Consider the following 121,896-nt stretch of genomic DNA (forward strand, 5'->3'; position numbering starts at 1 on the left):
TGGTATCCGCCCATTTCCCTCTATGGATTCTGCCTGACCAACTGAGTTTCTCCAGCAGTTTGTTCTTTGTGTCTTAAATGACCTCTGACAAATTCTGACCTGGGTAAGATCTTTCAGTAGCTCCTCCATGGCCACCAACAAAGTACTGATATCATCATGTTTTAAATAAGGCACTAGTGAAACCAAGAGGAGAACGACCTCTTCCTTATTCCAGAACCCAGAATTATACCTGAGGGTTATTGGTCATGTGCTTCCCATGTGGGATACAAGCAGAGCCAGCAATTCACCTCAAGTATTTGGAATAGGTTCTGGACCTTGAATAAACCATGGAGGCATCTAAAGGCAAGATATCGTATCAACTCACAGCAATTTTCACCCATATGATCAATTTACCCGAGTTTGTATTGTTCACTTTATGCGAGTTAGCATGGGGTGTTTTCACCATCTAGAAAGGGCAAGGAATTAAAATTCATTAACTAAAATCCCAATGCCAGCCTTTCGTCAGTTGAGGCACCTATAATATAAAAGACAGATAGCTAATACTTCCCAAGTTTGGGCTAATCTTTTAAATATTATAATTTAACTGATGGTATGATCACCTCTATAATCTTATATCCACAGTATCTCCCAATCTTCCATTCAGAATCTAACCCGCACTTCAGTATCACCAACTACAGCTCCATTGATGCTCTGTCTCCCAACATCTGAACACTTTTTTACCCTTTAACCCTCCCAGACTCTCATCGTTCCTCACTACAGGGCACTGTGGATCTCTACTTCATTTCTAATTCTCAGGGTTCTTCCAGGAGTCAGGAATAATGAGCAGTCTTAATCCAAGATTTCAGTTTATTTTAGGATACAAGCAAACATACAAATACTAAGCAAACTAAACAAAGAGCTGAGAAACGATGCTAAGGGGTGTAAGACAAAGGAATAACTCTTTTTTCACATCTTAAGGATGTCCCAAAATGTTTCATAGTCAGTAAGATAATTCCGGAGTTTATTTACTGAAGTAACATGGGCCGATTTTGGTGAGGAAAAATTGCTTTCAGTCATACATTAAAAGAAAAATGTTTAGACTTTTGCTGTCTGGAGAGTAAGTTTTGACACTCCTTTTAACGAACAAGCATATCCATTAGTTAATCTTCTAATCCTAAACTCAATTTATAATGATTCTGATAGGCTTTGAGAAACTAATCTGAACGACAAAAATTCTAACCAATGGAGGATTTCATGAACACCTATAGGGAACTACCAAACTGAGTTATTTTTAGATGTAATCATTCACAGCACTAATATCCGGACTACCATTTATTGTCCATTTCTAATTTCAAAAGCCAGTTAAGAGTCCACCACGTTGATGAGAGTCTGGAATCATGTATACGTCAGACTAGATGAGGGTGGCAGACTTCCTCCTCAAGGACATGGGAAAAAAAAGATCATTTTTTGAAACAACAGTCTGGCAGTTTCATGATTGTTATTACTGGTTCTATCTTTTAAATTCAAAATATGTTCAATTATTTGAATTTAAATTTCCCAGTTGCCATGGCAAGATTCAGTCTGGTGTGTCTACACTAATAACCTAGGCCTCTTATATTATTACAACAATTATGTTACCATAGCAGCAAGAATTTCTTTTACTGACAGTTCATTAGAGGCAACCCTCCCAGCATGGACATTGTGTTTAGGATTGTTACCCTAGATCCTTGACAGTAGAGATCAAGGTGGAGGTAGTGAGGTAGGTGGGAGTCACTGGTCCATGTACCTACTCCTAACATCATTTCCATAGAAGACAAAGCAGACATAGGTAAGTAATGACTGAAAGCTGATATGGCTCTGGCCTCATGTTCAACTCTCTGTGGACTCCTGATTGTCCGAGCTCCAATCACCAATTGCTATTAATGAATATTCAAAAGAAATTCAAATTTCATATGTTTAACTGTCCAGACTATGTGATGATATTCAGTTTGCTGGCTGCGAAGCTTAAACTCAGACAAAGATCTAAAGTCCTATCTGATATAGATAGCTTCAGGTACCCACACTAAGGGAGGTTATACTGTAGTCACTTTCTCTTCAAAATCTAATTCACTTCCCTGTTTATCCTCCGCAGTGCGATTAGCTGCCAAAACCCACTATTCGAGTGGTTCTTCCCCCCCCACCACCTAGAAGGAGATACTTCCAGCTAACAAAGTAATTTAAACATAGACAAAATTCCTAAAACACAGTTAAAACTCACAGAGGATTTCTATCGTATAAAATATTTCCAAATTACAATTAATTTCTCAAACACAAAGAATTTTCAAAACACAAGTAGAATTCCTATAAGCTAAAAAGGCATGCCAACAAGTTGCAGACGAATGAATCATCCATCACAGAAATCAAAGGCAGAGAAATGGATTCTAGATCCCCATTTTTGTCGTTCTTCTTGATATTTCTGGACCATTCATAAAAAGCCTGACTGCCCTCTTACATTGATACTCTTTCTCTACCACTTGGGTGACCACATACATGATATTTTTTCAGATCCCTTTTCACAGAGATGATCTAAAAGCTTCTGGGGACAGAGATTCCTAGCCACCCATAATTCATGCCCTGAAGCTGACTCTCTCAGTACACAGATCTCCTATTGTGATCACAAGACCCTGTTGGACATTGGTAATGTAGAGTACTGGAAGTCTAGTTCGCTGGTTCATTGGCAAGGGCAACAATGGGGGGCTGCATTGCCTCGGGGAGGAGAGCTGAGGTGGTATGGAAGATAACAGGGACCTCAGTTGGGTATGCTAGAACCCATACTGGTTTGAGGGATGGCCCCTTCAGGTGGTTGCTGAATGTTTGATCTTAAATGCTGAATGTCCATATAGTTAATTATGTAATATCAAGTCATGATATACTCTTAGTAAATAAACTAATAACATATGTATTTGAATGAAGTAGCTACACATTTTTAACACCAGATATGAAACTTCAGTTAAGTTTTACTTTCAAATTGCTGACAGAAAATGTTTACATTGTAGTGGGACATAATTGCAGCCATCAAGGTGAGTATCAGTGCACTGGGATGCAAAATCAAAAAGAATATAAAATGCAGTATTCAAAGTATTACATCTCAATGCAGTGAGTATAAGAAATAAGGTGGATGATCTTGTTGCACTCTTACAGATTGTCAGGTATGATGTTGTGGCCATCACTGAATCATGGCTGAGGGATAGTTGTAGTTGAGAGTTGAACGTCCAAGGTTACGCGTTGTATCAGAGGGATAGGAAGATAGGCAGAGGGGGAGGCATAGCTCTACTGGTAACGAATGGCATCAAATCAGTGGAAAGATGTGACATAGGATCGGAAGATGTTGAATCCTTGTGGGTTGACTTAAGAAACTGCAAGGGTAAAAGAACCCTGAGGGCAGTTATATACAGGCCTCCCAACAGTGGCTGGGATGTGGACCACAGATTACAACAGGAAATAAAAAAGGCGTGTCAAAAGGGCAATGTTATGATAGTCATGGGAGATTTTAACATGCAGGTTGATTGGGAATATCAGGTTGGTAATGGATCTCAAGAGAGTGAGTCTGTTGAATGCTTAAGAGATGGCTTTTTAGAGCAGTTTGTCATTGAGTCCACTAATGGATCAGCTATACTGGATTGGGTGTTATGTAATTAGCAGAGGCAATTAGGAAGCTTAAGGTAAAAGAGCCCTTAGGAGCCAGTGATTACAGTATGACTGAGTTCAAAATGAATTTGATAGGGAGAAATTAAAGCCTGATGTAGCAGTATTTCAGAAACAGAATCAGAATCAGGTTTATTATCACCGGCATGTGTTGTGATATTTGTTAACTTATAGCAGCAGCAGTTCAATGCAATACATAATATAGAAGAAGAAGAAGAAAAAAATAATAAAATAATGAAAATAAATAAATAAATTACAGTATACGTATATTGAACAGATTGAAAATCATGCAAAAACAGAAATAATATTTATTTAAAAAGTGAGGTAGTTTTCACGGGTTCAATGTTCATTTAGGAATTGGATGGCAGAGGGGAAAAAGCTGTTCCTGAATCACTGAGTGTGTGCCTTCAGGTACCTCCTACCTGTTGGTAACAGTGAGAAAAGGGCATGTCCTGGGGGCTGGAGGTCCTTAGTAATGGACACTGCCTTTCTGAGACACTGCTCCTTCAGCAGAATAAAAGAAATTACAGTGGTATGAGAGAGGAATTGGCCAAAGTAAATTGGAAGGAGATGCTGGCAGGGATGACAGCAGAGCAGCAATGGCATGAGTTTCTGGGAAAAATGAGGAAGGTGCAGGATAGATGTATTCCAAAAATGAAGAAATACTCAAATGGCAAAATAGTACAACCGTGGCTGACAAGGAAAAACAAACTTAATGTAAAAGCAAAAGAGAGGGCATACAACAAAGCAAACTTAGTGGGAAGCTTTTAAAAAGCTACAGAAAGCAACTAAAATAATCATTAGAAGGGAAAAGATAAAATATGAAAGCAAGCTAGCAAACAATATCAAAGTGGAGAGTAAAAGCTTTCTCAAGTATGTAAAAAATAAAAGAGATGAGAGTGGATATAGGACCTCAAGGGAACAAGGAGCTGGCAGATGAACTAAATTTGTATTTTGCATCAGACTTCACTGTGGAAGACACTAGTAGTGTGCCAAATGTTGTAGTGTGTGAAGGAAGAGAAGTGCGTGCAGTTAATATTACAGGGCAGAAGGTGCTGAAAAATCTGAAAGACCTAAGGGTACCTAAGTCACCCAGACCAGATGAACTGCAACCTAGGGTTTTGAAAGAGGTAGTGGTAGAGATTTTAGAGGAATTAGTAATGATCTTTCAAAAATCACTGGACTCTGGCATGGTGCCAGAGGACCGGAAAATTGAAAATGTCATTCCACTCTTTAAGAAAGGAAGAAGGCAGCCGAAAGGAAATTATAGTCTGGTTAGTCAGACCTCAGTGGTTGGGAGGATATTAGAGTCAACTGTCACGGATGAGGTTATGGAGTACTTGGTGACACAGGACAAGATAAGACAAAGTCAGCATGGTTTCCTTAAGGGAAAATCCTGCCTGAGGAACCTGTTGGAATTCTTTGAGGAGATTACAAGTAAGCTAGATAAAGGTGATGCAGTGGATGTTGTATATTTGGACTTTCAGAAGACCTCTGACAAGGTGCCACACATAAGGCTGCTTACCAAATTAAGAGCCGATGGTATTACAGGAAAGTTAATAGCATGGTTAGAGCGTTGGCTGACTGGTAGGAGGCAGCGAGTGGGAATAAAAGGATTCTTGTCTGGTTGGCTGCCAGTGACTAGTGGTGTTCCACAAGAGTCAGTATTGGGACCACTTCCTTTTATGCTGTATATCAATGATATAGATGGTGGAAAAGATGGCTTTGTCGCCAAGTTTGCAAATGATACCAAGATTGGTGGAGAGGCAGATAGTGATGAGGAAACAGGTAGGCTGCAGAAAGTGGCAAATGAAATATAATGTTTGAAACTGAATGGTCATGTACTATGGTAGTAGAAATAAATGTGCATACTATTTTCTAAATGGGGAGAAGATCCAAAAATCTGAGATGCAAAGGGACTTGGAAATCCTTGTGCAGAACACCCTAAAGGTTAACTTGCAGGTTGAGTCGAGGGTAAGGAAGGCAAATGTAATGTTAGCATTCATTTCAAGAGGTTTAGAATACAAGAGCAGAGATGTGATGCTGAGGCTTTATAAGGCAAAGGTGAGGCCTCACCTTGAGTATTGTGAAACAGTTTTAGGCTCCTCATCTGAGAAAAGATGTGCTGGCATTGGAGAGGGCCCAGAGGCAGTTCACAAGGATGATTTTGGGAATGAAAGGTTATCATACGAGGAACGTTTGATAGCTCTGGGTCTGTACTCACTGGACTTTAGCAGGATGAAGGGGGATCTCATTGAAACCTTTCGAATATTGAAAGGCCTAGACACAGTAGATGTGAAAAGGATGTTCCCCATGGTGGGGGAGTCTAGCTCAAGACGGCAGAGCCTCAGGACTGAGAGACATCCTTTTAAAATATTTCTTTAGCCAGAGAGTGGTGAATTTGTGGAATTTGTTACCACCGGCAGCTGTGGAGGCCAGGTCATTGGGCATATTTAAGGCAGAGATTGATAGGTTCTTGATTGGACATGGCATCAAAGGTTATGGGGAGAAGGCCAGAGAATAGGATTGAGGAAGGGAAAAAAGGATCAGCCATGATTGAATGGTGGAGCAGACTCAATGGGCCAAATAGTCTAATTCTGCTCTTATGTCTTTTGTATTATGGTCTTATAATCATTTGGTGAATTATCAATTTGCAGATATGTCTGATTGATGTCACTTTTGTCTCCAGGTCCAGTCACTAAATCCTTTTTACTTACAAGTCACTCAGATGTTCATTCAGCTGAATAGACCAAGTAGACTGAAACAGAATTCCTTGTGCAGATTCTTATCAATTTTGTTATTTTCTAAGTGACATTGTGGAGCTGCTTTATGCTTCATGCTGCGTGAACATGTTGCCTAAGGAAGTATAAGGGGTGTATATCCCAAATGCCTGGCAGCACTTCATTTGAAATACTGATAATTCCTGCTTTGCAGAAAGAAGATAAACATATTTTTATTCATTTGCTGAAATTTTCACAGATAATAATACCCCACACTTGAGAGGCAGTTTGCATGTATATCATCATGTGAAGTAATTATTCCCTGCAACAATATCTCTTTAACTGATAGAATTTATGCCTGAGAGAATCTATCAGTTTACATCCATTCTGGCAATGCTGATGGATATTGGATAGGACTTTTTAATTGCTTTTTTAAAGTGGTTGGATTGGGGATTAATATTACTAGAGAATTTGAATGAATAAAATGTGTAACTTTTTAATTACCTAGTAGCAGTAACTTACTGTCGACGTTTTAGGCTGAGACCCTTCATCAGGACTACCTTAACCCTAATGCACTAACGTACTGTAGGAGGAAAACAGCAAGAAAACTATTGAAACTAGAAACTCAGGTACAAAAGAAAACTAATTGAAGGAGGAGAAGATGGCGGCGCGCGCAGCCTCTCCGGTGAATGATATCTGTAACCTGTCAAGTAGGGGACCCTACACAATTCTGATTTGATGGAGACGGACGTGAGAGTGCGGAGGAACATCTGGAAAACTCCTGAAATGCCCGCTTTGTTGCTGCTGCTACTGTGTGGTAAACAGAATCTCTGGAGCAGAAGGTCCCGAATCCTCGGCTTTGCTTGTTTCTGTGGCCGGGGTGAGGTCGAAGGCGCTCAGCAGAGGATGGCGCTCGGGAGGCTGTATTGGAGAGCCTGGTTGGAGGCTCGAAGTTTTCGGACAGACGGACTCAGTGTCGGCTGTGGTTGGCTGCTTCCAATGCATCGGCATGTTGATGGTGCCTGGAGGTTTATGACAGGAGTTTCTCCCTTTTCCCGCCTGCTATTGGGGACTCGGGAGTCGATAGACTCGGGGACTTTTGAGACTTTATTTACCATGCCCATGGTTTGTTCTTCATCAGATTATGGTATTGCTTTGCACTGCTGTAACTATATGTTATAATTACATGGTTCTGTCAGTGTTAATCTTTGGTTTGTCCTGTTTTCTGTGATATCACTCCGGAGAAACATTGTATCATTTCTTAATGCATGTATGCATTTCTAAATGACAATAAAAGAGGACTGAGTGTCCTCACAATCTAATGTATCTCTGCATATTGTATTGGAGAATAAATCATAAGTGTATAATATTGCACAAGGTTACATAACTAATTTTGGCCGGTGCCCATAGCTAAAGACTAAACTATAGCATCTGATTGGGGCTTCATAAAGCAATTAGATTATGACACTTAGAAAAGAACACGCAGCAAACTTCACTTCACATTCCTGACTCAAGAAATGGACCCGTTTGTGGTGTAGATTGAATTCCAATGAAAGCTAATTCAATACAAAAAGCTGGATGTAACTGGAAAAAACAAAGATGTGTAAATTTTTACAAAACAATCAAATGATTGCTTTTCTACTTTGAAAGGATGCTCAGAAAACTAATGCTTTGCTGAATTTGGAATAATCATCTTATGTGCAAAAAATGACGCTTATGAGAATGTTACTAAATAATTTGTTCGAACAATAGAATACAGCACCATAAAGAATATGAGGGACGGCAGAGTTCAGGGATTACATTGTACTTGGAATTAGCACAAGAACAAAGAAATAGGAGCAGGAGTAGGTTACTCAGCTTCTTAAGCCTGCTCCAGCATTCAGTCGGATAATGGCTGTGTTCTGTCCCACATCACATCTCCCACTAGTGTCCAAAATTTTATCAATCTCAGCCTTCAGAATTCTCAACAACTGAGCATTCATAGCCCTCTGAGTTCAGAGCTGATCAAAGTCAGAGCTGAATTCAGATCACAGAAGACAGAAATCTAAAATTCAGAAGGTGTAACTGCAATATACAGTACCTCATGTTGCCCAAATGCTTGGCGGGAAAGGTGATTATATGGCATTTGATAGGGTTCTAGTAAATTGGGGGATTTAAGGTTAGAAACATGAGAGCCAAACTGGGTTTGAGACTGGAAGAATACAAAATATGGGACTAATAAGAGAAAGAGAGCTATGTTACAGCATTAGGCAGATTGTGGCTTGATTCCTTTCTTACAAAGAATCAGCTGTGCAATATAATTGCACTATTTCTCGAGGCACTAGGGTATATTGGGTCAATAGTGGCTTATGGCATGTGTAATTCAGTTCCATAGTTCATACTATTGATCTTCAGTAGAGAAGGCTTAATAATTATTTTGGGAATGAAAGTGTTCCGAATGTGGTATCTGGATCAGAGCCAAAACGATCTGTTCCATATGCATGGGGATGGAAAAGATGTAAAGATGTAATGTATTCAATTAAAAATTGGATATTCAAATTCAGCTTGCTTTAATAATCCTGTGGTTTCCAGGATTACAGGATTATCCTTTTGGCAGTGATGGTGTCAAAATTTTGATTCTTCCCATAGCTATCCACCAATTTTTGTGCATAACTTGTCAATAAGATGTCAGAGCCTGGACTTGTAAGCTGCCTAACCAGGCTGCCATTCCAACAAAATCATAACTGAATGGAGAAGCCCGTGGAACAAAATTAATTGTCCTTCTGTTTTAATCATAATCCAGGTGAGCTCCATCCTAGCTCTGCTTTGATACCTCGTGGTTCTGAAATCAAGGCATTTAAATCTCATAACGCTCTTACACGCCAGCAACCTGGGTTCAAGACTGCGCCATCTGCGAGGAGTTTGTACGTTCTCCCCGTGTCTGCATGTGCTTCCTCCGGGTGCTCCGGTTTCCGCCCGCATTCCAAAGCTGTAGTGAGTTGTGGTGCTGAAAATGTAGCGGAGCCTTGCGGGCTGCCCCCAACTCAATCCTCACTGTATTCTGAAAAGTTGAGTTCCTTTGGTACTATGTTGATGAACAGAAAGTTAAAATTAAAGACAAATAGATTCAGCGATCAGGCAGAAGGTACTGGTTCCAAGTTCTAACCCCATGACTCACAAATTATAAATTCAGTCTTGTACTCTAGTGCATTAATGAATAAGTACTACACTAACAGAATTGATGTCTTTCAGATGGAACAGTAAATTGTGCTCTCTCTGGTGGAGGTGAAAGATCGTATGATATTACTTTGAAGAATAAGCTCTGGTACCCTAGCCAATATTTATCCCCAAATTTGATTTGCTTAAACAGGTAATCTGGCCATCATTCCTGGAACATAGTTATGCACAAAATGGCATTTTCTACATAACCTCACTGACCGCACTTCAAGAGGAGTACTGTACTCCTTGGTTACAAAGTTTCTTGGAACTTTGGAAAGGGATGAAATGTGATTCTATAAACTGATGAACTTTATTTAATAATAGAACAAAAGAACAAGCAAAAAGATTTTAAATCTTGACCATAAAGAAATATAGTCTGTTCCCAGAACCATATTAATGTCCATCTTCATAAAAGTCATAAAATCCTTGGTTTCCCCTTTCTTTTCAGTGGAATAATTGCTCACATCTGTCCAAGAGCTCCCTCTAACGTTCTGACCGTGAAACTGCAACTCCCTGCCACAGCCTTTAGTCCAACTGATCATTTAATAATCCCGTAGTTTATGAATTCTATACAATTATTTCTATTAAAAAATTCTGCACATTTAAAAAATAAAATTCATTAAAAATATCAAAAGTTTATATCATTGAATCATTTTACTGTACTGAATATATTTCCATGTCTAAGAGACTTGCAATGAATCTTTGAAAATGTCACCCACCACCACTACTTAATCATTTCCTGTCAGTCGTCTTATGTACTGACACTCCTGTACCTAGCATCACCTTATGTACATACAATCACTGTATCTATATAAGCTATCTTCCGTATTTGTATTTATTGTGTTATTTTATTATTGTGTTCTTTACCTTATTGTGTTTTTTACAACCAAGGAACTGATTGTAGACTTCAGGAGAGGGAAATCAGAAGTCTATGAGCCAGTCTTCATTGGAGGATCAGAACTGGTGAGGGTCAGTGAATTTAAATTCCTGGGTGTTACTTTTTCAGAGGGCCTATCCTAGATCCAGCAAGTAAATGCAATTGCAAAGAAAGCACAACAGTGCCTTTACTTCCTTAGGAGTCTGCAAAGATTGAGCAAGTCATCAAAAACATTGATGAACTTCTATAGATGTGCAGTGGAGAGTGTATTGACTGGCTGCATCAGACTCTGGTATCGAAACACCAATGCCTTTGAACGGAAAATCCTACAAAAGATAGTGGATTCGGCCCAGAATATCATGGGTAAAGCCCTTCCCACCATTAAGCATATCTACATGAAGCTCTTTCGTTGGAAAGCAATGTCTATCATCAGAGATTCTCACCATCCAGGCCATGCTCTTTTCTCACTGCTGCCATCAGGTAGAAGGTACAAGAGCCTCAGGACTCGCAACACCAAGTTCAAGAACAGTTACTAACCCTCAACCATCAGGCTCCTGAACAAAGGGAGATAATGACACTCACTTGCCATCCATTGAGAAATTCCAACAACCAATGATCACACTTTAAGGACTCCTTATCTTGTTATTTCATGTTCTTGTTATTCTTAGCTATTTATTTATATTTGCTTTTGCACAGTTTGTTGCTTCCTACACTCTACTTGATCTTTCATTGATCCTGTTCCAGTTATCATCCTATAGATTTGCTGAGTATGCCCGCAAGAAAATGAATCTCAGGATTGGATGTGGTGACATATATGTACTCATAATAAAATTTACTTTGAACCTTGAACTGCGTTGGATCTAGAGCAATAATTATTTCATCTTGTCATGAAATGTAGAAGAGGGTTGATCCAAAAGCAGAGCAGCAGAGATGATTTAGTGGTGAGCGATAACTTTAATAATAGACTGCAAAATAACTAGCCACGAGGGCCAAAAAACAAAAAAGAACTGATACTAAATACAACAAGGCAACGAGGCTAGGAGAAACTGGTTAAATGAGCAAACAAGGATTGGGTTTAAATAGGCTGCAGGTGACGAGTGGGAAACAAATGGCAGGTGGCTCCTATTAGCTGAGTGGAGACTGGGAGAAGCCTGCATGTGCAAGCCTGACGGGACCTCCCCACCTACAGCTGGCTCCTGATGGCCCTGGATGGACCTCTTCAATAAGTGATGGATCCAGGAAGAAACGGGATGACACCCAAGACCTCTTCTTCAGGCCAACCCTTGCTAGTTGAGCAGGTACTGGACACCCTGTCCATTGACCTGGGAACTGTGTACACTAGGCCATCTTCTGTCATCCTTGGTTCCAGGGACGCAGGCTCAGAAAGAACGTGTGGAAGGTAGATGTGATCCCGAGGGAGGGTGACAGCTGGACACGGTGAGTGATTGGATTGATACAATGGGTAAACTCAAAAGGACCAATGAACTGGGGTGAGAGCTTGCAGGAGTTGGTGTGCAGAGGCAGATCTTGGGTGAACAGCCAGACACAGTCCCCAGGTCCAATTAGTCTGGCTGGGTGCCAATGGGAGTTAGCCTGGCAGTATGAGGCAGTAGGGTAGCCCTCCATGCCCTCTTCCAAGCATTCCAACATCAGCAAAACAGTGTTTTGGCAGGTGGGATCTCCATCGTTGGCCCCTCCACAGGAAACAACAGGGATTGGTAGCCACAAAGTACTTCAAAGAGTGACATCCCTGTGGCAAAGGAAGTGTGTAGATTGTGGGACAGCTCGGCCCCGAGCTGACAGGTCTCCATGTGGAAGGGTTAGGAGCTGCAAAGCATCACAGGAACTTCTTCTCTTGCTGGTCAACTCTTTCTGACTGTCCACCGGTCTGCGGATGATGGCCAGAGGACAAAGTCACTGAGGTGTGGATGAGGGAGCAGAAGGCTTACCAGAAGTGAGAGACAAATTGTGGGCTCCAGATCAGACACAACATCGTGGGGGAAACTGTGGAGGTGAACTACATATTGGAGAACCAGGTCCGCCGTCTCGGCAGCTGCCAGAGGTTTGGGGAGGGCAATGAGGTGGGCCACCTTAGAGAACAATTCCAGCACTGTCATGATCACAGTGGCCTCAGCAGAAGGTGGTAAACCCGTGACGTAATCCATGCTAATGTGGGACCATGGGCAAGCGCCACAGGAGCCCGGACGACTGCCAGTTGAATGAATTAGACTGGCACATTGAGGGCAGGCAGTGATAACTGATATGGGTCCACCAAACTGGTGACCATGATGATGGAGCCTCCTTTGGTCAAGTTTGACCATAGATGTTACGTCCTAGCTGTCCAAATGCAGTACAATATAGAGAGCAAGCCGTTGCCCATGTAGCAATCTCCCCCTCATGCATCTAATGAACCCAAAGGAATGGCAGAGACCAATACAGTTTGGCATCAGCAACATCACAGGAGTTGCCAGACAGCATTGATCTCAACATAGGACTGCCCTGGGAACTCCAGCTCTGGATTTCTCCCTTGGGATTTATTCCCAAGGCCTTCTCCATGAGTGGGTATAGCAGCAAGGCAGCAAAGATTTGAGATCAGAGTTTTCCTTCTCCCAGATGAGCTGCCAACCACGGCTGATAAGCCCCATCTGCCCAAAGCCACTGGTTTTAAGCAACACACATAAAAGTTGCTGGTGAACGCAGCAGGCCAGGCAGCATCTCTAGGAAGAGGTACAGTCGATGTTTCGGGCCGAGACCCTTCGTCAGAACTAACTGAAAGAAGAGCTAGTAAGAGATTTGAAAGTGGGAGGGGGAGATCTGAAATGATAGGAGAAGACAGGAGGGGGAGGGATGGAGCCAAGATGGTTTTAAGCACCAGTAGCCTACCTTTGCCCCGTTTTCTGTCAGTAGAAACAGTTCCGCCGGGCTTAGTCACTAAGTCACATGTGAAGGCCAGTAGCCGGATTTGGTTGTCAGAAGCTGTCTGAGCCACACACCATTGGGAGCATTTAATAGGTAGTGGGACTCTGTCTCTGTCTCTCTCTCTCTCTCTCTCTCTCTCAATAAAAGGCGACGCAGCAGACTGTACACCGAAACAGTGACTGTGAGCCTCACCTTTTGCTAGGAAATGGGTGGCATAGCTCTCTGTCCTTTGTCAGTAAGATAGAGAGACTCTGTGGTAATCTGTCAGGTCAGGAGTAGATTTTGTTGAGTCCAGATCTCTTTAGGGGCCTTGTAGTTGCTTGGTGGGTGGTGGGCACTGATGCTTTTTGCTGAAATGGGTGGGGTGAGGTGGAAGGTTGATGCTTTGAAGCTGGTATGGGGGAGGGGGAGAGGGGGCTTTGGGCTTCTCACATTTTTCTGTCATTCATTCCTTTGGGGTTCTTCTGTTTATCGTGGATGTCTGTGAAGAGCAAGAATTCCAGGTGGTATATTGTATACATTTTCTGGTCATAATGGAACCTTTGAACCATTGATGAAGCCTTGAAAAATGGCTGGACTATTGGAAAGTCGGAAAGACATCACCAAGTATTTGTAGTGGTCAGTAGGTGTTATGGACACTATGTTCCATTCATCACCTGGCAGATATGGATCAGATTGTACGAGCTCCTTAGATCATGTTTGGCGGAGATCTGGACCCCGCAAAGTATTTTGAATGTGCTATCCATCAAGGGAGAGGGTAGCAGTTTTTAATAGTGATTTTGTTAAGTGTATTGTAGTCAATACAGGGACAAAGACCCCAATCTTTCTTCTTGACAAAGCAGAATCCTCCACTAGCTGGGAATTGGGATGATCAAATGAAAAATGACTTCAGTGACTGAGAAGATGTTGGAGTCCATTATTAAGGATGAGGTTTCAAACTTCTTGGAGGCCAAAGTCAGCATGGTTTCCTTTAGGGGAAATCTTTCCTGATGAATTCATTAGAATTCTTTGAGGAAATAACAGATTAGGCAGACAAAGGAGAGTCAGTGAATGTTGTTTATTTGGATTTTCAAAAGGTCTAGCAAGGATAGAAGAGTGGCTGATTGACAGGAGGTAAAGAATGGGAATAAAGAGGACCTATTCTGGCTGGCTGCCGGTGACAAATGGTGTTCCACAGGGATCAGTGTTGGGACTGCTTCTTTTCATGTTACATGTCAACAATTTGGATGATGGAATTGTGGCCAAGTTTGCAGGTGATACAAAAGTAGGTGGAGAGGCAGGAAGTGTTGAAGAAACAGGGAGTCTGCAGAAGGACTTGGACAGATTTGGAGAATGTGCAAAAAAGTGACATGGAATATAGTGTAGGGAGTGTATGGTCATACACTTTGGCAGCAGGAATAAAAGAGTAGACTATTTTCTAAATGGGGAGAAAATTCAAAACTCTGAGGTGCAAAGGGTCTTGGGAGTCCTCATGCATGATTGCCTTAAGGTTAACTTGCAGGTTGGGTCAATGGTAAGGAAGGCCAGTGCAATGTTAGCATTCATTTCAAGAGCTCTAGAATACAAGAGAAAGGATATAATGCTGAGACTTTATGAGGCATTGGTCAGACTGCACTTGGAGTATTGAGAGCAGTTCTGGGCCCCTTATCTAAGAAAAGATGTGCTGACATTGGAGAGGGTCCAGAGGAGCACTAGAATGAGACCACGAATGAGCATTTGATGGCTCTGGACCTGTGCTCAATAGAGTTTAGAAGAATGGGGTGGGGGGGGGGGGATCTCATTGAAACCTGTTGAGTTCTGAAAGGCCTAGACAGAGTGAATGTGGAGAGGTTGTTTCCTACAGTGGGTGGGTAGAGAACCAGAGGGCACAGCCTCAGGATAGAGGGACATCCATTTAGAACAGAGATGAAAGGGGATTTATTTAGCCAGAGAATGGTGAATCTGTGGCTGCAGAAGCCAAGTCACTGAGTAGTTTGAAACAGAGGTTGATCGGTCCGATCACAAACAAGAGAAAATCTACAAACGCTGGAAATCCGAGCAACACACACAAAATGCTGAAAGAACTCAGCAGGCCAGGCAGCATCTATGGAAAAGAGTAAACAGTCGACGTTTCGCGCCAAAACCCTTCGTCAGAGGTTGATAGGTTCTTAGTTAGTCAGGGCATCAAAGGTTATAGGAAGACGGCAGGAGAATGGTGTTGAGAGGGATAATAAATCGGCCATGATGGGATGGCGGAGCAGACTCGATGGGCCAATTGGCCTAATTCTGCTCCTATGTCTTATGATCTTATGGTCAAGGCTATGCAGTAGTGCTTTGGCAATGTACTGGCTGAAGACTCGGGGCTCAGTGGAGAGGTTGCTGTATCGAGACAGAGAAGCGAGTGGTAAGCAGATGGCCAATAGTTTCCTGCTACTTCTGGATCATGTACTCATGTCAGCAAACAACTTTCTTCAGTTGAGAATACTCTGCTGGGTCAATTGATGGTTCACTTATCCTATCACAAAATGTAGAGGAGGTTTGACCCAAAAATAGAGCAGTGGAGACGATTTAGCTGCCAGCGAGAACTTTAATAATAGACTGCAAAATAACCAACCAAAGGGGGCTACAGAACAAGAGAGAGCAGATACTAAACACAACAAAGTCACTGAGGGCTAGGAGCAACTGGTTGAGGCTGGCTGGTTCGTATGAGTGAACAAGGATTGTGGTTGAGAGCTGGGTTTAAATTGGCTGCAGGTTATGAGTTGGAAACAAGTGGCAGGTGACTCCTGTTAGCTAGGTGGAGACTGGGAGGATTCTGCATGTGCAGGCTTGGCAGTTCTCTTTCAAAATTGCCACTCTTGAATCTTGAGTCATTCTCATTAATTGCATTGAATGTTTCCTTTACTTAACAAGTCAACATAGATCAAGAGTAGAAACAGAGAGCCACGCATACCTTTTAATTAGTCACTTGCAAGATTAAAGTGTATCAGAGTTAGACATAGAGGCATTACACAAAAGAACTAGTGATCAGCTTGTACGATACCGAAGACAAATAATTCAATGACCCTCAGGAATCTGTGAGCTCAGTATGAGTTTATGTTGTGTTGATATGCAAAGGTTAATAGAAAAAATTAAAGGGTGATGGAATGGGTGAAGGGGAGAGGTGTTCTGAATTTTTTAAAAGGTCTTTCTAGATGTAGAATTTGTGCCAATTGTGAATGTGTGTAAGGTAGTTTATATATTATTGACGTATAGATTTTCAATACAATATTTTACATGAGAAAAGTCATTTGACATATGGAATTTTCTCAGTCTGTGAAAATTGTATCCAAACAGCTGTAACTCAAAGAAAGATTAATTCAAAGCCAAGCATTTGCAAAATCATTACGCTGTAATGGAATTAATTGAATTCTAGAGAGTTGAGAACACATTGTAAGAGGATGAGAAGTGGCTGTTTGAAGAGAGGTAGAGATCCAACTGGAGAATAGACAAAGAAGTGAATAGACTGAAGAAGTGAAACTAATAGAATAACAAAGGGACAAAACAAAATTGGAAAAAGGATTGGGAACAGAGCGAACAGTGTAAGAATCAAAACCCACTAAGCTGTAAGATTCAAATAAATCAATAAAGTAGAAAGAAGAAATCACTGAAACACACTGATAAAAAAAGTAAATCAAGGAGGGAAAAGGGAATCCCGCAAGAAGAGACTAAAGGAAAGGACTTAAAGATACTTGTTGCCAAGAAATTTTGTCACATGGGATTAATATTAATTTCTTGCAATGGAGATAATTTACAAATTACCATACTTACAGTAAATATATTGTGTAGCGGCCAATTCTAACAAATCAGTTGCCTTTTCTGGCGACCTAGCATGGGTTGTTATCCTTGTATGATGCATCCTCCAATCATTCCAGTAATGATGTTCCAAAAGTCAAAGAACTGTATTCAATACTTTATTTGCAACTAGAAGTGAAGAAACTTAAGTGTAATTAAGCGTAACTAAGTAGAATTAAACAGTCAAAAAAAGATTTGACATCTGTGAGTCCCCAGCCCCAAACTGCACAGAACAAAGCACGAATACACAACTTATTCCCTTCACTTTTACCACGCCCCACTCACATGACTAGTTACCATAATACACATCATAAACATGCAACACAGAATACAATGCAGGTAGAAAACAGATGCGTGGCTCCTACATACTGTAAAATAACTAGACTGAGGATAATGTTAGGAATATTTATTTTTAAACGTATGGGTATAGTTAAGTAAGTATTGGGGCAGATCCTGTCTTCTTCAGGGTCCGAAGAGGAGGTTCGGCCCAAAACATCAATTGTTTGTTCCTTTCCATGGACGTGGCCTGACTTGCTGACTTTGTCCAGCATTTTGTGTGTGTTACTTTGGATTTCCAGCATCTTCAGAAACTGTTGTGATCCTGTTTTCAAGGGTCTGTTGCAGGCAATCACTGTCTGTAGTCGCCCCACACTCAAACTTACCCAATGCAGATGTTGAAACCCAGTGTTTTATTGACCCAAGATGCCCTAGACTCTAGTCACAGGTTTGAACAGTACTAGACCCTCCACTGAACCACTAGTGTAGACCCACCCATAAAACTCCTTCGATATCCTTTTACAAATGGCAAAGCCCATTCCAGTTTACTAGCTACAGTACTGCAACATTTAGAGGCACTTAGGAACTCAAAAATGAAGTAACAGATTTAAAAATATTAAAAATGAAATTGAATAAACAAATACTAAAATGCAAAGAGAATTAAAATGTCTAAGATCAAAATCATAAAGTCAACTAAAACCATTAATTATACTTTTGAACAATTAACAATATTGCAGAAAAGCACAAAACAAATGAATAAATTTACATTCTCCTTTCCATGCTTTTCTCAGAAGCTCGATAATTCCCAATAAATCATTGAAGCTGCAGAAACTGTGCCAGGGCACAACTGATCTAGGATCTGAGAACTTATTCCCCAGTGCAAATCCTCGGGAATCTCAGCAACATGATGTTCCACTGCTGAATTTGATCAGCAATCTCAAAATAGTTGGCGCCATGGAAATGCACAGTGCCAACTATTGTCCAATAGACCGGATCTCCATATTTGACTCTTGATGCCTGGAAGATCTGGACTTGCTGGCATTTGCAAGCAAAATCTGTCATTCAAATGTAAGTTACAAATTTGAATCACTCATAATGCATTCTAATCAAATGCACAGTCTAGTCAGATCCGGTCAAGGCACTTGTTATGTCATTACTTTTCAAGAGGCTTTAAAATGTCAATACCAGGTGCTCCAGACTTCCCCAAGTGTCAGGGGAGGCAGTTCTTGCCTCTGCTTAGAGTATCTATTGAATCACTGGAAAACCCCCAGCTGGAATCCCTTCAAACATTTTCCATTATCTTAACTATTTAAGCACCTTCTGAAAGCTTTTACTTGCGACAGAATTATACTCTTTCAGCTTTTTTTAACCACTGTCATTGTGTTGAGAAATCAATAATATCTACCTGCATGTCTATCCTGTAGATACCTAACAAGATACAGGAGTGACTGCTGTTGACATGAGGACAACCTTGGTGGCAAAATACTCACTTGCTTGCTTGGTGAGTTTATCACAGATTTTAACTGCATCACTGGAGATACATGCCAATGTTTTACCTCTCTACTGCCCGTTACACCGCTGGCATTTAAGACAGCAATGAAGGTCCTCCATTTCTGGCAGTGTTCCTTCATCATGTCAGTAGCTCAGTTTTCATAACTGTCAGTCACCCAAGTCCCAGGTGAAGACTCAGGAATGTCATTGCACTCAGATGTAGAAGGATTCTTCATTGCTATTCCAGTAGCAATTTTGTTTTACCAGTCATGGTTGTTACCCCTGAGCTGAACCACCAAAACCTGGAGGACCAGTGGACCACACTTAGTCTGGTTTCTACCCGTTGGCTTGTTTGGCATGGGTGACCCAAAGCATAAAGCTCTGACTCCAGCCAGCATAGCTCTCTGGGTCATTGAGGCACACAAGTCTCCAAATCACAAGGCTGCGGTTCTCTTGGAGGAATGTTTGACCTTGTGTTTTACAAATCAACTTGTAAAAGGAGACAGTGGAACACAATAAATTTAAACATCTTTCTTTCAATGAGATATTGGCTTGTATTCATCCCAGAGTGATGGCATCACCGTCTTTCCTGCATGACAGTTACAGGCACATTAGGGGCAGCTGGATGAATATTGTGGATTTTAGCTTGATTAGCTTTGGGACTGGGGAGAATAGATGTGCAATTTTCTTTTGGATAATTGAATGGATGAAGTAGATTTGAAATACAGTAATGCTTCTTGTCTGTAGCTGTGGAATAAAACCTAAATGTGAGTCAGAATCAGAATCCAGTTTATTATCACTGACATACGGTACACCGTGAGATTTGTTGCTTTGTGGAAGCAGTACAGTGCAATACATAAAATATATTATAAGTTACAATAGGAAGTATGAGAAAATATGAAAAACATGCTGGAAATGCACAGCAAATCAGATGGAAATGTAAAAATTGATGATTCAGGAAATTTGCAATAAAATAGAAAGTTCTGAAATACTCAGCAGATTAGATAATATCCGTGGAGATAGAAAAAGGGACAATATTTCAAGTCAAGAACCTTTCATCAGAACTAAGAAAACTTAGAAATCACATAGGTTGTTAAGTTACGTAGAAGGCTGTGTGAAAATGGACAAATCTCTGATAGATGGGAGAACAAGAGAAAGTGAATGATACAGCTGTTGGTGTGACTGGCTGAGAGGGGAGTGAAGGCTTGTTGATTGCAACTGATTGGTCTGGAGAAGATGCAAACTGCAGACAAGTGAGAACAGAGGAGAGCTATCAACGCAAAACATGAATTCTGTGTTTTTCTTTCTTTTACTGAAGTTGATTCAAATGATTCCAATATCACAGTAAAACAATACTATACAATAATACAATGCACTATTTATAGTTTCAAGTCACAATACAGTTATCACTGTCCTAGACACACTGAAGCACCCAAGGTGCCCACCAGTCCTGGAAATCCCCATTGTAACGATGGACACCGTGTGCTCCTTCTGCAGGGACACCAGGGCGCAGACGTATCTATGAAAGGAGAGGCAGCCAGTAGACTCGGGAAGAACCTTTGACTTCCCACTGCCTGAACTTGTGAAAGGCCAGTTTGACCAGGCCCCAGCACAAACCGACCAGAAAATTCACTGATCAGCCCCCCTGCTGTAATGGGTGGCAGAAGATCAGGAGTGTGGGGCTGATGTTCAGCCAGAACTTGAGGAGCAACCCCTTCAGATATTCAAATAGAGACTGCAATCTCTCACACTCCAAATACATGTGATACACCAGCTCTTCCTGTCTGCAGAAATGAGATGCAGCTGGATTCTGTGAACCAACCTAAGAATCTGCTCCATGGTACTGCTCTGTGCAACACCTTCCATCCCAGGTCCCCAACATAAAGGTGGGGGGAACTCCCACATAAAGAGACCTCCACTCATTCCTTCCAGGCAGATGATCAGAGAGCAATGTTGGTCACCCATGTCAAATATGTCAACAGGTAGAAGCCAGACTAAGAGTGGTCCACTAGTCCTCCAGGTTCGGGGGTTCATCTATGAAAATGTTGAATATTTCCAGTTTTTTTTCAACTTTTTTATAGAAAATCAGTGGCATCTGAGAGAGTAACATTTAAAGTCAATAGATCGTTCATTAGAACCAATATACTTTGAGCTGCACAGTTTTTAAGATGAAAAGAAAGGGATGGGGTTGAAAGGTAAAGGATTGCAATGGAAGGGAGATTAAGTGACAAAGCAGGCAATTATGCAGAGCAGCAGAAGTGTGGAGGGTGAAGAAAAAGACTGATTATCTGAATTACCAAAGGAAGGAAGGAATTCCAGAAAAGTGAATTGGAAATGTTGGAAGTGCTCATAATCTGAAATTGTTGAAGCCAGTTTTCAATGTGCTTGATTAAAAGTTGATTTACTGTTCTTCATGCTTACATTGAGCTTTGTGGGAGTAGAAAGTGTGTCTATAAGCAGGAACTATGCATCCTCCTCTAGTTTTTGTGTCTGTCAATCTTTTTTCTTAGCTTATCTATTGGAGGACATTCCAGACCAGAACAATTGTGTACATTTGGGCAATTTTCCTTCATTTTCCACATAACTTGTATGGTCTTTTGAAAACTCCCATCCAGAATTAAAATAAATATTAAAGGAAGTTTGAGCTTCTACTCGTTCAGATGCCTGAAGGTTTATATTACTGATGCTTTCCGGATGATTGCAATGAAAGGATATTAAACTTTAATACACTCCCTTCACTTCCAATGTTACAGAATATTCTTTGTAATTATTCAAAACATTATACAAAAGCACAAAGTCCAACCACAGATATTGAAACACTCTGGCAAAGATTTATGAAAATTAGCTCAACTACTAACCCTGCTGGATGCTGATGGTAAAACAATTCAAGGCACTCCAGATTTAAAATACCAATTGCCTTTCATACTTTGCACAAAATCATGACATTTAAACAGAAGGGAGTTCAACGTCGGGAGGATAAAACAAAGGTTCACTTTTATAGCTTGATCTGGATCTAACAAGAAAAGAGCCTTCTAACAGTGAGCAACACATACAAATTATTGGAGGAACTCAGCAAGTCAGGCAGCATTCATGGAGGAGAATAAATCTGGGCTGAGACCTTTTTGTTTTGCTCAATATTTCCACATTTTCAGAACTTCCTGTGTTTATTCTAATATGCGAGCATTTTGTGTACTTACTATCAGAGATGTGGCTTATTTGTTTTTAAATTACTGCAGCTGGCTTCTTTCTATCAAATGCATGATCATTTCCTCAGACCTTTGGTTATCGTTTTTCCTGGGTAAAGTTTTTGACAGAGATTCACAAAGGATAAATGAACAAAGGTACTAATCTGCGTAGACTTTGAGAGTTCCATTTGTAACCTGGGCAAAGTTAACTGATCTCAGCTGAGCTGGCAATGCAGTTTTTACAATTATCCATGGCTTTGTAATTTGGGGAAGGATTAGCAAGTGGCTTTGTTGGCATTCACTGATTTCAAGTGCGTGCTTATGTCCGCTTATTATTGAGGGAATTGGTGTTCTTTTAATGTACAAGTATTGACCAAGCAATTGAAAGAGATTTTAACAGAAGTATAAAGGGCCCTGGATTTTAAACATAGTGGCACACATCACAAGAGTAAGGAAGTTCCATCGAACTGGTTTGGCTGCACAAAGCGTATTGCATTTATTTCCAGCCATTGCATTATAAGAAACACTTGGGACTCAGAGAGTTTGCAGTCAGGATTTAATTGAAAGGAATCTGGTATGAGGGACTTCATTCGATAGATAAGCTGAAGAAAACTGAGGATGTTCTCTATGGAGCAGAGAAAAATCATCTTTGACCCATAGACTCTGAACTGATCGAAATAGAACATAGAACATATTGCAGCACCATTCAGGCCCTTCGGCCCACAATATTGTTCTGATCCTTTAATCTATTCCAAGATCTGTCAAACGCTTCCCTCCCACATAGCCCTCCATTTTTCTGTCATCCACATACCTATCTAACAGCATCATAAATACCCCTAATGTGTTTGCCTCTACCACCACCCTGGGCAGAGCATTCTACACACCTACCACTCTCTGTATAAAAAATCTATCCCTGATATCCTCCCTACAGTTTCCTCCAAACACCATAAAGTCATAACATGTTTGGCTCTAGCAAGTTACTCTGCTCAGAATTACGTAAGATTGGAAATTGCTGGCCCACTTTATGATGATGCATATCCTATGAACAAGTACATTTTAAAAAGTAAACAAAATCGCTTTTTAAGTATTTTGAACTTATTGCTTTGACAGTCACCTCAAAGGGTTTAATCATGATAAGTTTTAAATTTTGAGTATTTTTCAAGCACTCCAGGATTGGTTCAACAATATATTGTACTTGAAGAGCTCCTAACCTGGGGTCCACGGAGTTGTCGTTGTTGTTCCTTTTCATGGCATGTGGCGCACTGGATTAGCATTTTTTCCGTTTCTGTAGCATTTGACATTTCTTATGAGGCCAAGTTGCTAGCTCAATGCTCAACCCAGCACGCATGGAAAGTGTACAAGGAGCACGGCCAGATTCGAACTCGGGACCATTCGCTTCAAAGTCCAGTGCTGATGCCACTACACCACCAGCTAGCTAATGGTAGGGGTCCATGACATTATAAAAGGTTGGGAATCCCTTCTAATGTAGTAATTGCTACAGGTTGGAAGTCATTCCCATGTTTCTGTAAATTAACAGTTGATTCACTGCATTGACCTAATGGTATGTTAGGGGCACTTCGAGTGCTGAAAGCAGAGCTTTGGATGAGATGACAAATACCTTAGTATATGATTGAAGAGCAAGTATTTCCCCTCTCATGCACTGTGTGTCTATTCACTTTCCAGCAAGTAGTATAGATATTACAAAAACTTTTAAATGGAATCAACAATGTATCTTCCCAACCTCATCAACTCAGGACAGAGTGAGCTCCGATAGATAAAATAACAAACATCTGAATCAGACAGCTCCCTGTGACCCAATATGTAAAGCAAAGATGCACATTTGCTACATACCACTAAATATTGAAGTGTCAGCTGAAAGTTTGTGGATGTATTATAAAATTTTCATTATAGAATACATCTTTCATGAAGCTAACACCATAAAACTCAAGCTCAATGCAGGCTGGAATATAAAAGAGGGCTACTGGCCTTTATGGCAGGACCTTCTGATTTAAGATGAAGATTTTCCGTGCTCATGGGCAAGATGAGGAACTTCTATAAACAAGAATGCACACCATTATTGTAAAAAGGCTTTTCTCGACCAGATTACAAATCCAGCCCTCTTATTTTGGCACTGCACTTTGTAAATGCATAGAATCATTTCCGGCATCTGCACTCTATAGAAATCAAATCTCGACACTATGCAGTGAAGCATAGCAGTCTTAAAAAGACTGATACGTGCCAAATATTCTGGACTACTTGAAGGTCACTATTTTGAGCAAAGATCTAGAGAACTATAAAAGCACATACAAAATATTAAAAGTGAGTTTGTATTTCAAGGATCGAATATAAAAGTGAAGAAGTAATGTTTCCCTTGTACAGACATTTGTTCAGACCCCAAATGGAGTGCTGCACTTAGGTTTTGGCACCAAATCTTAGTAAGGGATAACTCGCCTAGGGGAAGTATAGTGAAGATTTGCCAGAGTGATTTCAGGGCCTAATGATGGAGAAATTTATAGATAAACTTGGTTCCAATCAAGCTCTAATACACACAACCCTATCTCACCTGCACCCCAGAAACCTCCCCCTCGATCTGTGAACATGTAGCCCCAAATGCAGCATCAAACGTTTCCGATCTCACAATGTTCCACACTCAACCTTCACCCACTTGTCCACTCACTCTGACCACCACCAGTCAGATATTGTCAGAATCCCAAAATTGTGTTTATTTCTGTTGTTAGTGCAGATGTTTTGTCCTCCCAAAACATTTTTCTCTATGAGGGTACAGGGGAGTACCACTCCAGGAACAGAGCATCTGAGAAAATCTGCAGAATTATTCGTATCTCTTAAACTGAGGGGATAGTCAACTTCTCCGTTTAGACGTGTAACTATCTGATCAGATACCAAGGATTACATTTTCCAACAAAAAGTAGTTTCCATAAGCAGAAACAATCCTTCTTTGTGCATCTGGAGAATGGGGCAGAGAAGGACTTGAATTAAAATCTGTCTTTCAGCATAAATGCTACTATTAAAGGGACACTGTTGCTTTCCTCTTTAGACATAGCATATGTTGATCCTAAAGGACTTCTGTCTCCATTAAATGGACATGTTTATTTTATTTTACTAATTATGTCGCAATTGTAATTTCAAAATATGTTATCACATTGCTTGGTAAAAAGATGAAATTGCAAACTTTCTTATTAGTTCCCTGCAAAACTGAATTGATGAATGCTTTAGTGGAGGTACATTTCCTTTAAAACAGTCCTACTGTATGAATTGGCCCAGGAAGATAAACTATAACAGATGTTACAGTTATACAAAATGCAACAGATTTCTGTATTTTGCTACTACCAGAATTAAAAAGTAACTGGAGAATCAATTCACTGAAGACTATATTTTAGGTAAGACACTGGGATAAAGCTTTAGTTCACCTCAACATATTTTTTTGCTTAAGATTTTGATGACACAATAATTCAAGCTTATGCTGTAACTTCCAAATACCAACACATGACAGTGTAGTGGTTACTTTAAAACAAACCAAAACCACTCAGCGACTAAGGACGGAGAGGGGGGTTAACACTGTATGACACACTCCACAAAACGAAATTCTAAGTTGAAGAAAGAACACTCAATCAAAAGGAGCAAAGATGAACAGTCTTGTAATGTTAAAAAAACTAATGAAACTAAAACTAACGATATAACAAAATAAGCAGCTTAAGCGTATTCAAACTTACTTAAGCGTCAGTGTTAAATGTCTTTAAACATTAGCGATCAACAAAAAAACATCATTTATCTGACCTGCTCTCTGCTCTAACCAGACTAAAACTGAAATAAAGACAAAGCACAAATACGTAACTATACTCTTCACTTCTACCATGCCCCAGCCCATGTGCCAAATTACCCATAATAAACGTGCAACACAATATACAGCACAAACTGACATGAAATAGATATGTGGCTCCTACAGACAGCAACAGTGAAATAATGATCTGAGCAAGAGGTGATTGTGGATCCTTTGACAAACGATTGAAGGGAGTTTCCTCTTATGAAAAGAAGTATTTTGAAAAAAATATCAGTAGCAATTTATATTTCAGTAATACTTTCCACATAGCTGACTTACTAATGTACCACGCTGTAAGATTTCACTGCTAAGGCTAATGTAATGACTTCTACGTAGTGTTCCACTGCTAAGGTAGTGGTTTCTCTGAAGCAGCAATGTTTGGGTTATGACTAGAGATAACGGGGCTTTAGAATGCAGAGGCTATCCAATGGGAGAAATATTGTTCTTTCTTGTGTGTCTAGGAGCCAGGTTTTTCATGGTCTTTCATCGGGGAGCGATGGAGAGAGAGAACGCGAAGGAAGAGAGTCAGAAGATCATCAGATGGAGTGGACTGAGGAGCAAGGTTCCGAGGGCCGGCTACGCTTGGTGGTCGACGGGAACAAATGAACGAACAGTGAGCTCCAACGATGCGTAATAGACTGTTTCATGAGAATGGGCCCTTTTCTTTTTTTTTATTTCTTTACTAACCATATAGTCAAATTAAGGATTATAAAGATCAATCGTTTAATCGCATATTGTGTACTGTTTGATATTTTGGGGTGCAGATTTGTAACCAGGCAACACATCACGCAGCATCCGCACAAATGGGATTTCTCAGTTTGGCGGAGCCAGAAGTTGTCTTCCCCTAGATAAGCACGTGTTGGCCGAGCCTGGGGGTTACACTAATAATATTGAACAAAAGTAATCTAGATTGAACAAAATATACTTACGTTTTCAGCCTCATGTATGTGCTTTGAGAAACATGGAAATCAATACAATAGTTTTTTTTAAAATAAAAACAGTCAGTCCAAGTGGCAGAATTCCTTAAAAAGTTTAAACAAACTTGAAAGAAAGTGATTGTTGACATGAAAACCTAAACAGGTTATTCGCTTATTAGTTTCCCAGGAATACTCTCGGTTAAATCTCTATTCTGGCCAAAGTTCCTCATTTCAACTGGGACAAGCCTATGAGTGTTACAATTGCCTCAGTATATTTGGGTGGGATGGTCGTAAATTGGTCAGTTTTCAAACAACTGATTTTTCCTTAGTATTTCCTGTTAGATCATCATAAGGACATGATGGTACCAGCGCTCCATTGTACATTTCTTCCATGGTCAGTTATCTATGCTTCCTATCTCTGATGGATATGGAGGGGTCTCACGAGGGGAGGGTGAATAAGACCGATCTATATTCACTGGAGTTTAAGAGAAAGGGTGCTCATCTCATTAGGGCATTCAGGATTCAGAAAGCCTTCCTCTAAAATGCGAAAGGTTGGCTTCATAGGCTACAGAATATAGAATATACAGACATAGCATAAGGATAAGGAGTCAGAGATTTAGGAAGGAATTAAAGAATAAAGATCTTTCAAATTATTTTCCAACTAGGCCACTGAATGCTCAATTATTGAGTACATTCACATTAATATTATCATTCTTTTGTGCAGAATCAAACACCCAATGTACAGAGAGAAAGAAAAATCAATTCATGCAAACAATAAAAATAAGCAAATAGCATTTTGAACTAAAGTGAGTCCACAGACCTGCAGTCTGGAGCAACCGGCGCAGGCCACACTCTAAGCCTCAGTTCAATGCAGAGCAGAGTAAACATCATGGAGCAATGAGCAGAACTGGCCCAACCCTTGCCTCTTGTCCCAACACCTTGCCTTTTCACTCCATCTGGCCTGGTGTTTAAATTGTCCAAACACTGGGGTGTTGCTCGCTCTAAGACCCAGCCCCTGTTGCTTCAATAGACTCTGGGCCTGGAACCCGCTGGCATGATTTGGAAAGGCACCAAACCTTTCCAAATTTGCCTGGCAATTAGATCAATCAAAACTCACTCTAAGTCTAGGCAGATGGCCCTCGAATCTGCCTCTCCTCCTCTCTGACTTTGCTCTGCTCTGCTCACCTCAACTTCACCTCAAATATGCCTCAACCTCAGCCCAACTTGCCTCACATCCACACACTTCAACATTCAACTCAGCCTCACCTTCGCTAGTCTCTTCTTTGTTTGTGATGAAAGTTCACTATAATTTTTTACAGAAAAATGTTACGCTTCTTTTTGGATTCCAGACCTAATCAGTTCCCCTCTATCACCACTCTTCTCCGTCTAGCGGAATTAGTCCTTACTCTTAATAATTTCTCCTTTGGCTCCTCCCACTTCCTCCAAACTAAAGGTGTAGCTATGGGCACCCATATGGGTCCTAGCTATGCTTGCCTTTTTGTTGGCTTTGTGGAACAATCTATGTTCAGTGCCTATTCTGGTATCTGTCCCCCACTTTTCCTTCGCTACATCGATGACTGCATTGGCGCTGCTTCCTGCACGCATGCAGAACTCATTGACTTTATTAAATTTGCCTCCAACTTTCACCCTGCCCTCAAGTTTACCTGGTCCATTTCCGACACCTCCCTCCCTTTTCTAGATCTTTCTGTCTCTGTCTCTGGAGACAGCTTATCCACTGATGTTTACTATAAGCCTACTGACTCTCACAGCTATCTGGACTATTCCTCTTCTCACCCTGTCTCTTGCAAAAACGCCATCCCCTTCTCGCAATTCCTCCGTCTCCGCCACATCTGCTCTCAGGATGATGCTTTTCATTCTAGGACGAGGGAGATGTCTTCCTTTTTTAAAGAAAGGGGCTTCCCTTCCTCCACTATCAACTCTGCTCTTAAACGCATCTCCCCCATTTCACGTACATCTGCTCTCACTCCAACCTCCCGCAACCCCACTAGGAATAGGGTTCCCCTGGTCCTCACCTACCACCAACACCAACATATTATTCTCCGTAACTTCCGCCACCTCCGACAGGATCCCACCACTAAGCACATCTTTCCCTCCCCACCCCCCTGCATTCCGCAGGGATCGTTCCCTACACAACTCCCTTGTCCATTCGTCCCCCCCATCCCTCCCCACTGATCTCCCTCCTGGCACTTATCCGTGTAAGCGGAACAAATGCTACACATGCCCTTACACTTCCTCCCTTACCACCATTCAGGGCCCCAAACAGTCCTTCCAGGTGAGGCAACACTTCACCTGTGAGTCGACTGGGGTGATATACTGCGTCCGGTGCTCCCGATGTGGCCTTTTATATATTGGTGAGACCCGACGCAGACTGGGAGACTGCTTTGCTGAACATCTACGCTCTGTCCGCCAGAGAAAGCAGGATCTTCCAGTGGCCACACATTTTAATTCCACATCCCATTTCCATTATGACATGTCCATCCACGGCCTCCTCTACTGTAAAGATGAAGCCACACTCAGGTTGGAGGAACAACACCTTATATTCCGTCTGGGTAGCCTCCAACCTGATGGCATGAACATCGACTTCTCTAACTTCTGCTAAGGCCCCACCTCCCCCTCATACCCCATCTGTTACTCACTTTTATGCACACATTCTTTCTCTCACTCTCCTTTTACTCCCTCTGTCCCTCTGAATATACCTCTTGCCCATCCTCTGGGACCCCCCCCCCTTGTCTTTCTTCCCGGACATCCTGTCCCATGATCTCTCGTATCCCCTTTTGCCTATCACCTGTCCAGCTCTTGGCTCTATCCCTCCCCCTCCTGTCTTCTCCTATCATTTTGGATCTCCCCCTCCCCCTCCAACTTTCAAATCCCTTACTCACTCTTCCTTCAGTTAGTCCTGTCGAAGGGTCTCGGCCTGAAACGCCGACTGCACCTCTTCCTACAGATGCTGCTTGGCCTGCTGCGTTCACCAGCAACTTTGATGTGTGTTATTAGTTATATTCCTTGCTTTGTTAACCACCAGTAAGTAGTCACTGGACTTTAGCAGCATTATCTTAAACAATTTTGCTTAACTTATTTCACATTCCATTTTATTTTAAATCCTTTTTAGATGCTTTCTATGAGTTGTCTGCACTGTCTAAATTAGTTTTAAGTAAAATATTACTTAATTAACCAAGACTACAGAAATAAAGACAATAACAGTAGGATGGAGTCAAAAATATTTGGTTTTAGTTTTAGCATTTCATCCAAAAGAGTTATACATACTCTTGTTTTTCAGATTGAATCCCCAAACTCTTGTTTGTCATTTATAATTGCCCAGCACAGATTTCCTCCGTCAAGTTTGATTCCATAAATCTTATTGAAAGAACTTTGTAGCCATTGACAAATTTAATTAGTGCATCATTGCACTTTCTAGTCATCAGCAGGAATAAGTCAGGAATTTCCTGATTTCTTATGCTCTGTAGCATCATCTGTACCAGGAGTGCAATGGCAATCTGATGAATGGGGTGACTGGCAAAATTACAGTGACAGCCAAATAAACTGATTTGGATTTTGCTATTGGTTCAAAGTAGCTTGCAATATTGCATCAACTATCATCAGATTTAGATGGCAAAAAATGTAACACAAATCTGTTTACTTTCACTGTTTAATTATTTGCTCTAAATTCCTCACATTTTTATTGAATTATGTTTCCATCATCCCATTTCTTTCTCTTCGTGATTCTGAGACACTTTTATCTGTCTTGGCTCTTAAGTTAGCCTATCTGTCCAAACCCATGTCTTTCTATTCCTGTATACATCTGCCATGTGGTTTGCACATGTCACCTGCCTTCAGTGTGCACATTTGATGCTGCATAGGTTGAGAACAAGAAAGCAAGAAACAAAGGGTCAGTTAGTTTTACAGCTGATAGTGAAAAAACCAAGCTAATTAGAAAGTCTTCATAGCAGGACACTGACACAAATTCATGGTGATCAGCCAAATTCAACATGGTTTTGCGAATGGGAAATCATGCCTGACCAATTTTTTTGGAACTCTCTGAAGAAATTAAGTGATGTGGTTAAAGTATGATTGCTAGATATCCTGTGTTTGGATTTTCAGAAGGCATTTTATTTCAGATTTCCAGCCTCTTCAGGTATTTTGTTTTCATTTGATAAGTGCTACATCAAAGGATATGGTGGAAGATCATCACTTGTGATGTAGGAAATAACAGAAAACAGAGAGTAAGCATAAATGGATCTTTCACTTGTTGGTAAGTTATAATGAGTACTGTGCCATTGGATCAGAGTTGGGGCGTAAATATTTCACAATTTTTATAAGTGAATAGCACATCAGAAGGCTACAAAAGGATTCAGATAGTTTAAGTGAGAGGGCAAAATATAACTCACAAAAATGGGCATGCAGATATAGCGAGGAATTAGCTAAGCTAACAGGGAATAGAGTACACAAGTAAAGAAGTTAAACTTCAGTGAGATAGGATAGTGGTGAGGGCACATCTGGAGTACAGTGTACTCCTTACCATGGATGATAAAGGATTGGAAACATTTCAGGCAACACACAAAAAAATTCTGGAGGAACTTAGCAGACCAGGCAGCATCTACAGAAAAGAGTACAGTTGACATTTTGAACGAGACCCTTCATCAAGACTGGAGAAAAAAGACGAGGAGTCAGAGCAGGAAGAAACACAAGGTGATAGGTGAAACTGGGAAGGGAGGGGTGAAGTAAAGAGCGGGGAAGTTGATTGGAGAAAGAGATACAGGGCTGGAGAAGAGGGAATCTGGTAGGAGAGGACAGAAGGCCATGGAAGAAAGAAAGGGGGGAGGAGCACTAGGGGGAGGTGATGGGCAGGTAAGGAGATAAGGTGAGAGAGGAAAATGGGAATGGGAAATGATGATGAAGTCAATTTATTAGACTAATACCTTGAATGGGCATATTGTCTCATGATGGAAAGTTGAATGGGTTACGTTGGATTAACCTGGAGTTAGGTGATGGGAGGACACTGAAACATTTAACTTCAAAATTAATCTTGACGAAGTGATGAAGAACATATGTTTCCCTTTGTGGGTTTTAATACCTTGTTGCTTACTTTATCTCGGTCTTTGCATAGAACGTAGTATATAGAACAAGCGCTTCTACTCACACTGACCATGATGCAAATTAAACTAAACCCATCCATGTGTGATCCGTCTCTATTCCTGACATGTTTGTATGCTTGTGTAAATGCCTGCTAAACAACACTACCATGTCTGATTGCATCACCACCCCTGAAAGTGCACTGCAGACCCACGTCACTCATCATGTAAAAAAAATTCCCCCAGACATCTGCCTTAAACGTTTCCCTTCTCAGCTTAAATGTATGCCCTCCAGTACGTGCCAAATACCAGTCTGGGAAAATAGGTTTTGATTACCTATCCTATCCACTTTTATAAACTTCTATCAATGACCACCACCACCCCCCCCACCCCGTCAAGTGCTCCAGAGAAAACAATCCAAGTTCATCCAAACTCTGCTTTTAGTTAATACTCTCTAACGCAGGCAACATTCTGATGATCCTCCTCTGTACCCTTTCCAAGTCCTCCACATCCGTCCTGTAATGGGGGGGGGGGTGGAGGAAAGGGGACCAGAACTGCATACGATATTCCAATTACAGTTTAACTAAGGTTTCATATGGCTGCCTGACACATATGCTCAATGCCCTGATTAATGCAGGCAAGTATGCCAAACGTGTTCTTTCCCAACCGATCTACATGCATTGCCACTTTCAGAGACCAATGAACTTGAACGCCCAAGATCCCTCTGTACTTGAACATTCCTGAGGATCCTGCCACTTACAATATACGCAAACATGAGGAAATCTGCAGATGCTGGAAATTCAAACAATACACACAAAAAATGCTGGTGAACGCAGCAGGCCAGGCAGAATCTATAGGAAGAGGTACAGTCGACGTTTCGGGCCGGGACCCTTCGTCTGGACTAACTGAAAGAAGAGATAGTAAGAGATTTGAAAGTGGGAGGGGGAGGGGGAGATCCGAAATGATAGGAGAAGACAGTGGGCGGGGGGGGGGGGAATGGAGCTAAGAGCTGGAAAGTTGATTGGCAAAAGGGATACGAGGCTGGAGAAGGAGAGGATCATGGGACAGGAGGCCTAGGGAGAAAGAAAGGGGAGGGGGAACCCAGAGGATGGGCAAGGAGCTATAGTGAGAGGGACAGAGGGAGAAAAAAAGAGAGGAAAAAAAGGGGGAAAAGAAAAATAAATAAATAACGGATGGGGTACGAAGGGGAGGTGGGGCATTAACGGAAGTTAGAGAAGTCGATGTTCATGCCATCAGGTTGGAGGCTACCCAGACGGAATATAAAATGTTGTTCCTCCAACTTGAGTGTGGCTTCATCTTGACAGTAGAGGAGGCCGTGATAGACATATAAGAATGGGAATGGGACGTGGAATTAAAATGTGTGGCTACTGGGAGATCTTGCTTTCTCTGGCGGACAGAGCATAGGTGTTCAGCGAAACAGTCTCCCAGCCTAGGTTGAGTCTCGCCAATATATAGAAGGCCATATTGGGAGCATCGGACACAGTACATCACCCCAGCCGACTCACAGTTGAAGTGTCACCTCACCTGGAAGTACTGTCTGGGGCTCTGAATGGTGGTGAAGGAGGAAGTGTAAGGGCATATATAGCACTTGTTCTGCTTACAAGAATAAGTCCCGGGACGGAGATCGGTGGGAAGGTATTGGGGGGGGTGGATGAATGGACAAGGGAGTCGCATAGGGAGCAGTTCCTGCGGAAAGCAGAAGTGGGGGGAGGGAAAGATGTGTTTAGTGGTGGGATCCCGTTGGAGGTGGCGGAAGTTACGGAGCATTATATGTTGGACCCGAAGGCTGGTGGGGTGGTAGGTGAGGACAAGGGGAATCCTATTCCTCGTGGGGTGGCGGGAGGATGGGGTGAGAGCAGATGTGCGTGAAATGGGAGAGATGTGTTTGAGAGCAGAGTTGATGGTGGAGGAAGAGAAGCCCTTTTCTTTAAAAAAGGAGGACACCTCCTTCGCCCTGGAATAAAAAGCCTCATCCTGAGAGCAGATGCGACGGCAATGGAGAAATTGCAAGAAGGGGATGGCATTTTTGCAAGAGACAGAGTGGGAAGAGGAATAGTTCAGGTAGCTGTGAGAGTCCGTAGGCTTATAGTAGACAAGCTGTCTCCAGAGATAGAGGCAGAAAGATCAAGAAAGGGGAGGGAGATGTCGGAAATGGACCAGGTAAACTTGAGAGCAGGGTGAAAGTTGGAGGCAAAGTTAATGAAGTCAACGAGCTCAGCATGTGTGCAGGAAGCAGCATCAATGCAGTCGTCGATGTAGCAAAGGAAAAGTGGGGGACAGATACCAGTATAGGCTTGGAACATGGATTGTTCCACAAACCCAACAATAAGGCAGGCATAGCTGGGACCCATACGGGTGCCCACGGATACACCTTTAGTTTGGAGGAAGTGGGAGGAGGTAAAGGAGAAATTATTAAGAGTAATGACTAATTCTGCAAGATGGAGGAGAGTGGCATTAGAGAGGAACTAGTTAGGTCTGAAATCCAAAAAGAAGCGGAGAGCTTCGAGACCTTCCTGGTGGGGGATGGAGGTATATAGGGACTGGACATCCATGGTGAAAATAAAGCGGTGGGGGCCAGGGAACTTAAAATCATTGAAAAAATTCAAAGCGTGAGAAGTGTCACGAACATAGGTGGGAAGGGATTGAACAAGGGGGATAAAACAGTGTCAAGGTATGCAGAAATGAGTTCGGTGGGGCAGGAGCAAGCCGAGACAATGGGTCTACCTGGACCGGCAGGTTTGTGGATCTTGGGTAGGAGGTAAAAACGGGAAGTGAGGGGTGTGGGAACTATGAGGTTAGTAGCAGTCAATGGGAGATTCCCTGAGCTGTTAAAGTTGGTGATGGTGTAGGAGACAATGGCCTGGTGATCCTTAGTGGGGTCATGATCGAGGGGTAAATAAGAGGAGGTATCCGTGAGTTGTCGCTGTGCCTCGGCAAGGTGGAGGTCAGTACACCAGACTACAACAGCAACCCCCTTATCGGCAGGTTTTATAGTAAGGTTAGGCTTAGTGCAGAGGGAGTGGAGAGCAGACCGTTCGGAAGGAGTGAGGTTGGAATGGGAACAAGGTGCGGTGAAGTCAAGACGGTTGATGTCCCGTCGGCAGTTAGCAATAAAGAGATCTAGAGCAGACAGAAGACCAAAGCGAGGTGTCCATGAAGAGGAGGAGGGTTGAAGACGGGAGAAGGGGTCATTGGTGGGGTTGGGAGAGTCCTTGCCGAAGAAGTAGGCTCGAAGACGGAGCCGGCGGAAGAAGAGTTCTGCGTCATGGCGAACGCGGAACTCGCTGAGGTGTGGGCGAAGGGGGACAAAGGTGAGGCCCTTACTGAGGACAGAGCGTTCTGCTTCAGAGAATTGAAGGTCGGAGGGGATGGTAAAGACCTGGCACGGATGAGAAGTGGGATCAGAAGGGGGAGGGGAGGGAGGCTGGTGGTGTCAGTGGAGAGGGGAGGTTTGGGGTGAGAGGAAGATGGAGCCTCTGAGGGCCCAGGAGCTGACAGTGGGATCTGAGGGAGACGGGGTTGCAGAGTGGTGGTGGGGGAAGGGGAGACGGGAGTCACAATAGCAACATGTAAAGACCTGGCCTGCAGTTCAAGGCTGGAGTCACAAATGGTGGCTGCGCAATCACTTTGAAGGTGTCCATGGTCGTTGGAGCCAGCATTGATGGTGCTGGAGTCCGGGTCCTGACAAAGGGTCTGGGCCCGAAACTTACGATATACTGTACTCTCCTTTTGCATTAGATCTCCCAAAGTGCATCACCTCACTCTTGTCCAGATTAAACTGCATTTACCATTTTTCTGCATAGCTTTCCAACTGATCTATATCCTTCTGTATCCTTTGATAACTTGCTTCACTAAACTCCACCAATATTTGTTATCTGCATATTTACTAATCAGCTTATATACATTTTTCAGATGACTCTGCCATAGTTCGATGCATCAGCAAGGGAGATGAGGCTGAGTACAGGGCTACAGTAGGAAACTTTGTTACATGGTGTGAGCAGAATTATCTGCAGCTTAATGTGAAAAAGACTAAGGAGCTGGTGGTAGACCTGAGGAGAGCTAAGGTACCGGTGACCCCTGTTTCCATCCAGGGGGTCAGTATGGACATGGTGGAGGATTACAAATACCTGGGGATACGAATTGACAATAAACCGGACTGGTCAAAGAACACTGAGGCTGTCTACAAGAAGGGTCAGAGCCGTCTCTATTTCTTGAGGAGACTGAGGTCCTTTAACATCTGCCGGACGATGCTGAGGATGTTCTACGAGTCTGTGGTGGCCAGTGCGATCATGTTTGCTGTTGTGTGCTGGGGCAGCAGGCTGAGGGTAGCAGACACCAACGGAATCAACAAACTCATTCGTAAGGCCAGTGATGTTGTGGGGATGGAACTGGACTCTCTGACGGTGGTGTCTGAAAAGAGGATGCTGTCTAAGTTGCATGCCATCTTGGTCAATGTCTCCCATCCACTACATAATGTACTGGGTGGGCACAGGAGTACATTCAGCCAGAGACTCATTCCACCAAGATGCAGCACAGAGCGTCATAGGAAGTCATTCCTGCCTGTGGCCATCAAACTTTACGACTGCTCCCTTGGAGGGTCAGACACCCTGAGCCAATAGGCTGGTCCTGGACTTATTTCAAAATTACTGGCATAATTTACATATTACTACTTAACTATTTATGGTTCTATTACTATTTATTATTTATGGTGCAACTGTAACGAAAACCAATTTCCCCCGGGATCCATAAAGTATGACTATGACTACTATTTTCATCCATGCCATCACAAACAACAAACATCCCAGAAATGACGCACATAGAACTCCATGAAGGTCAAATCACTGTGGATCTTGTGCATCTTAATCTTCTGGACTAGCCTATCATAAGGGTCCTTGTCTTTATGCTGGAGTTTTTTTCAGATGGGTTGAAGAGTTAATGGTGCTTGCATCTGAAGTCCATGAGTAAGTTGTACAACGACACAAACATACCATCTAGCGGAAAGCAAGCAGTTTTTAAAAACTTTATAAACTTGTAACAATATTGTTTTAAACATAGGAATACAATTTGCTGCACAATTAAGGTCGGCAGGAACACTAGCCACAAGAATATACAGTGTGGTGCTCGACATTAACTTTAAGCCTGGGTATCATTCACTGGCATTGCCTGACCTGATAAGCATTTCCAGTTCTATTTCAGAAATGTAACGCTTGCATTTTTTTTTTGCTTTGCATTAATAGTTTAATCCTGCCCCTCTTAGACAACGTAAAAAGGGAGGACTTTTCAAAGACTTTCTTCTGAACGACCCGAATACACACAAAGCACCTTGGCCAGGTAATCTAACGAGAAAAAGCGCAACCGCCTTGGACTATGATTGACGTGTCGAAACAGCCAATGTTCTTAAAACACATCTACATGTCCCGCCCAATATCACAATTCCCTTCAAGGGATTTTCAAAATTAACATTCGTGTTCATCACATTATTGAAATCTTGATTTATATTTAGAACTATTAAATTTAATGATATTAATCGAAGTTATGTCACTAAACAGCCATTTGGGACGAAAGGGGCGGGATGCACGGGATTGTCGACTCTTCATTAAGAGTGATCTGCGCCTCAATTTTACAAATAAAGAGCATGTAGTTTAATAAAAATAAGCAATTCGCTGTCATACAGCTACAGTGTCGAGGGTTTGCCGGATATTTTATTTAATTTTCCCTAATTACGGAATTAGGCTGAGCCGGCTAACCCGGAAGGGGAAACGGCTCTGGTTTGACCCTCTCTCTGGCTGGGCGACGCGGTGACAATGGCAGAAGCTGCAGGTAATAGAAGCGGGAGTCGAGCGCGTTTGGGAGACACACCGACCTTGCCAGCCTCTGGTCCACACCTAACACACCAGCGGCTCCTCATACCTCATCGATCGACCGAGAGAGCCGAAGCGCGGGGATTCTGTGCGGACGTGGCGTCCCACGCCCCTTCCATTCATTGGCTTCATTTGTCCGGAGTAGGAAGGGAAAGTGGAGAAGGACGGGTCTGGGGAATGGGGATCATGGGGAAAGAGAGGGGTGGATCTGGGGTGTGAAGGTCATGGGGAAGGAGAGGGTTGGATCTGAGGTGTGAATGTCGTGGGGAAGGCGAGGGGTGGATCTGGGGAGCAGGGGTCATGGGGAAGGAGAGGGGTGTGTCGGGAATGAGGTCTGTGGGGAAGGATGGATTGGATCTGGGGAGTGTTAAAGCATGGAACCAGGCTGGTGGTGTTCAGCTATGCTCTTTGATCTGTTTGAGTTTAGTGTTTTAAATGTTATCTGGTCCATCATTACTTAGTGCACATTTCTAGTATTTTGCTTTCCGACTGTGTATCTGTTGGATTTTAAAAAATTGCAGTCAGAGAGTGAATCTTCACCCTATCAACTCCAGCTCCAGATCACAACGAGGCAATTAATAAATAAGGCATACACAACTAATAGGGATGGTCACGCAGACACGAGGAAATATGCAGATGCTGGAAATTCAAGCAACACACACAAAAAAACAGCAGGCCAGGCAGCATCTATAGGAAGAGGTACAAAAGCTTACTTTCTCTTCTTTCAGTTAGTCCTGACGAAGGGTCCCGGCCGGAAACGTCGTCTGTACCTCTTCCTATAGATGCTGCCTGGCCTGCTGCATTCACCAGCAATTTTTGTGTGTTTTAATAGGGATGATACTCCAGGCATTCATCTGACATTTAGGTGCATAAAGTCACATGCTGTAGTATTGTTTTTTTCCTCTCTGTTTGTCCCAACTCATCTGCAAAGGCTCTTTTGCTCTCAGATGCACCCAATGATTTCTTGGTCGTGTTTTCAGTAAGCATTTCTACTTCCTGGTGATTTATGGCTCTAGTTGGGTTCTGAATTGAGCCTGTAATCTCCTTGTTGTTTGTTCATCATATCCACAACGACAGGGGATCCGTGTAGGAGAATTTATAAAGTGGAAAAAACATGGCAGTGGGGCAGTTCTACTCTCTCAACTTCGGATGTCTGGCTCCGGTGGTATGAATAGTCATCACAAACTGGGATCTTCCTTGTTTGCAGCAGATGACCGTGACTACTTCTGTACCTTGTCAATTCCCTTGGCTCTCCACAAAGTCTTGCAGAACTGCCTTCCTAGCTGTTAGATCTCACTGTTGATCTCATCTGCCCATTATGCCAAAGCTGACTTTGCATGCTAGGACAGGCATGTCCTTGTCTCAGTATGAGGCCTGCCTGTTGAAGCTGCACACTGGGGTGTGACTGCTGTCACATGCAAACAGCTACTTGGAGCCACAGGTGAGAGCTGAGTTTCTGGTGGGACACAAAAGGTGAGTGAACTGCCCCAGATTAGACACAAGCACCTTCATCAGAGGTGCCACTCCTCCGAGTCTCCCTAATACAGTATAAAAGCTCAAGTTTACAACCTGTAAAGCTGCTCTTCGCACAAGTATTCATCCACTTACACGTCAGTCCTGTCTCACCCCTGAAATTTTCTGTTATGGAAGTCCAAGTCATGCAAGTACTGGCTATGTTTCTGAGACTTCTGCAATTTTTTTTTAAACCTTGCACACTTTCTGCTTTTCAAATTCTCATCTAATGTGTGCGTTTCTCCCATTCCACACGTCAAAGTCATTAAGACACCTTTAACTGTTCTGGTACTATGGAACTACCACCCTAAGACCTTCTACTTCCCCAGATTACTTTCAAATTTTATTCAATGACATGCATGTTCAGTTGTGTTTTGTCATTTGCCCTAATTTTCCCTAAATTTGATTGTCATTTGTAGTAGTGCAAAAAAAACCTAACTTACTTCCAGGACGAAAAATGCTTGTAACATTTGACATGCTGGGCAGCATTAGTGCTTAACCACATCTCATTTACTTGAATCTTTCTCCTTCCCCCACCCCCTCCCACTTCTCACTATCAGAGCAGGCAGAGACTTTGCTTAGCATGCTTCCCACTAACCTCTGTATTCAGCGGATCATCCTTTGCAATTTCTGCCCACTCTGTATGATTTCACTAGTGGATACATAGCATGTTCCTTTCAGAATTTTGTAGGATTGCTCCCTTTGTTATTGATCTTTGATTGCGAGCTTCTAGCACTTTGTAGGAAGTTACAATGTTTTGTTAGTGATGTAAAAGTAGCGGCAACAATGCAAATGATTTTGTTTTGGCAGATGTAAATTTGATTATTGCCAATGAATTTTCTAGCACAATGGTTAGCGCACTGCTATTACAGCTCGGGGTGTCAGAGTTCAATTCCGGCATTCTCTCAGAAACTTTGTCCTTTCTTCCTGTGGGTTTCCTCCCACAGTCCAAAGATGTATGGGTTATAGGTCAATTGATCAGTGATAGGCTAGGGTTAAGTAGGTGGGTTGCTGGGCGTAAACACAAGAACGTCTGCAGATGCTGGAAGTCGAGGGCAGAATGCTGGAGGAGCTCAGCAGCGTCTGTGGAAATAAATAGCCAAGATTTTGGGCCAGGACCCTTCTTCAAGACTGAGAAGGAAGGGGGAAGATGCCAGAATAAAAAGGTGGGGGAGGGGAATGGAAGGTGGTAGGTGAAGTCAGGTGAGAGGGAAATGTCAAGGGTTTGGAGGAGTGCTGGCAGTGCAGCTAGTTGGACTGAAAGTGCCCATTCTGTGCTGTACCTCTAAATAAATAAATGTTATGGTTATCTTGCGTCAATGCCTTACAGAAGATAAAACTTTTCCAAGTACATGATGCATAATGATTTTGCGCCTGTTAAAATGCTATTAATGCCTTTTAATTTGTTATAAGGTAAAAGACAAGTTAATTTGAACGAGGTGTTAATTTGATGGAGGAATATCACTTAAATACAAGAACTCTTTCTTAAAAGTGTGGAGAAATTATTTCAATTCCATCTGCAGGGATAAATAATTTTTAAAAAAATGACCTGCATTGGAGTGTCAACCTACTTTAGTGTTTTCAAACTCAAACAATGTTGGATTCATTGGTTAGACCAGCATTTATTACCTATCCTTTAATGTGGGAGACTTGGTGGATCTTATCGCAGTAAATATCAGGCAGGTGGTTAGACCCTTGCATGAAAATTACCTGCTACAGTTGGCCTTGTCCATTATCAGTCTTAATGTTTCTGCATGGGGGTATGGACTGCATTTGAGGAGGTGTGAATACAATTGAACATTGTGCGATTGTGAGGAAATCTCATCAGTTTTGCCCAGATGACAGAAGCAGAAATGGTTGGGATTAGGGCACTGCTCTGAGAGAACCTGTAGTAGCGAACAATGGTTGCAATTATTGACCACTAACAATGGCAACTGTTTTTCAATATTACAAGGCATTATCCTAGTTTTCTCACCTGTAGATTTCAGTTTTGTCAAGATTTCTTGATGGGACAGTCAAGCATTACCTCAATGTCAAAGGTATTTTCTCCCATCGCATGCAAAGTTGTATTGAAAAATTCATTTCAACACTTTGAATTGCAGTTATATACACCCTTGACTGCTGATAGCTTACAATTATAAACCATGCTGGACGTACAAATATATTTATGTAAAATAGTTTCTTTTGTACTGGGTAACACACAAAGTATTCAGCAGGTCAGGCAGCATATATGGAGGGAAATAAACCTGTCCTGCCCAAAACATTGACTTTATTTCTCTCCATGGATGCTGCCTGATCTGCTTAGTTCCTCCAGCATTTTGTGTGTGTTGCTTGAATTTCCAGCATCTGTAGATTTCCTCTTGTTGCATTTTTAAATATGTTAATGGATTATTTTTGGATAATTGACTTAAAGCCCTATTTGAGCTTTTAACAACCATATTAGTTGGTTTTCTAATTTCCATAAACGAAGGGTTTCTTCATAAATTACAATGCAAAATAGACCATTCAAACTAGCCGACAAGATGGTATTCATGCACCACATAGGCAGTGGTTGTAAAACCATGTTCTATGTCCTCTATTTATATAGTCTTCTACGATTAAAAAATAGTGGAGGACCAGATGAAAGTAGCTCGATACAGTTAAGTCATGTGGCATTTCTGAAAAGAGAAACAGTAAACATTTTGGGTTCAGAATCCTTCATTAGACCTTTATCCCTAGATAGACACTTTGAATAGTGGAGAATTGGTCCTGGTCTGTTAAGTACTTCCAGCATTACCAGCATTTACAGTTTTTGTTTATTTTTCAATGAAGCTGCTATCTCAGTCATGAATTCTAGCCATTATTTGCCAACTCTAAATGTTGCCTCTTTTTGTTTGAATTGCAGAAGTATTGGCTTTAGTGATTTGTAAGGACCTTGATCTCCAAGCATGTTGTCGAGTTTGATAACAAATATTGTGAGATGGTGAGCCACAATCCCGAGGAGACACGGATTACATAGAGGGAGAGAAAGTTTAAAAGAAGCGAGTAGGGATAGTCAGCATATTTTACGTGCCACAGTCCCAAGGAGACACTGAATGATAAGTGGGAAGAGGATTTAAAAGAAGTGAGAGGGGCGGTCGGTACCTTTTTGTGAGCCACAGCTCCTGACGAGATGTTGGATTGCACATGATTAGGCACCTGGCAAGTGTAAGAGTGGGGAGTTGGGGTTTGGCTCATCGAGGCTTAGGAAAGGAGAGGTGAAGGCTGTAGGTAGATTGTTTTGGTCAAATTTTCTTTCTTTCTAGTTCATTGCACACTAAGAGCAGTGGGCATGCCAGACAGGACATTGGAATGCAGCTCTTATAGTATGTGAGAAGGCAGGGAGGTCTGCAGTGCCCCTAATGATTACATCTGCAAGAAGTGCATCCTCCTGTAGCTTCTAACAGACCGTCTTAAGGAGTTGGAACTGGAACTGGATGAACTTCAGATCATTCAGGAGGCTGAGGGATTGATAGACAGGACAAGCAAGGAGGTAGTTACACTCAAGATGCAGTACACAGCTAACTGGGTGACCGTCAGGAGGGGAAAAGAGGATAGGCATCCAGTACAAAGTATCAACCAGCAAGTATACTAATATGGATACTGTTGAGGAGCATGGCCTCGCAGAGGAAAGCAAAAGTGGTTAGGTCTCTGGCGCTGAGTCTGGCTCTTTGGCTCAGAAGGGAGGGAGGAGGCGAGTCGAGCTGTAGAGATGGGGATTCATTGGTTAGGGAACAGAAGGAAGATTCTGTAGACGAGAACGAGATTCCTGGATGGTTGCTGCCTCCTGGGTGCCAGGGTCAGGGATCTCGGATTGAGTCCACAGCATTCTTAAGTGGGAGGATGAACAGCCAGAGGAGTTGGTACTAATGACATGGGTAGGGTGGGTGACGAGGTCTTACAAAGTGAGTTCAGGGAGTTAGGTGTTAAGTTAAAAGACAGGATGTTGTATCCATTTGTGAAACTTGGTTGCAGGAGGGGCAACACTGGCAGCTCAGTGTTCCAGGATTCCGATGTTTTAGAGGTGGTAGAGCAGAAGGGATTAAGGGGGAGGTGTGGCATTACTAGTCAGGGAAAATGTCATGGCAGTGCTCAGTCATGGAGAGCTTGTCTACTGATGTTTTATTGGTAGAACTGAGGAATGAGAAAGGTATGACCATACTGAAACCACAGGACAGTTTGCAGGATTTAGAAGAACAAATTTGTAGAGAGATCGCAGATTGTTGCAGGAAACAAGATTGTTTCTATATATTGTAAAAGGGCTTGTTGGAAAAGCGTTCGTCAAATTTATTCAGGAAAATTTCCTTAATCAGAACATAGAAGTCTCAACTAGAGAGAGCACGATACTAGATCTCTCATTGGGGAATGCGACAAGGCAAGTGACAGAGTTATGTAGGAGACCACTTTGCATCTAGTGATCATTATGCTGTTAATTTCAAGGTAATTATGGAAAAGGATAGGTCTGGTATTCAGATTGAGATATGAAATTGGAGAAAGGCCAATTTTTATGGTATAGATCTGGCAAGTGTGGATTGGGACAGGCTGTTTCCTGACAGAATTGTACCTGGTAAGTGGGAGGTCTTCAAAGTGAAATTTTGAGGGTACAAAGCTTCTATGTACCTGTCAAAATAAAAGGAAAGGATAACAGGTTACAGGAACCTTGGCTTTTGAGAGATATTAAGGCCCTGGTTAGGAAGTAAAAGGAGGTGCATAGCAGGTATAGGCAGGCAGAAACAAATGAGTACTTGAGTATAAGAAATGCAAGAGAACACTTAAGAAAAATATCAAGATGGCTAAAAGAATGCACCATTTTGCTCTAGCAGACAAGGTGAAGGAGAATCCTAGGTGCTTTTACAGATACATTAAGAGCAAAATGATGGCAAGGGACAAAATTGGTCCTCTGGAAGATCAGAGTGGTAATCTGTGTGAGGAGCTGAAAGGGATGGTCTTGGATCCTTTACAGATGAGGAGGTGTTTGTGGATAAATCTCCAGGCCTGACATTGTATTCCCTTGAACCTTGTGAGAGGCTAGTGTTGAAATTGCGGGGGCCCTAGCAGAGATATTTGAAATATTCAGTATCAGAAATATTTAAAGCCACAGGCGAGGTGCTGGAGGATTGGAGGATAGCTAATGTTATTCTGTTGTTTAAGAAAGGCTCTAGGAATAAGCCAGAAAATAATAGGCCGGTGAATCTGACATCAGCAGTGGGAAAGTTATTGGAAAGTATTCTAAGGGACCTGGTACAGAAGTATTTGGATAGACAGGGACCGATTAGGGATAGTCAACATGGTTTTGTGGGGGAGTAAGTCGTGCATCACCAATCTTGGAGAGTTTTTCAAGGAAGTTACTAGGAAAGTTGATGAAGGCAAGGCAGTGGATGTTTTCTGCATGGACTTTGACAAGGTCTGACATGGGAGGTTGTTCAAGAAGGTTCAATCGCTTGGCATTCAAGATGAGGTAGTAAATCGTATTAGTCTTTGGCTTTCCGAGTGTGATTGTAGGTGGTTGCCTCTCTAACTGGTGGCTTCTGATTAGTGGAGTGCCACAGGTATCAGTGCTGGCTCCATTATTGTTGTTGGTCATCTATGTCAACGAGCTGGATGATAATGGAGACTGGATCAGCAAATTTGCAGATGCAACCAAGATTGGGAATGTAGTAGATAGTGAGGAAGACTGTCGAAGCTTGCAGCAGGATTTGGACTAGCTGGGCTGAAAATGGCTGATGGAATTTAATACAGACAAATGTGAGGCATTGCACTTTGGGAGGAAAAATCAGGGTACATCTTACATGGTGAGTGGTAGGGCACTGAAAAGTGCAGCAGAACATGGAGATCTGGGAATACTGATCCATAATTCCTTGAAGGTGGTGTCACAGGTAGATAGGTTCTGAAAGAAAACTTTTGGACATACTGGCTCAGAGGGTGGTGAGAGTGTGGAACAAGTTGCCAGCACAAGTGGAGGATGTGGGGTTGATTTCAATACATAAGAGAAATTTGGATAGGTACATGGATGGGAGGGGTATGGAGGACAATGGTCCGGGTACAGGCTGAAGGGACTAGATAGATTAATAGTGTAGTGTAGATTAGATTAGATGGCTGAATGGCCTGCTTCTGCCCTGCAGTATTTTATGACTAACTCAGTAAAGAACTGGGGAACTGCTGCACTTTAGATTAATTAGATTATGAGGACACACAGTCCTCTTTTATTGTCATTTAGTAATGCATGCATTAAGAAGTGATACAATGTTCCTCCAGATTAATATCACAGACAAACCAAGACTGAAAAACTGACAAAAGCCACATAATTATAACCTATAGTTACAACAGTGCAAAGCAATACCGTAATTTGATAAAGAACAGACTATGGGCACGGTAAAAAAGAAGTCTCAAAGTCTCTCGAAAGTCCCCATCATCTCACGCAGACGGTAGAAGGAAGAAAAACTCTCCCTGCCATGAGCTTCCAGCGCCGCAAAATTGCCGGTGCAGCACTGTGGAATTTTGGAAAATCTTTTGAAATTTTCTCTTGAATGGAATGTGTAACTGAAGCCCTATCTACCTTGGTCTAAAAATTCCCAAGACATCTTTCAAAATCTATGCAGTATTTCAGTCAGCTTTCTTTCCATCAGCTATTAAAATAGTTTTAGCTGCATTTTCTGTTTACTCTGTGCAAAAACAGTTGATCTGAGCATCAGCTCAATTGCCGATTGTGGCATATTGACCGGGTTCAACAATAACTGCTTGCTTAAAATGACCTTGCTAAAGGATAAAAACTTGATAATCAGACACATTCTTTTATTACATAAAGCTGATTAAATATTAAATGACTTTGAACATTCACATTTCTCAATCCTGTCAATCGCTAGAATATTTTAAATACTCCATTAACAGCTATAGGTGTAGTCCCATCATTAGTGGACAATAAATACATTCATTCATGATTTGAATAATTTGTTGTAAATAATTCTTCACAACTTCAGTGTAAGTCCAGTGCTTTTATATAGAACATAGAATAATACAGCACAGTACAGGCCCTTCGGCCCACAATGTTGTGCCGACCCTTAAACCCTGCCTCCCATATAACTCCCCCACCTTAAATTTCTCCATATACCTGTCTAGTAGTCTCTTAAATTTCACTAGTGTATCTGCCTCCACCACTGACTAAGGCAGTGCATTCCACGCACCAACCATTCCTCTGAGTTAAAAAAAACTTTCCTGTAATATCCCCCTTGAACTTCCCACCCCTTACCTTCAAGCCATGTGCTCTTGTATTGAGCAGTGGTGCCCTGGGAAAGAGGCGCTGGCTGTCCACTATTCCTCTTAGTATCTTGTATACCTCTAACATGTCTCCTCTCATCCTCCTTCTCCCCAAAGAGTAAAACCCTAGCTCCCTTTGATCATAATGCATACTCTCTAAACCAGGCAATATCGTAGTAAATCTCCTCTGTACCCTTTCCAATGCTTCCACATCCTTCCTATAGTGAGGCGACCAGAACTGGACACAGTACTCCAAATGCAGCCTAACCAGAGTTTTATAGAGCTGCATCATTACCTCGCAACTCTTAAACTCTATCCTTTGACTTATGAAAGCTAACACCCCATAAGCTTTCTTAACTACCCTGTCTACCTGTGAGGCAACTTTCAGGGATCTGTGGACATGTACCCCCAGATCCCTCTGCTCCTCCACACTACCAAGTATCCTGCCATTTACTTTGTACTCTGCTTTGGAGTTTGTCCTTCCAAAGTGTACCACCTCACACTTCTCCGGGTTGAACTCCATCTGCCACTTCTCAGCCCACTTCGGCATCCTATCAATGTCTCTCTGCAATCTTCGACAATCCTCTACACTATCTACAACACCACCAACCTTTGTATTGTCAGCAGACTTGCCAACCCACCCTTCTACCCCCACATCCAGACACAATCTGCCCTTCACAAAGCCATGCTGACTGTCCCTGGTATGGTTTTCAATTCATATAATCGTCAATTCCATCAGTCAGCGTTCACAGGCCTGGATGAAAAAGCATAAAATCTCTTAATGCACCCATTTTATCTCCATATTATCTGTGCTGTCAGATCTATATACTTTTTTTTCTTGAAATGTTTGCAATGTTCCAATAGTTCATAGTACAAAAAATATAATCAGGCTTTTAATAACAAAATTGCAGATTTGATAGCCATGTTAGTAAGCATTTGTTCTGTTCAGTTTTGCCTATTGTAAATTGGTAATGAAGTCTTTAATAATATTGTGGTAAGTATATATTTATCTTTATCGTACTTTCATCAATTATAGAATAGCATAGGGTCAGCTCATCATGTATGTACCAGCAATGATCCCAATCTAACTAATCCCACCTGCTCGTACATATTTTAAAATCTCTCTAATCCCTGCCTGTTTATGTGCCTTTCTAAATGTTCTTTAAACATTTCTATCATATCTCTGGTGGAGGTGCCAACCACTTTCTGCGTAACAAAAAGAACTTGCCTTGAACATATTCTTTAAAAGTCTTCCTCTCACAAACTTTAGTCCTGCTTGGTGGCGCAATAAGATCAGCGCCAGACTCCAGAACGAAAGTTTCCAAGTCGGGTTGAGCGTTGAGCTAGCAACTCGGCCTCGTAAAAACAAAAATAGCTTGTTACGGAAACACTGTCATGACGGTGCCCCGATAACTCCACTGCCGAGTTAAGGGCTATTCTTCTTTCTTCTTCTCTCACAAACTTGTGCCCTCTATGTTTAACACTTCCACCTTGGTGGGGGTGGGGATAACTGGCAATCTCCCCTAACTCTAATTTTATAACCTACTATCAAGTCACCTCTCATCCTCCAACGCTCCGGAGAAAACTATCCAAATTTGTCCAACTTTTGTGTATCAGAATCAGGTTTATTATCACCAGCATGAGTCGTGAAATTTGTTAACTTCTCAGTAGCAGTTCAATGCAATACATGATAATATAGAAAGAGAATAAATAAATTACAGTAAGTGTGTGTGTGTGTCTACATAGTGCAAAAACAGAAATAATATGTTTTTTTTAAAGTGAGGTAGTGTTCACGGGTTCAGTGTCCATTTAGGAATCGGATGGCAGAGGGGAAGAAGGCTGTTCCTGAATCACTGAGTGTGCTTTCATGCTTCTGTACCTCCTTCCCGACGATTACAATGAGAAGAGGGCATGCCCTGGGTGATGAGGGTCCTTAGTAATGGACTTCGCCTTTCTGAGGCACCGCTTCTTGAAGGTGTCTTGGGTACTACAGACACTGGTATCTAAGATGGAACTGACTAATTTTATGACTTTCTGTAGCTTCTTTCGGATCTGTGCAGTAGCACTACCCCCACCCTGCCTCTGCCCATGATGCAGCTTGTCAGAATGCTCTCCATGGTACATCTATAGAATTTTTTAAGTATTCTACTTGTCAAACCAAATCTTTTCAAACTCCAAATGAAATACAGCCACTATATTGCCTTCTCTATAGCTGCGTCGTTATGTTGGGATCAGTTAGATCCTCTGCGATATATAGCTAATGCATGAGCCTTATAGCTAATACATTTCAATATCCTGGTGAGCTGCTTTTGTACCCTGTCCAAATCTTCCACACCTTTTATGTAATGTGCAGCCAAACTGCACAAATTAGTCAATGTGGAGTAATCAAAGTTGTATACTACTGCAACATGACTTCCCAACTTTTACAGTCACTGTTCTCGTTAATGAAGGCAAGTAAGCTGTTTGCCTTCTTTTAACACCCTATCCAGCTGTGCCGACACTTTCAGGTAGCTATGGGCCTGCATCCCAAATTCTCTCTGTATATCAATACTGTTAATGGCCCTGCCATTTACTTCACCTTACATTTGACCTTCCAAAACATATCACCTTGCACTTGTGCAAATTAAGCTATATTTGCCATTTCAACTTTTCCACTAATCCATGTTGTGCTGTGTCCTTTGATAATCTTCCTCGTGATTCCAGAATTCCATATTTAGTGTCATCTGCAAACTTGAATCAAACCTACTACATTTTCAAACAACTGAGAGATCCCAGCACTGATCACGGATACCCCTGCACCACTACACTCTTCTCTGACTATTTCTGCACTCATTTATGGGAAAAGCAGTGTAGCAATCCCCAGCCATGTCATTAAAATTGTTGCTTTATCTATAAGAAACAGATAATTGTACATACCAGAGTTAAGTGTTTCCCAAAAAAAATTACAGAAAAAATTATTTTGTGAATTTAGTGCCTGTATGTTTGATCCCTTTGCATTTTTTTGTCTTATCTTTCAGGTTCAGGGATTCTGTTCATTCTGTTCACCTTGGCTTTGCTGACTGGTACTCAAGCTGTCACTCTGAAGCATTATTTGTCCGATTCTGATATTGAAAGATTAGCACAAACTTTAGAACAGCCTTTTATAAATTTGGAGAATGCCTATTACACTGTAGTAGGCTTGCAAAAGCTAGGAAAAGAGGTAGCAGATGAGCAGGTAAGTTGTAGTGCAAAGATTATGTCAATCCAATAAAATTTCATGAATACGTATCATGTTTTTCATCTCGTACAAGTTCTCATATTTAGCATACTTCTCCCCGGGTCAAAAAGATCCACGATGCCTCCCCAATTATTTCTTAAAAGAGAAGTGTAAAGGTGACTCTTTTTTTTTTGTTTCCAAGGATACATGTGAATTAATCCTCATCTCAGATAGTCAGACTGCAAATTATTCCGTGGATCAGCATACTTAATCAAATATTATTTTCAAGTCCCTTATTATCATAATGCATTTGTACTACTTCTGCATTTGTATTGATGCTCAATAGCTATTACTATTAATAATGAAGAGCTAGTCTCAGGCTGTAGGTTCATGTTAATCAATTGGAAATATGATTCGAGAAATGCCAGGTGGAATTTAATCCTGATAGTTGATGCACTTTGGGACAGCAAATAAGGCTCGGACCTCGACAGTGACTGATCAGATCCTAGGCAGTAGTGAGAAACAGTCTAAAGATCCCTGAACATAGTACCATTAGATGGACATAGAATATAAGAATTGTGAAGTTACATTATAATAATGTGTTTTTAAAAAATTGTTAGTTGGGCCACAGCTGGAGTACTGGTCCCACACAATAGAAAGATGTGATTACGCTGGAAAGGTATCAGGGGACAGTTGTTGCCTTGGATGAACCATTTTCATTTAAAAAGAAAAAAACTGGACAGTTTCGTTTTTTCCAGGATGGGGAACCTAATTAAGGTATAAAAACATTCTATGGTTTCTATGTATTGGTGGTATAGATGATAAGAAGTGTTTTTACTCTCAGAATAGCTGCGTACAACTAGATATGGTCAGGAGGAAGGGATGTAGAGGGGATCTGAGAGAGAATTTTTTTCAGCCGGAAATGATTGGAGTTTTTGCCTACAACCACTCCTGAAAGAATGTTAGAGGCAGAGACTGCCACAACATTTAAATTAGCAATTGAATTGCAAAAGCACAAAAAATTGGATTTGTGCTTGCTAGTGGACATGATGTGGTGAGAAAGGGGAATATTATGTTTGGTAATGAGTTTATTTTTCTGAATCTTTTCATTCAGGCAGCCTGTAACTTTTTGAAATCACAAGTGGACATTGGAAGTGTTGATTCCCTTTTTTATGCCGCTGAAGCAAGTCAAGCTCTACGCAATTGTGAGGTAAGTAATGTGTAATTTGTCACCTGCGTTTATATAAAAAGCATATAGGAGATTTTTTTAAGCTTCTTTAGACATTTACTTAAAAGACTAGAGAGATTTGACCACTATGTATTTTCCTGTAACAAAGCAAGGATGATTCTAATATTGTAAGGAAGTTTGTAGTAGTAGTAGTACAGGGAACCTAATGTCTTTTAATTATATATACAATTTCACTGTACCTTTGTAATAGGGTTGCCAGCAAATAGTAAGAGTGATCAGAATTAGGTTTAATATGTCTGGCATATGTCATGAAATTTGTTGTTACATGGAAACATTACATTGCAATACATAATAAGAGCATTATTATTATTATTGTAAATTACAGTAAGATAGAACTTGGAATAGTACAGCACATTACAGGCCCTTTGACCCTCAAACCCTGCCTACCATATAACCCCCCACCTTAAATTCCTCCATATATCTGTCTAGTAGTCTCTTAAACTTCACTAGTGTATCTGCCTCCACCACTGACTCAGGCAGTGCATTCCACACACCAACCACTCTCTGAGTAAAAAACCTTCCTCTAATATCCCCCTTGAACTTCCCACCCCTTACCTTAAAGCCATGTCCTCTTGTATTGAGCAGTGGTGCCCTGGGGAAGAGGTGCTGGCTGTCCACTCTTATCTATTCCTCTTAATATCTTGTACACCTCTATCATGTCTCCTCTCATCCTCCTCCTCTCCAAAAAGTAAAGCCCTAGCTCCCTATATCTTGAGTGCCCAAGGACGGATAGTTAATCCTAAGGACTGCTGGCTTGTGGACGTCAAGGTCTTTGGGTTATTACTCTGCTCCCCCAGTAAGTTCCCCACAAAGATATATAGGTTAAATTAAATAAGTAGTACAAAAAGAGGGGGAAAAAAGTAGTGAGATAGTGTTCATGGGTTCAGTGTCTATTCAGAAATCTGATGGCAGAGAGGAAGAAGCTGTTCCTGAAACACTGAGTGTGTGCCTTTGGGCTCCAGTATCTCTTCACTGATGGTAACAAAGAGATCAGGCATGTACTGGGTGATGGGGTCCTTAAAGTTGATTTTGAAAGTTGTATCAAGAAAAGGAATGGAATTGAGTGTCATGCTAGTATTTCAAATGAAAGGAATATTATGCTGCTGCCAAAGTTGTGAGTCCTCTATTGATTTTCTCATCATGAAAAATTATTAAAGCAGGGATTACCATCAGCAAATCGCTGTTCATCTGGTGATGTAAAAAGCATATCCATGAATTTGTAATGTATTTTTGTCAGGGCTGTTATTTAACATTAATTTTATGTTGAAGGATAACAGTCAACTTCAGAATAAAATCTCTTCATTCCATGTTTTCTTTCATTCTGTTGAAAGCTAGAGAAGATATAGTCCGAACTAGCTTGAAATGTGGAAATAGATACCTTGAATATCTGACTGAAGTGGGAGGATTGCTGCGTACTAAACTCTTCCTCAAAATTCATTCACAGATTACAGTCAGCAATGAAACCAGAGATTTTTTGTTAGCAACCGTGAGTGATGATTCTTCAATTACACAGATTTATCATGCAGTGGGAGCTTTGAGTAACCTTGGCCTTCCTCTGGCATCTCAGGAGGTTCTCAAAGCCCTTGCAGCTCACATCTCCAAAGATGATGCCTCCTTGGGGTATGTAAGCTTTTGTATTGCTGTTATTCAAAACCAGTCATTTATATTTGCAGATAATTACCTCAACTCTTGTGTGTTCAAAAATGTGTATGTGCCCAGCTATCCTGCAAAGAAATTACTTAGTGATAGAGCACTACAGCACCGAGCCAGGCCCTTCAGCCTGTCTAGTCCATGCTAAACTCTTATTCTGCCCAGTCCACTGACTCGCTCTCCAATCAAAACCGCATCGAGCATTTCCACCGGCAGCTTATTCCACACTCACGCTACCCTCTGAAAGAAGTTGTTTACCCTCAGGTTCCCCTTGAATATTTCACCTTTCACCCTTAACATAACAGCTAGTTCTGGTCTCACTGAACCTCGAAGGGTAAATGTAAGCAGGATTTTTCCAATCTATGTCCTTGATAATTTTGTATACCACTATCAAGTCTCCTATCATTCTCCTACACTCTAAGGAATGAAGTCATAACCTATTCAACTTTTCTCTATAATTTATGCCCTCAGGTTCTGATAACATCCTTGTTAATTTTCTCCATATTCTTTCAATCTTTCCTGTAGGTACGTGACCTGATGCAATACTACATGTAATATTCTAAATTTGGCCTCACCAATGTCTTGTACAACTTTTAAATAACTTCCCAACTGCTGTACGCAATACTCTGATTTATGAAGGCCAATGTGCCAAAAGCTCTCCTTATGAACCATTTTCAAAGGAATTATGGTCCTGTATTCCGAGATCCCTCTGTTCTACCTCTCCTCAGTGCCCTACCATTCACTGTGTAAGTCCTGCCTGGTTTGTCCACCTCACTTTTGTCTGCATTAAATTCCATCTGTCATTTCTCCAGCTGTTGCAGATACCATTACAATCTTTGATGGCCTTCCTCGCTGTCCACTATGCCCCCAATCTTGGTGTCATCCACAGATTTGCTGATCTAGTTTACCCATTACCTAAATCAGTAATATGGATGATAAACAGCAATAGGCCCAGCACCAATCCTTGTGGCAGTAGTCCAAGGCCTGCAGTCAACAATTACCACTTTCTAGCTTCTCCCACTAAGCCAATGTTGAATCTTATTTACTACTTTATCCTACGTGCCAAGCGACTGAACCTCCTGGACCAGTGTCTCATGTGGGACTTTGTCAAAGGCCTTGCTGAAGTCCATATAGACAACGTCCACTGCTTTTCCTCCATCAACTTTACTGGTAAACTCCTCAAAGCTCTGTAAGATCGGCTAGACACGACCTACCATGCACAAGTGCTACATTTGTGTATTTTCAAAAATTGCTTTCATTATTTTAGCAGATAACATGGCGCTGAAGGAGGCTATTTGGCCCAGTATATTAGTGCAGGATCTTCAAGAGTAAACTGTAATTACTCCCACCTTTGCTCATTACTTTTCAGATATTTATCCAATTGATAAGCACAATATCCACTTTTCATTTTGAAGTTTGCTGCAGAATCTGCTTTTGCATTTGTTTTGGATGATCAGTCCATGACAATTGACTGTGTGACAATGTATCTGTTCAAATTTCACCCAGTTCTTTTCTCAATTAAATTTGTGTCCTCCAGTTACTAATCTTCCTCCTCCATAGTTACGTTATGTGCCAAACACTTAGCAAATTCTTTTGTGCTTGGAAAAGTATGTTAAACATTTCATGCACAGTAGGCCATTGAGGATTTTTTAAATTTTGGATGGTTCAATGCTGCAAAATTTTGTTGTACACAGAGACCAAGGTGTTGTGTTCAGTATCACAGGCCCTGCGTGTTATGGTGCTCAAAAGTTTTTCTCCTACTGCCTGTATCCTTGTGCTTTCCGTGTTCTAGAGATAGAAAGATAGATATTGATCCCAAAGGAAATTACAGTGTCACAGTAGCATTGCAAGTGCACACATATACAAATATTGGAAGAGAAGTAAGAAAGAATAAAAAAATAAGTTACCTCAAACAGTCTAACAGGAGCAACACACATCAAAGTTGCTGGTGAACGCAGCAGGCCAGGCAGCATCTCTAGGAAGAGGTGCAGTCGACGTTTCAGGCCGAGACCCTTCGTCAGGACTGGAGGTCCCTTCGACCTAAAAACTGTTTTATCACCCCTTGTTCAATCCCTTCCGACCTAAAAAATGACTCTCTCCACCAGTCTAACAGGAGGATGTTATCACTTCCCCAGCTATAGGTTGACTCATTATAGAGCCTGATGGGCGAGGGTAAGAATGACCTCGTATAGTGCTCTTTGGAGCAGCACAGTTGTCTTAGTCTATTACTAAAAGTGCTCCTCTGTTCAGCCAAGGTGGTATGCAGAGGGTGAGGAACATTGTCCAGAATTGCCAGGATTTTCCATAGGGTCCTTTGTTCTTCCACAGTCTCTAGCGTGTCCAGTCTGACTCCTCTAACGGAGCCAGCCTATTGGCATCACCCGTGTTGATGTCATTGCCCCAGCACACCACCACATAGAAAATTGTACTGGTGACTGCAGACTGGTAGAACATGTGAAGGAGAGGCCTGCATACTCCAAAGGATCTCGGTCTGCTCAGAAAGTAGAAGCAACTCTGACCCTTCTTGTACACTGCCTCTGTGTTGGTGCTGCACCCAGGTCTGTCATCCAGGTGCACCCCCAGTACTTGTATGTCCTTACCATCAGGGAGTGCAGGTTTAGTCTTCCTAAAGATCATTACCATCTCCTTTGTCTTCCTGATGTTTAGCTGCAGATGATTCAGCTTGCATCATTTGACAAAGTCCTCCACTAGGGCCCTGTGTGTAACTGTACAGAATCTGGAACTGTTTTTGAAACAGGCTTTGTACATAATTGCTACTTACATATCCCAGCAGATCTGGAAAGAAAATCAAGGCTGCTTGATCCTATGGTATTTCCCTGATTTCTAGTTACCATTTAGTTTTCCTGAGAAGTTTAATTACTAGCTGTCCCTATGTTTAATGCAGTGAATTTTAAGCCCAATAATTCAAAAAATACCTCTAATACCTTTTTCCCCCAAATTTGATTCAGTGGGGAGTATCTCTTGCTGCATTTGCCAGCTTACCCTATAAGGACACTAACTTGTCATTCTAATAATTTGATACAGGTATTTCATTATTATTCAAAATCAGTTTTTTATATATTGCAACAAGTCAAACAACAAAAATAGTTGGCTTCATGATTACAAGCTGAAACCAGACTGAAATGATCATTTATCTCGTGCTCTGTGAGTGATGTGTATAATTAAGTACAATTGTTGCTTTCTAAATCACCTATAATCCGACTTTATTTAGTGTATGCAGACAGACATTTGGGCACCCCTGGAGCTGTCAGTACAGTTATGAATCTGTTTATTGTTGAGGCATAAAAGCAACAGATACTGTTTATTCTGCTTCTGTATTATCCAAACACTGAGAATATTGGTAAATGTAGACAGGCAATCTGGTTTTAAGTAGAGAAGGAGGTTTATTTAAATAATGAATAATAACAAAATATCAGAGGGGGTTATTTTGTGATCTCATTGAGCGGCATAATAAACTATACAAACTCTGGAGCCTTCCAGCCTTTTGATATACAGTAACAGAGTGCAGATTTGTTCAGCTAGTGATTACTTCAGTTTTACTCTACTAGTACATCAAAATTACAGGATCACTAAATCAGAATCAGATTCAATATTACCAGCTTACATGAAATTTGGTGTTTTGCGGCAGCAGTACATTGCAATACATGGTAATTAAAAACTATAAATTACAATAATAAGTATATATAAAATAATAAATAACTAGTGCAGAAAGTGAGGGTAAAAAATACTGAATGAACTGGTTTGAAGACCGAATATAATATTAATAGTAAGACTGTTGGCAGTGTGGAGGATCAGCGGGATCTTGGGGTTTGTGTCCGTAGGACACTCAAAGCTGCTGCGCAGGTTGACAGTGCTGTTCAGAAGGTGTATGGTGGGTTGGCTTTCATCAACAGTGGGATTGAGTTCAAGAGTCGCGAGGTAATGTTACAGCTATATAAGACCTTAGTTAACCCCACTTAGAGTTCTGTGCTCATTTCTGGTCACCTCTCTACAAGCAGGATGCTATAGAGAGTGCAGAGGGGATTGCCTGGATTCGAAGTGTGTTTTATGAGAATAGGTTGAGTGAACTTGGCCTTTTCTCCTTGGAGCAATGGTGGATGAGAGGTAACCTGATAGAGGTGTGTAAGATGATGAGAGGCATTGATCGTGTGGATAGCCAGAGGCTTTTTCCCAGGGCTGAAATGACTGGCACGAGGGGCATTGTTTTAAGGTGCTTGGAAGTAGGTACGAGGGTGATGTCAAAGGAAAGTTTTTCACACAGAGAGTGGTGCATGCATGGAATGCACTGCCTGTGACGGTGGTGGAGGCAGGTACAATAGGGTCTTTTAAGAGACTATATTTAAGATGGGTACATGGAGCTTAGAAAACTAGAGGGCAATGTGGTAGGGAAATTCTAGGCAGTTTCCAGAGTAGGTTACATAGTTGGCACAACTTTGTGCCTGTAATGTGCTGTAGATTTCTATGTTCTATTGGCTATTCAGATTCTGATTGTGATGGAGAAGAAATTGTTGTTCCTGAAGTGTTGAGTGTATGTCTTCAGGCTCCTGTACCACTTCCTTGATGGTAGCAATGAGAAGAGCCATTTCCGAGATGATGGATGGTGCCTTTTTAAGGCATCGCCTTTGAAGGTGTCCTGGATGCTGGGGAGGCTATTGCAAATGATGGAACTTGCTGAGTTTACAACTTCCTGCAGCTTTTTTCGCTCCTGTGCAGTAGCCCCTCCGTACCAGACAGTGATCCAACCAGTTAGAATGCTCTCTACAGTACATCTGTAGAAATTTGCGAGTGTCTTTGGTGATCTACTGATTCTGCTCAAACTTCTAATGAAATATAGCCGCTGTCATGCATTATTTGTAATTGCATCAATATGTAGGGCCCAGGATAGATCCTCAGAGGTGTTAACATCTAGGAACTTGAAACTACGCACACCTTACACTTCTGATCCCTCGATGAGGATTGGTGTCTGTTCCCTTGACTTGCCCTTCCTGAAATCCACAATCAATTCCTTGGGTTTACTGACTTTGAGTTGTTGCTGTGACACCACTCAACCGGTTGATCTATCTTACTCCTGTATGCCTCCTTGTCACAATCTGAAATTCTATCAGCAGTGGTTGTGTCGTCGGCAAATTTGTAACTGGTGTTTGAGCTGTGCCTAGCCACACAGTCGTTGGTATAGAGAGAGTAGAGCAGTGGCTAAGCACACATCCTTGAGGCACACCAGTGTTGATTGTCAGTGAGGAGGAGATACGATTTCCGATCCACCCAGAGTGTGGTCACCCTGTGAGGAAGTCAAAGATCCAGTTACAGAGGCCCAGGTTTTGGAGCTTCTTGATTAGAACTGACAGTATGATTGTGTTGAAGGCTGAGTTGCAGTCAATAAGCAGCTGCATGATGTAAGTATTACTGTTGTCCAGGTGATTGAAGGCCGAGTGAAGAGCCAGTGAGGTTACATCCACTGTCAACTTACTATAGCGATGGGCAAATTGCAGTGGGTCCAGGTGCTTGCTTGGGCAGGAGTTGATTCTAGCCATGATCAACCTCTCAAAGCACATTATCATAGAAGATGTGAGTGCCACTGGATGATAGTTGTTGAGGCAGCTCACCCTTCTCTTAGGCGACAGTATGATTATTACCCTTATGAAGCAGGTGTAAGTCTCTGACTGCAGCAGTGAGAGATTGAAGATGTCTGTGAACACTCCCACCAAATGGTTGGCAAATGTTTACAGAGCCCTACCTGATATACCATCAGAGCCTGACACCTTGCTCACCCTCTTAAAAAATGTTCTGACTTAGGCCTCCAAGGCAGAGATCACAGGGTCACCAGATGCTGCAAGGATTCACAGAGATGTAATTTTAATCTCCCTTTCAAATTGTGCATAAAAGGCAATGAGATCATCTGAGAGTGAAGCATCACTGCCATTCATGATGTTAGGTTTTGCTTTGTAGGAAGTAATGGCCTGCAAAGCTTGCCAGAGCTGACGTGCATCCAATTCCATCTGTAGACTCAATCGAGTTGTTTCTTTGCTCTTAAGATAGTCTTCAATATATCGTATCTGGACTCCTTGTATCGTTCTGGATCACAGGTCTTGAATGCCACAGAATTATCCCTCAGCAGATTACAAATCTCCTGGTTCACTCATGGGTTTTGATTTGGGTGTGTCCAGTATTTTTTCAAAGGCACACGTTTATCCTCACAGGTTTGTTGAAGTCAGTGACAACTGTGGCGTATTCATACACACTCGGAAGATGAATCCCTGAATATTTCCCAGACCAGCGACTCAAGGCGGTCCTGTAAGTGCTCTTCTGCCTCCCTTGACCATACTTCTTAGTCCTCACCACTGGTGCTGCAGTCATTATTCTCTGCTGAAGTAGAAGTCAGCCAGGTGATCAGGCTTTCCAAAGTGTGGGCAAGGGATGGCAAGGTAAGCACTCTTGATGGTGGTATGGCAGTGGTCAAGTGTGTTGATTCACCTGGTTCAATACATGATAAACTGGTGATAGTTGTACAGAGACTTCTTCAAGCTGGCCTGGTTGAAACCTCCTGTAGTGATAGGGAAGGCATCAGGGTGCACCGTTTCATGCCTGCTGTTTAGAGTTGCAAGAAAAAGTATGTGAACACTTTGCAGTTATCTGGTTTTCTGGATTAATTACTCATAAAATGTCATCTGTTCTTCATCTGTCACAATAATAGACACAATCTGCCTAAACTAATAACATACAAACAGTTGTACTTTTCATGTCTTTATAGACCACATTGTTTAATCATTCAGAGTTCAGGTTGGAAAATGCATGTGAACCCTTGTATTTAATAACTGGTAGAACCTCCTTTAGCAGCAGTAATTCCACCAAACACTTCCTGTACCTGCTGATCAGACTTGCACAAAGGCGTAGAGGAACTTTAGGCCATTCCTCTATATAAAACTGTTTCAGTTCATCAGTATTTCAGGGATGCCTTGCATGAACAGCCCTCTTCATATCTTGCCACAGCATCTCATTTGGGTTAAAGTCTGGATGCTGGCTTGGTCATTAAAAAGAAAATTCATGTTTTGTAAAACATTCTGTTGTTGATTTACTCTTGTGTTTTCAGATCATTGTCTTGTTGCACCATCTAATTTCTATTAAGCTTCAGGTGACAGACCGCGACTCTGACATGTTCCTTGATACACTTTTGAATTCGTTATTCTCTTGATGATTGCAAGCTGTCCAGGCCAGGAGGCAACAAACCAGCCCCAAACCATGATGTTCCTTCCACCATGCTTCACAGTTGGAATGAGGTTTTGGTGTTGGTATGCAGTGCCCTTTTTCCTCCAAACATAGCAGTGTGCATTTCTGCCAGAAAGTTCAACTTTTATCTCACCTGTGCACAGAGCATTGTCCCAGAAGCATTGTGGAACAACCAGATGGTCTTTTGCAAACTTGAGATGTGCAGCAATATTTTGTTTTGAGGGCAGTGGTTCCCTCTGTGGTGTCCTTCCATGAACACCATTTTTGTTTAGTGTTTATCTTAGTTGACACATGAACAGAGGCTTTAGTAAGTTTTAGAGATTAATGCAGGTCAGTTGGTGTTACCCTTGGGTTCTTTTTCACCTCCTTCAGCACTGCAGGTTGTGCTCTTGGGGTGATCTTTGCAGGACACCCATTCCTAGGGAGAGTAGCATTTCTACTGAATTTCCTCCACTTGTAGAAAATTTTATCTTATTGTGGACTGATGAGCACTCAGCTCTTTAGAAATGCTGTTGTAGCCTTTTCCAGCTTCATGCATCTCTACAATACTTCTAAGATCCTCTGAAAGTTGCTTTGATTTAGGCATGGTGCACATAAGCAGATCCTTCCTGAGAAGAGCTGGCTCTGTCAGTAACCTGACTTTGTGTGTCTGCTTTATAGGGCCTGGCACCTCTACAACCCATACCTCCAATCTCATCTCATTAATTGGAACACCTGACTCCAAATAGCTTTTGTAGAAGGCATTACCCCAGAGGTTTACATACTTTTGTGGACCTAGACTGTGAATGTTTAAGTGGTTTTACCAGTATTGACGAGAAGAAGTACAATTGGTTGTGTGTTATTAGTTTAGGCAGATTTTGTTTGTCAATTATTGCAACTTAGATGAAGATTTTATGAGTAATTAATGCAGAAAACTAGGTAATTGCAAAGGGTTCACCAACTTTTCTCTTGCAACTGTACATTGCTGAGCTCCTCCAGAGACTACCTGATCTTTACCTGTGGAATGTACACCACTACTAGGATGATGGTGGAAAATGAAGTTTTCTCTGATCTTTTTTTTTAGTTTTTTTTTTGCCATGTGCCTGCGTGCATGCGAGTCTGTGCGTGCATGCGTCTGTGATGATGTCTTTTTCATGGCTTTTTTTTTACAAGGTGTGGAACGAGAGAGACTGTGTGGCGCGCCACTCCTCACGCAGACATTTTCACAGTATTTTCCCTTTATTTTACGAGGTCGAGTTGTGATCTCGACACTCAACCGGGCACGGATGGAAAGCGTACTTGGGAGCGGACCCGACTGGTTTTGAACCCAGGAACCTCCACTCCCTGGTCCGGCACCAATGTCATTGCGCCACCAGCCGGCCCCTTTTTTAAGTTTTCTAAAGTACAGAAAATTTGTTTATTATTGTACAGTGAACTGAGATACTGTATAAAACTTCATTTTGCATCCCGTCTGTACAGATCATTTCATCCCTTGATCATTGAGGTAGTACAAGGGAAAACAATAACAATGCAACATAATTTGTTACGGTTACAGAGAAAGTGCATTGTAGATAGACAATAAGGTGAAATAGTGTAGCATTTGTGTGGTGGTTCAAATTGATTGTAATGTAACCCAGTTTTAATTCATCATTAGCCTTTTTTATTTGTGTATATATACTGTGTGTATATATATGCATCCCTAGTATTAAACAGCTCTATGTTCTTACTCTTGACAGAATTATCCATGCACTCTTGGCAGCTTCTTACCTTTCTCAGCAGGCTAATCTGAAGAGCATTATGGAGGAGATTGAGGTAAAAAAAAATAAAAAGCTAAACAGTCAAAATAAACAAGGGAAATTTTTAAAGTTCTAAACTGATATTCTATAAGGAAAATGTTGATACAACTTTTGGGTACAATGAAGTGACTTGGGTGGTTTGGATTTTGGCAAGTTAGTTATTTTAGTAGGAAACATTTTACCTGTAGGAAAAGTAATGAAAATACAATTTTAAACGGTAGCGCTTGATTTGTAATGTGAATGGACTTTTATTGTATTACATGACCCTTTGAGATAATGTTAACTTTTATACCTGAAGTTCACTTGAAAACCAGGCCTCATATTTGTTCTAAAGAATATTAATTGTTCAGCAATAGCTCTGTTATTTTGTATATGACCTTGTGTATTTTGTTGACCATTTTGTACTTAAGGCTATAAATGCCAACCTTTATTTTTCCCTTTTAAATGTATTTGAAATTGTAAATTAAATCAGTAGTGTACATGCAAATAAATCACCTGCAGCAGAATTATACCTTATGTCACTTAAACTCTTGAACCCTATACCCATCCTGGATGCTTAAAGGTCAAGCTTCGACTTTCTGTTAAAATGGCAGGTGATTTAATTATGAAATTCTGATTCTTTTCCTGCTTTCTATATGCAAGGAGAAGCCACGGTTTCAAAACTATATCTCTAAATTTTGTAGTAAAATTAAGTTCAAGCATTTTTATTCCCCTAAGTTTAATATGATTCCGTTAAAGGTCAATAATTTTTGTGGTGCATTTTGTTGTTAACATGTGTATATTTTATAATTTGTATACCTTTTCAAGCAGTTTTCTTTTGTTCTTGTAGACGAAGCCTAGGTCAACCATTCCCTCAGTGTTTTCACATTTCTTGATATTTAACTAAAATTTACTCTATCTTTTAAACCTTTCACAAATCATATTCAATGTCTAAGTGAATCTTCCTTGTTTTCAGAAGATTGAGCAGGGCATTGTTTTTGGTTTTAACTGGCATGTCAATTAAGTAGTAATAGACCAGGAAGTAATACATTTTACAGTGGTTATTCAAATTAGTTAGCTACTTGTAACCTTTTTTTGTGGCGTGTAACTTTTTTTTCATTGGCTTTGAAAGTCATGACTTAAACAATCTTGTTATGAGCTAATTCCTGGCATTCTAACCTGGGTGGAAAAATGTTCAGACATTGAAGCACTTTCTCGGTCTTGTTAATTAAACTGCTAAATTCAAATGTAACCATTGATCAAATACATTCTGAAATCCAGGCCCTGCTAAGTCAGAATAATCAACATTGCTATCGTTATTTGTTAAGAGCGTAGCTGCTACCAGGAAAAGCCCGAGTACCAATTACAATCTTTATTCCTCAAGGTTAGTGAAAGACAAACAATTTTGAAGCAGAGTTTGATGATTTCATAACTTTAACAAAGAAGTTCGGTTAAATTTTTTTCAGATTACTCAAGGTCAAATTTATCTGTATTTGCCTTTAATATTTAATTGCATAAGGGTGAACGTACCCGAGTAGACTTGGGAGTCAACTGTTCTAAGTTTTTAAATATTAGATGGCTCTTTAAAGCCAAACTAAATTTGGTACTTTACAATAGATTAATGAATCTGCTTTTCTTTCCTTTTCAGGATCTGATTGCCCGCCTTGATGACTTGGGGGGTATTTATCTTCAGTTTGAGGAAGGGTTAGAAACCACAGCAATGTTTGTCGCTGCTGCCTATAAGCTCTCTGACCATGCTGGAATGGAACCAGCTATCAAAGAGGTAAGCATGGTGAATAAGAAACAGGGATATTGAATAACAATGCTTAGTTCATTTGAATAGAAAAATCAATTAATAGTACTCTACTAGTGTTTTGTGGAGACCCTGCCCATTTTTATTTCAAACAAGAGAAAATCTGCAGATGCTGGAAATCCAAACAACACACACAAAATGCTGGAGGAACTCAGCAGGCCAGGCAGCATCTATGGAAAAGAGTATAGTCAACATTTCGGGCCAAGACGCTTTAGCAAGACTTTTTATTTTTATTTTACGGGCAATCAGAAGAAATAGATTCCTACATCTGGATTTCTGAAATATTTTATTTTAAAGTACTCCTACATGGAAAATGTATGTTTTCAAATAATGTATTTTTAACTTTAACAATTAAAAGAACGTTGGGGTCTTTATTCTTTGGAGCATAGAAGGTTGAGGGGGGACTTGATAGAGGTATTTAAAATTCTGAGGGGGATAGATAGAGTTGATGTGGATAGGCTTTTTCCATTGAGAGTGGGGGAGATTCAAACAAGAGGACATGAGTTGAGAGTTAAAGGGCAGAGGGAACTTCTTTACTCAGAGAGTGGCAGCTGTGTGGACCGAGCTTCCAGCAGAAGTAGTTGAGGCAGGTTCAATGTTGTCATTTAAAGTTAAATTGGACAGCTATATGGACTGGAAAGGAATAGAGGGTTATGGGCTGAGTGCAGGTCGGTGGGACTAGGTGAGGGTAAGAGTTTGGCATGGACTAGAAGGGCGGAGATGGCCTGTTTCTGTGCTGTAATTGTTATATGGTTATATTAAAAAAACTTAATTATGCATCCCTGCCATGCCACTCCATTTTGTTTTGTGTAAGGAGGAGTAATGTGTCATCAGTAGCTCCAGTCATTACAGAAGGCTTTATGTAGTCCAAGAAATAGATCACATTTACTGTTGATGTTCTTTTGTTATAAAAGCCATGTCCTTTCCCAGACTTTGAATGTCTTTGCCCTCTCTGTCTTTGATTGCCTGTAATGTGATCCAGTTTGATGGACTGGTGCTTGCTTGATTCCATTTTTATCTTTCCATTTGTAATCTAAGCATCATCTCTAGTGGTTTTTCATCACTTATTATCTTTGACCTCCAGCAGTCTCCTCTCACCTCCATTTTGCCCCCAGGCAAAATCATAGGGCGAAAACCAGCCTCATCTTGTATGTCTACAGTAGTGTCATGGACAGATCAACTCAAGAATTTTTAGAGTTATGGGGTTAAGTATTTGATTTGAGATTAAAAATTGTACACAAGCTTTGTGATTCTAAATGATCACTAATGTTTTAGCTGATCATGTTCAAATATGTGGATGTACATAAAGAAATGCAGAAAATGAATTTAAAAATGCAAACACGAGAAAATCTGAAGATGCTGGAAATTCAAGCAACACACACAAAATGCTGGTGGAACGCAGCAGGCCAGGCAGCATCTTTAGGAAGAAATACAGTCGACATTTCGGGTCAAGACGTTTCATCAGGACTAATGGAAAAAAGATATAGTAAGAGATTTGAAAGTGGGAGGAGGAGGGGAAGACCCGAAATGATAGGAGAAGACAGGAGGGGGAAGGATGAAGCCAAGAGCTGGGAAGTTGATTGGCAAAAGGGATACAAGGCTGGAGAAGTGGGGGGGGGGGGGGGTATCATAGGATGGATGGCCTTGGAAGAAAGAAAGGGAGAGGGGAGCACCAGAGGAAGATGGAGACCAGGCAAGGAGTTATTGTGAGAGGGAAAGAGAGAGAATAAAAATTAGGGATGGATAAGAAAGGGAGGAGGGGCATTAACGGAAGTTAGAGAAATCAATATTCATGCCATCAGGTTGGAGGCTACCCAGACGGAATATGAGGTGTTGTTCCTCCAACCTGAGTGTGGCTTCATCTCAACAGTAGAGGAGGACATGGATTGACAAAATGAATTCATTGCTTCTGATCCTCTAGTATCACTGCAAAGCTAAAATATCTCCAGTCAGCTTTTATGTATTATATACAACTGTATATTTGTAACATTCTGCTTTACTTGTATTTTTTTAATTTCAGGATCAGGTCATTCAACTGGTTAATGCTATTTTCAGTAAGAAATATTATGCCACATTGTCGGAGGCTTTCAGCATTGCCTGTGCGGCTGCAGCTTTATCTCAGAATCATTATCACGTTCCAGTTATTGTAGCACCTGAAGGATTAGCCTCTGTTTCTCATAAGAAGACCAATCTGAAGGTAATTTCTATTACATCTGCTTACTTTGCATTAACTCAGTTCATCATGAATATCAAAAGTTTTATTTTCCAAACAGCAAAATTTTTCTTCCTGAGTTGTTAAAAAAATTTGAATCTCCTTTCTCTATATTTCCTGATTTAATGACTACCTTTGTCGCCTTAATGATCTGAGCAACCTGGCCATCAACATTTTGTATATAACTGTACCAAGAGTGAAATACTGCAACAGCAATTTGCGTTTATGACCTGAGCCAGATAGCCATTAACTATTGCAGTTTCATCATACAGTACTCAAACAAGTATTTGATAAGATGGGTCTGAGTGAGGAAAAAATAAGATACTTTGTCAGATGATACAAATGAATGTTCTAATTTGGTCTAAACAATTTAATTTCACTTCAGGGGCGGAATCTTATTGACCTAGCTTTGCACGCAAGTCTGCGCTGATGTAGTCCCACCTAAACACTCTGATAGCAATGACAAGTGGAAAGCCCTGCTTCTTGGGCTTGTCAGCTTTAAAGTTGTGAGACATCCTTAAATGTTTCTGATGTATGAAAAAATTAAAAACAGTCTTAAGTTTAATCCTGAATGAGAACTTTGACATCTCATCTAATTTTGGAACAACATCAAGGGTGATTGGAAAGGAAGTAGTAATAAATTTGAACCACACCCAAAATTCTGGAGGATCTCAGCAAGTCATAAGTAATATATGTGTGTATGCATATGTATTTATTCTTTAAGAAATAGACTGATTATTGAATCACAATGTCAGAGACAAAAATCATATGGCACATCAGTCTTTGCATGTTCTCTGAAGAGCAATTCAATCAGCCCCACTCTGAATATTCAAATTCAATTTGAAAGGTACGTTTGACTTGGTCATCTCATTGGTAAAAAGTTCCAGATCATCACCAATCTATACTCTTTAATATGTCACATCCTTTTCAAACTCCCTTAGCATTTTCTTGAATCTTGATGGAAACAGCTTTTTTTATTTTCTTGATAGGGTGGCACAGTGAAGCAGATTTTAGTTCAGCTGTCTAGCAGCTCTAGGGGTTTAGGTTTGATCCTGACCTCATGTCTGTGAAGATTGCAAGTTCTCCTCATGTCCACCTGGGTTTCTGGCATGTGTTGAGTTTTTCTCCATGTCCCGGGGGACTGCTGGTATAATAATTGGCTCTGTACATTACCCCTTACTGAGGGTAGGGGCCAAAAGAATCAAAAGTAGTTGATGGGTATGTGAGAGCTAGTATTCAGGGAAATGAACAGATAAGGAATGGGCTTTGGATTACTCAGCTTGGACTAAATGGTGTACTGTGTTGTAACAATAAACTCATCATGATCTTGTATTTTCTATTCATAGTCTTGTTTCAAAGAGCGTTATCTGCAGTTACTCCACTCTAACCTCGATGCTAAAATCGCTCATCTCTAAGACAATGTGGTCAATTTCTTTTCAACTCCACTTAGGGCACGAAGATTACAGCTCCAGTAGAAACAATGTAAAATTACAGTGGAATTTATACTTTTGACGTCTTAGCAACGAGGTTACCCGATCTTTTTGCATCATGCGATATAATGCAAAATGTGAGAGCCAATCTTGAGTGAGAACCTTGATATCTCATCTAATTTTGAAACAACATCGAGGGTGATTGGAAAGGAAATGGTAATAAATTTGGACCACACCCAAAATTCTGGAGGAACTCTGCAAGTCAAGTAGCACCTAGGGAGGAGAATACACAGTTTATGTTTTGGGCAAAGTGTTTCAGGATTTGAACCACTTTTTGGGCCAAAGAATTATGGGCACTTGAAGGACCAACATTGCCCTTTGTGCTTCAGAACGAATACATGTGAAATGGAAAAGATAGTAAATTTGTGAAGTTGTACTATTTTTTTTTCAATTGATTTTTAAGGTGTGTAGATTCATTTTGCTAAATGACATCATTTAGATGCTTTTTTTTTCCAAAGCTCTCTGTCATAAATGTAGAGAAGGAATTAGACTTGTTCAAGTTACTAAATAAGTTATGTTTAAAGAGAATATTTTAAACTGCAATTCTTCTGTTCTGGCAGTTGGAAAAATAGTAAATTTAACAGTAAGAACTAATAACCTGTTTCATAAAAATTCACCTGGCTTTAGCTTAAACCAATAGTAGCCAACAGGAGCAGATTCACTTCCAGGGCTTTTTACTCTAGGTATTAACACAAACCATTTTTCATAGAAGCAAAAGTAATCATGGTATAACATCTGAAAAATGAAGGGGAAATATAACTTCTATGCCCTTAACAAGTGGCATTTATATTGTCCTAGGGCATGGATTACGAACTAATGGCATGTGTACCCAAGATGGCAGGTGAAGAAATTTTGTTGGCATGTAGCATGCAGTGCCACCCTTCAATTCTATAAACCACACCCAAGAGAAAAAGATACATAATTATTATCTTTACTGCCAAATGATGCAGTAAATACTGATATTTTTTTTTACAACCCAAGAGTGGTGAGATTGGGTGATAATGTTTGGAAATCCTTGCAGATCTGCTGCATGTCTCACTATTGGATAGGAATCGCTTGGGCCAGTTGGCATTGGCTTCACTTTGCTTTTATATTTTCTTCTGTCATTTGTGAGTGTGCACTGGATTTTCAGTGATAATATGGTAAATATTGTATGGAGTTTTGCACCTCCATTAATATTTAATAGTTTTGCTGAAATGCTTCATTTATTTCAATCTGTCTCTGTTACGCTTCCATAGATAGTAAAATAGTGAATACACAATAGGCAACAGGACTCGTCCTTTTGCCTTCTAGTACCTGATTATTGTACTTAAATCATGAATCAGTAATAATTTCTGCTCAAATTTAACATGTGAGAATTTTGTAGAAGATTATCACAAATTTGGGCAAACACTTCAAATTTTGCCATTCCAGGATATACTTTATGATATATTTTAAGAAGCAGTAAATTATTGTTGGCAGCTGGAAGGAATCTTTGATTGCAGTTGTGTTGATAACTCTGAAAATGTTGTTAGCTTTTACTTCATTTGATATCCACTTTTTTTTTGCTAGTTGCGTGTGATGAATGTCATGTCCCAGAGTCTGACTTCAGCTGATGTTCAACTTGAATATGCCAAATCTGTTTTGACAAAGAACACAGTTCTTCAGCAAACATCTTTTACCTTGAATGGGTAAGAATGAGACTTTGTGACCTATTCACCTAGGTCTCTGTGGATGACCTGAAATGACTGATACTAGTTATCTCTTAAGTTGAGAGAGATGATAATTTTCCCACTCTGCACCAACCAAATCCCATAACACTGAATTTCAAAAGAAAAGGTGTAAAATATGCTGGCAGCAAATGTGGTAAACAGCTGCAGTATAACATTTAAGGAATCTTGTATTATAGCTGAAAAGTTTGTATATATTCGGTGGAGAGAAAATTGCAGATGCTGGACATCCGAAGCAGCATGCACAAAATGCTGGAGGAACTCAGAAGGCCAGGCAGCATCTATGGAAAAGAGTGAACAGTCAACGTTTCAGGCTGAGACCTTTCATCGGGACTGGAAAGGAAGGGGGGGAAGTCTGAGTAAGAATGTGGGGCTGGGGAGGAGGTAGTACAAGGTGACAGGTGAAACCCGGAAAGGGGGAGGGGGTGAAGTGAAGAGCGAAGAAGTTGATTTGTGAAAGAAAGAAAGAAAGGGCCAGTGAAGGGGAATCTGAAGGGAGAGGACAGAAGACCATAGAGGAAAGGGAAGGGGGAGGAGCACCAGAGGGAGGTAATGGGCTGATAAGGAGATATGGTGAGAGAGGGGAAACAGGAAAGGTGAAGGAGAAAGGGGTGCAATTACCAGAAGTTCAAGAAATCGAAGCTCATGTCATCGGTTGGAGGCTACTTAGGCGGAATAGAAGGTATTGTTACTCCAAGCTGAGTATGGCCTCATTGTGGCACTAGCGAAGGCCATGGACTGAATGTTGAAATGGGAATAGGAAATTGGTTTGAAATGGGTGGCACCAGGAAATCCCGTTTTTTGTGGCAAATGGAGCAAAGGTGCTGTGTTAGTCACCCAATCTATGTCGGGTGTCACTGATATACAGGAGGCTATGCCGGGAGAACTGATACGGTCGATGACCGCAGCAGACTTGCTTGGTGGTGGGATCCCATTGGAAATGGCAGAAGTTAAGGAGAATTATGTACTAGTGAGTGGTGAGTACAAAAGGAACCCTATCCCAGGTGTGGTGACGGGAGAATGGGTGAGGGCAGGCGTGGAGTGTAGAAGGAAATGTCCTCCTTCAAAGAATGGAGCTTCCCTTCCTCTACCATCAACACTGCTGTCACCCACGTCTCTTCCATTTTGCGCACATCTGCCCTCACCCCATCCTTCCGCCACCACACCAGGGATAGCGTTCCTCTCAGAAAATTCCTCCTACTTATTCCTTGATCAGGACCCCACTGAGGAGCATCTGGCCATTGTCTCCTTCACCATCACCAACCTTATCGACCCTGGGGATCTCCCATCCACTGCCACCAACCTCATGGTTCTCTCACCCTGCACCTTCCATTTCTACCTCTTTCCCAAAATCCATATACCTGACTGTCCAGGTGGAAACCATTCTTTCTGCCTGCTCCTGCCCCACTGAACTTGTGTTCTGCATACCTTGACTGTATTTTCTCGCCCTGGTTTAGTCCCTTCCGACCTACATCTGTGACACTTCACATGCTCTTGATCTTTTCAGTGTCTTTAAGTTGCCTGACCCCAGTCATCTCATTTGCAGTCTGGATGTCCAGTCTCTATACACCTCCACCTCCCATCAGGAGGGCCTTAAAGCTCTCCATTTCTTTTTGGACAACAGACCCAACGGTTCCCCTCCACAACCACTCTCCTCCATCTGGCGGAACTGGTCCTCACCCTCAATAATTTCTCCTTCAGCTCCTCCCACTTCCTACAAACCAAAGATGTAGACATGGGCACTTGCATGGGTCCCAGCTATGCCTGCCTTTTTGGCGGTTACATGGAAGAGTCTGTGTTTCAAACCTACACCATCATCGTTCCCCAACTCTTCCTACGCTAAATCAACTACTGCATAGACGCTGTTTCCTACACCAATCCTGAGCTCGTCGATTTCATCAACTTTGCCTTCAACATCCACCCTGCCCTCAAATTTACTTGGTCCATTTCTGGCCTCTCTCCCCTTTCTCAATTCACACTCTATCTACTGATATCTTTTATAAACCCACTGACTCTCGCTGCTATCTAGACGAAACCTATACCTGTTCCAACCCTGTCGCGTGCAAAAATGCCATCCTTTTTCTCAGTTCCTCCTTCTCTGCCGTATCTGCTCTCAGGATGAGGCTTTTCATTCCAGAATTAATAAGATGTCATCCTCCTTCAAAGAAAGGTGCTTCCCTTCCTCCACGTCAATGCTGCCTTCACCCACATCTCTTCCATTACGCACACACCCGCTCTTGCCCCATCCTCCAGCCACCACACCAGGGATAGGGTTCTCACCTATCACCCCATTTGCCCCTGTGTCCAGTACATAATTCTCTGGAACTTCTGCCATCTCCACCAGGATCCAACCCTCATCTTTCCCTCCCTCGCCCTCCCACCCCACCTTCTGCACTTTTCACAGGGGTCACTCCCTACATGATCCCTTGTCCATTCGCCCCTCCCAACTAATCTTCCTCCTGCTACTTATCCTTGCAATCAGAACAAGTGCCACACCTACCCCTACATCTCCCTCACTATCATTCAGAGCCCTAAATAGTCCTTCCAGGTGAGCAACAATTCACCTATGAGTCTATTGGAAATCTACTGTATCTGGTGCTCCTAGTGTGGCCTCCTGTATATCGGTGAGACCCAACGTAGATTGGGAGACTGCTTCGCCAAGCATCTACGTGACGTCCACAAAAATAAGTGGGATTTCCAGTGGCCTCCCATTTCAGTTCTACTTCCCATTCCCATTCCAACATGTCAGTCCGTGTTCTCTTCTACTGCTATGATGAGGCCACACTCAGGTTGGAGGAGCAACGCCTTGTATTCCGTTTGCATAGCTTCCAACCTAGTGGCATGAACGTTGATTTCTCAAACTTCTGATAATTCTCCCCCCATTTCATTCCCATTCCCGTTTTCCTCTCTACTCCTTGCCTACCCATCACCTCCTTCTGGTGCTCCACCCCCTTCCCTTTCTTCCATGGACTTCTGTCCTTCCTCTATCAGATTCCCCTTTCTCCAATCTTATATCTTCTTCACCAATCAAGTTCCCAGCTCTTTATTCCACCCCATCTCCCAGTTTCACCTATCACCTGCCTCCTTGTACTTCTTCCTCCCCTACACCCCCACACCTTCTTAGCCTGACTCTTTCCCCTTCCTTTCCAGTCCTGATGAAGGGTCTCGGCCCAAAACATCAGCTGTTTACTCATCCATGGAGGCTGCCTGGCCTGCTGAGTTCCTCCAGCATTTTGTGTGTGTTGCTTTGTATATATTCAACTTCCATGTTGGGGTTCCATGTGGCAAGCTGGGCATCTAATTGCCTGACACACTTCCACAATGACATATCTATCTATAGAGTCTTGAACTGTTTCAGTTCCAGTTTTGCTTTCTCCATGGATATTCCTGATCTCTGATATTCCCGATCTCTGATATTCCCAGCAATCTGTTTTTTGAGGTCTCCGCATCTTCTGATCATCATTTCACAGCTTTTCTATGACCTTTTATTTTTCTTTCTGCTTAACTGTCCTCATAAATCTCAACAACTAGAAGGCTCTACAAAAAGTACAGTTGCCTCAGTAGCCCTGTGCTCACCTTATTATCAGAGCGATTCATCTTATCCTACCCATCTTTCCCCTACCCTCTCTGCTACTTGCTTTCTTACTTTTTCCAGTCCAGATGAAGGGTCTTTGACTTAATAACTCATTTTCTATTTTCACAGCTGCTACATGGACTGATGTGTGCTTCTAGCATTTTCTCTCTTTATTTCAGTTTTCCATTACCTGTAGTTTTTGATTTTCAGTTCATGTGTTCAGTATTGGTATTAAAAAGTCTTTGGCAGCATATTGATGTTGTTATGATTCGTGTTCTTCTTTGAAAAGAATGTAGTATTACCTGCTGACTATAAACCTTTCCATCTAGATCGGGTACCTAACTTAAGCTCAGATCATGGAAATTCCTAAATTTTAGGCAAAATTAAGCAGTCAATCTCATTGAAGAACTCTCAGTTTTACATCTTTTTTCAGTTTTACAAAATGAAGAGCCAAGTATACACTAGAAACTGCAGCATTTTCTTAATGTTTTGAAATATTTGACGGTTCTACACTTCATACAAATTATTGTAGGATTGCCTAGATTGCAAAGGTGCAGTTAAAGCACGATATACTATTAAAAGATGTTACTTGCCTTGTGTTAAAAAACGGTTTGAAGTATTAATGCTAAAGATGGTCTGATAATAAGGAATTTTAAGATTTGTGCTGTGGTTGGTGGTAAATCAGCACAACTTGTGGAGGAGCATGGAGTCACCTAATGACTTGCATTTTTGATTTACAATGCAAGTCTTCGCTCTAGAAATTGTTGTAATTTCTTGATGAAGTGTTAGGTTTTATGAACTAGCAAAATCCTGACCATATGATATTATGATATTTGGTTTTAATATTGATACATTGCTTGGTTTAATCAGAGCTTTAGTTATTCCCTTCGGTGAAATACTTCTCATGGAATATGTTAAATAGCAAATCATTGAATCAAATTGTTTCTATGCCACTTTGAGTTATATTGGGCTATGAATTCAATATCTACAGCTCCAAGATAGTAGGCATCAAAGTATGGTCATATCCGGCATCTGTTAGATCTTCTATTTGGTTTAACAGTCAGTTAGCACTTCAATTGAAGTTAGAAGGTCACCCAGCAGTTCTAGTCTTCGAATGGTGCGTGGGATAAAGTAGTTGTATAATGTGAAGAAAACACTTTTTCAAAAGAATTGCCTTTTTCATATTGCGTGTACATAATTTCACTATTTTATTGAAACTGCTTTGTTTTGAAATTGGGAAAGGCAAAATTTCCTGTGAATAATGCACATTAGTGATTCTTAATTCTGGAAGTTAATATTTTATCAGATAGCATTAAATATTTATTGACACCTAATATTATGTTTTTCATTAGTGATGTTTTTGAATTGAATTTTATGGAGGCAAAGCCACCAAGTGGATATTACGATTTCTCTATTGTTGTGGATGGTGATAGCCGATTTAGGGGAAATCATGTGGAGGTAGGTGCATCATTTTAAATGGTTTAATACAAGAATTTCTTTAAAAGGAAAGTATGAAATAGACTTATGCCATTTATCTCCGTAAATATAGTATGATTTGTACAAGTTCATATACATTTTCGAAGATTGCTTACAAGCCCAACTCTTTTTCCAAGATGTTATCCTTGAATCTCGTTATATGTTTCCAACATTGTTCAGAGTATTCCCCCACCACATAATCCTGACTAATGGTGCACTTGTAGAATTTATTTGAAAGTAATTTCAGATCCTTGGCTTTGCCTTCTTGTGCTCCATACACCAGTTATCTCCCAGGCTTCTTTCTGATAATTCTCACTCCTATTTCTATTCCTCCAACCAGAGTCAGTTACCTTTGATGTCAGGTGTGGTGTAGCCTATACTGTGATTAGGCAACCTTTTCTGTGCCAACCTGTGTTGTCTTCCCTCCTACTCAGCATCTCATGCTATAAATAATGTCAAGGCTGGCAGTTCAGAACATCAGCAAGTTAACTTGCAGACCATAATGGAACAGTTTGAAGAGAGACGGTACTGTGCAAAAGTCTTAGGCACACCTTAGAACTAGGATGCCTATGACTTTTGCACAGTACAGTAGTCATTTAATGTATCGCACTGTACTGCTGCCACAAAAAAAAACATTTCATGACTGATGTGAGTGATGATAAATGTGGGTCTCTATTGTGAACTGAGAGTAGGAAGGGGACAGGGTGAGGGAAATCTTGGTTGGGAAAAGGGGAGTGGGGAGGGAGTTGGAGGCACCAGAGAGACGTTCTGTAATGATCAATAAGCCGATTGTTTGGAATCAAATCACCTTGCCTGGTGGCTCAGGAATGGGTGTATCTACTCCTGTGTCACCCCTCTGCCATCTGTGCCACGCTTCTCCTGTGCACTCCACCCTCGCCATTCCCATCATCTCTTGCTTCCGCCAGATTTACAAGCTCATTCTCCATTCCATATTGACAAATACCGTACTATGCAACAACAATGAATTGCGTTCCATTTATCAATTTAATAGCTTTCTCTTTCTTGTTCTTAATTCTATGTAATAAACATGAACATTTTGTTTGAATCTAGCTGAAAATCAAAGTTGCCACTGAAGTTGGGATTACAAATGTTGATGTTTCCATTGTTGACAAAGATCAGAGCATTGCACCAAAGACCACTAGGTAAAGAAATATAATTGTTTATGGAAGTATTTCTAAAATTGTAGCTTTTTAATAAGAGTATATATTTTATACAAAAAAAAGTACTCTAAAATATTTTTAGTATCATCTTCAATGTTTATCCCATTAGGGTGATTTATCCAGCACAAGCCAAGGGTGTTATTACTGCTGATAGTCACCAGAACTTCGCCTTATCATTCCAGCTGGTTGATGTAAACACTGGCGATGAGCTTACTCCACATCAAGTATGTACTGTACACTTACTGCCACCTTCCTCTTTACATGTGTTTTACAAAGGTACCTTGTTACGCAGTCTTCGGGCTGGATCTTGTTTACCCAGATTTACTATGCCCAACTCGAAAACCACCCTTACCCAGAATTGCCAACTTCGGCCCTAAAACTGTCCATACATTGATCCTAAGGGGAATTTTCACAATTGAAGGTTCCCGTGGTGGGATTTCAGCAATGACATGGCCTCCACCAACATAGGGGAAACCCTGCTACTAAGCTGTAACAGCCAAAAAAGGCTCTCATGCCATTATTGTGAGCTATTGTTTAAAATATCCATTCATTTTCAAGCTTTACATTATTAAATATTGGACTATATTGTGAATGTTGTATGTTTTAGACTTTTGTGCGGTTGTACAATCAGAAGACTGAACAGGAAGTGGTGTTTGTGGCTGAACCAGACAGTAAAAATGTATACAAGTTTGACCTGGATGTGACAGAAAGAAAGTCTGAATTTAATTCGGTTTCTGGAACCTATTCACTCTTTTTGATAATTGGAGATGCAACACTTGAAAACCCAATTTTATGGCATTTGGTGAGTTCGTTCTTTCATTGAACAGTTTTTTTTTTACTTTTTCAAAATGTGTAATATTTTCAATACTGGAGGTATCTCACATGTTTTTAAATGATCTGGAATTTGTACAATGTACTGTATCATTGCACTCCTTTGTCTTGTTTTTTTTCCCCAAAAATAAAATTATGTTCCCTATGCTTTTTTACTGCTGAGTTTTTAACTGGTGTTTCAAAGTAATAGCTTCATTGTAATATGTTAAGTATATTTATTTCATATAGATAATTTGCACGTACTGACGGTGTTACAAAAAATGTTTGAGTTACAAAAAAATTGCACTAGCTACACATGGCAAGAAAACCCCACTGTTTCTACTTTCTAAAGTATGCCACAATATCAACCCTTGTGTAGGTGCACGATTTTAATTTTCTATTTAAGCAAGTAGTTGAGATTGAATATGACCCATAGCATTCCTAGTTCCTTTGATTGGTGCTTCGTGTTTTAGCAGTATCATTCTTTGAAGCCTGCATGGTATTGAGCTCCTAAGTATTGATTTGTCATTAAGGATGATTCATAATTTGAACATTCTGCTACAAGGGCCCAGAAAAGAGTTTAATTGATAAAATGGAAATGTTCAATAATTTCAGATAGTCAAAGTGGTATCTAATTGTATTTAGTGTTGGGTGAGTGACCTGGTGCATCCATTTATGGATAAGAAATTTCAGGAAAGCAGCAGTTCTAGAATTAATTTTCAAGTTGATGTCATAATTGTTCTTATTGTTGAGGTTGCAGCACTAGTAAAAGATTTTTTTTTAAATTCTAATACTTATTACAGTAATCTCCATGAGAATTTGTAACAGGATCAGTTTTGCTTAATACTTACAATTCTCCTAATGAGCTGAGGCATCCAGGAGAATCTTACTGTTAACATATTTGTGTATCATAACCTTCAATTTAATATGTTTGTAATTTAGCTACATATATTCTAACATATTCAATATAAAGTAGAAAGGAATTATGTTAAGAATCTACTGTGCTGCTTACCTGTACTGCAAAGGGACCATTATAATTGTTTAGGTCCAAGTAAAAGAGAAAGTGTGTGTTGTTTATCAACATGAATGAACCAAATCTTCCTAGATCTGGTGCACCATCCATGATCCCTGCCCCCAGACACTCTTGGAGGTTTGATCTCACCAGCATCTCCATCTCAAGAATAAGGATTGACTAGATGTCCAAAAACTGAAGTTGATGTAAAGTTAATAAGGGAAAAAAAAAAGGAATTGCATAAATAACTATTTATGTGAGGACAAGAATCTCCATGAAAATTAAATGCAAACTCCAGTCACACACCAGATCTGACTTAACCTAGGTTCAGAGTGATGATTTTTGCAGAGTAATGTTGGGGATTCTCAGCAAGAGTAGGCTCTCCTGGGTTCTATATGTGTCCATGTACATACAAGAATTAGTTGCATTGCAGTAGTTAAATGTAGGTAGTTCCCTTTGGGCCTTTGGATTTCTTTCGATATTTGAAGCTTCGTGCAAAAATAAAAGCTGGATTATGAGACAACCAAAGGTTTTAATAAGATGCATTTTAGCATAAATTGCATGTTTTAACATTTTATTTTCATGAATTTTGTAGGCTGATATTGTGATTAAGTTTCCTGACGAGGAGGCTCCAACCCCAGTACAGTCTCGGAATCTCTTTGCCCCCAAGCCTGAAATTCGGGTAGGTGCTTGTGTAAGACTAAACTGCAAATAACAGGCATTGTTCTGATATAATTTGGTCCAATTAAGAACAATATTACATTTGTAATTTTAGAAATCTAAAATAATAACAAAATACTGAGAGCCTTTGGGTTAAATGGCATACACAGAGAAAATTAAGTTAACTGCAGGTTAACTTTAATGATGACCTTTCTGCAGATGTAAGACTTGCTGAATTCTTGCATCATTTTAGTCCAGGTATTATAAATGCTGGAGTAACAGTTTGCACTACAGGGAATACTTCATGCCAGGCTGTTAACATTCATGAATTGCATTAGCAGCATGACTCATACTACATGTAGTGACATTCTTTAGATTATTTTGCATTCATTTAAGTTTGTCATGTTTGGTAAAGACAGACAAGTATATAATGATGGCGCCAAAGCTCGGCAATCTGTCAATTTAACTTTGATTTTACAATGAACTTGTAGTTTTGAATCCATCCAATGACCAATAGAAGTAACGCAAAATAAATGTAAATTGGGAAAGACCCCAACTCTAAAAGCAAATTTTCTCCTTGACTGCGTGAGTTTCCTCCTGGTGCTTAGGTTTCCTCCCACATTTCAAAGTTGGTCACATGAGTGTAATTATGTCACACAGGCTCATTGGGCCAGACGGGCCTGTGACCATGCTGTGTCTTTAATTAAAGAAATAAAATGAAAATGTGCTGCCTCAGAGTTTTCAATATTAAATTACATTTGCCATTTTCAATCTGTTAAATTGCCATCTTTCCACAAGGTTTTTTTGCAAATGTTGTGTATCGCATACTGTCAGTTCTAATTTATGCAAATTGCAAGATTAGAAATAATAATCTCTAAATGCAATTCAATGAACTAGATTTAAGAAGGTAAAGGTAATGAATTTATATGAACTTTGAATCAAAATGGGGATTATTATCACCGACGTGACATGAAATTTGTTAATTTAGCAGCAACAGTTCAATGCAATACATAATCTAGCAGAGAGAAAAAATAATAATAAAAAATTTTAAATAATAATAAATTTAAAATAATAATAAACAAGTAAATCAATTACATATATTGAATAGATTTTTTAAAATGTGCAATTTAATATATTTAATAATAATGTATATTTAAAAAGTGAGGTAGTGTCCAAAGATTCAATGTCCATTTAGGAATTGGATGGCAGAGGAGAAGTTATTCCTGAATCGCTGAGTGTGTGCCTTCAGGCGTTTGTACTTCCTACCTGATGGTAACAGTGAGAAAAGGGCATGCCCCAGGTGCTGGAAGTCCTTAATAATGGACACTGTCTTTCTGAGACACTGCTCCCTCTAGATATCCTGAGTACTTTGTAGGCTAGTACCCAAGATGGAGCTGTTTAGATTTACAACCTTCTGCAGTTTCTTTCGGTCTTGTGCAGTAGCCCCTCCGTACCAGACGGTGATGCAGCCTGTCAGAATGCTCTCCATGGTACAACAATAGAAGTTCTTGAGTGTGTTTGTTGACATGCCAAATCTCTTCGAACTCCTAATAAGTGTATATTGCATATAATTTTTTATATCAATTATGGTGATCTTTGATTTATAGTTCCACATGAAATGTATATCCATTTTTTCCTCAAATTTTCTTGTTATCATTGCTTTCTGTGCCAAAGCAATCCATGATATATAATTGCTTAATGGAATTTGTTACCTATTTTCTTCACTTTTCTTGCCACTGCAAATTAATGATCCCTCCCAATTCTCCAAACAACTTGTCTTTCTTCCTTTTTGTATTAACAAAATTCACTTTACAAATTTCTTATATATTTCAAGAAGAGCAGTGAATATAATTCCAGTTAAGACCATAAGACATAGAAGCAGAATTAGGCCATTTGACCCATCAAGTACACTCTGCCATTTCATCATGGCCAATACATTTCTCTCTTAGCCTTATTCTCCTGCTGTCTCCCCATAATCTTTCATGCCCTGAGTAATCAAGAATCTATCAACCTCAAATTTTACTACATAACTGTCTGTAGCTACTTATCCCTGCCATTACTCTAGCCCAGGGGTTCCCAAACTGGGCTCTGCAGACGTCTTGTTTAATGCTATTGGTTCATGGAATAAGAAATGTTGGAAACCCCTGTTCTAGTCAATCTATACTAATTGTTCTGTGGCTTTTATACCTTTTTATTCTTGTTTTGGAAATTTTCTATAAAATGCCCTGATATATAAAACTGAATTGCTTTTAGCCTTTTTAATGCTGTATTTTAACATGCCTTCTCAATACTCATTAATAGTGAATTCAAAACAGAAACTTGCTGTTAATTTATTCCCTTTAATTTACTTGCATTATGGTTTATAGCTATCTCACATCTATGTATTTAAAAACACGTAAAACTAAATATGCCTTCTAAGACTGAAATGTGTCTTCGATCTGTCTACACTTTCAGGTAGCTTGCCATATTTCGACTGGGAAATTTAGAGCTTTCTGCCCATAAAAGTTTAATTCTGCACTTTCCAAACAAGTCAGGAATTGCACCTTAACTACAACTCTTGACTTGTTTGGAGACACCTCCTCAGTCCAAAAATCACCTTGGGCACATTTCTCCAGTTCCCGACTTTATATTTAACAACTTTCTTTTCTGCACTCACTCCTGATGCGTGATTTCAGCCTAGAGTGTTGACAGTTTCCCACCCCATACCATATATGCTGCTCAAACCCTGAGTTACTCCAGTAGTTTGTTTGTTGCTCCAGTAGTTTGTTTGTTGCAGAGCACTTCATACAAGGCAACAGACTGGTACTTGGATTATGCCCTCTTCTGGAAAACACTTGGTATGGTGATTGGCAACCTTATCGTTGACCGACTTTTCTCTTCCACTGAATTCAAGGGCTACTGAAGCCAGTTCTCCTTGTGCTACTCATGCATTCTGAGCCATTTATGTGTTATTTCTTAACCTCGTGTTCTGAGTCCTTTGGCTCTACTTGCTGCTATTTAATTTTCCTTTCCTCTATATAATAGCACATTTCCATAATGTTTGTTTCTGAACCTATCCCTACCTTAAGCCCTTTCTATGTTCAGTAAGCTTTTAAATTCTCTCATCTATAGTGTGTATATATTTATTTATTTTACTTACACACACACACACACACACGCACACGCACACGCACACGCACACGCACACACACACCCTGTTTCAATCAATGAGCTGAGATATAAAGAAGACACACAAAGGCAGGTTACTGACAGAGCCAGCTCTTCTCAGGAAAAATCTGCTTATGTGCATCATGCCGCGATCAAAACAACTTTCAGAGGACCTTAGAAGGATTTTAAAGAAGCATGAAGCTAGAAAAGGCTACAAAAGCGTTTCTAAAGACCTGAGTGTTCATCAGTCCACTGTAAGAGAAATTGTCTACAAATGAAAGAAAGTCAGTATTTTTGCTACTCTCCCTAGGAGTGGTTGACCTGCAAAGATCACTCCAAGAGCATTAATTACTCAAAAAGTGGTGTGATCTTCATCTAAGTCACAATAATAGACAAACAAAATCTACCTAAACTAATAACACACAATTAATTGTACTACTTCTCATCAATACCGAATACGCCATTTAAACAATCACAGTCAAGGTTCGAAAGTCTGTGAACCTCTGGGGTGATGCCTTCTACAAAATCTGTTTTGGAGTCAGGTGTTCCAATCAATGAATGTTGAAAGAGGTGAAAAAGAACCCAAGGGTAACAGCAAAAGACCTGTAGAAATCTCTAGAACTCGCTAAAGTCTCTGTTCATGTGTCCACTTTAAGAAAAAATACTGAACAAGAATGGTGTTCATGGAAGCACAGCATGGAGGAAACCACTGCTCTCCAAAAAACGCTGCTACGCGTCTCAAGTTTGCAAAAGACCACCTGGATGTTCCACCATGCTTCTGGGACAATGTCCTGTGAACAGATGAGGCAGAAGTTGAACTTTTTGGCAGACATGCACATCACTATGTTTGGAGGAAAAAGGGCACTGCACGCCAACACCAAAACCTCATCCCAACTGTGAAGCATGGTGGAAGGAGCATCATGGTTTGGAACTGCTTTGCTGCCTCATGGCCCAGACAGCTTACAATCATTGAGGAACAATGAATTCAAAATTGTATTAAGGAGAATGTTAGGGTAGTGTTCTAAGTTCTGAAGTTTAATAGAAATTGGATGATTCAACAGGACAATGATCCAAAACACAAGTGTAAATTAACAAAAGAATGATTTAAAAAGAACATTGTGTCTTGGGATGCCCAAGTCAGAGTCCAGAGCTTAACTCAATTGAGGTGCTGTGGCATGACCTGAAGAAGGCTGTTCATGCAAAGTATCCCAGAAATATTGATTAACTGAAACAGTTTTGTATGGAGCAATGGTCTAAAATTCCTCCTTGCTGTTGTGCAAGTCTGATCAGCAGCTACAGGAAATGTTTGGTAGTGGTTATTGCTGCTAAAGGAGGTTCTACCAGTTATTAAATAAAAGGGTTCACATACTTTTTTCCACCTGGACTGTGAATGATTAAACAATGTGTTCAATAAAGACATGAAAAGTACAATTGTTTGTGTGCTATTAGTCTGGGCAGATTCTGTTTGTCTATTATTAGATGAAGATCAGGCCACATTTTATGAGAAATTAATGCAGAAAACCAGGTCATTGCAAAGGATTCACAAACTCTTTCTTACAACTGTCTATATAATTCCTCTGTCTGCTCCCACTCCTTCTCAGTTATGCCCCTTCACTGACCACATATTGTCCGGCTGGCCAGCTCATTGCTTGTAATATGATGCTCATGTTTATAAGCGAATTGTATTTCTTTTTAACATGAGACAGTATAGGTGCTTTGACCCTTGATGTATGCTGACCTTCTAACCTACTCCAAGATCAATCTAATTTTTCTTTCTCAGAGAGACCTCCATTTTTCTTTCATTCATGTGCCTATCTAAGGAGTCTCTTAAATGTCTCTACCACCAATCCAGGTAGCAAATTCCATGCATCCACCACTCTTTGGGAGGAAAATCCTACACATCATTCCCCCTATACTACCTCCATCACCTTAAAATTATGCCCTTTTCTCCCCTTAATCTTTTAACAGCATAACTGTTTCTGGCTCCTTCCTTATTAATCATAACTATGAATGTTAGGGAAGGAGAGACTTTTGAGGTATTTAGTCGACATTTACTTTTTTTTGATACAGTAGTACAGTTCAAGACTTGAATTAGGATCAGTAATCATACTTAATTTAATTTTGATTTATACTCTTACATAATTTAGCTGCAACATGGTAAATGATCTTTTAACACCGTTGTTTTGCAGCATCTCTTTCGAGAACCTGAAAAGAAACCACCGATTGCCGTCTCCAATACTTTCACTGCCCTTGTTTTAGCACCCCTTCTGTTACTTATCATTCTGGTAAGCAGACATTTTATTAGTTTTTTTATGATGCTGTGAATGACTGGAATTTTGATTACAACAGTGCTATTCAATGTAATCTTTTCTCGTATTGCTAAAGGTTAATTACAGCTCTGATTATATTGTGAACAATATTTGTATACTATGTGAAGTTCTGGTACTAAGGAAAATACATTTGGCAACTTGAAGCATAGCTTCCTTTTTATATTTTCATTGTTTCCATATTTTATCTGGCTGGTCCAAGGAAACACTAAGAAGTAGAGATGACATTAATGTTGGCAACTAGAATTCTAAGTAAGGCATGGATTCACACGGGTATCACATCTAAGCCTTTTCATATTTTTACCAAGCATCTAGAAGTGCACTTATTGCCTTGTACCTTCCAGAATAATGATCAGATATTATTGATGGATCTACTTTACTTTGGAACCTTGATGTTTGTAAAACAAAACCACAAAAATAAAAGTAATTATGTAGCACTAATTGGGCCGGCTGATGGTGTAGTGGCATCAGCAATGCACCTCGAGGCGGACGGTCCTGGGTTAGAATCTGGTCAAGTCCGAACCTGGTAATAGCAGTATCTGCGTGGAAGAAAGGCTTGGCAATCTACTTCTGTATCTTGCCACAAAAACCCTATGGACAAGTTCATAGGGTCACCATGAGTCGATGATGACTTGACAGCATTCAGCAACAATAGCAATTATGATGAGGGGCAGGAACAGTGATGCCAAACCTTACAAATCAGCTGCTTCCTCTTCTTCATCTCTCTCAGAGGGGAAAAAAAGGAGAAATGTCAAGTCACAACAAAAGTAAGGCTGGCTTTCTAAAGTGAAGCATTCAAATACTTTGAAATTAGTTTCAAATAACTTCTTGAAATGTCATTGTATTCTGCAAATAAGGGCCCAGTAAATGGGGTCCACAATGTCCTCTGTAAAAATTGGTTTTTTTATTATCTAAACTTCATGACCATTAAAGTTGTCTTCCAAAAGCCATTTATTGAACAACCATGATGTATTGTGAATTATTCTTTTCAGTGTGATATGTGGTAGAGTAGGGTAAATGCAGTTTTCAATATCTTGATATATATACTCTATCAAAATGGCAAAAGAATGACTGGTGACTGTCAAAGGTTTTCTTATTGGAGCAAGAATGCTGTACAATAACTTACTGGCTGTTCTGTTTGTACCTTTTTTGACTGCTTACTTTATATATAAATTTTCAATTGGGAAACTAATATGCATATTAAATGGCTGGCATAGTTGGAAATTTTGCAAATTCGATTAATTGTCATAATTTCACATTTCTCTAGGAGAACACTTCAGGGCCAATTAATAACTTCAAATTGAACAGCATGAAAGCTGGTTAATAATGGGGTTTGTGAACTGCTCTTCTGAGGCATATAAAAAAAAGAGGTTAAAATGATTGCATATACAGTTGATAGAAAAGGGACACTCTAAATCCGAAGTGCTGTGGATAAATCAATGAAAGGACAAGTGTCTAGATCTTAGGTTATTTTTGTGTTTCATGCTACAGTTGTAGACTAATGTATTGAGATCAGGTAGGACTTGGTAATGTAATGTGAGTATAATTTTTAAACAAATCATGCACTACAAAGTATTTTTCTGAGACGATGCAGACAAAGGTCATGAGCAAAGATTGACACCAGAATTAAATTAAAGTAGCAATGAAATGACTGCCAGCCATTAATCTGCGCTGATAAATCTTTAAAATGTTGTCCTAATGGATCTTCGAAATGCTCAAATGACATCATTAACGCTACAAGAGAGCAGTATTGAATTATTTACTGAGTTCTACAAAAATGTCAATTACTGTTTAGTGAAAGAGTCCAAGAGGTCCAACTGTCTTAATGATCAGGTTGTCATTTTGATGCTATTGATAGCACTTCTTTCTAGTGTTGTATTTCTAAATAAGTTGTCCACATTAAGAGTGAGCTTCGGTTTAATTGTCTTGCAACACTGGGAATCATGGAGAAATCTCCCTTAGTTATTTTTAAATCTCACTTTGAAGTTGGCATTGATCGAGGTGAACAGGTGAACTTAATAGACTTTTCTTGCCCTTTTATTCATTTCTTAAGTTAGAATGATCCTGTTAGAGAAATATTATGCTTACAAAAAGATGTAATGTAAATCTTTAAATGTTGACCTTGTGTTTTATAGAAATATTGATTTTAGCTTTGTTTCATTAAAATTCTTTTCTCTTCCAGTGGATCAAATTGGGTGTCAACATCTCTAATTTTACCTTTTCACCAAGTACTATTATCTTCCATTTGGGTCATGCTGGTAAGTTTTCACTTCTTGAGAAACTAATAATTTTTAAATATTATACAGTGTGTTTAAATTCAGTACATGATTGTGCATTTACTTAAAAATCATATTATTAAACTAGTTATTTGGTCTTGTCATCCTTATTTGCAGTGTTGAAAATATCATCTTTCCCTTTACACCCTGTGTCACACCCATGGCTTGCAATTTTAGTTTATTTCTGAAATTACCCATTGTGTTCCTGTAAATTTAGTCAAAGTGCTTTCTAGAAAGCATTTTAATTGCGATTTGTTTTCTAAAAAAAAGTTCATTTCCACTATGAGAATAATTCAGATAAAAATTGCATCAGTCATGACAATTTTTGCAAAGCACAACTTTTTTGTACAGTATGCAAAGAAACTTATCCTAAAACCCAATTATTAATTACAATGTAGTGTTCCGATGAATCAGTCACTTAGTTTTGAATAGGTTTCTGCTCTACCATTTTCACAACTTTATTTGTTTTTACTTATTGGTGTTATTCATTTTGATTGCATGACCCAGCCTAGATTGTACATAGTTATATCCAGCAACCAAAGGAGTGAATCAAAATTATGGAACTCTATATTTGATACTGGCAGATCTACGTTTGGTTAACTAAGGAAACTCATGGGGGATTTCATTATGCAGGTAGATTGGGGAAAATCAGGTTGGCGCTGGATCGCAGGAAAGGGAATTGCACAATAGCTATGAGAGGCTTTTTAAAGCAGCTTGTGGTTGAACTACTTAGGGAAAATTCTGGATTGGGTGTTATGTAATGAACTAGATTTGATTAGGGAGCTTAAGGTAAAGAAGCCCTTAAGAGGCAGTGATCGTATTTTGAATTCACTTTGCAGTGAGAGAGAGAAGATAAAGTCAGATGTATCTGTATTATAGTGGAGTAAAGGGAATTACAGAGGCATGAAAGAGGAGCTGGTCAAAGTTGATTGGAAGGGGGCATTAGCAGGGATGGCAGCAGGACAACAATGGCTAGAGTTTCTGGGAGCAGTTCTGAAGGTGCAGGATAGATACATCCCAAAGATGAAGAAGTATTCTAAAGGGAGGATTGGCAACTGTAGCTAACAAAGGAAGTCGAAGATCACATAAAAGCAAAAGAGAGGGCATATAATATAGCAAAAGTTAGTGGGAACTTTCAAAATTGTGAAACTTTTTTTTAAAAAAAAAAGTACAAGAAAACTAAAAGAACCATAAGGAAAGAAAAGATGAAAAGAATAAAGGTGTGGCCACTGAAGGATAAAGAAGACAACATGTGCCTGGAGGCGGAGGAGGTTGGGGAGGTCCTAAATGAATACTTTGCTTCAGTATTCACAAGAGAAAAGGACCTTGATCAGGGTAAGGTTGAAATAGAACAGACCTGTGTGCTGGACAATGTGAAGATTAAGGAAGAAGTGTTGGATCTTCTTAAAAACATTAAGACTGATAAGTCCCCAGGGCCAGACGATATATACCCCAGGTTGCTGTGGGAAGTGAGAGAAGAGATAGCTGGAGCAGTGGCTATGATTTTTGAATCCTCTGGCTGCAGGGGAGGTACCAGAGGATTGGAGAATAGCAAATGTAGTTCCCTTGTTTAATAAAAGGTAACGGAGAATCCTGGGAATTATAGACCGGTGAGTCTTACGTCGGTGGTATGCAAACTATTGGAAAGAATTCTTAAAGATGGGATCTACAAGCATTTGGAGAAGTACAGTCTACTCAAGGATAGTCAACATGGCTTTGTGAAGGGAAGGTCGTGCCTCACGAACCTAATTGAGTTTTTTGAGGAGGTAACAAAAGAAATTGATGTGGGTAGGGCGGTAGATGTGGTCTGCATGGATTTTAGCAAGGCATTTAACAAGGTCCCCCACGAGAAACTCATCCAGAAAGTCATGAGGCATGGGATCAGTGGAACCTTGGCTGTTTGGATAAAAAATTTAGCTTGCAGGAAGAAAGCGGAGGGTGGTAGTGGAAGGGAAGTATTCTGCCTGGAGGTCAGTGACTAGTGGAGTGCTGCAAGTATCTGTCCTGGGACCCCTGCTCTTTGTGATTTTTATCAGTGACCTGGATAGAAGAGGCAGAAGGATAGGTGAGTATGTTTGCGGATGACATAAAGATTGGAGGAGTTGTGGATGAAGCTGTAGGTTGTCGAAGGTTACAAGAGGATATAGACAGGATGCAGAGTTGAGCAGAAAAGTGGCAGATGGAGTTCAATCCGGATAAGTGTGAGGTGATACATCGTGGAAGGGCAAACCAGAAGGCTGAGTACAGGGTTAATGGTCAGTTACGTAAGAGGGTGGAGGAACAGAGGGACCTTGGGGTTCAAATCCATACATCCCTCAAGGTCGCTGCACAGGATAGTTAAGGATAGTTATGAAGGCCTATGGGATGCCAGGCTTCATTAACAGGGGAGTTGAGTTCAAGAGTAGAGAAGTCATGTTGCAACTCTACAAATCTCTGGTGAGACCACACTTAGAGTATTGTGTTCAGTTCTGGTCACTTCATTATAGGAAGGATATGGAAGCTATGGAGAGGGTGCAGAGGAGATTTACCAGGATGCTGCTTGGATTGGAAAACAAGTCTTATGAGGCAAGGTTAGCAGAGCTGAGACTTTTCTCTTTGGAGCGTAGAAGGATGAGAGGGGACTTGATAGAGGTCTACAAGATTAAGAGTCATAGATAGGGTGGATAGCCAGTACCTGTTTCCCAGGGCACGAGTAGCAAACACCAGAGGGCATATGTACAAAGTTAAGGGAGGGAAGTTTAGGGGAGACATCAGGGGTAAGTTTTTTTCACAGAGGGTTGTGGGTGCCTGGAATGACTTGCCAGGGATGGTGGTGGAGGCTAAAACATTAGGGGTATTTAAGAGCCTCTTGGGCAGGCATATGGATGAAAGAAAAATAGAGGGTTACAGGGTAGTGTGGGTTTAGTACTTTTTTTAAGGAATATATGGGTCGGCACAACATCAAGGGCCGAAGGGCCTGTACTGTGCTGTGGTGTTCTTGTGTTCTAGTGACTAGAATTTCAAAGCAAGGATGTAATGCTGAGGCTTTATAAGGCATTGGTCAGATTACACTTAGAGTATTATAAGCAGTTTATAGATGTTTGTGGCATTGAAGAGGGTCCCATGGAGGTTCACGGTAATGATTCCCGGAATGAAAGGGCTAACGTAAGATGAGCAGTTGATTGTTCTGGGCCTGTACTCACTGGAGTTTAGAAGAATGCGGGGTGGATCTCTTTGAAACCTATCAAATATGGAAAGGCCTAGGTAGAGTGGATGTGCAGAGGATATATCCTATAGTGGGGGAGGCTAGGACCAGAGGACAGGGCCTCAGAATGGAGCGATGTCCATTTATAACAGAGATGAGGAGGAATTTCTTTAACCAGAGGATGGTGAATATGTGGAATTCATTGCCATAAGTGCCTGTGGTGACCAAGTCATTGAGTATATTTAAAGTGGAGGTTGATAGGTTTTTGATTAGTCAATGCATCAAACTATGGGGAAAAAGGCAGGAGAATTTGGTTAAGAGGGATAGTAAATCAGCCATGGCAGAGCAGACCCAGTGGCCCAGTTCTCCTATGTCTTTATCGTCTTGTGGTCTAGTAGTCTATCAATGTAGGGCTACCATTTTTAGCCAGTCTAATGCTGCTCCTTGTCCTGCTTAATTCCAGGTATGTTGGGACTGATGTATGTATACTGGACTCAGCTGAATATGTTCCAGACTCTGCAGTATCTTGCTGTGCTTGGCAGCATCACATTCTTTGCTGGGAACAGAATGTTAGCTCAAAAGGCTGTGAAGCGGTAAGAAATTCTCATTCTGCTCAACTGTGCTATGAAGCTTTGTAACTGTATCTTTGTTCCAAATGTTTGTTTATTTTGTCACTGCAGCCAGTCCAGTTCTTTGAATATCTGGTTCTCCTTTTAACCTAAATTTATGGAGCTTCCATCATAATAGAATCGAGATAATGCTCCTGACTTAAATGTTATGACTGATAAAACCAGACGGCAGGGATTCCATTGTGCTTGGAGTTGCCTCCTAATTATTTAACAGTAATTAAAAACATAGAATTTGGATAACTGCACAGTTGTAATTTTGTACGTCAAAATGAATTTATCTTAAGAATGTTATAGTCACCAAAAGTAGACCATTTGTAATCTGAAAACAAGGATTTAGTGTTTTTCTTGGTATTGCCAAGAGAAAGTTCCAATTATTAAACAGCTTCAATGCGTTTAAAGCACATCAGGTTTTTGATGTGCAGAGCATTCCTACCCATCATCAAAAGCAGCGGTCCCCAACTACTGGGCCGCGAGGAAACAATATGATTTGGCGATGGGAGTCAGCTGCACCTTTCCTCGTTCCCTGTCACGCCCACTGTTGAGCCATTACGCACGCGAGGTCATTACACACTCATCATGCTTTTCAGCACGGGAAGGAGATCAAATCCTCGAGCTTGCAAATGACAGCGGGCTGAAAAGTATGTTTGACGTAACATCTCTGCCGGCATTCTGGATCAAAGTCAAGGCTAAAAATCCTGAGATAGCGACAAAAGCACTGAAAACGTTGCTTCCATTTCCAACATATCTCTGCAATGAATGCAACGAAAACTAAATTGCAGAATAGACTGGACATAAGGAACCCCCTTCGAGTATCGCTGTCTCCCGTCACCCTTCGATAGGACCGTCTTGTTGCAGGAAAACAAGCCCAGGGCTCCCACTGATTCAGCAATATTGGTGTGTTTCAATGATTTTATATGTTCATACGGGGAAGATATGCGCTGCATGTTTAATATCCAAACATTACTTAAAATGTTATGATATTGACTTACTTATATAACCATATAACAATTACAGCACAGAAACAGGCCATCTCAGCCCTTCTAGTCCGTGCCGAACTCTACTCTCACCTCATCCCACCGACCTGCACTCAACCCATAACCTTCCATTCCTTTCCTGTCCATATACCTATCCAATTTTTCTTTAAATGATAATATCGAACCTGCCTCTACCACTTCTACTGGAAGTTCGTTCAACACTTACTTCAAGCTCTCCTGTCCTCCCCTGATAATTGACTTATCACTATATTTATGCGAGGAAAATATGTGCTGTGCGTTTAATATTAAATTCGTTAGATAAACCCTTTCAGAAATGAAATTGAGTGTATTAGCTAATTATCACCTATATTCTGGTCGTGATTAACACCTCCCCACCCCCCGAACAGAATCGCCAAAAACAAATTGTAGAAAAAAACATACACGCATGCGCAAGTTACGCATGCACACTAGTGCCCGCGCAAGACTTCATGGTCATTGTAGTCTTTCTCAGGGTAAACCCAGTGCATTTGACTGCTATTCTTGTCCGTTGGCAACCCTACCACCACTCCCCCCCCCCCCCCCCCCCAACCGTCGGCCGGTCCGCAGTGCAAAAATGGTTGGGGACCCCTGATCAAAAGGTTAAAGTTCAGTGCTTCTGTTCCTTCTTCCTAAAATACTGTTTTTAAAATGCAGCACTATCTCCATGATAAAAATTGGATCAACTACATCTATATAAAGGCAATTCTAAGTTTTATCGAAGCTTGAAAATAATTGACCCAACATGTGAGGCAAGCAAAAATAAGGTGACCCAGCAGTACCGACAATGTGCAGGAGGTCAGGCAGCATTTATGGATTGGGATCCAAGTCATCCTGGGTTGCAAGAAATATCTACAGCCATTTTAGCTTGAACAACCATATTATCCATATACTGGAAGAGATTGGCTTGTCACAGAAGGTTTGAGGCACCATAAACAGCAGTGCTGTCACAAAACCAGGGTTCACTTTGCAAAAAAAAAAATTTGTCTGTCTGAAATAGAGCTCTAAAGGCAGAAAAACGGGCATATTTGAAATTGACTTTAAAATTTGTCATTTAAATCTGGATACTTTCGTGCTGTCTGGATTATAGTTTGGTTGCAGTATTTAAACACAACCAATGTCTAATTTTGTAATGCTGATGCATTAATTTTAAAATAGAAATTGTAAAGAAACATATTTGCCTTAAAGCTATTTGCCATTATTGTTTGAGGCTCTGAATATATTTACATGTGTTTCTATCTCTTATATAGGGTAGGTATCCAGTGGTGAAAATTTTATAGGATTAAATTCATTGTTCATTTACTTTCTTTTGTTCAGCAACTCTTACCTTTGAAATGAAAGTGTCTTCTTTTGCTGGGAGTCTAATGTAAAATGTTAACAATTATTATGGCCACTGTGCAAATTAAGAGGGAAGAAATTCTAATGACAAAATATATCACTAGTTTTTGTTTTGACTTATTAATTAAGTTGACTATTATTACAAAGAAAGGAAGAAATAGTATATTGTGTGGTAGTGGCATTCCTAACCAAAATAAACGCTTTTTAACTCACCCAACATCTACTGAAGGTAACTTTCAAATGCTGCATAGAATCACACTTGGTAAATTGTTGGAGAAACCTTTTTTTTTGTCTGTTGGGATGGACATTTCTATACATGGAATTAGAATTTTGCGGCTGCTCAACATACCCTTAATTTGTATGATGATTATTGAGAAGTTGGAAATACAGTGGATTCTGGTTAATTAGGCCATCACTTAATTGGGGCATCCAGTTATTTGGTACAATTCTTAACAAAAACGAATTGAGAATTGACAGGATTCCCTTCATTTATTTTGGACATGGTGCCACTTAATTGGGGCAGGAGACTGTTGCTGAGCAGTTTCTAACTAGCGTTAGTCGCATGCACTTGCGTGGCCATTAGACACTACACTCTGCTTCGAATGAACAGTTTTTAAATAGTGTTTGTTGTGAGTTTTCAAAATTCAGTTTTTTTTTGTCAGTAAATGTTGGCAAGAAATGAGCAGTGAGATGAGTCAGAATTGTTTTGCTCACTACGGTTTCAAGCATCCAGGCATGGTGATGCAGAAATGGCCAGGAGTGAGAAAGAAACAAGTTCACTACCTGACGAAGAGTCTCGACCTGAAACGTCGACTGCACCTCTTCCTACTGATGCTGCCTGGCCTGCTGCGTTCACCAGCAACTTTGATGTGTGTTGCTTCACTACTTTTAACTATTTCCATGAAACTTTGGCTTATTGGATCAGTTGCTGAATCGGGCCAAAATGTACTGTTCCTGATGTGTCCCAGTTAACCAGAATCCACAGTATATTTAAAAATGCACGAAGATGGTGCATGCTGAGTTTATTTTCAGGTATTGATATTTGGTAAGATTTTTTAATCATTATAGAACTGAGACAAAGTGAAGAACATGTTTCCCTGCACAATTCAATAGACAGACTTAGAGCTCAGGTGTTCAGTATATAGTATACCCCACATAGTACATTCAAAATAAATGGCACTTAAATATTTGACATATCACTTTAATGTAATCAGCTTTGGAAATCGGATACATTAGTATATGGTTTCAACTATTCTCTGTATTAACTTTAAAGTTTTCTTTCTGCTTGTCATATTGGTCACGTATGCAGTCATTGGTTTCAGCAATTATGGTCTTATGGTAGGTTTCCTTGATACCAGCCTTCTTCCCCCAAAGTGACGCATTTTTAAAAGTTGTTCACATAATGTTTTACCTTTGGTCAATCATCCCTGTGCTCTGTGCTCATACAACCGAATGAAGTGGGTTTTTGTGCCATTTATGGTATTTCAAGTGACATTTCAGCAGTGATCATGCAAGTGCAGCTTGGTTTCTGTTTACAAAACTACTAGCCAAGTGTTCCCTTAAAGGTATAATTCAAAGCCCTGGATAATGGTATTGTGCTATGGTTAACTCATTATTTAGAACTTTACTAAGTATAGTTCGAGTAAAATGCTTCAGTTAGGTTAATCCATACTACTTGAATTTGAAAGCATCTCATCTTTTTTATAAATTTTAACTTAATTAAACCATTGCTCTTAGAAATACAAAAGTCTAAAATCAACAATGACTTAAGAAATTCTATAGATGCTGGAAATCTTGAGCAGCATACATAAAATGCTGGAGGAACCCACTCAGGCAGCATTTGTGGAGGGGAATAAATAGTTGATATTTTTGGCCAAGATAGGAAAGAAAAGGGGCAGGACCCAGAATAGGATGGGAGGGAAAGGAATTCAATCGGGCAGATAACAGGTGAGACCAGATTTGGGGGTGGGGTGGGTGGGTGCAAGGGCAAGATGCTGTAGAAGGAGAGAACGGTGGACCATGGAAGAAAGAGAAGGAGGATGGGAATCAGAAAAGGTGAGAGGGAAACCAAAATGGGGAATAGAAAAGGAGGGAGTGGGGAGAAATTACTGGAAGGTAAAGAAATCGATGTTCATGTCATCAGGTTGAAGGCTACCCAGATGGAACACAAGGTGTTGCTCCTCCAACCTGAGCTTGGCCTCATTGTGACAGTAAAAGAGACCATGGGCAGAATGAGAAGTCAAATTGAAATGGGTAGCCACCACACTAACAAGTTCAGGGAGTGTCATTGGAGCCATGGTGAAATTTGCAGAAGGTCTCTCAAGGAAGAAATAGAATTGTAAACATGGTGCCAGGAAAACATTGTTTCCTTTATGGGGGTGTGAGTTGAAAAGGGTTTTCCAATGGGCTACAGAGAGGAGGGCCCAGTAGTTGACAGTACAAGTTGTAAGGGACAGGACAGGTGGGAATGGTATGGCAATGAAGGTATTTTCAACACAGTTGATGTATTTCTTTTACTCATCAACACAGTTTATATTTTGGCGATCAGAAGCAAGAGATAAATAGAAAGGAATTCTGTGTCATAGAAGCAGCATTCATGTGGGAAACCAGTGTTATGACACTGGAAGCTTGACTCGGTCAAAAAGTAATTCATTTTTTGGGTCTTGTTGATGGCAAGGTACTTCAGTTTGAAAGGCTTGTCATTTGTTATTAAGCTTAAGCATGTGTTGGAAACTCTGTACAATAATGTCTCAGCTTGTACTTTGTCTACCTAATCCACGAATATGACTTAAATAGAAACTCAGATACAGTGTTCATTGCTCATAAGTAATGAACACTGTATTTGAATTTCTCTTCAATAATCACATCTGTACTTGCAAAAGCACCTCGGAATAATGAGATTGCTATGCTTTAGTAGTTTCAAAAATATTTCCAGTGTGTTTGCTTTGAATCTTCAATAATAGTTTTACAACCCTCTGAAGATTCTGACTGAGGGAAAGTATATCTCAAAATCTTAATACGTGGATTAGTAATTAACTTGGGCATTTATTTATGATGCACAGAACATTGTTCATCCTATCGTATTTATTTAATTTTTCAAATTTGCTTTGTCTGTGTCTCTGCCTCCCTTTTAACAAACTAAAAGGTTCATTTATTATCAAAGTATACAATCCTGAAATATTACTTACCGTCTTGAAGATTATGATGTGTGAGAGATATGTTGTCCACTTGCAACCCTTGACAGTGTTGCTATGCTCTCAATCATAGCCAACCACAGTTAACTACCTGTTATCTAAAGATGAGTAGTCAATAGACAACTCACTATTGCAAGCTGTGATATCAACATTACCCTAAAATTAGCACAAAGGATCACACTACCATCCACCTTGTTCCATATGAGTCAAGGTGACAATGTACAAGGGGTGATTGATAAATTCGTGTCCTACGGTAAGAGGAGTCAATTTTAGAAAACTTAGCACATTTATTTTACAACTTAGTCCCCTCCTACATGTACACACTTAGTCCAGCAGTCGTGGAGCGTACGGATCCCTTCTTTGTAGAAGTGGTCCAGAGCAAGGGTGATTGATAAGTTAATGGCCTAAGGTAGAAAGAGATAAGTTATTAACTTCAAACTTTCTGCATTATCACTCAGAGTTGAACTGCACATGCATGTAACAAGAACTGCTTGGACCTCCAGGTGGTCCACAGCAGTGGTGATTGATAGGTTCGTGGCCTAAGGTAGACGGAGATGAGTTATACAGCTCTCGTTACATGCACATGTAGTTCAACTCTTTGAGTGATTATGCAGAAAGTTTGAAGTTAATAACTCATATCCTTCTAACTTAGGCCACAAACTTATCAATCACCCCTGCTGTGGACCACTTCTGCAGGTCCAAGACGTCAACTTCTACAAAGAAGGGATTCCCATGCTTCACGACCGCTGGACTAAGTGTGTAAATGTAGGAAAAGTAAATGTGCTAGGTTTTCTAAAATTGACTCCTACCTTAGAACACGAACTTATTAATCACCCCTTATATAGTCTAACTAATTGGAGTTTGTGTGTTTGACCAACCAAATAGCACAAAAGGAGGCTATTTTCATGTGCACATCCGTAATGGCAGGTTCAATGCCCTATCCATCTACAATCTCTCATCTGTTCCTCTCCTGTCACTTTGGAAGTTACTATTGAATTTCCTTCTGCCTGTTTTCCAGATTGTAACTTTTCTATGTGGGGCTTGCTGATTGTAAGTGCTTTGTTGTCACAGAAACAGTAGCTTTTCTACCCATTGAGTCTGCATCAACTCCTAAAAATTAACACTAATCATACACGTAAATTTATTGCTTACTTACCACACTTTAAAAGGACTAGATGGGACAGAGTTTGTCAAATGTGTTTTGGAAAGTTTTCTTAAACAGTACATCAGAGTCCCAACAAGAGAGGGTGCAATACTTGATCTCCTATTAGGGAATGAGACAGAGCAGGTAACAGAAGATTATGTAGGGAAACACTTTGCATCTAGTCATCATAAAGCCATTAGTTTCAAAGTAATTATGGAAAAGGATAGGTCTGGTCCACGGGTTGAGATTCTAAATTGGTGAAAGGCCAACTTCGATGGTATCAGAAAGGATCTGCCAAATGTAGATTGAGAGAGGCCGATTTCTGGAAAGGGTGTACTTGGTAGGTGGAAGGCCTTTGAACAAGAAATTTTGAGAGTACAAAGTATATGCCCATCTGAATAAAAGGTAAAGATAACAGGTTGAGGGAACCTTAGTTTTCAAAAGGTATTGAGGCCCTGGTTAAGAAAAAAAAGATGTATAGCAGGTATATGCAGGTCAGAGTAAATGAGTAACATATATAGTGTGAGAAATGCATGAGAACGCACAAGAAAGAAATCAAGATGGCTAAAAGAAGGCATGAGATTGCCCTTGCAGACAAAGTTAAGGAGAATACTAAAGTATTCTATAGATATGTTAAGAGCAAAAGGGCCAAAATATGTCTTCTGTACAATCATAATGGGAATCTATGTGTACAGTCAAATGAGAGGAGGGACATCTTAGTAAGGCATTTGACAAGGTTCCACACAGTAGGCTTATTCAGAAAGTCAGAAGGCATAGGATCCAGGGAAGTTTGGCCAAGTGGATTCAGAATTGGCTTGCCTGCAGAAAGCAGAGGGTTGTGGTGGAGGGAGTACATTCAGATTGGAGGGTTGTGACTAGTGACTGGTGTCCCACAAGGATCAGTTCTGGGACCTCTACTTTTTGTGATTTTTATTGACGGCCTGGATGTGGGGGTAGAAGGGTGGATTGGCAAGTTTGCAGATGACACAAAGGTTGGTGGTGTTGTGGACAGTGTAGAGGATTGCCAAAGATTGCAGAGAGACATTGATAGGATGCAGAATTGGGCTGAGAAGTGACAGATTGTGTTCAACCTGGAGAAGCGTGAGGTGGTACACTTTGGAAGGACAAACTCCAAGGCAGGGTACAAAGTAAATGGCAGATACTTGGTAGTGTGAAGGAGCAGAGGGATCTGAGGGTACATGTCCAAGGTCCCTGAAAGTTGCCTCACAGGTAGATAGGGTAGTTAAGAAAGCTTATGGGGTGTTAGCTTCCATAAGTCGAGGGATAGAGTTAAGAGTCGCGAGGTAATGATGCAGCTCTATAGTGAGGCCACACTTGGAGTACTGTGTCCAGTTCTGGTCGCCTCACTATAGGAAGGATGTGGAAGCATTGAAAAGGGTACAGAGGAGATTTACCAGGATGCTGCCTGGTTTAGAAAGTATGCATTATGATCAGAGATTAAGGGAGCTTGGGCTTTACTCTTTGGAGAGAAGGAGGATGAGAGGAGACATGATAGAGGTACACAAGATATTAAGAGGAGCAGATAGAATGGACAGCCAGCACCTCTTCCCCAGGGCACCACTGTTCAGTACAAGAGGACATGGCTTTAAGGTAAGGGGTGGGAAGTTCAAGGGGGATATTAGAGGAAAGTTTTTTACTCAGAGAGTGGCTGGTGCATGGAATGCACTGTCTGAGTCAGTGGTGGAGGCAGATACACTAGTGAAATTTAAGAGACTACTAGACAGGTATATGGAGGAATTTAGGGTGGGGGCTTATATGGGAGGCAGGGTTTAAGGGTCGGCACAACATTGTGGGCCGAAGGGCCTGTACTGTGCTGTACTATTCTATGTTCTAGGTTCTATGATCTTACACTCACCCTCATCGCTGGAAGGCAGAAGTTCTGCAGAATGCAATTTCACTGCTACTGGTTCATCATTCCCTCACTTAACCTTGATTCAGAAATCTTGATTCACTGACCTACAAGGTAGAGATGTGTCTCTACCAAAGGAGGTGTAAGGCACTTCTTCCCTCTGCTACCTTACAGGTCATCCTTGAGCAAGGTGTAACACCTGCTTAGCCCAACCTCTCCCCAATCAGGGTCCCATGAAGCCATGGGAGCATGTGCTGGGTGGTATGAGCAATTGGTGGATATCACAAGTCCAGGTTATGTGGCCATTGGGTCCATGTAGACAATCTCTGAAGAGTATTGATAATGGCTGGAGTCACCCATCTTGTAAAGACACTGCCCAGAAGAAAGCAATGGTAAACAACTTCTGTAGAAAAGTTTGCCAAGAACAATCATGGTCAAGACCATGATCACCCACAACATATGACACGGCACATGATGATGATAAGGTCTGGAATTGGAGCAGTCTGGCCCTTAGTGACAGCAGATCTCCAACAGCATAATGAGGTGAAGTTGAGTCAGAATAATTCTGCACAAATCCACCTGTGGAGAATTTAAGCAGGCAAAGGCCTAAACAGGCTTTGCCATCTAAATGTTTCAATGTCTAACATACAGAAACATTTTTAAAAACTATTAAAGTATAACCTTGTAGGCAACTCTTATATTTTAAAATTTGCTGTCAATTTCCCCCTCTTCAAAACAGCCTGACAATCCCCAAACTGTCTGCAAACAAGACTGTTCAGTCTGAATGCTGAGGAATTGCAACATGTTCCTGCTTCACTGGCAAAGTGAACCAGGACTGAGAACTGGTTGAGCTCTACCAGTGATTAAGTTCAGGACTTCAATCTTTATGTGGCAGTTTTGAAACTCATCACTGCTCACTGAAAAGCACATATCTAAAACATGATGTAGAGTCATAAAAGAGTACGGCACAGAAACAGGCCCTTAGGCCCATCAAGTCCATGATGACCTATTAATCTACCTAGTCCTATTGACCTGCACCCGGACCATAGACCTCCAAATCCCTCCCATCCATGTACCTATCCAAATGTATCTTTAATATATTTCCCCTTCCAGTTATGCTTACTGGTCTTCCAATTATAGGGTTTACTACTTGTGGTAAACAGATACTCTGATCATTCTGTCAAAGCCCCTATTAATTTCAAACACATTTAAAATATTACTTAAGGATAATAGTCACACCTTTTATGGTTGATTCACAGGACAGAAGTCTCTTGTTACCAATATCAATCTGGTAAATCTCAGTTCTTTCTACAGTATCTTAATCCTCCTCATAAAATTAATGCTGTCAATCATGAGTGATTTGTGAAGACTTGGTATATCTTATAACTTTATTTTTTTTTTTGCAATGTTTGCTGGTGTAACTTTGTCTTCTGCATTTATCCTGCACTTCATTTTTCTTCAGAACCAAGCAGTGTAACTGAAGTAAATGTTTGTTTATGCTGCAGGGTGCTTTACAGATGACTGATTATTTCATGTTGATGAATTCCTGTTGGATATGTAATTTTAGTAATGCATTTGAAGATGGTGCATTTAGAAATAGACTACCTGTGTACTCGCTGAGGACCTTTTGAGCCATGGGAGAAAATCTATTTTAAAGTGTGTGGTCTTTCAAAGTAGGGCAGAAATATTTATCACATTAGACTGCTTTAGGTCCCAAAAAATTCCAATAAGCTTCAATGGTTAGTTTATTCAATAAAAGAATGTTGTTGTAGAATACTGTATTAGAAAAGAAATCATCGCCTAATAATAGAGTCAGTGCTCTAGTTATTTGTTGCAATTTACTGCAGTGTCACTGAATTGGGGGGGGGGGGGGAAGAAGTGAGGTTTTTTTTTGCTCTAGTTTTAAATGCTATCCTACTGGAAGTAGGTATATATGAAGAGAGCAAAATGAGGCTTGCTGTGAACCATACCTTCTCCCCAAAATAGTAGAATGTCTTACAACAACCACTCTTTAAAAGTTCCTTGGGTGAGATAGCTGGAAAGCCAAGGGAACTGTAGACTGATGAGCATCTTGAGCATCAATAGTCAACATTTTGGAGAAATATGAAGTCCAAACTACAACTGTATTCGAAGATCATTAATGACTTCAGACTGAGTCAATACCTTCAAAAGAAAACATTTGGGTCTGGAATTCACATTTTGCTTTTAAATATGATTTAATAAAATATTTGTAACATTTGAATTTAATTAAAGCAGTACCTTTAGATTTTTTTCATGTATTGTAAGTAATGTGCGGGAGGGTGGGGGAAGCTGAGAAAGTCTTCACAGCAGAAAATACATTGGGAATTTTATGTTAAGGGCTAACAGGAGCCGAAAGCAAATTTCCAACTATCTAGTTCATGCAAATTTCAGTGGTTTGTCTCTTTCTATGTAGAGTTACAAACTCTCAATATATCATCAATGCCACATCAGTGAGGAGTTTAGTTCTGAGCTTTAACATCGTATTCCTCTGCTCTAAAGATCTTTTGCCTTTTCTAAATCTATATTCCTCTCTCCTTTGCCAGGATTGCAGCAGAACAAAGCAGTAGATTGGCAAAATATAGGACTCTTCGGTAGAAGGGTTCCTAATCAACTTAACCCAAGTAAGGGTTTTAAATGCATCAGCTGTGTATGTAGAAAATTAAATTTTCTGATGAGCATGTGACTTGCTGAGTGTTTTTCATTTCTGCTATGCATGGCAAAAGATGTGTATTTGAAATGGTAAAGTTGTATTACTTTTTCATTGTCAAATTGAAAGTTGTGGCTGTTGGGTGCATCCAGACTTTCATTTAATGTGATCTGGATCAAATGTACATTTTCTGCCATTTAACTCTTATTTTGATATTCAATACTTATTAAAAATAGAATTTATTTTATTGATCTGGACTCTTAATATCAACCAACAACTTAACAAGACTATTTCAACATGTGCTCAGTGGCCACTTTATTAGGTACATCTGATTGTTAATGCAGATATCTAATCAGCCAATCATGTGGCAACAACTCAATGCATAAAAGCATGCAGACATGGTCAAATGGTTCAGTTGTTGCTCAGACCAAACATCAGAATGGGGAGAAATGTGATCTTAGTGACTTTGACTGTGGAATGCTTGTTGGTGCCAGACAGGATGGTTTGAGTACTTCAGAGACTGCTGATCACCTGGGATTTTCACGGACAACAATCTCTAGAGTTTACAGAGAATGGTGCAAAAAAACAAAAAAGCATCCAGTGAGCGGCAGTTCTGTGGGCAAAAATGCCTTGTGAATGAGAAAGATCTGAGGAGAATGGCCAGACTGGTTCAAGTTGACAGGAAGGCAGCAGTAACTGAAATAACCACACAATACAACGGTGGGGTGTAGAAGAGCATCACTAAATGCACAACGTGTCGAACCATGAAGTGGATAGGCAGCAGAAGACCACATTGACTTCCACTCCGGTACCTAATAAAGTGGCCACTGGGTGTATATTTCAACATAATGCTTCCCAATTGTATAATCATATTTAAATATCTCAGGGTCCTTCGTCACAAAAGATGAATGTATATTGTTGAAAATTAGAAGCTTTGAACACATAAGAGTCCATTGTACTCCTGCTAGCTCAAGAGCTTTACCATTCCCTGCACTTTCTGCAGAGTTTGAAAAAGTTGTTTTCTTAAAAGTTAGTGTCCAAGGTGCATGTGGACTGATGAATTAAATAAGAGAGAGAGAGTAAACCAGAGCCAGATTGAAGTATATAATGTTGTGTGGCATGTGACATTATATATTTATTTCAATCAACATTATATATAGAAAATGCACGCTGTAAAATGTACAAATTTGATCAAGAACTGGAAAGCAAGGAAGATAACTGACCAACGATTTTAATTCCTATCCTCCTACCCATTCCGATATATCGGTTCGTGGCCTCTTCTTTTGCCACAATGAGGCCAATCACAGGGTGGAATAGCTACACATATACCATCCAGGTATCCTCCAACCTGATGGCATGAAAATAAATTTCTCTTTCTGAAATTCTGCCCCCCCCCCTTCTTCCCCACTCTGGCCTCTTACCTCTTCTCATCACCTGCCTGTCGCCTTCCCCAGTTGCCCTTCCTTCTTCTCCAGCCCTTTACCTTTCCCATCCACCTGATTTCGCCTATCACCGTCCAGTTATCCTGATTCCCTTCACCCCACCTTTTTATTCTGATGACTTCCTTTCTTTCCAGTCTTGAAGAAAGGTCTCAGTCCGCAACATTAACTGTATTTACATTGCCTAACCTGCTCAGTTTGTCCACCATTTTGTATGTGATGCTACAAGGATTGGTGTTTCACAATGGTGATTATGAAGATGGGTGATGATTACAGATAACGAATAGAAACTGTAGGTGCTGAAATCTGAAATGAAAACTGGTTGAGTTCGCCAGCATTTCAATCATGTAGCATCTGTGGAAAGAGAAACCAGTTGATAGCTCGAGTCATTGACACTTAGAACTGGTGGGGGAGTGTAAGGTTCAGTTTTCAAAGTAGAGCTTTATGGTGTACGGATTTGGGGTTTGTCGAGTGAGGTATAAGACAAAAGATTATATGCAGATGGTTAATACAGCACCATCTGTATTAACAGTCGTGACAAGGAGCACAACTACTAAGCATCACCAAAACATCTTAAAGAAACAAGGTGAGAAAGGGACATAATGATAACCGGAAACAATGAAAGCAGTTTAGCTGAATTTAATATGCATCCCAGAGGTTGCAAGTGCCTATCAAGTACCTTGATAGCAAAGTAGATCATAGAGTAGATCTGTTTGAATGACTATTCTACCCTTAATCCAGATTTCATTGAATGGGCATGTCTCTTGAGAGTTGATTTAAAAATTGTGTGTTGTGTTGCATGCTACATTTATAGTTAAATGTTTTTGATTATTTGATGGTGTTTTCTGTACTTTCTCTTATTACAATGGGACATTATTATACAGGAAAAGTGGTTATTATAATCATTTTGGCATTCGGGTCGAATTGGTTGAATAAATAATTTCATGTTTCATTTTTCTACCTTATCTGTATTCCATTTCTAGTGCAAAAATATTGCAAAGATGGGTTCTGCATCTTTTTTTTAAAAAAAGGTGACTTCCTTAAATAGGAAACTTAAAGCAAAGATTTCATTCTACAAATCAAAATGACTTAAACGCTCAATATTTAGTCTTTCGTTTTCTTTGAAGCTGTATCAAGTTGCATTTTGTCTAATTTGAGTGTAATTCCACTAATTTGAAACAAAATGGCTTATATGTACTACCTTGTACCTGTGATCCCATTAAAAGGTTTTAAGTCTCTGTAAGTGTTTAGTTATCCTGCTTGGAGTACTGTGCTCAGTTCTGGTCACCTCACTACAAGAAGGATGTGGAAACTATAGAAAGGATGTAGAGGAGATTTACAGGGATGTTGCCTGGATTGGGTGAGAATAGGTTGAGTGAACTTGGCCTTTTCTCCTTGGAGTGGCAGAGGATGAGAGGTGACCTGATAGAGGTGTATAAGATGATGAGAGGCATTGATCGTGTGGATAGTCAGAGGCTTTTTCCCAGGGCTGAAATGGCTAACATGAGAGGGCACAGTTTTAAGGAGCTTTTAAGTAGGTATAGAGGAGATGTCAGATGTCAAGTTTTTTATGCAGAGTGGTGAGTGCGTGGAATGGGCTGCCAGCGAAGGTGGTGGAGGCAGATACGGTAGTGTCTTTTAAGAGACTCCTGGTTAGGTACATGGAGCTTAGAGAAATAGAAGGCTATGAGTAACCCTAGGTATTTTCTAAAGTAAGTACATGTTCGGCACAGCATTGTGGACCGAAGGGCCTGTATTGTGCTGTAGTTTTTCTGTTTCTATGTTAACTAATCTTGGCTTCAGTTTTTAAATAAAAATACCAGTTCAATTTAAATTCAAGTTGTACTAACATAAGTGAAATATTTACTGGCATGCTTCTCTTCAACCTACATATTTTCATTTTTCTCAAATCTTAATCTTAAATCTCAAACTCATCCAGCTCCTGGTCATGGCCACAGCCTGCCTCCAGGTCGAGACCTCGCATGTCACCACACTATCCCTTGCAACTTCCCTCTCTCTGAGTTGGAATACTGTGTCCCCAGCAGCACCCTTGCCTTCATGCGCCTCAACAAGTTCTGCGCCCACCATGACATTGAGCTCTTCTTTCATTGCCTCCATCTCTGGGCCTACTTCATTGGAAAGGATTCCTCACCCCCAGTAGATGATATTTTCTCCTATCTTAAGCCCTCTTCCTCCTCTTGGACACTTCACTCTGGCCCTCTGCCTTCTCTGGATCTTTTTATCTTTAACTGGCAATGAGACATCAGCTGTCTGGATTTCACTACTCCACTCACCTTATTCCAACCTCACCCCACCTCTGAACACATTGCTCTCAACTTTCCGCACTAATCTCAACCTCACCATCAGATCTGCGGACAAGTGTGATGCTGTTGTAGTTTTGGTGTACTGACCTCTACCTTGCTGAGGCTGGGCGCCAGCTCTCAGGCACCTCTTACTTACCCCCGAACCACAACCTTGCTGCAAAGCAGCAGGCCACTTTCTTCTGCACCATCACTGACCGCATTACCTTGGAGATCTCCACCCTCTAGCCCCCTGCCTTGTTCCCCAGTCCCACAATGCTTGTTTCTATTTCCTACCCAAGAAACCTGAACCTAAGTGCCCTGGTAGGCCTATTGTTTCTGCCTGCTCTTACCCCACTGAACTTGTCCTCTTATCTCAACTCCATTTTGTCCTCCTTGGTTCAATCTCTTCACACCTAAATTTTGACACTTTGCATGCTGTCCACCATTTCAAAAACTTTCAGTTCCCTGGCCCTAACCACTTCATTTTCACCATTGATGTCCAATCCCTGTACACTTTTATCCCTCATCAGGAAAGCCTCAAGGCTGTGGTTGTGGGTTCGGAAAGTGCCATTTAAGGAGTCTCGGTGAAATGCTGCAGTGGTACAAACTGCTACTGTATGTTGGTGGTAGATGGAGTGGATGGGGGTGTATTTGTTTTTTAAAAAGAATGTACTGTTACATTTATTTGCAAAAGCATCTGATGGTTGAGGACAAATGGACCCAACTTCATAGCTTTGTGGATCTCAATATTCTACTCCACCTGCAACTTTGGCCAACAAGGCATGACACAGCTTGCAGGTACTGAACTGAGTAGGGGCAACCAATGTGGAACTGCTTCATACTGAATCCTGGCTTTCATATTCCTCACCAAAATTTCTCTCAAGGTCCACCCATCATCCGTGCTAGTGAAGAGTTTCAGAAGACACTACGAATGGGGGAGAGTTGAAAGGCCAAGATTAGGCCTTATTTTGGCTTGTAATGGTATTGGTTTATTACAGTCACATGTTCTAAGATACAGTGAAAAGCTTGTCTTGCATTCTGTTTATAAAAACAAGAATAAACACATTGCATTGAGCTAAAATAAGGTAAAGCAGTACCAATGCAGATTAAGTGTAAAAGCAACTGAAAATGTGCAGTGCAGGTAAATGAGAAAGTGCAAGATCATAATGAAGTCAATTCTGAGGCCAAGAGTCCATTTGTCATACAAGATTCAGAAGTGGCACTGTTGATCAGAGATAGTGTCTCGGCTGCAGAAAAGGAGGAAGTCATGGAGGACGCAAACACGAAGAGATCTGCAGATGCTGGAATTTCAAACAACACACATAACAGTTGCTGGTGAACGCAGCAGGTCAGGATGCTGCCTGGCCTGCTGCGTTCACCAGCAACTTTTATAAGTCATGGAGGAATTGTCTACTGAGTCTCTGTGGGTGGAAGTTAGGCACAGGAAGGAGTCAGTAACTCTGGGTGTTTTTTTATCGACCTCCCAATAGTATTAGGGACATCGAGGAGCGGATAGGGAGACAGATTCTGGAAAGGTATAATAATAACAGGGTTATCGTGGTGGGAGATTTTAATTTCCCAAATATTGATTGGCATCTTCCTAGAGCAAGGGATTTAGATGGGGTGGAGTTTGTTAGGTGTGTTCAGGAGTGTTTCCTGACACAATATAAGCCTACAAGAGGAGAGGCTGTACTTGATCTGCTGTTAGGAGATAAACCTGGTCAGGTGTCAGGTCTCTCGTGGGAGAGCATTTTGGAGATGGTGATCATAATTCCATCTCCTTTACCATAGTATTGTAGAGGGATAGGAACACACAAGTTAGGAAAGCGTTTAATTGGGGTGAAAGGAAATATGAGGCTATCGGGCAGGAACTTGGAAGTATAAATTGGGAACAGATGTTCTCAAGGAAATGTACGGCAGAAATGTGGCAAATGTTCAGGAGATATTTGCGTGACGGTCTGCATAGGTACATTCCAATGAGACGGAAAAGATGGTAGGGTACAGGAACAGTGGTGTACAAAGGCTGTTGAAAATTGAGTCAAGAAGAAAAGAAAAGCTTACGTAAGCTTCAAAAAACTAGGTAATGATAGAGATCTAAAAAATCATAAAGCCAGAAGGAAGAAACTTAAAGAAATTAGGATAGCCAGAAGGGGCCATGAGAAGGCCTTAAGGAAGCAGGATTAAGGAAAATCCCAAGGTACTTTACAAGTATGTGAAGAGCAGGAGGATAAGAAGTGAGAGAATAGGACCAATCATCTCTGACAGTGGAAAAGTGTGTATGGAACCGGAGCAGATAGCGGAGGTACTTAATGAATACTTTGTTTCGGTATTCACTATGGAAAAGGACCTTGGCGATTGTAGGGATGACTTACAGCGGACTGAAAAGCTTGAGCATATAGATATTAAGAAAGAGGATGTGCTGGAGTTTTTGGAAAGCATCAAGTTGGATAAGTCACCGGGACCAGACAAGATATACCCCAGGCTACTGTGGGAGGAGAGGGAGGAGATTGCTGATCCTCTGGCAATGATCTTTGCATCATCAATGGGGATGGGAGAGATTCCGGAGGATTGGAGGGTTACAGATGTTTTTCCCTTATTCAAGAAAGGGAGTAGAGATAGCCCAGGAAATTATAGACCAGTGAGTCTTACTTCAGTTGATGAAGAAGATCCTGAGAGGCAGGATTTATGAACATTTGGAGATGCATAATATTATTAGGAATAGTCAGCGTCGCTTTGTCAAAGGCAGGTCGTGCCTTACGACCCTGATTGAATTTTTTGAGGATGTGACTGAACACATTGTTGAAGGTAGAGCAGTAGATGTAGTGTATATGGATTTCGGCAAGACATTTGATAAGGATACCCTATATGAGGCTTATTGAGAAAGTAAGGAGGCATGGGATCCATGGGGATATTGCTTTGTGGATCCAGAACTGGCTTGCCCACAGAAGGCAAAGAGTGGTTGTAGACAGGTCATATTCTGCATGGAGGCCAGTGACCAGTGGTGTTCCTCAGGGATATGTTCTACGTGATTTTTATAAATGACCTGGATGAGGAAGTGGAGGGATGGGTTAGTAAATTTGCTGATGACACAAAGTTGGGGGCGTTGTGGATAGTGTGGAGGGCTGTCAGAGGTTGCAGCGGGACATCGATAGGATGCAAAACTGGGCTGAGTAGCAGATGGAGTTCAACCCAGATAAGTGTGAGGCGGTTCATTTGGTAGGTCAAATATGATAGCAGAATATAGTATTAATGTTAAGACTCCTGGCAGTGTGAAGGATCAGAGGGATCTTAGGGTTTGAGTCCATAGGACACTCAAAGCTGCTGCGCAGGTTGACTCTGTGGTTAAGAAGGCATACAGTGCATTGGCCTTCATCAATCGTGGGATTGAGTTTAGGAGCGGAGAGGTAATGTTACAGATTTATAGGACCCTGGTCAGACCCCATTTGTAGTACTGTGCTCAGTTCTGTTCACCTCAATACAGGAAGGATATGGAAACTATAGAAAGGGTGTAGGGGAGATTTACAAGGATGTTACCTGGATTGGGGAGCATGCACCATGAGAATAGGTTGAGTGAACTTGGCCTTTTCCCCTTGGAGTGACGGAGGATGAGGGGGGACCTGATAGAGGTGTATAAGATAATGAGAGGCATTGATCGTGTGGATAGTCAAAGGCTTTTTCTCAGGACTGAAATGCTAACACGAAAGGGCACAGTTTTAAGATGCCTGGAAGAAGATACAGAGGAGATGTCAGGGGCAAGTTTTTTTTTTACGCAGAGGGTGGTGAGTGTATGGAATGGACTGCAGGTGACGGTGGTGGAGGCAGATACAATAGGGTCTTTTAGGAGACTCCTGGATAGGTACATGGAGCTTAGAAAAATAGAGGGAAATGGATTACCCTTGGTAATTTCTAAAATAAGTACATGTTCACGGCATCAGGACCTGTATTGTGCTGTAGGTTTTCTATGTTTCTAATCAAGAGTCTGATAATAGTGGGATGGCAGATGTTCTAGAGCCTGCCTACTAATATGTGCTTTCAGGCTTTTGCATGTTCTGCCTGATGGGAAGGAGGAGAAGAGAGAATGAATGTCAGGAGTGAGTGGAGTCTTTGATTATGCTGTCTACTTTGCTGGCACTCACTGATATGTAAATTATTAGTGAAGGTCTGCATGACCTTATTAGATTGCTGCATATGGTATTTCATGCAGGTACGGTACTTGTATATTCTAGGTGAATCTATCAGTGTTGGGGCGTGTTGTATTGTGCAGCTCCTCCTCTGTTGCCTTAAATGCAGATTAACAGAATAGGGATGTTTCCTGCTTCCTCGGCAGCTCTACATTGCTCTCATTGGCTGCCTTTTCTCATGTGATTTGTAAGTCAGCAAGTACAGTCAGTAAGTCAGTGAGTACAGGAGATGGGATGTTTTGTTGAAGTTGTTTAAGATGTTGGTGAGGCTTTATTTGGAGTATTGTGTACAGTTTTGGTTACTTACCTACCAGAAAGATCTAAATCAGGTTGAAAGAGTACGGAGAAAACTTACAAGGCTGCTGCTGGGACTGGAGGACCTGAGTTGTAAGGAAAGATTGAATAGTTTAGGTCCTTATTCTTTGGAGGGTGGAAGATTGAGGGGAGATTTGATCGAGGTATACAAAATTATGAGGGGTATAGATAGGGTAAATACAAACAGGCTTTTTACACTGAGGTTGGGTAGGACTACAATTGGATGTCGTGGGTTAAGGGTGAAAGGTGAAAAGTTTGAGTGGAGTCTTCACTCAGAGAGTCGTGAAAGTGTGGAACAAGCTGCCAGTGAAGTGGTGCATGCAAGCTCATTTTCAGCGTCTTAAGAGAAGTTTAGATGGATGACAGGGGTATGGAGAGCTATGGTCGCTGATCAGGTCGATGGGAGTAGGCAGCTTAAATAGTTGCGGCACGGACTAGATGGACTGAAGGACCTGTTTCTGTGCTGTATTTTTCTGTGACTTTGTGACTCTTAAGTTGAAACTCAACCATCCTTAAAACTCAACAGATCAGGTAGCATCTGTGGAAAGAAGAAAACGTCAATGTTTCAGGTCTGAAGTGAGAGTGAGTTGGATCTTGATCTGTGACTGGACCTTCTAGGGAGTTTCTGTATTCTACTGCACCACCTTAGGACACATGAAAGCCTGTGTGCAAGGCAAGCTGTCATTAGATGTGTTGCTCAGTCTAGTGATCAAAGAGATTCTGTTTTTCTCCAGAGCTACTCTCCATATCTTTGCTGCCCTATCATAGTAACCAAGGATGCTGACGTGTTGAAAGGATGGGTGGAGAGTATTTGTTTAAGATGACCTGACATTGCATAGAATGAGGCTGAATGCTGGTTGTGTCTGGACAGAGAGGGATGTGAAGAATTGCCTAGAAAGCAACTGAATAGTTGTCCTTGCAGTGCACATTGGTGTAAAGAATGATCTGCTGTGAGCTTGAGAAGTAAGACCAAGCATTGACAAGAACCTGCGCATCATTTACATCCTAATAGAAATAGCAAGTGGATTGGCAGAGAACAGTTTGCCTCAAGTCACCACACTCTGGCACTGTCTTGCTTCATGGAGAATGTCTATGAGCATCCTTTTCCTCCTCTGCATGTATCTTGGAAACACTTCTGTTATTGAATCCCATGCAACCTTGATGCTGCCCTGTTTTTTGGGCAGGTGGTTTCATCCTTTGGTGGTGAGCGTTATTCTTTTGCATGCACTTGCAACATCTGATGTCAAATCCAGGGAAATGTCACTGAGAGACAATGTTTGACAATCTTCCTTTCAAATTAACTTCCAAGCCCCTTTTTTTAAAAAAATCTTCAGAACTCTGGATTGAAATTAAAGCTTGCCCTACTCATCGTGCACCAAGGAAACTGGTTGAAACGTCTGAAAAAGCATCAATACAATAGTTGTGTTGCGAAATTACTGACAAATGCAGTACCTTTACTTGCAGGTATGCCGGATTTGACCAGACACTTTACCTCACTCCCACCGCTTGCTTTCCTTATGTTCTCAACTTCAAATTCAGCTCACCTTCACGTTCTGCAGTAATCATACTGTAAAGTTGCTTCTCTCGCTGAATGAGCAATTTAGTTGAAATCTTTTTTTAAAGGGAGGGCAGACTAGAAGAGTTTGTCAAGAACTATCATGGTCATGAAAAGATCAAGATCATCCACATCATGTGACATGACATAACAAATGAGTGTTTAAAGGTGTGCACTATAAAGTAATTCCTCTCAAAGACTTGTGAAGACAATCACTTTTGGACTACTGGCATATTGAAAGAACTTCAAGACTTATAAAAAAAAAAGTTATGGTTTCTGGCTTGTTAACTATGAAACAATCAGGATATTTCAGTGCTTCATTGGAAGTGGCTGTCTAATTGTTTGTATTAGTTTGTGCCATGCCTAAATTCCTAAAATTGTGTTAATTATTAAAAATCTATGTTTTAATGAGGAAGTTCTGTTCAAAGGAGGGATGTTTTGCAAGGTGTGATGTACACCATGCATAGTTGATGTATGATGTCATGCAATAAACAATCATTCAGATCAGAAGAAGGTAGTTGAGGGTTGGAATCAGGTGCCTGGAGTTGAAAAAATAAGAGGAGGTCTCAAAATAATTTGTTACCTTTTAACAGGACAGGAATAGTAGTTCAGTCACTGATGAGAAAAATAATCTTGTGCAACTGACAATTGTATGTTAAGATCCACCAAGTTAATTTGCTAAATAAATTTGATTTTTTTCCTTTTAGATCGGGGAAACAATAGCAGCCCTTGAGGAAAATCTGAAGATGAAAGCTATTTCTAAAGCCCCAAGATGTGCCACCAGATTTTTTTAAATATTTGATTGTAATTTCCTTTCTTGAAGTGGTGAAGGTGGTTTTTATTTTAAGTGCACTGACTTTTTGGTCCATGTGAGACACCTGAGATTTGCAAGTAATTGACTGCACTTCAGAGTGTTGGCTTTCCTATTGGCCGTCTCTGGTGCATGTTTTGTAATATTAATTTGTTTTCTGCAATAAATCGTAGCAGAAAATGAAATTTTCTCGTATTCTTTATTGATCTCTTCAGTAATGTTAAAGTTTCTCAGCTATGTCATGCTGAAATCCTGCATGATTAAATGACTGCTAACCTGAATTTGTTAATTCTTGGACCAAGCCTATCACTAGAACGGCCACTGTTTATTGCTGCATCACAAGTTGCCTTTGAAGGTTGGGATATATGCAAGTCACTTTTATAAAACAAAATGCACATGTCCTTTCAATCTGCCTGGTTAAAGTTTGTTAAAGGACGGTTTTGATGCCCTGCAGCAAGTGGGATGACCTGAATGTACAGTACTGTTCAAAACTCTTGGCATCTGTATAGAAAAATTCTATAAAGCGAAGATGTTTTCAAAAATAATGAAATGCAAAGTTTCAAAATAGTAAAAAAGACTATGGAAAGCAATAAACTACAGAAAACTAAATCAAATCTATTTTTGGTGTGACCATCCTTTGATTTAAAACTGCTTCAATTTTCTTAGGTACACTGTCATGCAGTTTTATAAGATAATTGGCCACAGTTTTTCTGCAGACTTTGGCTGTCTCGCTTGCTTCTGTCTCTCCAGGTGATCCCAGACAGCCTCGCTGATGTTGAGATGAGGGCTCTGTGGAGGCCTTAACATCAGAAACTGTGTTTTTAAAAAAAAGTAGACTAAGACCCCAACCTTCAAAGCCTAAGACTTTTTCACAGTACTGTACATTAAAATACCATCTGCTTAAAAGTTGCTGTTTTATGTAATTGCATTACCAGCACATGTTGACTGGTAACTTTTCCCTTCTACAAAATGCATTGCAGTTTTCACTTGGGCTCCTTGACACCCTTCAGTTCTAGCTCCAAGAAGGACAAAGTTAACTAGTGCATAGGGACACCACCACCAGCAGGTTTCCCTCCAAATCAGCATGGTGATCATACACTCAATAAGCACTTTATTAGGTACACCTGTACACCTGCCTGTTGATGCAAATATCTCATTAGCCAGTCCTGTAGCAGGAACTCAGTGCATAAAAGCATGCAGACATGGTCAAGTGGTTCAGTTGTTCAGACCTAACATCAGTTGACCTCAATACAGCTTGTCGTCTGCTAAGTGAACACTGGGGGGCAGCACTGCCTCCAGCTTGGATACCACGTCCAGTGGAGCACACTGACACCTCTCTCCTGGACAGATGTAAACGGATGTCAGCACAGCTTGAGGCGTATGCCTCACTACGACTAAGGCCACGCAGGTCCTGCACCATCAGCTGATAAATCAGTGGATTGGACTTAGGGCATTCCATATTAATAATGTAACTGGGTCTTGCAATCACAAGAAAAGTGAGTAAGATGATCACCTCCTATTATGGCTGCACATCTTTGCGGAGCAACCCCTCTGACGCAGGCGGTATCACAATCCGCACCAAGTCCAGCTCCTTCAGTTTCTCTGCCAATGAGTAACTCACTGTTGGGATGGGCATGGAGTACTTTAAGTTCTTAATGTCCAGCAGGCTCTTGTGATTGTAAAAAACTATATATTTGGTTGGCCCTGTAGGAGCTGTTCCAATCAAGCGTGCTGCCATCTTGCAGTCTCTGGAGTTTGCAGAAAATGGTGCAAAAAAACAAAACTAAAATCCAGTAAGTGACAATTCTGTGAACGAAAACACCTTTTTAATGAGAGAGGTCCGTGGACATTAGACCGAATGGTTCAAGCTAACAGAAAGGCAACGGTAACTCAAATAGCCATGCATTACAACAGTAGTGTGAAGGAGAGCATCTCTGAACACACAACACTTTGAACCTTGAAGTAGATGAGCCACACCAGGTTCCTAATAAAGTGGCCACTGAGTGTAAGTGGTGAACAGACTTACCATTTGTTTCCACTTGACAGTAGTTAATATTAGAAACAGAAAAACCTACAGCACAATACAGGCCCTTCAGCCCACAAAGTTGTGCCAAACATGTCCTTACCTTAGAAATTACCTAGGGTTACCCGTAGCCCTCTATTCTTCTAAGCTCCATGTACCTTCCCTTTCATTCCTGGAATCATTCTTGTGAATCCAATCTGAACCCTCTCCAATGTCAGTATATCCTTTCTAAAATAAGGAACCCAAAACCGCATACAAAACTCCATGTGTGGTCTCACGAGTGCCTTATAGAGCCTCAAAATCACATCCCTGCTCTTATATTCTATACCTCTAGAAATGAATGCCAACATTGCATTTGCCGCCTTCACATTTGACTCAACCTGGAGGTTAACCTTTAAGGTATCTTGCACAAGGACTCCCAAGTCCCTTTGCATCTCTGCATTTTGAGTTCTCTCCCCATCTAAATAACACTCTTCCCATTTATTTCTTCCACCAAAGTACATGACCATACACTTTTCACATTGTATTTCATTTGCCACTTCTTTGCCCATTCCCCTAAACTATCTAAGTCTCTCTGCAGGCTCTCTGTTTCCTCAACCCTACCTGCTCCTCCACCTATCTTTGTATCATCTGCAAATTTAGCCACAAATCCATTAATACCGTAGTCCAAATCATTGATATACATCGTAAAAAGCAGCGGTTCCAACACCGACCCCTGTGGAACTTCACTGGTAACCGGCAGCCAGCCAGAATAGGATCCCTTTATTCCCACTCTGTTTTCTGCCAACCAGCCAATGCTTCACCCATGCTAGTAACTCCACTGTAATTCCATGGGGTCTTATCTTGCTAAGCAGCCTCATGTGCAGCACCTTGTTAAAGGCCTTCTGAAAATCCAAATACACCACATCTACTGCATCTCCTTTGTCTACCCTGCTTGTGATTTCCTCAAAGAATTGCAGTAGCTTAGTCAGGCAGGATTTTCCTTTCAGGAAACCATGCTGGCTTTGGCCTACTTGCCATGTGCCTGCAGGTACTCTGTAATTTCATCACTCAACAATCGATTCCAACAACTTCCCAAACATTGATGTCAGGGTAACAGGTCTATAGTTTCCTTTCTGCTGCCTCCCACCCTTCTTAAAAAGCAGAGTAACATTTGCAATTTTCCAATCATCCAGTACAATGCCAGAATCTATTGATTCTTGAAAGTTCATCGTTAATGCCTCGGCAATCTCTCCAGCTACTTCCTTCAGAACCAATACAATACAGTTTAACCATATTTCTGTCTATATTTTCTATTTATGGATTAAATTCATCTGATATTTTCTATTGTCCGCTACTTTACACTTCCACCCACCAAAAGGCACTCATCCATATACAGTTCCCTGTCTCTGCTTTGATTGACAACACAAGCATTTTTTTTGCAACTCATCCCTGGAGATGCTACCTGGCCATTTAACTTCCTCCATCATTTAATGTTTTTATATATTTAAGCAGTCCAAATGAAGTTTTTAAATCTTCTTTTTCCAGCCCTGATGAAGGGTCTCGGCCCAAAACATCAACTGTTTACTCTCTTCCATAGATGCTGCCTGGCCTGCTGAGTTCCCCCAGCATTTTGTATGTGTTGCCTGAAGTTTGTAAATGTTTAGTTATTTAATGGGATCATGGAAAGGTATGGCATAATGTCTTTCAATCCTCTTTGCTGTCCATCATATTTCTGGCATTTCTGTCAATTGCTACCTTTTGAAATGATCTGTTTCCAGTACACTGTATCCAGGTCATTAACATATATCAAAAAGGACAGTGGTCCAAATACCAGCTTCCTGGGGTAACTACTGCATAGTGCAAAGTTCAAATTTATAATCAAAGGTTTATTTATTAACCAAGCATGCAACTTGAAATTCTTCTCCGAGTAGCCATGAAACCAAGAAAGAAAAGAATGGCAGCATGATCATCAATCCCCAGATCCCCCTTCCCCGCACAAAGAAAAACAAAAATGGAACAGGCATCTTAACCCCCAAATCCCTTCTCACACAACAAAAAAAATGAACAAAATGCAACAGGCACATTGGCCTCCAAATCCCTCCTCCCACATTAAAAAATGAACAAAAATGGAACAGGCACATCAGCCCCCAAATCCCCTTCTCCGCACAAAAAAAACATGAAAGATTGGGCGAGAAACACAATATAAAAAACTAAGACTGAAGAAAAGTCTATAGTCGAAGTCCACATACAAAATGCAGAAAAACATAGGGACCATTCTCCAGGCTCAGCGACAGAACTTTCCCGCGTTATAGCAGATTGTTCAAAAGACAGGCAGCCAGTGCTCACCCTCCACACTTGCCTTGATGCTTCAACCTCCCTTGTCGCTTTTATTGGCGAACAATGGAAGCTTTAATCGGTGAAATGGTGTCCAACAATGGCTTGCACCCCCTTCCCGCAGCCTTCTCACCATGAAGTTTGCATACTTTGCCCCTGTCTCCCAGAATCCTCTCAGAGACTGCAGAGCACCAAACAATCTCCAAGCTTCTTCTTTTGCCTCAATGTTTCAATCTCCGTCATCGCTTCTATTGGCGAACAATGGAAGCTTTAATCGGTGAAATGCAGCGTGGAATTGGCCCTTCCAGCCCTTCAAGCCACACGGCCAACGATCCCCGATCTAATCCTAGCGTAGTCATGGGAAAATTTACAATAACCAATTAACCTACCTACTGGGATGTCTTTGGACAGTGGGAGGAAACTGGAGCACCAAAGGAAACCCACGCAGTCATGGGGACAACAAATAAATTTACAGGCAGCGGCGGAATTGAACCTGGTCAATATTCTGTAAAGCATTGTGCTAACCACTTAACCAGGCTACTGCGCTGCCCTAATTCTTTCCTTAAAACGCGTGGTTCATTAAGGCAGCAACACTTTAGCAGACAACAAAGAGAACCCACTCTGCACTGAGAGCAGAGAAAGATTTTCAGTACATCAAACATGTTGTCGATCTTTAGAACTACTTATCTAAGTATACCTTGCAGGATGCTGACCAATTGAGTGCATAGTGAGTGAGGCAAGATTAATACAGAGCATAGAAAAGCAACGAGGGCTTGGTAGAAAATAATTAGAAGCCTTCAGTATCAGTAAATCAAAAGACCAATAGTCTGAATATAGATAGGACTTCAATGTGCAGGCAGAACCCTTGGGACAACGTCATAACACTGGGATCTGCAAATCTAAAATGCTTCTAAGATGTACACATAATATTGACAGAAGTATCTTAAAAAATGTTTTTGATATCAACCTCAGTGGAAACTTCAGATCATTAACTGGTTTAGTTGACTTCCTATTAACAAGAGAAATGAATATTCTGCATTTTTGTCTTTTTATACAAATTCTCTTGATGAGCAGGATCCATGGTCAAAGGATAACATGTTTCCATGTGCTGAATCTGTAGTGGGCTCCTGTGGTTAAGCTAATCCAGTATTAAACACAAGAGATTCTACAGATGCTGGAAGTCCAGAGGAGCAAGCACAAAACGCTAGAGGGACTCAGCAGGACAGGCAGCATGTGAAATTAGGACCTAGATAATTTATATATCTAAAATAATACTTTGCGGTAAGCTTGTCACTTCAGTCCTACCTTTTCCCACATATCTTATGCTTGGCAATTACAAGTATACTTCCTTTTCAAGCTTTAAGTCGACCCCAAATATTCATAACTTTCTGATGCAGCTTATTTAGGTTTGTCGGGGTTGCTGGGGTGGTGTGGCTCGAAAGGCCGGAAGTTCAAAGTTCGAAGTACATTTATTATCAAAGTGCCTACTCAGTGCTGTATCACTAAATAAAATCAATAAATAAATAAATATTCCCTGCCCAAACAAGTCTTTATGTGAAGAATATGTTCCTAGATTTACTTTTAACATTTTAGCTACATTTCAGTTTTCCCTTTAGCGAAGGAAACAATTATTTCTTATCCAGCCTGTTCGTTATTCTAAACCTCTAAATCACCTATTTACATCCTCAACCACACAGGAAATAATTCAGTCAAGCCAGTTTCTAATCAGACCTGCTATTCCTGATATTATAACTGAGTTTTTACAAGGCCCCCATTATCTTTCCAAAACTTAACACTGAGTACAATGCCACAGATGAACTGTGCAACCTTAGCTCACTCTGAATATATAGTAATATTCACTCTTTTATATTCTGTAACTTTGCAATCCTACATGTTGTGTCAAGTGCAAGTCAGAGGCTAGGAATCCTGGGGCAAAAAACTCACATCCTCACTCCATAAAACACGTATAATATCCACAAAGGCTCAAATCAGGGATTCAGATTCAGGATCAATTATTTGTCACATGTACCAAACATCAAAACACACAAAGGTTTTTTTTGTTCCTGTTTACACGATTTGATTTTTTTGTACATGTGGGGGGGGGGGGATTGACTTTTTTTCTTTGAATGGGATCTACAGTTCTTCTTTGTTTTGTGGCTGTCTATGAGGAAGATAAATCTCAGGTGTACTGCATGCATACTTTGCATAGATGTACTTCGAATTGAATCCTTTCAAATGTGTTGTTTGCAATAACGACCAACACAACTGAAGGATATGCTGGAGGCAGCCTGCAAATGCCACCACACATTCAGATGCCAGCGTAGCATGCCCCAGAATGCTCGGTAGAACAACAAGAAACACAACAAAATAGAAAATAACAAGCAACATACATCAACGGAAAAAAAAAACAAGCCTTTTTCCTCAACCTCTAGAAAGACAAGGACAACAAAAGCTTGAGAAATTAAGATTCTGAATAAGTAGGAATTAGAGACTTATCTTCAATTTGTATTTTTATCCATATTCAACATACAGTATGTTTACACAAGGGGCATAAATCACAAATTTCTGCAATCCCTTCAGTTGTCAAAGAGAAAGCTGTGAAAAGGGAGTAATACTTAACATCCCACAGTCAGACAGCCATGTGTGGAACTCCAAGCACAGGGGAATTGGTGTTCAAGTGTCTCAAGATATATTCTTAGAAATTATCACCGAGTCCACTGGCTTTGTGAGGGGTAGGCTCTGTTTCTTGATGAGGTGATGAAGATGATTGATGAGGGTAGAACAGTTCTGTTGTCTATATGATTTTGGTAAAGCATTTGACAAGCCGCTCATGATAGACAGAAGCAGAAGATTAAGATGCATGATATCCAACATCCAAGAACTAATTTCACTCGTTCTCGATGATGGTCATCAGCATGGTGCTGAGGCTATGAAGACTGCACTGGCTGCTGTACACCATGCCCATTAATATGATGAACTGATAATCGAGGCTTTGGGCCTATTCCCGGCTGCTCTGGGATTCAGATCTGAGGACTCCATTTTGGTTTGGAATGCTGTAGTTTGCTTCAATTGTTGCCATGACTTGTATTTTTTTTTCTTTTGTTCATCAAGTGTTGGCTTTGTATTTTTATTTGTATTCTTTTTTTTAATTGGGCTCTTTCCGGTTTCTTGCTTTGTGGCTTCCTTTGAGCAAGCCAATCTCAAGGCTGTATACATTCTTTGATAATAAATGTACTTGAATCTCATGATATCTCGTGATATCCTTGGTAGGCCGGATTCAAAATGGGCTTGCTCGTAGAAGGTAAGGCATTTGGCAAGGCCCTTCATGGTAGGCAGGACTAGAAGATTAAGATGCATGATATCCTGTGGGAACGTGGCCAAGTACTTAAGGCATTGGACTAGCTACCTGAAGGTCGTGAGTTCAAGCCCCAGCCAAGGGAATATGTTGTGTCCTTGAGCAAGGCACTTAATCACACATTGCTCTGCGATGACACTGGTGCCAAGCTGTATGGGTCCTAATGCCCTTCCCTTGGATAACATTGGTGTCGTGGAGAGGGGAGACTTGCAGTATGGGCAACTGCTGGTCTTCCATACAACCCTGCCCAGGCCTGCGCCCTGGAGAGTGAAGACTTTCCAGGCGCAGATCCATGGTCTCGCAAGAGTAACGGATGCCTTTATTTATTGGTAGACCAGATCAAAAATTGGCCTGCTCAGAGAAGACTGAGGGTAGTGGTGAAGGGTTGTTACTCTGACTGGGGGTCTGTGACTAGTGGTGTTTTTGCATGGATCAGTGCTGGGGCCACTGTTGTCTGTGATATATGAAAATAACTTGGATAAAAAATGTCAGTGGGCTGATTAGTGTGTTTGCAGGTGATGTAAAAATTGGTGGAGTTGTGGATGGTGAAGCAGGTTGTCAAAATATACAGAATGATAGAGATCAGTTGCAAATATGGGTGGAGAAATGACAGATGGAGCTTAAAATGGGCAAGTGTGAGGTGTTGCAGTTTGAGAGGTAAAATGTAAGGAAACGTACCCAGTAAATAGTAGGACCCTTAAGAGCACTGATGTAAAGTAGGATCTTGGGGTCCAAGCCCTTGAAAGAGTTAAGAGAAGTAGATAGAGTCCAAATGAAATGTATAGGATGCATGCATTCATTGGGTATAAGAATCAGGAAGTAATGATGCAGCTGTATAGACCTCTGGTTAGCCTGAGATCTCAAATACTGTGTACAGTTCTGGTCAGCCCTTTATAGGAAGGATGTGGAGGCTTTGGAAGAAGAGGCTCACCAGATTGCTGCCTAGATTAGAGGGCAAGCTATAAAGAGAGGTTCCACTATTAAGGATTATTTTATCTGGAGTATCAGAAGTTGAAGGGAGACCTGATAGAAATTTATTTTAAAATGGCAGGTATCGAAAAGGTAGATAGAGTGTCTTTCCCAGGGTGTAGTCATTTGTGATGTGCTGTGTCATATGATCTGGCGAGTTTGGTCTTTCCATGACCTTCATTGTCCTTGGCAAATTTTTCCACAGAAGTGGTTTGCCATTGCCTTCTGGACAGTGTCTTTACAGGACGGGTGACCCCAGCCATTATCAATACCCTTCAGAGATCATCTGCCTGGCGTCAGGGGTTGCATAACCAGGACTGGTGACATGCACCAGCTGCTCATACGACCATCCACCACCTGCACCCATGGCTTCTCACGACCCTGATCAAATGGGCTAGCAGGTGCTACACCTTGCCCAAAGCTGATCTGCAGACTAGCAGAGGGAAGGAGCGCCTTACACATCCTTTGATAGAGACAATTCTCCACCCTGCCACCCTTCTCCATGGGTAGAAATGTCAAACATGAGATAACAGAGTTTCAAGGAGAATTGGGTGGGGGGGGGGGGGAGTGTGGTTTAAGGGAGATGAGTGAGGTCGGTTTTTTCCATAGAAGGTGGAAGATGCCCAAAATCTGCTGTCAGGGTGCTGGCGGATGCAGACACAATAGTGACATTAACATCTATTTCCTTATTTATTTGTTTGTTTGTTTGTCTGTTTGGCAATACAGCACAGAAGTGGTCCTTCCAGCCCCAGCCAACAACCTATCACAGGACAATGATAAATCAACCTACTAACCGACATGTCTTTGGACTGTGGGAGGAAGCAGTTTGTGAAAGTCTGTAAGTCTTGAATTATAAATGTAATTTTTAGAACTGAACTCCAAAAATGCTCAATAGACCTTAGGAACTTCATCAAACTTTAAAAAAAATTATCACTGCTGTTGGCAGCCGCACCTGGGTGAGGAGAATAATGATATTGCATTTTCTAGGGCAGGATTGGGGAGCTTGTTTAAAGCTATAGAGAATTGCTTGGTATGTATACAAAAATGTTACTTTCTCTTACAGAGAGTTCATTAATTTTAAATTGTCTTTGGGATATGGAGATTATTTTCATGTAGACAGCTGTTAGAACATGGAATGCTCTGCCTTAAGGATTAATTGAGGTGCAAATTATTCCATGCTTCAGGGAAAAAAAATGGATGAGCATTTGAAGCAGAGCATTAAACAGCTCTGAGAAACAAAAAAAAAACAGCTCTGCAGTGGATTAACAAATTATTCTAATAGAAAGCCAGCACAGAAACAATCAGTCAAATGTTTTTCTCTGAATTGTCAACACCTGTAGTTCTAATTGTTAATTTTATATTCAAGAAATTAAGGTTTTAGCATTAGGATATGAAACTCTGACTTTCAGCACCCAGTGCCAGCATATAAAGTTCAAAGATCACATGTACAACGTTTGGCAAAATATTATATCCGTTCATTTTGGGTCATTCCCAGGAGTGTACTGTTTTTCCCCATTTTTTTGCACGATTGACTCCTTGAATGAGATATCCAGCTGAGGGTTACATTGTGGTCCCACGTTCCCTGGGAACTGAAACTGAGATGGGCAATATTCATTTTATTAACAGCCATCATACATTGAAATTCAAATTTTCATCATAGCAGTCTGATGTAAATTTGGATTTTCATCCCCATGTGAAAGGAGGTTAGTGCTCTCTGCTCACTTGCACCATTCAACTTCTGCAAAGATATACAAAAAAGGATGGAACAGTAAAAGGCCAGTTAATAAACAGGTTGTTACAAACCCTAGCCCAGTTCTAACAGATGGGGGGGAGGGGGGTTGGTCAAGAAAAAAATCGCAGGGGTAACTTTATTCATCTTCCCACCAACATTTTGCATTCAGAGATGTCAGTTAATCTAAAACTCTGTGGTCCACAGGGAGATATTTCAAATATTATTTTGTTTTATGATTGCATGGTTTGAATGCACATCCATTTGTTTTCACTCAAATTCAAAGATCATTTAATGCTATCTCCTAACTTTCAAACTTCCTATTAAATCTCCCATGCCTGTGTTCACTTAGTTCCTTATCCCTACTTTTGACAAAGTAGGTATTTATCAAGTAGACCTTCTTAGAACCTTTCCTGCTACTGGATAGAA

General features: G+C 40.7%; 1 protein-coding gene across 2 annotated transcripts; it reads left to right on the forward strand.

Annotated features, from left to right (window-relative positions):
* Positions 1-37,738: 37,738 nt before the first annotated feature.
* On the forward strand, positions 37,739-111,260 carry rpn2 (ribophorin II). Of its 2 annotated transcripts, none has more exons than XM_072242137.1 (17): positions 37,739-37,828; positions 49,671-49,867; positions 50,964-51,059; positions 52,543-52,718; positions 61,709-61,784; positions 63,396-63,530; positions 65,581-65,757; positions 68,814-68,932; positions 73,898-74,003; positions 75,093-75,184; positions 75,312-75,426; positions 75,810-76,004; positions 77,620-77,706; positions 83,021-83,116; positions 85,341-85,416; positions 89,082-89,211; positions 100,368-100,453. In XM_072242137.1, exons 1-17 carry the CDS (start codon positions 37,813-37,815, stop codon positions 100,417-100,419), a joined length of 1,941 nt encoding a protein of 646 aa, XP_072098238.1. In that variant the 5' UTR covers positions 37,739-37,812; the 3' UTR covers positions 100,420-100,453. The 2 variants fall into 2 exon arrangements, with proteins under 2 accessions (XP_072098238.1, XP_072098248.1); XM_072242147.1 differs by lacking the exon at positions 100,368-100,453 and adding an exon at positions 110,972-111,260 and having other exon boundaries at positions 37,740-37,828.
* The last annotated feature ends 10,636 nt before the right edge of the window (positions 111,261-121,896 follow it).

The sequence above is a fragment of the Mobula birostris genome, chromosome 2 (genome assembly GCF_030028105.1).
Source record: "Mobula birostris isolate sMobBir1 chromosome 2, sMobBir1.hap1, whole genome shotgun sequence".
Taxonomy (NCBI): Eukaryota; Metazoa; Chordata; class Chondrichthyes; order Myliobatiformes; family Myliobatidae; genus Mobula; species Mobula birostris.

Bases quoted from the DNA above. Each gene is read 5' to 3' on its own strand.
- rpn2 (XM_072242137.1), top strand. The intron at 61,785-63,395 runs GTAAAAAAAAAT...TTTCCTTTTCAG, and splicing joins GCATTATGGAGGAGATTGAG to GATCTGATTGCCCGCCTTGA. The intron at 75,427-75,809 runs GTATGTACTGTA...TGTATGTTTTAG, and splicing joins ATGAGCTTACTCCACATCAA to ACTTTTGTGCGGTTGTACAA.